Here is a 144179-nt window from a genome sequence, read left to right as displayed (position 1 = left end):
TTCCAAGTATCTCTGCTTCCTCTGGATTTTCTATGTCCTGTCAGAACTAAGGCTGAGCAGTTAAAAGCCACTGGGCCCACTTACATTTTCTCACCATTACAGGGACATTGTAAAGCATCAGATCCTACTCTGTGCAAGGCGCTACTCCAAGCACTTCCATTTGTTAGCTCTGTAGTTTCAACAAGTCCTCATAGCTCACCATTTTCCTGACAAACTTGCCTCTGACCATCAGCTCCAGGTCTGGCCAATGTTCAACCAGAGCAGCCTGGCTCCGAAGTCTCCCTGACCCTGTAAATCAAGCTCTGAAAAGATGCACAGCTTCATTCATAGAAACTTGAGAATATGAACTTGAACTGTCCTGACATGTAGTTTTTGCATATTGATTTTACAAAATCAGTGTTTCTACATGATAATTCATTCTCATAATATAGAAAGACAACATTTTCATGCATCTGTAGTGGGAATACTCTAGAGTAGGCAACTTTTGGCCTATTTTACAAAATGGCAAGTGCATTTGTCATTTGGCCCAATGGGGAAATTTTGGTGTATTTAATAAAGTGACAAATGTATTTTACATTTGGTTAAGCAATTTCACTCGTAGAAATATATTCTGCCAACAGAACACCACACAAAGCAAATATCATATACACAAACTATTAATTGAAATATTGGCTAAAATTACAAAGGCTTAGACTTGTCTAATCATTTTGAATGAGTTACATTGACAAAGGAGGTATTGATTCTTTCTAGAGTCTATGGGGGTAGAAAAGGAGACAAAGAGGACAAGAGTGAGTGAAATACTTCTCAGTTTATCTTTGGCAAAAGTATTACAATAGTTACTTTTATTGTTGTGCATTCATATTTTCTTCTTTTTTGTGAGAACTTTATGGCATTTGTAGCCCTACCTTCATTAACATTTTGAAGAATCAAAGCCGTATTTTAGTACTAAAACTTGTATAACTTTTTCAGAACTAAAATAAAATATAAATGTTAAGTTCAGAACTTAAAATAGCAAAATACCATTTGGAAATCAAAACAGGTTATTAATTTAGTAGTGTTTAACTCTATGTTTAAAAATTAGAAAACTCAAAAAACTACACTATTATTATGAAAAGAAGGAGATGGGCTTAAGTTGTTTCATTTGTTTGTTTTAATATATTTGTTGAAACTTGCAAAAGTTTTGGATAATCATTCTATTAGTAGTTATATTAGTAGAGACAGAGCTGTGAATTGTAGCTGGCCCCGCTTCTGCCCTGTGCTCACGCTGTCTTCATAGGTGGACCTCTATAATTGTGCTGCCCATGATGAGTTCAGATACCTCCATCTAGTCATTCCTCACAGCTCTCCTGAAAGTGTTTCCATGCTCATGCCTCCAGGAACAATCCTTTCTCTGTTAAGAACACCTTAGAGAGCCTGCCTTTGTAGTCCGGGTTCACAAATAAAGCCTGGTCCTTATGCCCTTCCCTTCCAGACTGAAGATGTTACCTTTCTCTGTGGGCACTCTCCAAATGAAGCAGGGAAAAGTCAGGTACCTTGAAAGTCTGTGCTGTAACACTGGAAATTAGAGAGGTTTTGAATATGACACTCATTAAACTCTCATTATTTACAAATGAAGTGATTTGAATTACTTTGTAGTTTGGATTTCTCCCACAGAATTTTTTTGTTGTTCTGTATGCAATCATTTGTCTTTTTTAGGTGGCCAGATTTGTAAGAAGCACTTCATCATTTTGGCACTAGATAGCAGGACATGTACTTCACATAAGTAAGAAGGTTTGGTTTCATAAAACTCCTGTTGAATTACCCAAAAGGAGATCTTCAGATGTGGAAGTCTTGTTGGTAAATACTGCCAAAGCTTTCAGAAAATCAAAAGGATATGTAAGATGGAATCATTCTTTTATGGTTCCCATTAGTAGCCAATGTGACAACAAAATATAATGCTGTAAACCCCTCTGAGGTAACTAAATAAAAAGGGTATTTATCATAAAGGCCGGTTTTACAGCCATCAATTTGCTGTGATGGGGCATTTGGTTGCTAAGGGAAGTAACAAATACAGCCCCACATTATGGTAACTCTGAAGACCCAAACAGGCTGCATGGAGTGTTTTGTAGAGCCTTGCACTGACACCCACACTCAGGGAAGCCTGTAAACAGCAGTGTGGATATTCCACTAACAGCTCTCACTGTGCAGAGCTTGGCAAAAGACAAATGACTGTGACTGCTGTACTGCAATGAAATAGATCCACCTCGTACAACATGGGAAGTTACAATGGGTATTTGAAATATATGCAAAGATAAAAAGGAGAAATTGTAGTTTCATGAGCAATTAATGTGATCCATAATTACAATGTGCAAACAAAGAAACCACCAGAGAACAACAGTACAATAATTAGATCTGAGGGCATTAATCTTCTGAAATGGCAAGGACACAATTTTCATAAAAAAAAAAAAAAAAAAAAAAAAAAAAAAAAAACAGTCCAAACAGTAGCAGAACATGAAAGGATAGAGACTGCTGCTATGTACAGTGGCATCTTTTATAAGGGACATGTAAAACTTAAAACATCAACAACAACAACAAAAAAGCATTAAACATCTGAGTGATAGCATAGCCTTTCCCATCTCTTCTCTATCTGGTCCTCTTGTATTCTGTCTACAGATAGGACTGTGATCTTGTGGAGATGCCCTTGGGGTCTCTTGTAAATTGTGTTTCTATTCAAAACATTTGCTAAACAGAATGCAAAGCAGTGTTCATTTGTACAAATGGCTTCTGGGCCTCAGTGGTAATTGTCATACCTAAATGCATCAACATCAACATCAGCGCTGACATTGAAATAAAAGATGAACACGAAGTAAGACTTCTGAAACCACTCTTCTCAAGGACCAGGGGAGCACTTAAATGGTCACTTTTTAATTGCTTACAAGAGCAAATAACAATAAAATAATTTACACTACCAGTACCATGATATACTCATGATAACATTTTAGGATATCTTTCCACATTCTTTTTTTCTGTATATGTACACAAATAAATATCAATATACTGAATATATCATTAAAATGGTTTATTACTTATAGTCATTAATAATGCATTATAAATATTTCCCAAATAATTTTAAAATTGTTATGATTATTTAATATAATGTATATAAATGTCTGTGTGCAATGTGTGTGCTTGGTGCCATACAGGCCAGAGAGGGTGTCAGATACCCTGGAACTGGAGTTACAGAGAGTAATGAGCTTCCATGTAAATGCTGGGACTTGAACTCAGGTACTCTTGAGGAGAGCCAGTGCTCTTAATCTCAAAGGCATCTCTCCAGCCCCCAACATAAGTCTTAAAAAACACAATGTTTCCTATAAAATGGCAGGGTCATAATTTTTTTAGTGAATTCTGTATTTTCCAACAAAAGAAATACTATGAACCATATGACATATTACATAGGTTGTAGTGTAGAAAAGAGAATCATGAGCCAAGTGGTGGTGGGGCATGCCTTTAATCCCAGCACTGGGAGTCCAGGCCAGCCTGGTCTATAAACAGAGTCCAGGACAGCCAAGGCTACAGAGAAAAACCCTGTCTCAAAAAACCAGAGAAAGAGAGAGAGAGAGAGAGAGAGAGAGAGAGAGAGAGAGAGAGAGAGAGAGAATATCATGAAGTCAAAAGGTAATATGATCACTATAATGCTTAATAATTATAGCGATGCAGGATGTAAGTGGTTATTCATAAGTGCCTACCACATTATAAAGAGTTCAGTCAAGTAGCAGAAGTACCAATCATGTGGGTTTTGTAGGACCCCATAAGGTTAACAGAACTTTCAGATGGAAGAGCATCTAGTGACTTTGTAAAGACAGGAGAAATATGACGTCTTTACCTTTCAAAAGGTGCTCACTGTAATACAAACATGGAAAAACGACATGACAGGGCTGCAGCTACTCACTGGAGGATGCTTTTCTATCATCACATCTGCCATTAATAACTGACTCATTCACTTATAGCTCTGGTCCTTCTTGAGCACGGTCAGACTGTCTTGGGAGAGAGGGAAGAAAGAGGAAGAGGGGAGAAGAAGAAAAACCAGGGACAAGGAGATTCTGAACATTTTTAATATTTTATTTAGGGAATATAGACAGAAATTTAATATTGATACTTATGTTTATCACAATTATTTCAAAAGGAAAATGACAAATATTAAAAAAATATAATGCTTGACAGAAGAAAAACAGAGGACAGTAACAATTTGTGTCAAAGGTAAGCCCCAAAGCATTATCAACTCTTCCAACCCAAAGACTAAGAAGTAACAGAAAATAATTGCTGCAGTATAAGTGTATTTGGGTTTAGGTACAAAGAAATCTGGGACTCTTGAAACTGCAAATCATGAGACATTTTTATTCTCCTCATCTATGTGGAACTACTTGGATTTATCCTTTATTTACAAAAGATGGTTCCCTTTGCTTCAGAATGATAGCCAACAGAAAAGAATTTCAAATTATTTCAACATGTAACACCATGGAAGGCTTTAATATGCCCAGAATTACTTCCCTTCTTGTAAAGATGGTGACCCTCTTGCTCTCCCGTAAAGAGTTGATACTTTCACTGGATTCTCTGAACAGCTTTAACAAACAGTTTATTCTAAAGAATACCCATAGACCAGAGTAAAACACGTCTAACAATGGCATAGCAATCAAGATACTTGCCAAACAAGGTATAAACATGAAGTGCTTGAAAATGTGCTTGGCAGGGGTAAAGAACAGTTAACACTGTCCTGAGCGCTACAAGGATGAAGCTTCCAGGAATGAATAAAGATCTGCTGTGGACTTTCTGTCGAGTTAGGAGATAAACTTCTGCTACCTCAGGGAAGTTGTGTACCTCCTTTAGTGAAGACCATGCACCCACAACACAAAGCACAGCAATTTCCAAAACAGAGACACAAGCCAGATGATGCTCCCTGGTAAGAGGCATCCATGACTGCAGTTGACAATGTAATAGAAATCACTTCAAGCTTTTGGTGCCTGATAAGGAAATTAAATTTTACTTGTTTATTTCCTTAGAAATGAAAGGGCTTGCAGAAATACCCAACATTTAACTTCTTAATAACACTTTCCTGAATCTTGCTTTCATAAAACAGCTTTCATTTTGAACTGGAAGAAGAAAGAGACTGTGGCAAGGGAATGATTTATTTTAAACTTCTATAGTATATTAATCTGCTCATAGTTTAAAGTGTTTATTATAAATCCATTTCAAAATATATATGTATCTATGTATACATAAGTTGTCTCCAAATTCCCACTGTGGTAAACATGCCTAAATATTTTTTCAAGCTATAAAAGGAAACCCAAATAAATACCAGCTGCGCGGGTTTATCTAGGAACAGATAAATATGGAAAGAAGAGAAAGAGGCACAAAGACACCAGTGATACAGGATGACTTGAAGACTGTGAGGCACTGACAGTGGATGGTGATGATACCTCTCCCTCTATCCTTCCCTCTCCTTGGATTCTCCTTCGCTGCTCCACCCCTCCGTCTCTTTCACTCTTGTTCTGTCATTCTAACTTGCTCTTGTTCTCTGTGTTATACGTGTCTGTCTCAGCCTCTCCATGGCATAACTATGGGAGTCTGTCCTTCAGTGTCTTTTGTGTTTTTCTACTCATTTCTCTGTGCGCTCTGACCCTTTTGTCTCTGTTATCCTATCTTAGTGAAGTGTTATGTATCTCTGTTGCCTATCATCTATCTATTCCCACTCTACCTCTACTTCTACCTCCACTCTCTTCCTATCTTCTTTGTTATCACCCTATACTTACTTTTCTTCTACTAAATTCAGAAAAGTTATCAAGAAATTTCTAGGCCTTGTCCACAAATGCCTCTTAGAAAAGCAAGACTAACTAAAATCAGTCCCGATTTTGGATAGCAATCTAATGGGTACATATTTGGCCAGGTGTCTGCATTTACTTAAAACAACTATGGTATGTGTAACCTTCCTTTACAACTATTATTTCAGGGCCACATACTGAGAAAAGGGCAGACAGGTAATTCTCAGACAAATCAGATAGATAGGGAAACATCCTCAGAAAGACTATCAAATTCAGCTGATTCAAAACGAGGTTCTACAATGAATCCACGGAGAGCAAAGGGACCTGCTCTCTTAGGAAGAAGGTGTTGCAGGATGGCAGGGAATTGAACTGCAGGGTGTTCAGGCAAAGGCGTGCTTGGTGTCCATCAAAGATGACTGAAGCACTCAATTCATAACAAAACAGAGTAAACTGGGATGAGATCTTAAAAAAACAAAACAAAACAAAAACAAAACAGCACTTCTTATGTAATACTTCCTCTGGAGCCTGCTAGCTGTCGGGTCTAAGGAAATTATTTTTTGTTTTTTTCTATTTCCCTTCCTTCCTTCCTTCCTTCCTTCTTTCATTTTTAGCAATGAGAACCATCTCACTAAAATGAAGATTGGGAATGAGAATGTAGATGACAACAAATTAAAAACGACCTTTGTTTGGGTCCAGTGGTCAATATGAGGACCGTATTGATATTCTCTTCAGGATTCTGTCATGTGATCTGTACCTTATCTTAGGAGACTTTGCATTCAGTGAGTGAATTTTGCAGTAGCTATCCCCATACCAGACCCAGATCAAGTGCTCAGAAAAACCCTAATGATTAATCAATTATGTAAATACTCATAGGAACCAAAACCCAAATGAGCATGTTGCATTTCTAATTAAATTGTGCACAAGGGATCCTGAGGAAGAAGAGAAACATATGATCAGGTGTCTAGGGGCTAGATAAGTAATAGTAGATGTCTCCAGAGACAACTCAGGGTTTTTGTTTTGCTTATAGGATGACACATTTCAAGGATGAATGAAAGAGAAGTAAATGTGGAAGCCGACAAAAATGTTTATATCCTAATAATGTCATATAAATTTGATGGTAAGGTCCTGCGACATGACCTTGAAGTATTTAGGTGAAGTCCATGAGCCTGTCATCAAATCCCACTGACTACACACATAAAATGGCCGTGCAACTAGTCTTGTTTGTTACTTGCTCTGTTCCTAACTCTTATCATATAGTCAGAACGTAGTAGATACTTAATATACTTATTTAAAAAGTAGACTAATCTACCATTGTTTCATTTTGGAAGCTGCGAACCTCAATTTCCTGTTTGCTCAGGTAATTAGTTTTTATTCCTTCTCAAGTCTCTGATAAGGTAGAAGACCAGATAGTTTAGTTTTAGAATTAAGCTTAGTTGTTTGGGGGTTAAGATGTTTTTTAGGTCTAGTTAGATGTTTTAAGTTGATAGAGATGAAATATGATAGATATTGATTTACATTCAGAATTTTAGACTCATCAAGATAGGAAAGATGTTATCTCCAAGGTTTCTAAATGTAAATAGCAAAAACACTGTGAATGTAATTTACATAATTCCTGATTGTTTTGTGTTTCTTCTTACTATATATAGTTTATTGTATATATGTGTAATAATATAAATGTATATATAAAAAAGGAAAAAGGAGACTAATCAAATGAATGAATGAATTATACTTCTATTTCCAATTGGTATATCTTTTGGACATGCAATAAATGCAGTTCATAGAAACCCCCTTAATGTTCTGTGGTCAGAATCATGACATTTTAGATTACTTTTTAATAAGTGGCTTATGTTATTTTACATGTTTTTTTCATTTATCTAACCCATCCTGTTAACCTGGGTATACAACTAATATTAGATTACTACTAGCCTATCATCCTGTCCAGAATTAAGCCTACAGGATGGGAATGCATACATTGAAACATCTTCCAAACCTGTAACCCAACACAATTTCAAATTCTCTGGACGTCTCTTCTCCAGATCACGTCTAGTTTTGGCTTTGCCTCTCAAAGAGATACCAACACTATGGTCAACTGTCTCCTACACTACACTAATGTTGACTTATTTACTCAGTTTCAGAGCACAATGGTGTTGTTTACATGCCCTCTATACAGTAGTACAATATCCAGGTTATTTCTGTGTATTTTATTTAGAGTATGTATGGTTTTTTATTTATTTGTTTATAACATAAGGTTCAAGTAAAAAAAAAAAAAAAACAAATTACTAGGGCTGATTCTAAATCATGTCACCCAATTAGCTACAGCATATCTTTTATAACTAACTGTTCAGATAGTAAATCCTCAGGAGAATAAGGAGTTAAGAGAAAAAAATTAAAAATTACTATATACTTTATCACATGCATCTACTTGACATGTTTTTCTTTTCTAATATCATTTTCATTATTTTTTATTTTAATAGAGTGGTTATCTTCAATTCAAGTACCCTGTGTCTGATCATAATATATGTTCTCACTTGCAATGAAAATTTGCTCTTGTCACATAGAACCCACTGTTATTAGAGTCTATTGCAATAATTTATTAATATCAAGGCTATTAAATGATGACACACTGGGCATAGAAAAATATTCTACACAGAAGAAATCATCTTCCTTCAGAATTTTTAGTTGCTTTAAAATTATTTAGAGGCATTCGTAATTATTTTAGATTTGTCATCCAAAAAAATAGAGCCAATATTTAAGACTAACAAAGACCCATGATTTCCATGTGAACAATTCTGAATATACTTATTAGTTTCAATCTTTCTATAGCTCATCACATTTTAAATGTCCCCATTAAAGTTCTACAAAGTCCTTAAGATATTTTTAAAAATTCAAGTTAATGAGTGAATATAAGATTTATTCTCATTCCCTGAATTATTTAGAGCAATTCTCTTTGAAATCTCTGACAATTCCTAACTCTTTTAACTCTTTCTATCTTTTCCTTTTTGTTTTATTCGTCCAGAATAGTAGTCTAAGAAGGCAAGCAAGAGAGTATCATTGCAAATGTGCCCATCTCTGCCTCACTTTTATCTACCAATGCTTGCTCATCTTTCTATATTTTAAGATGTATTAATTTTTATTCATGTATCTGGACTACAAAAATACATTGTTACAGCATGCAGTAGCCCTGCATAGAGACTGCTAAGATCAAGCTATAAAACATATTTCATTAAAAATAGCTGCAATATAAAAATAGAAGAACAAGTGCTGAATTGGGAAGACTTTTTCTGCAGATAGATCAGTGGCAAGTCAGAAGTTCTCTCAGTAAAGACCAATTTAACACTGTAGTCACCACAAGATCCAAAAAGGTGAAGTGGCAGTAAATCCAGGTGTAAGAACTACCAAAATATTTCTGAAATAATAAATAAAAACTAAGCAAGTTTATTCCAGGACCTATACATATTGGGTAGCTTTTCATTCCTAACAGAGTAAAGTTTAGCCTCTTACCTGGCATCAGATGAAACATTGTGCTTCCCACACTTTGGATAGCTGTCCCACAGATGCTCATGTGTTGAAGACTTGGTCAACAGCCAGAGACACTGTGTGTTGAAGTTGCTATCTGTTAAACATTTGCCTTTCAATTCTACCCAGTTCCACAGCTTCAGTTTTGTGAAAATGGGCCAAAGACTGTGCACATAGCATTTCTGCATTAGTTGGTGCCTCTCCATCAGGTCAGCCTATACAGAGTAATAAATGGATGCTTCAAAATGAGAAAAGGTAGGAAGAAATCACTTCTTCCCACTTGCTTTCTCTTTCTTTTCTCATTCTCGGAGCAGTAGCACAAGGGATGCTTCTTTGTCCCCAAAGTAGCCATTTCTTCACAAAAAAAGTACCTGAGTTCTGTTTACAACTTTCCTGCCACTTAGACAACTCTCACAATGGGCCTCTTGAAGATAGCAGTTCCAGCCATATTACCTGTTCCCTTCAGACACATGAGTCCCAGCACACATGCCTCCTCTTCATACACCAAAGTTAAAAAAATTCCAGTTTCTTTCCACTGTTCCCCTTACTCTGCCCTCATAATTACTGGTTTTATATTATATAACTGTTCACTGTATAAGCAATTAAAAAACATTGAATTCAGTCTGATGCACGGCAGTGGAAGCCAGAATCCATAGGGAAGCTGTTAATTTGTCTCTGACACATGGATGCTTTTGTTTTTGTGCCTGCAGTATCTTCAATGTCCTCTGGAAATATAGGATGAAATGTTCTTACATACTGTCTTGAATAGTATATTTATAATATTAGTGTTGACTTTCCTATACATGGTCTATTATGGCTAGAATTCTAAAGTATATACCCTGCTATATACTATTTAATATTACAATTGCTTATTGACACATTTTATGTTGTAGTAAATCATGAGCTCTATAGAGTTATGTATGCTTTATCCATCTCTCTACCTATAGTGTGGATATCATCTGGCAGGTATGCATGCTCATTAATGGGTATGTTTGGGGCAAACAAGCCAAAGGCCTTCTGAACAAATTGAGAGGCATTTCTGAGTTTCAGTATATGAGGTATTTACTTTTATGAACATAAGAGGAACTATCTTTAAGATATGCTAACTCTAAGAAAATCTCTATGCTGGAGTGAGTGTCAACTTAAAGTCTATCTGTAGAAAGGACAATATAATACTTGATGTACAATAAGCATTAACTATGATTTTATACTATTCATCAACAACAATGACTATATATCATTGATTTATAAACAAACACTTTAATGTAATCTATAAATATATATACTTCTCAAATCAATTAATTTCCCAGTTACTGATATTTTGACTCTCTAAGACAGGTATTAGAAAGAATAGACTACATATCAACATTGTTATGAATAACATTTACTGATAAATAGCTGTATTTATTCATGTATGCTTTGTTAGCTCCACCTTATCCTCTATACAAGTTTACATGTCTACTAACATACACATGTGTGTGTTCTATGATTATTAAGATATAAAAACCTTAATAGTTTAAATATTAATCATATGCCAACAAATGCCCTCATTTATCTTACTCTTTATGTTGATGACTGCTGTAGCACATCACCATGACAGAACCCCAACCTCATTCATATGACATGTAATGTTTGCCAGTCCCAAAGTTAGTCCTTTTCACCTCTCATATCTTATTAGTCTTTGAAATTCTCCTGATCTTTCCAAGTGAAAAGCATCAGTTTCCTACTTTGAAATTTAGCTTTTATTCTTTTATTTTTCTGTGTATTTTACTTCAAACACTCAATGTGTGTGTGTGTGTGTGTGTGTACAGCAATACATACATTTATAATATGTCCCTACTGAGTGTAGATTCTCAAAAGATAAATTTTTATCCTTAAGATCCACAAAAATCAGGAGAGACATAATAAATATGTGTCAGGTTGTACAAAATAGAACTCAATGGTATATCAGTAGTTTACCTAATGTGCTCTTGCCTGCCCAAGATACTCAGCGATGCTCTACATTATAGACCAATGAGTGGACAAGACATGGTTAGTTCATTTCTTTCCTTCTTTCATTCCTTCTTTCTTTCTTTTATTTTTTAAAGTTTTATTTATTCACTTTACATCCTGAGTGTATCTGACTCCCTCCCTTCCACCTGGTCCCACCCTCTCTTCCTACGTTCCCTATCCCTCTCACCTACTCCTCAGAAAAAGGAGCCCCCCCACAACTGAACACATCCTTTTTCACTGAGTCCAGGCAAGGTAGCCTCACCAGGTTTTCATGATCAGAAATCAGGCAACAGAGAATCTGTCAGAGACAGCCCATGCTCCCCTTACTAGAGAACACACATGACGACTAAGCCACTAGTTGGCTACATATGTGTAAGGGTCCTATTAAGTCCAGTCCATGTATGGTCCTTGTTTGGCATTTTAGTCTCTGTAAGTCCCCCCCATCCCAGGTTATTTGACTCTGTTGGTCTTCTTATGGAATTCTTGTACCTTCTGGGTCCTTCTGTCCTTCTCCCCTTCTTCCACAAAACTACCCACACACACTCTACTTAATGTTTGGCTGCGACATATATGTTTCAGTCTGCTGTTGGGTAGAGCCTCTCAGAAGACAACTATGCTATGCTTTTGTCTGCAAGCATAAGAGAGTATCAATAATAGTGACAGTGGTTGGCTTTCTCCCACAGAGTGGGCCTAAGGTGGGAGGACATTTCCTCAATCTCTGCTCTATCTCTATCCCTGTCCATCTTGCAGGCAAAGTAAATTTTGGGTTGAAGCCCTGTCTGGCTGAAAGGTGGTTTCCTCAGTCTCCATGATCTCCCCCTCGTAGGAGTCTTAGCTAGAGTCATCTCCATAACCTCCCAGGGGACTACACTTTTATAGGTCTCCAGTGTCACAGAGATGTCACCACCCTCAGTTTCTTTTCTCTCTCCAAGCCCTCTGTTCTCCTGGCCACACTCTCCCCACATCTGATCCCCATCCTAATTTCTCTCCACATTCCCACTCCTACCCTGACCCTTCTCCTCATCCACTTTGCTGTCTGTTCTGTTTCTCAGCCTGAGTGAGAATTAAGCATCTTCCTTTGGACCCTCCTTGTTACTTAACTGTTTTGCGACTGTGAGTTGCCATACACCTATGCTGTACTGTATGGTTAATATCTGCCTATAAGTGAGTACATACCATGCATGTTGTCCTGGTTCTGGGTTAATTCACTCAGGATGATCTTTCCCAACAAAAGCTAATATCAAAACAATGTTGAAGAACAAAACAAAACAAACAAACAAATAAAAACCTCAAGAAACTAAACACCAAATATATATATATATATATATATATATATATATATATATATATATATATATATTATCAATTAAAAATGGCATCCAGGGCTAAACAGAGAACTCCCAGCAGACCAAGAAGCACTTAAAGAAACACTCAAAATCTTTAGTCATCAGGGAAATGCAAGAAAAACAACTCTGAGATTCCATCTTATACATATTAGAATGGCTAAGACAAAAACTCAAGTGACAGCTCATACTGGCGAGGATGTGGAGAAAGGGGAACACTCCTCCATTGCTGGTGGGAGTGCAAATTTATACAACCAACTTGGAAATCAACCTGGCACTTTCTCAGAAAATTGGGAGTAGTTTTACCTCAAGACCCAGCTATGCCACACTTAAGTATATATCCAAAAGACACTCCACCATACAGCAGAGACATATGCTCAACTATGTTTATAGCAGTTTTTTTTCATAGTAGTCAAAAATCAGGAAACAGCCCAGATTTCCCTAAATCAAAGAATAGATAAAGAAACTGTGGTACATTTACACAATGGACTACTACTCAGCCATTAAAAAGTAGGAGATCATGATATTTACATGCTAGGTTTTTTTTTTAATTTAACAACAGTGCTCAATCCGAGGCCTCATTGTTGACTATAATTAACAAGTTATGTAAAATAATGAGGCAAATTATACTTAAAATGATTTGGGAGTTTGTGGAAAATTATGACTGCTTTTGAAGGATCTGAATATGGTCGAAGTCAATAATGTGAGCTAATAAGGTTATTAGGAGAGTCACCTTAAATTTTCCCAATGCCGTTGGCTACAGAATTGTTTTCTAATATCCCTCTGTAACTAGGAGATTTGAACTCATATTAAATTCAGTCTTCTTTGATTAGTAAACTCTATTTAATCTCAAGCCATAATTTTATATATTATATTATTTTAGTACATGAGATAAATTGTGTAACTGTAAAACTTTACAATTCAATGAATATGTCTGGTATCAAAATACACTCAGATTTATTGTGCTAGACATAGGAGCACAGATGTGATGCGTTACCATGTGTTAATGAGAATTAGTTGATTCTATTCATCCTTCTCAAGTTATCTTCATTACTTAAGAACATAAAATGAAGAGAGGCATCTAGAACAATAACCACTTCCAGAATCCCCTCTCAGTTGATAAAAGACTTTCTTTTAAAGAAAGAAAACCATAATTTATTTTCATTTATTGGCTCCAGTAGCGCTTCTTCCAAAGTCTTGGTTAATGAATGATAGTCTGATCATTCAGAATATGACTCCTTTCTAGACCAAGTAGCCTGAGGTTCAAAGCACAATTCCCTCAAAAGAAAGTGTATATGTGTGAAAAGTTTGACTTAATGCAGCATGCCTCATTTTATTTTTTGATGTCCTGGTATCCTAAAATACATTAATCACCTCATAGCTCCATCAATATTACTTACACTGTTATTTCAACCTGGCAGATTATTTCACCCAACAGCAATGATTGAGCATCTATATGAAAAATGAGAAGTTTTCAAAACCTTTGGGCTTCAATCTGTTCCTTGTATATATAGTGCAACTTAGCTATGAAAATGAGTTGCTACTGTTCAGAAAAGAATATGTCTAGCTACCATACTCAAACAGATTATACCTAAACATGAGATATGGTGTTCAGAACAAATCAGTGCTATGTGTAAGTCATAGAGTCCATTTATAAAATGGAAAATGAAGCTTTGAGAAAACAGCAATAAATTGCCATTACCCTAATAACAGTGCTGCATAGGAAATTTACATTTTCAATATTTGAAGGGATGCAGAGAAGTTCAGTCAGATAATAACTTACTTTATCAGAATGTTGGCTTTGTTGACTCCCTATAATTTTGATATTGTGAAGCCTATAGGAGCATACTGTTTTCTCAAAGTCTGATAGGATCAGAACAACTTTAATTACCAAGTAAATGAGTAGTTGTTTTTTATAGAGGGGAAAATGAAATTGAAAAAGCTGCAGTGCCTTACCTTAGGCCCATCATCAGTCATAGCGGAGAATAAATCATAATCCTCACCTCCTAAAAACCTATAACCATCCCTCTAAGTTTCACTGCTTCTTTGGAGACAAAAATATCATGTATATATTGCCCATACAGTTTGTATGCCAAATGAAACCTATTGTATCAAATAAGGAAATATAATCATGTAGAATAAGAAATCTTAAAAACCGGGATAGACAAAGGAGTTCTCTTATCAGTGTTCTATAGGCTTCTCCATCCACAAGGAGAAGTTAGAGGTCTTCTCTTTAATTGACCATTAAAGCTATTACAAATTTCTCCATTTGAAACAAGCCAACTTCTAGCTTTTACTTAGAATAAAGAAATGATCACACACACACATGTATATATATGCTCTACACTATATCATGCATAATAAAATGAAACATAAATTCTCAACAACTTGTCCTTAAACATTTAAGACTTTTTATAAAAACTTTAAAAATTATCATTGTTGCTAGCCAAAAGAAAGATAAGGGCTGTAAGAAAGATGGTGAAAAATGTTTAACAATGACAAGAGGCATTGGAAGTCCACAGTGGCCAATTTTCAAGGTATGTACTTTTTTAATTTGCTCAGTCTTACTGAATAGTTATCCTAATAATTCTATCATTTACCTACATATTTCCATGTTGCTTATATATTTCAAATTATACAAATGAAAGGTAATGTCATTAGATGAATATACTGCTGTAAGATACTAATTTCCCTTTGTAGATAAATGACAATGTAAACCTTAGACAGTTACTGAAAGCAAATGCTAATGCAAATTGAGAAACAGTGACTATTACCAACATGTTCTCATATTTCTCCGGTACCAAATGGCGCATGTTGATATAATCATCTTCTCTAACAGATCTTAGTGTAATACTGTCAAAGTGCACCAAAGGGCCTTCATTCTGATCACTGAAAAGAGCCAGACTTGGCATAATGTGCAGCCATTTCAAAAGCTGTTTCTGTATTCTAAGCCTATTTCCTGCTCCAGGAAGTCATGTGAACTGGTGATTTCTCAGGAATAGATGATATATCTTTTAAATGAAGATAATAGTTGACTTTTACACAATTTGCATTGACATTTTTCCTTTGAAAAATTTCTATCCTGTGCTTTAGAAAAATCTAGGCATACATACAGTCGTACATCCTGTTTATTATATACATGCATATGTACAGATAAGTACAAATTATACATGCATATGTCAGATATGTACAAATATATGTAAACACATATATATGTACACATATTTACATATGTTTGTATATCTGTCAGCAAAGGAGATGGCCAAACCCCTTTGTTAATTGTTGTTATACATTTTAAAAGCTGGGCCAGAATAAAGGTATAAAAAAATCTTATCCAGCTTTTGAAATTACAATGTATTGACTTTTGAGAAATTGGCTTCCAAAAAATACACATTTGCAAATTTGCAACAACATTGAAATTTTAGTGTGATGACAACTCACCACTCAAATGATATTCTAGGAAGTTCAGTTAGCATTGTGGTCCATTCAAATTAGCCAAAGCAAAACCACAGGGGAGAGCCACACACAAGAGTCTTCTTTAGAACTGAGAAAAAGTGTGACTCACAGCAAGGGATTCCTTAAAGTGTTAGAACTGGAGGGAGACAGAGCAAGGTCATTTCACTGGGGATGAGTCTTACACAAAGAGAAAAAGATGATACCAAACCAAATTAATTACCTACACTTTTTCAGTTTTCAAGTCTAGAAATAGACTTTGATGTTTTGCATTATATATTTAAAGCAATTTCTCTCAAATATCTAAGTTCTAAAACTTAAGGGAATCAGAACTCACCTGAAGAAAATTACAATAGGTTACCACAGAGAACAAAGATAATGCAGAGATTGGAATTGTCTATGAGTGCAGCTTTACTTAACTTTCTAGCCATCAAGAGGAAAGTGATAAACTACGCTATGATGGTGTGAATGAGTGATATATGTACACATGTTTGTCTATTTGTGTGTGTCCATGTGTGTTGAAAGAGTGATATATTTTTTCCTGCAGTGGATTACACGTGTAAATCTTATCTACTAGCAACAAATACTGAAAAAATATATTCTTCATTACATATATATATATATATATATTATGTGTATATGTGCATGTGTTATATATGTGTGTATGCATGCAAGCATGTATGTCACAAGCTCATATCATACCCAGTGCCTTGTCCCTCACAAAGGATAATAAGAACCACATTTTTGTGCCAAGCGTGATGGCACACACTTTTAATCTGAGAACTTGGGAGGCAAAAGCAAATGGATTTCTGTGATTTCAAGGCCAGCCTGGTCCACAAGTCGAGTCCAGGATAGCTGTTACACAGACAAACCTTGTCTCAGGAAAAAAAAAAAAAAAAGAAAGAAAGAAAGAAAGAAAGAAAGAAAGAAAGAAAGAAAGAAAAGAATTACATTTCTGTCTTAAATGGACTCAGGTATCCATTTGAAAAACATTACATTACACAATGGTTTACAATAAAATCAGGCATGCACTATTTACAAAATGAAAGAATTGTTAAACCTGCTTGGGAAAGTTATTTCATGTAATGTTTTTAAGTTAATATTTTGTTTGTTTGTTTTTTGAGGCTGGGTTTCTGTGTATCCTGGATTCCCTTTGTAGACCAGGCTGGCCTTGAACTCATAGAGATCTGCCTCCTGAAGTACTGAGATTAAAGGTATGGCCCACCATGCCCTGCTCATGTAAGTTTTAATTTCTATTTCCTAAAAGGTAAATTACAGCAGGCCCTCTTTGCCTAACTCTCTGAGAATATTCAGTAAAGTAATGAATAATAATTTTCTTAAAAAGATGTTGTAAATTCCCATCCTGACATTAGGTACTCATTCAGGTGACTTGTATTTCCTGGTAGATAACAATATATCAAACATCCCAGACATGGCCGACCATTGGTAGTTAACAGCAACCCTTGGACCATATGTGTCTGTGAGATTGGAGTGCATGTCTGCAAATCCTCAGATGCACCAAAGAGACACTGCTTGCTTCTTGCAATACTATACCCAGGTGAAGGAGGTTGTTTCTTCCCCATTCACTTGGGAAGAAAAGGCCACATTTCTTCCAAGCCTCCATAATCTAGACCACATGTGGAAAAACATGGTTTTCTATTTCTTAACTTTGCAAATTTAAAATGAAGTATGGTTTACTGATCGTCCTATACCATCACCTTCCAATGTAGATTGAGTCAGGAAGGAGAAGTTTTTAAAGTAACTATAAAATAAATCAGAACAATGAAAAGCAATTTTTCTTTCAACTTCTTAGTGTCGTCGTCGTCGTCGTCGTCATCATCATCATCATCATCATCATTATTATTATTATTATTATTATTATTATTATGTGTCTGAGAAAAAGGCTTCTATCATTGTTGGTGGGATATTTTATTTTGCTTTTCTCCATGTCTTTAGACATGTTGAGTTGTCTTAGTGTTCTATTGCTGTGAAGAAACACCATGACCACAGCAACTCTCAAAAAATAAAGCATTTAGTTGTATCTTGCTTACAGTTTCAGAGTATTAGTCCATTATCATCATGGAGTCTTGCAGGCAGATACAATGCTGAAGAAGGGGCTAAGGAGCTGAGATTCCTACATCCAGATCTGCAGGCAGCAGGAAGAAGAGAGAACCACTGTGCCTGACTTGGGCTTCTGGAATCTCAGTGAGGCACTTCTTCCAACAAAGCCATACCTACAATAACCATCCATTTGCATACATGAGCCTATGGGTGTGTGGCTTTCTATTCAAATTTCCATATGAGTACAATAATTCAGACTTCTTATTAATGTTGAGCATACCAGGCTGGTTTTACAGTCTAAATATCCCACCCTAAATTTTATTTATGCCTTTGAAAGAGAGTTTTTCTGAATTCTCCCTAAAGTTATATGATAATGTACGTGCACATGGGTAAAATTATATATATATATATTATATTATATATTACATATATGCATGTGTGTATTACCATAAACACTGGATGTTTTTAGACATCTTTCTCCAAGTACTTAAGCATTTGATTTAAAAATTGCTCAGTAGCCTACAGATACAATTAGTAGCATTTTACCTTTAATTTAAGTGTGCAAGCAACACTATACACATAAATCAAATTTAAATTAAGAATAAGGCAAGGTACTGGAGTAAAATCAAATACGGAATTAATTGATGTGATGTCCTTTGGTGATTCACCTCAGATGTGGTCCTCAACCTTAACTACAGATCAGAATTGCCAGAGGAACTTCCTTTTAAATACTGGTTCTTGAGCCCAACTCACAGGAGATTCATATTTTAATTGGTTTTAGGTAAAACATGGATGTCAATATTTCTCAGCGTCCCTGAGAGAGTCTACTAAGCTACAAGCATTGAAATGTGATCTCCATGGGGGTCTTCACATACTTTCTCTCCAGTTTAGACACCCATCTCTTACAGCAGAAAAGCAGATGATCTCTTACATGTATCCCTGATCTATAGCAACATGTGTGTGAAAAATTGACACAGGATAAAAGGCTTGAGCCACAGCTGTCCACTGACCCCTTGCTCTTGTGGTTAAGTACAGATAGTTTTATATTGAGAGCAGAGTAAATATATATTATGATAAGCCTAACTCACTGACAACCAGTTCTAAGACAGGCTGAACAGATTAACCTTGTTTTTAATTAAGATGTTCAATGTGTCATAGTCCTGTGGAGTTAAAGATGCTCTGTGATATTCAGCTTAGAACGACAACATTCTCAAGCCAGAAGTAAGACTCAACACCTTTAATCACTTCTATAGTGTCTTAGCAATGCATGGTCATTCCATTTCTTTGCAATTTAGAGAAACCTTGTAGATATTATGAACTACAATACAGGTAATAACAAGCATCATTCTGCTTTGTAATAGAAAAGACCAATATAATAAATAAACCATTTTTTCATGGATGTTCTGCCATGTACAAATTCTTGGTCTATGGTTGTTTATAATTTGTTTTTGAATACTGACAGTGATTTTACTCAGACTTGCTCTTTAAAATTTCAGTAACGGTGAAGAAACTGGAGTGAAATTATTAGATAATAAACACTTTTCTTCTAGTATTTAAACTTACTGACATGCCTTGTTTCCTACAAGTGTTTTTCATTCTTATTTCCTTTTGATATTGTAATATAATTACACCAACTTCCCCTCTGTTTTCTCCTTTCAAACTCTCCCTTACATTCCTATCTACTCTATTCCCTCTCTCTCTCTCTCTCTCTCTCTCTCTCTCTCTCTCTCTCTCTCTCTCTCTCTCTCTCTCTCTCCATGCTATGGCAGCAATGGGTAGGGGTTAGATTCAATATTAAGATTTCACAAACTTAGAGTTGGGAGAACCCAAAATATGAAGGACAATTGACTTGAAGGCAGTTAAGGAGTAGCAGGTGTAGAAGTTCTCTGCCTTCTTTTTCTTTGTGTAAAAGTGGGACAAAGGTTTGCAATGATAAACAAAAATGGCATCCTTCTGTGCCTCATGTGAGAACAAAAGTTAATTCTGCAATACCGACCCATCATCAGCTGAGCTATGATACCAGAGAAATTTATTTGAGTGGTCCTTTGTATGTCCCTTGCTAGCTTCCTTGCCATTTGTATCCATAAAAATTCAAAATTATTTGCCTTTGTCTTTTTATTTCTCTGAAATATTGTATTCTTTTTGGAAAGAGTTGTAAAAGCTAGAAAGCTAAAGCTTTGGGCCTTCAACTGCAGTATTTCCCTTTGATGTGCAGTGCCTGTATTAAAAAATGTGATTTTCCTACTACAGTCCATTTGGCCTTTGTTATAGGAGCCATCCCATCTACAAACATATAAGGATTGAGAAAAAGAAATCCCTCAAATATAGCAGCAGATTGTCTGTGGACCCTAATTTTCCATATTTCTGGCCTGCATAATTTTGAACAGATTCATTGCAAAACATAATTAGCTCTGATTCTCCTTCCATCAAGAGGTAGCCTTTGTTCCTTGCCCCTTTAGCTGGATCTGGTGACTTGCTCTGGTGACTACAACATGACAGAAGGGATAGCTTATGATATTCTGGCTCTACCCTTCATGGTATATAATGTGTTCTGTACTTTTTCTTAGAATTACATTACCACTGTGGGAGCGAGGCTAGACTAACAACTGAGAAAATGTTAGACCACATGGAAGAAAACTTGTTTGTCTGATCCTGCAATAACTTCAGTCAAATGATTTGCTGCCAATTTCAAGTGTGTAGAGGACTCCAGCTACAAACAAAACAAGCTAAAACCAAAGACTTGCATATTCACAAGATAGACAATACTCCTTATTTAAACCATTTGGTTTTATTTAACAGAGAACAAAGGACACATACCTAGCAAAATCTAAAACTAAGCCCCAAGCACAAGGTAGAGTATCTACAACAGATTTCTCAAGTTCTCATAAAGCAGAGTGTTGACACTGATCTTTCCCACCCATATGCCTTCATGATTATAAGCAAAAACTAATTAAAATAGCTATAGTAGTACTAGCTAAAGACAGTAACTAAAGAAAGATTATCAGACAGCACCGGGCTTTGAGTATCAGAATTTCCCCAGCATAGTCCATGTCAGATGAAAAAGAATGCTGTTTTTACCTTATTTTCCTTTAATGCTTCTGTAGTTTAAAAAGTCAAATTGTTTGCTCTAATTGCTAAAAGTTAAGTCCTTTAGAGGACTACTTAGTTCCTGGTCCAACACTCTCATCCTGAGATTCAGAAAGGCTTCGTGGCCTCAAATTCCAGTTCTCCACTAAAATATGTTGGGGTGGGAGAACGAGAATGGCAACTCAGGAACGTGAAATAGCTAATATTGAACTGATTTTCCTTTTGTCTGGAGCATGCGACTCTTAAACTTAACCACTGTGTGGTATCATGAATTTAATTAAAATCTGATAATATGATAGTAATAAAAGGGAAAAGAAATGACTATTTTAGCTTTCTAGATGGGGCAGCACTTTCTCAAACGGCCCTCTCCTCCAGTGGTATTTGTTCAGCTCATCACTTCCGAGTATATACGAAGGGTCTGTCCTGCAAAATGATGTGTGCTAAGGTATACCTTTAAAGAAAATTTATCAGGAGTCCATTTCAGAGAAAATTCCAACTGCAACCAGGTTCACTGCATTATCATCCAGCAACTGCAGAGCGCATGTGAGTGACTTCTGCAGGTTTAGAGCACCACTATGTGGAATACTGGTGTGTCTGTAAAACCCTGTACGCATTGCTCTTACATGGATGCAGTGCATGACAGAATAAAAGCAGAACAATGACCACATCTCTCTTATCTAAAAGATGATTTGTTCACAGGGTTATGTAATACAAGTAGTATTTTAAAAGGAGTAAACTACATCTTGGCAGTTAATTGTACAAAACCACAAATAATTTTGCAGCTAATTGTAACAATCAGAAAAGCACCCAGGCCATTTTTTCCCAGAGATTCTACCTAAGTGCAGTTTGCTATTGTGTTTCATCTGCATGTGGTACATTACGTTTAATGGAAATCACACAATCCAATTATCTCTCCTAGGGGAAGAAGAGAAGGGGGAAAGGAGCTAGAGGAATTTATTGTAAGCATAAGGAGATGCCTTTGGCAACTTAACAGGGGACAAAATGGCAAATCCTATTTTTTAGCTACTCATGTAAACCAGAATGCAATGGCTCTGAAGAGGGCAACACAGAATAGAATAGCACTGCTGCACTAGATCTGAGAATACTGGGTTCTAGAGAAAGTACTATTTTCCAGCCAGCAAAATTGCATGTATGTCTTCTCTCTTGTTTTTTTAATATATTTCATTAATTTATTCATATTACATCTCAATTGTTATTCCATCCCTTGTATCCTCCCATTCCTCCCTCCCTCCCATTTTCCCCTTACTCCACTCCCCTATGACTGTGCATGAGAGGGACCTCCTCCCCCTGTATATGCTCATAGGGTATCAAGTCTCTTCTTGGTAGCCTGCTATCCTTCCTCTGAGTGCCACCAGGCCTCCTCTCTTAACCACTGCACAACTGACTTTGTCTTGCCTTGGTACTTAACCCAGAGATTAGATATAAAATTCATTTCTGCTCAAAAGTGTACCTAATTCCCTAAAAGTATGATTCTTCCCTCAGAAGCTTTTGTCTTAAAATCAAAGGCAAATGATGCTGGAGAGCTTTAAATGACTAGTATTAGACAAGAGTGCAGACCACATGGCCAATATAGTGACCACTAGCCACCACTATTGAAGTTTTCACTAAAATGAATACAAATGAAGATGTGTTTCCTCAGAGGCTGTACCCCATTTCTAGAGCCCAAGCCACATGTAGATAGTGGTTGTTTTACAAGACAGTATAAGTATAGGAAGAAACCTCACCAGTACAGAAAAGAATTCCTTTGTGCTGTCCCTGCTCAAATGCAGTGACCACACTGACATGCCTATTTCAATGCATCAGCATTTCATTTGGATTTTCCCTTCCTAACTAGGAATGTGGGATTTGTAGGATTTGGGTTATTTGTACCTAGAGTTGGTCAACCTGGGAAGAAGCTCATTTCCAGGATAGGTGATCAGTATGGATTTCTTCAATGATTAAAAATAAAATAGCATGGATTTGCATGGAAAACAAGGAGGTGACATTCAGGACAAAAAGGAAAAGATAACAATAGTCAGCCTAGGCATCCTCTCTTTACCCATCATGCTTTTTTTTTCTCTTTTACGCATAAAATTGTGCTTATGTTATGCTTTGAGAGGGATAAAATTGAGAAAATTGCCGACTGCTATGCTGAGAGTAAGTATTTCTTGATGTCTCTGCAAGCCTTGGCTTAAAATGAAGCTTTGAGATGTAGATAAATAATAAATTTTCAAAAGGACTGATCTTACTTGAAATTAGAAGTTTTCCTGATCTCTACCTTGATTTCTTTAAAGTTTGTTTATGTTCTCTTTCTCTGTGTTCTATAAGTTAGATTGCAAATTCAAGTTTACATTTTTGTCTTTTTGATCCTGTGATTTATGCACAAATTTTGGAAAGCTCTACAGGCTCATAACAAGTACTTGAGTGAATAATCATCGCCGATGAGGTCCTCTCACTGACCAAAGATAATAAACTCTCCAAGATCATTTATAATCAGGCAAGAGGTTGCTGGGTTAAAACATTAATAGGCGTTCGCAATGGAAGAGAGTTGTTAACATACAGGGAGGCTTACTCAACATCTTTTCCTCTCCTACTTTAATCTACCTCAGTTCTTGTTGATCTTACTATAGTGTGACACTTCATTTCTTTCTCATTGAATATCTTCAGTAGCTTTCACAAGGTCTTCTAGCAACCTCCTTTATTACTCAACCAACCTAACATTCATAATACTTCAAGAGTTATGAAATCTTCACAAAAGTGTTCAATAGAAACTCTGCCCACGGGAGGCAAGCAAAACCCTCCATGCTAAGCATCATCAAATACCCTGGAGGCTGAAAGTTTGAAGATAAGGATAATATTATCAAAAGCTTTCTTAATCACAAACGTCAGAATGGTTCTGGTCAGCAGTCCAAAGGGATTGGCTAGCATAGGACATCATGTGGTAGACTGAATCATCTGCACATCACAGATTCAGAAATAACTGAAGTCAAGAATTTAGAAATGCTTAAGGCTTTGTTTCTCATCTTTTCTCCTCTCTGTGTATGTACTTTGGCCACTGTCACTGCAGATATACCCTCACCACCTGGAAGAAACCTTACCAACTCCATAAAATTCTCCTAAAACATTCATCTTGCTCAGAACAGGGAGACTGTGGTCCCTTCAGTATTATATGATTTACAATTTTAGATTGCATACCAAGATTGCCTTCACATGAAATAGGTGATACCAACAGGCTGGGTCACATTACTCCCATGTGCAAATCCTTTTGTTAGAGAGAGAGATTTAGGAGAAATGAGAAAGCTTTCAAAGATAGTTGCTGACAAGTATCAGCTATGATAACCAATCTCTTATTCAAAAATCTCTTTGTGAAACAGCGTCTCTCCTATCTTTGGATAGTTAGTAAGTACTTAATTATAACAAAATGCTAAAAATGTGACAGCCAAGTGTGTTGGTTGGTATAAGAATGGCCCCTGTAGGCTCATATATTTGAAAGCTTACTCACTAGGGTTGGGCACTGTTTGAGAAGGACCAAGAGGTGTGTGGCCTTGTTGAAGAAAGAGTCACTAGAGGTTGGCTTTGGAATGTTTGTTAATGGACTAAGCCTCTAAAACTGTAAGCAAGCCTTCAATTCAATGCTTTTTCTTATAAGAGTTGCCTTGGTCATAGTGTCTCTTCACATCAATAGAACAGCAAAGAAGGCATAAGTAAAGAGAACATTCTAGGAACGCTAATGTGCCTCCTATCATTTTATTAGTATTTCAGATGAGTCTTGTACCACTAGGAAAAGGGCTACACAAGTCATTATCTGTATTGTACAAGCCAACCACTGCTACACCAATATCTGACAGTCAAGAAACTTACACTGGGGCATGGTGACTTGTACCTGTAATCTTATCAACTGGGAGATGAAAATGGGGGGGTTGAAGTTCAAGGTCTGTCTTGGCTACATATCAAGTCAGAGGGTAACCTGAACTACACAAGATCCTGTCAGAGGGAAGGAAGAAGGAGGGAGGGAGGAAAAAGAAAATAAAGAAGAAGGAGAAAAAAGATGAAGGGAAGCAGAGAAGAAAAATTTCCATACAGAAACAATAATAAACACTTATTGCTGTTTTCTCTTCCCAGAGCCCATGGATGTAGGAATGCTGTAAACAATGCTGATTTATGTCAAACACACTACTCTCTCTACCATGTTTAACTGTATAACTTTGACAAGTTATCTATCCTTTTTCTACCTCTCTATTGTAAACTGAAGGCTAAAGTAGTATTATCAAAGGTATGCCATATGCAAAGCACTGGGTGTAAGGCGAGAGGTATATTGGTGATGATGATGACTTTGCTCCTACATGGGACATTTGTGTGGAGGTGTTGGGGTTTCACGGTTGAGTGTAATGAAGCCTGTGTCTATTGAATAAAAGGTAGATATTCTGCTGAGTATCCCACACACATGACAGCCTATTCAAAACAAAGCATTATTCACTCCAGAATGTCAGGATTGCCAAGACTGAGAAATCCTGCACTAAAGCATGATAAAAAAAATGTAGTAGTTATCAATAACAGAAATAACAATATTAGCAAGCTCTTACACAGCACTGTACAATGTTCCAGCTACTATTGTCATTACTATATGTGAGCCAATTTTAATCCTTACTAACAAGTAAGTGAACACACAAAACTGTGAGGAAGGTGCTATTTTCTGTCTCTGTCTTACAAACATGAGAACAATAATGACATGGACTCATTATCTATTTCTCCTGATGGTAATTGGTGCCTATCAGTTAGGTTACAGTAAATCTTTAAGGAAAATTGTTCTCACTGGGGGATATGTTTTTATTGTAAGAAGCTTATGCAAATTTTTGAACAATCTTTCTTTTTCCCCCAACCTACTCTCACTCAGTTCGCATTTTAAGAATGCCAACATTTCCTGATGTTTTTATTTTAATCAGATATTTAAATCCAATCATTTTCCTTCCTTTTCCTTTTTTGAGCTCCTCCCTGATCATTAAAGGTTACTTTGCAGGGATTACAGAAAAAAAAACTGATATGAAAAGATAAGAGATTTGAACATTTATCCTAAAGCTTAACTTGGATTTTCTGTACTTTGATGTGTAAGCTTCTTTCTGAATTTTCTCCAAAAGTCTTGAACAATATTGCAAAAGCACCTCCCCAGCCAAAGGTATGCCAGGTGGTGACAGAATCCCAAACATCTCAAATCCTTTTGGGCATATTAGGAATAAAAAGACTTCTTTCTTGGATTAATGCAAGTGTTCAAAAACTTAACAGGTATTTCTAGTTTTAAAGATCTTACTTTTCTTAGAGATAATATTCTATGGGGGCCATATCTTAAAGTAAAGAGTTATTTTAAAGAAGTAATTGTTAACAGAAACTGAGGAAAAATGTAATCATATGTCAGTTCTTAAGAGACAATGCAATAAAATAATTCAAAACATCCAGCCAGATTGTTAATCTCCCAAGCAAAAATGCCTCCTACTTCTCAGATAGTACAGGTAACCGTAAGAAAATGAAAAGATGCCTACCCATCGACAAGATTCTAAAGGCCATACAACTTTTTTATTTGCTGATCTTTTTTTCTTTTCAATGACTTAGTGTTTCTATTGATGAAATGTAAGCGTTCAGAGCATGTGTAAACACAGTTTATAAAGACAGCAGGGGATAGTGGGCAGTGGTGGTAGGCACCCTTAATCTTAACACTTGAGAAGCAGAGGCAGGTGGATCTCTGAGTTCAAGGAGAGCCTGGTCTGCAGAGTGAGTTCCAGGAGAGCCATGGTTACACAGAGATACCCAGTCTTGAAGTGAAAAAAAAAAAAAAAAAAAAAAGACAGCAGAGGATGCAAAATTTAATGCAATCAAATTGACTGTCAACAGGTGTAAGTGGCTTGGATTTAGGGGGAAAAAGATTGGAACAAACCTTTGAGGGACAGCACCATTCATGTGATTGTAATTCACACACTTGGTGAAATGCACAGAAGACTATCTGTGTTCAGGATCTCCTCTGACATTATACTATAACAGGAAAGTTGGAAATCACAAGAATGTAAAAATACCCTTATTCACTCCAACAAATACAAAAGTTTAACTTTCATATAACTTGTTGAGGCAAAGCATAACCTAGCATAAGTCTTCCTGCCGCAGCCTAGTCTAGCGTCCTTCAGATACAACTTCTCTCACCATAGCAATTCTTTCTCAAGAGCACCTAAATTTAGTATTCATTAACGCTACCATGGAATTCTCCCTTGAAAGTCCACAAGAAAATTAAAGATCAGATCAATAATCTTAGCAACATGTTCTTGTAACCATGGTCCTACCATACATGTTTTCATGTGTCTATCTGGCGTTTGACCTCTCAAGATGCTCGGGAAAGTAACTAGGAGGTGGATGTGTCCCAGAGCACGCAGAACCACAGGAAACATAAATACTTTTTTATTTTAGAGCTGCTACTGAACACAGTTTTGTTTTATAGGACATGTTACAATATGGTTTTCATGAACAGTTAAATTATGGTTCTGGAATAATGTTGAGACATACGGATCAGCAGTAGATTAGTCAGGGAATGACAACCTGCATCCACATTCACATTTTATACAGGACTAGTGCTATCTCTGTAGAGATATTCCCAAGTGTCTCATTCCTACGTGAGCTGTGGAATAAAGTGGGCTCTGAGAAATAATTACTTTTCTATCATTTTCTTGATATAAGATTAGGAATTGTCTAATCACTAATTAACAGGAAGAATATTTTATTAGAGCAATGCCACTTCTCCAAAGGTGGGCAGAATGAGTCCTGCACATATGAGATCATGGGAAGCCAGTGTTAAGAAGTTCCACAGGGATCCTCAGATCCATTCTTTCTTCCACTGAAGCTCAAGGTCACAAGGTCAACTGAGGGGTAAAGTTGAGGCATCTGCTACTGCACTGCAGTGTCATTTTGCCAGCTCCAAATGGACTAAAGTCAAGCAAGAAAGCACAGACCAGCATTCCTGGGTCTAAATTAGGAGGAGATACCTAGTGGCAATTAGGGAGCAGACAGGAAGGCAATCAGGAGCCACTTTTGCCTCATTTCCTTATGTTTTTCTAGGTTTGTTTGCTAGTTTATGGTTGCTAAGTATTTTTGTTACTACAAAATCTTGTGTTCTTCATCTCAAAAATTGGAGAAGATAAAAGGAGAAGATGTAGTTGGAAGGCTGGGGAGATTAAGGCAGAAGTGAAAATCTAGAGAAAAGATTTTAAGACTAATGGGCTTTGGGAAGTATTTGCAAATCCTAGCTAGACAACTGGCCGGGTTGTCATGGAAACCAGCAGTGCTGAGACATAGCAACAAGACTCAGTGAGGAGGAAGGTTCTCCTTGAAGTTCTGGGGGGGATCATTGGGCTTGCAACCAGCCTCTACTGCTACACAGCAAATGTATGCCAGGGTGGTGAAAACAACTCAAGAGTTAAAAGCATTCCTTCCTTTGTTGTCCTGCTGTTTTAGAAAATCCATATATCCTGTTCTTGGCTCCTCCTCTCTCTTATCTGCTGCAGAACAGGAGCAGAGGAGAGAAAGCAAGGGCATCAGCACAGAACGCATTTGGCAATGTTCTATCGATTTCCACTTCCTGCTTCATCAAATTACAGCAAAAAACTGTTTTCCACAAACGGTGCTCATGGGGTATCAATTGTCAAAATATGTTTGCTGAAAAGCTCCTTTCACAAAGGCTATCTTGTCAAGGAAGTAATTTTTAGTGTGTGGGAACTTTATAATAACTGTTTGACTTTTGGAAATGCTATCATTTTCTGCATTGATTTAATAATGTATAACTTGTATGTATTATATATTGTACATAGATGTATATATGTATGTATGTACAGAACAGCTAATATATATGCATACATAGCATCCTTTTATCTTTTATGTCTGTGATATGGAGTATACACAAATTCATTATTTTTCTTTGTTGTGCTTGACATCAAACCAAAGGTGTCATAAATGCAAGATGTGTGGTCTTCTGCCCAATATGAATATTTTTTTCTCTTAAATTTAATTTTCTTCCAAACTTTTTTTGTAATATTTACCATTATTTGTAGTTAGTATAAAATATTTCCTGTTTTTGAAATTTTCACATGACAACGCTATTAAGGTAGTTAGAATTTTCTTGTTCATAAGGGAGCAATTAATACATTTTTATCACCATGACTGGTTTATATATGGTTCCTCCTTAATATCTCCTTCCAAGACACCCAAAACACAGTTATATTGCACCTCACTATAGTGAAGAGATTAAGGAATGGACTGCAGATGGAAAGAGGCATGAGTGTGGCCATGGACAACAATTTCCTTTGGTCAGCAGAGAGCTTCTCTGGGGCAGGAGATACCTGAGACTCAATGAATCTATGTCTCTTCCCATAGACTCAACCATGTTCACACTTTACATAAACTGAAGCTGTAAAGAGAAAGTGTCCCAGAAGCTCCCAATTACTAAACTGGCTGGAGTGAATAACTTTTTTTGTTTTATTACCATATTTTACTAACACATGCCTTTCACTCTCTGCCTTGCTTGGACTGTGATAACTTTCTTCCTAGGTTCACCACTCAACTGTCTTATTTTCCAAAGCTACTTCTTGAGTGCCATTGGCCAGTTCCTTCATCTTTAGTCTAGATCAGGACTTCTTAAGGCTTTTGCATTTACAATCCTTTTTTACTTATTTTTTATGTGACCCTTGTATACATGTTGTTAAATAGGTATAGAAATCTAATGTGTTCTGATAACAAAGCATAAAGAATTTGTTTTGAAACTGTTTTTTTGGTATACATATAACTTTACTGCTCACTAAGGACAAAATATTTTGCCAACTTATGAAATGAATGTGTTTGATTGTCTCTTCATAAGAAATTAAATCTCAGTTGAATATTTGATAGCACAAGATAGAGAATATCTTCAAAAGTTTTCAGAGTCAATCAATACTTTTATTTCATAATCATCAATAATTATATATATGTATGAAAATAAGCTTAAAGCCATTTCAGAAACAGTTGAAAATTCTGACTCCCAAGCCAAATCTCATTTCATTTTTTAAAAATAAAATGTAATACAGCAACTCCGTTTTTAAAATTAAACATCCTGATACCATTTAAAGTTGGACTAATGTGATAATTACTAAGAAATAAAGGTAGGATAATATTAAAATCTTTTTTCTATAGTTAAACCATTATATCCTATGAGTAGAAAACTGAACATTTCAATTCATAGAACAATAGTCTTGGATCTGAGTGGAGGTGTTTCAACAAACTGCATTGATGTAACTCAGCAAGGAGTAAAATATTGAGTCACCAAAACCAAGGAACGCTCCAATGACAGCCTGTGGTCTACATGGTGAGAGCGCCTAGATTCCCAGAACACATCAAATTAATTATAGTATAACTTTGAATTAGATTTTAGTCAGTCTATGTTCAGGAAACTTCGAGTGCTGTCAAGTTCTCCATGACCCCGCCTTCATTTACATGACCATTATGTAAAAAGCCTTGGTTTGTTATTTTTTTCAACACTGTATCCAGTCTCTTTTCCTGATGAACAGACTGAACTCAGTATCCCATCTGTTTGGATCCTCTGCCTTCCATTAGGTGGTAGTGCCTTCTGGAATTCCTTCACATTGCAGAGGAAGAAAAGCAATTACACACAACCCAGTATTTCTTGCAACCAAAATTTTAAATTTGAAGAACTTACCTCTACTTGTGCTTGAATGAGATTTGAGAGAAAAAGGACTATTATTTGAGACCAACCTCACTGGCAAGAACATCCTGCCACACTGCTTCAGTGGCAGTGGCAGCACAGCTGCGGTTTCAGTGGCATAGGAGTCAGAGCCATGGGCTGATTGAGTGGATATTAACCAGTGTCAGTGCTAAATGTGATGGTAGCTCCTGATCCCCGGATTTTAGTGTCACCAATAAATTCTTGTATCAGTTGCCAGAGCCCTCAGATGCATTGCAGGTAGTCTAGAAGTCATCAACTCTAGAAAACAAACAATCAATAAATCAAACAAACAAAATAATCAGAGCACCCTTCCTTTGGCTGCCCAGTTGTTTGGGAAGCAAACACCAAATTTCCTACATTAAATAATTTGGGGAGTGAAATACATAGGTTTGGGCTTTCTAGCATGAATGCTGACTAACAATAACTATGAGATCAGATTCAGTGAGGAGAGGTAAGAGATGGTATAGCCTACAAACTCAACAAATGAGACTTAACCTAAGACAAGATGAAGAAACCAAGAACAAAACATTCCAGTGATCCAGGCTGCAAGACCCACAGTGTGAGCTCTCAAGTCACAAGCAGAAGATGCATTTTGACCTTAGGTGAGAACCTTTTCTCTCTTTGCGACCCAAACTCCATGAGTGCCAGAGTGATTCTCACACTACACAGAGCAGAGTGATTTACTTGGAATGATGTATTATGCACTAAAAACACACGCAGGAAATGAAGTTAGGAGGTTATTTAAATGGGTACCATGTGGAGAGCTGCGAAGTGCTGTGCCCTGACATGCGCCGGTTTCCGCCTTCCTCCTTCCCGCTGGCGAGTGCTCTCCAGGATAAACAAGTCCTCATATGGCGAAGGGCTGTGCAGGGGTAACGGACGATCTTGTGACCAGCGGCCTTGCTCTGACTTTGACCTATGAGGCGTTAGCACCTGGCAAAAGCTGATTGGTACTTGGTTGTTACTTAAGCTCTGTCCTTCCCTTCTTCGGGGCCATTCCTGCTTAGCAAAATCCTGAGTAAAGATCTAGAGAAGAAGTCTGGTTGTCGGTGTCTTATTTCCGCTGGACGGTGCGGCGCCGACAGTACCATGTCAAATAGACAGGATGTATTAGGAGGCACATCACACACAAACACACACACATACCAGCATTAGGGTACACTTGGAGAAACAGTAGCTGCCACTCACTTGAGCTGTTACTTTCAAGTCAGAACTGTTGATCTATGGATCTGCAATCTTCAGGTTTCTACTTCCTACTAGGAAGCTCTTCAGGTACCAGAAAGTGAAGAGGAATTAGAAATGAGCACTGCAACATGTCAGGTGTTACTGTAGATTAGCCTATGTCATCTGTAATAGCTAATTGGATGGATGTCATCACTGCCACCCTTTAGAGACTACATCATAGAGAGATTAAAGAACATAGTGATGATTGCAAGATTAGTGAGAGGCACAGCCAGGACTTGAACTCAGGCCACTGGAAGCCCAAGTCTCTGCAAAACCCATGATGGGATCAATTTCCATGTAGTCTTCATTCTTGACTTTCAATGGGATATACATTTTTCCTGAAGTTTCTTATTTTGATGGTGGTCTTTGGGCTAAGTACAAAGTATGTTTCCAAACTAATTTTGGTCTGTGATACCCTCAGCCTTTCCACAGTGACTCAGTGGTCCCAGGGTATCTAACATTCTCATAATGTCTCCTCTCTCTTTCCTTCTTCTTAGAGGCCCTGGGTTGTCAGCACTGGCTGTTGCCCAGCAGTTAACTGGCAATATCTTCCTCCCATGTGGCAGCGAGCCCCTTCTGTGTGGACGAACACCCTTGTCTGTTTCTATACTAGTATTGGAAGAGAAGAGCTATCCTGCCAGGGGAGGAGCTACCGAGATGGAATTTAAGGAGAGTAGAACATGAAGTAACTTAATTGTGTGTGGGAGAGCACATTTGAAGGTAATAGAAAAAGAACGTTATAATGAGAACAGTTCTAGATATAATGAAATGCCCCCAGTTGTTGCTATTTGCATGCACCTTTTTAACCATGTGTGAGGCTTGTTTTGCTGTATTCTATTATTTTCCTGCTGAGGACACCCATTTCTCTCCCACATTAGCATGACCCTTCCCTCGGAGGCAAAGTCATATCCTAATTTCCATTATCTTGAAAGCACCAGCTTTTTAGTTAGGAAAATGAAACCTAAGGGGGGAGAGGGGACACATGACTTGTTCTGCTTCACTTTGAAGACTAGGCCTAGGCTTGCAGGCTGCATGTGCTCAGAGACTGATCTCACAGAGGTGCCTAGGTCCATGCTCCTAGGCTCTCAGGTTCCCAGGCTGTGTTTTCTCAGATGGAGATTAATTTTTTTTTAAAAAGCATTGAATTAAAAAAAAACAGCAACATGAGTGTTCCTAGGTATTATGGAGGAGAAAGTTTATTATAGATAACTGGGAGAATCTAGAGTGGACATTATCAGGCAGAGCTGGGCCATGTGAAGAGCAAGAAGGAAGGGAGAGTGTAGAGTGGGCAACCAGATGCAGCAGCCAGGATCCCAAGGGTACAAAACAGACATGTAGCCAAAATGTCTGCATTATATAGGAAAGCGCTTCTGTAGAAAGGGCGGCCAAGCCCTTGAGCTGGAGAATTCAGGGTAAAAGCTGGGGTATGCTAACCCAACCAGTATGGACTGAGAGATGCTAAGGGAACTTGGAGGCCAAGTAAGCTATGATTTGTTTAACATTCACCTCAGCCTTTTGTCCTGAGTTTGAAACTTAATAGGAGCCCTCACAAAGGTGCCTAGGATCAGGCTTCCTGGCTGCAAGTGTGCAGAGGTGACCTCCCAGGGATTTACCCTGCGTCAGAGAGGCTCATATCTTTTAGAGTCCTACCAGCAAGAGATCGTGAAACCCAATTATGTGTATTCACATTTCTTTGTGTATTCATTGCTTCTTTTTAAAGATTTATTTCTATTTATGTGTGTGCACACATCTGCTTGCGTGTATTTCACATGTGTGTGAGTGCCTTTGGAGGCCAGTAGTATGTCATAACATGGTCTGTAAATGAAGCTAGGGGAGAAGAATTCTGAAAACTTGTGAAGTAATGCTAGGGAAACAAGTCTTGTAACTTCTGTTCCTCCATAGCATGGGTTGTTCTGGGACCATGCTTCTGTGCGCATCCCAGTTGTAGTAAACAGGGGTGGGCTTACTTCAGATTATCCATCATTACACCCATTCTTCTTCAGAATGATGCTTCCAAACCCGGATTGTCATGTAGATAGCCTAAACGCATGCAACCTTGCTCATTCGCTCATTTGACCTTGCTTAATCCTCAGAATACTTGAGGAATATGAATTGCCCTGAGTAAAGTTGGCTGTTGGGTGAGACTTTAGTCTGCCTCATTTTTAGCCCTTGCTCTCCCAGGTTCATCCTGCCAACTAGAGCAGCAACAGTAGTGCTGAAAATTGAATTACATTTCCCTGGAAGAGCAATTCTTGCAGTGCTCTCTCTCTCTCTCTCTCTCTTTTCACATCTTTTATGATGAATATCCTAGTATGTTTTATAGTAAAAATAGGTAACATTTAGTGAGCAGGTACTATATGCAAGGGACTGTGTTAAATTTTCTGGAAACTATCTAATTTAAGGCTCACAAATGTCCCTATGAATAGGTATTAAATATATCTCTGTCCTATGGATGAAGAAAGAGCCACTCTAGGGTGAAGTAGCCAAAGAGAGGATGGTAAAACTGGCCAAGGAACAGCTAAGTCCTTCTGACTCCGGATACATCCTAATGTCTTACCTCACTGCACCACTCTCACCTTTCTTACAGAATGATAGAGAATCTCATGTATATATGTGGTCAGTATGTTACTTGGAACTACCTAGAAGGGCAACATAGGGAAACAGGAATAATTAATGCAATCTATAAAAATCAGGTAAAATCCAGGGAACAAGTGTTAACACATACAAGATGTGTTCCATTGTGCGCCATTACTATTGAAAGCTTACATTTTATTAAAAATGAGATGTTACTTTCTTTATATAAAGATAAACAATTATATGGCTTGGGAGTAGAAAAGAGACCCCTATTGAAGAACATACCACATGGAGTTTACAATACAACCGGGCTTTCTAATCTTCTTTAGTTTTTGTTGTTTGTTTCTGACATGAAATAAAAAGCTGAGCTTCAACACAAGTCTTCTCCTCAATTCACACAGGAGAAAGAATACCACTCTTCAGAGGGCTTCAAGGTAATAAGGAACTGAATGGACTGCAAATGTCACTCAAAATACTCAGTTATTACTTTTCAGGAAGGACCTTGGATGTTGAGTGAGAAGTGACACACCCATACAGAGAGAAAAGCAAGCGAGCAAAGATGCACTTACAGGGTCCTTTATGCCACCACTGAAGAATGTTCGTCAGCACCCAAGATGATCCACTAATTTATTTTTTATTCTTCAAATCTTGAGTGAAGCCAGAGAGTATGCTAGAGGGAACACATAAGCAAAGGTGTCAGACCCTACATCTCCTCAGAAATCTCTCATTCAAACATGCTATTGTCTTGCATCAAGAGCTACCAAAGAACTATAAATGGTGAGGGAGAAATAAATGAGTGAATGAAAGAGAAACGGCCAAGAACAATCACAAAAGCCAATTCAACAGCTTATCTAAGGGGAAATCCCTGTCTCCTATGGACATGGATGTTGGGTTTTTCAAGCATCCAGTGCTGACCTTGAATTGAACTTTTCACTTGCCAGTTCCAGATGCAAGTCAGAGAATGAGAAAATGACAATAGGTTGGTTTGATGACTTAAAGTCAGTTGTACAGGCCCAACTTTGATTACAGTGTGTTCCTATGCACATATGTCCTTAAGCTAACTAGATTTATAGCAAAGCAGCTGCATGTCTACTTTCTTGACAGTGTCCTTTAAAAGTTTCCATGATGGAAAACTGCAAACACCTACTAGCTGAGCTGTCCTCCACAGCTCATCTCCACACTGAGATGTAAGCATCAATAAGTCAGGAAGGAGAGAATACTGGCTACCCTCAGCTGGCATTGCAAGTTCAGCATCAGCACCTGAGCATGGAGTGTGGGAAGCTGTGATCTAGGAGGCACTGAGAGATTCTTGTGAGGAGGAACTGGTGCTACTCGACATTTGCCAAGGCCAGAGAGCTTGGGTTCCTTTGTGTTTAGGGTAAGTGTCAGTTTCCATGTGTGGAAGCTGAGGCTAGATATGACACTCCATGGGATCAAATGTGTAGATTAGAAACTCAAAGGTTGAACCAGGAGGGCATTGCTTACAAAGGTAAATTTGAGTCACCAGATGCTGAGTAAATATAGAAGAAAAACCTGACAAACATACAGTTCACTTGAGAAAGGTAACCGTTCTAAATGGCTAGTCAAATCTGTAGTGCATTTTTTTTTAATGGCTGGAGTTTTCCACCAAGACCATTTCTACTTTCTTTTCTTTTCTTTTCTTTTCTTTCTTTCTTTCTTTCTTTCTTTTTTTTTTTTTTAACTCAAACAGCAGATAGCCTCTGAAGCAGGTCAAAAAGGGGAGATTTAACTCACTGTGTGTATTCAGTTTTTACTGTCTCATTAGACCAAATCCTGTGGTCTCACTCAGCTACAAGCCCCTTAGAAGACACAACATGGAGCAGTAATGCATCTGTAGTTATCAACTTCATCCCTCCCCTATCACTCTTCTCTTGGCTCCTGACAGGCTGAACATAGCAAGGTAATGATCAAAAAGCCACCTGTTCCCCAGAGCAGTTAATGCAAATAAACCCTAGGCCATTGTGATGTTATTGGCACATAAACCAACAAATAGATGCTGCAGTCATCCCCTTCTAAACTGGAAATGTGCCCTAATTAAAGCAGACACAACAGCTCTGCAGATGCAGCCAGACAGTAAATGAAGGGGCTGCCTGCCTGAGTCTTTAGCATCCAAGTTATTGTGTAGTTTCCATGAATTATATAAACTCATCTGCAACTCAGTGTTCCCTAATCTAAACAATTAGAGTTCTGCTCATCTATCCTTTAAGATTAGTGTACAGAGCATAGGAATTTTAGGGGTAAGAAAAGGCAACTCTTTTATACAAGGAACAAAGTATCTAAATTTATCTGAGGGGCTGGAGAGATGGCTTGGTAGTTAGGAGCACATGCTGTTTAGAGAACCCAAGTTCTATTCCCAGCACCCATGTCAGAGAGTCCACAGTCACCTTTAATTCCAGCTTCAAGGGAATCTGATGCTTTTGGCCTCTTCAGTTCCTGTTACTAAAAAACACATGCCACATACATACACATAATGAAAAACAATTTAAAAAATTTTCCACTGAACTAACTGAGAGACATGATTGTTCCATACTTTTTTGTTTGTTTGTTTACTTATTTATTTACTTCATCACTTTACAGCCTAATCGCAGCCCCTCCTTTGTGTCCTCCCAGTCCCACCCACCTGCCCCTCCCCCTACTCCTGCCTTTTCTTCTCAGAGAAGCAGAAGGGTAACAACCCACACTGGTACCTCAAGTAGCAGCACGACTAAGCAACCCTTTCCCACTGAGGCCTGACAAGGCAGCTCAGCTAGAGGAAAGGGATCCAGAGGCAGGCAACAGAGTCAGAGACAGCTGTACTGCCATTGTGATGAGTTCCAACAAGCATTGTGGTCCATACTTTGAGGGGAACTCTTTCTCTGCATATCAGCACTATCTGCCCTAGTTGCCTTATGATGTGACATCAGCAAAGATCATGCAAATATAGTGAAAAGGAAATGCCTCACTTGAAGGTCTTTTAATGCATTAAGACATTAGAGACAACATTCTTTCCTGAGAGATCCATGGAGGTCATAATGTTTACAACTTAAAACTTTCTTTACATATGTACTTCTGTGCAGTAAAGGAGGAAATCCATATGTGAAAAATTGTTTTTATTCTTTTTTTTTTTTTTACTGTGTATAAGATTTTCCAATAGCAAAAATCAAACAGAAAGCCACATACCAAAGTAACTTCAGGCTATGTTAAACCATAAATGAACGTTAAATGCAGGCACTTCAATTTGTTCATTAAAAGCAGAAAAAAAATTGTATTTTCAAATGAAGGAGGGTATGTTTTTTTCAGTATAATTTCAAAAATTGTGAAAAAAGGATAGATTTAGTCACATAACTTTCAATAATAAAAATATTTGCAAATAAAATTAAAAAGCTAATAAGGAGGAACCAGAAAAATATTCCTGCCACACAACTTAAAAAGATCAAGAAACTTAGTATATTTTTAAAACCTAGTTAAGAAAAATAACTATTCTAATATGAAATAAGTATATATGCAAAAATAAGCAATTTATTACAGAAAAAGTATAAATGACCTATAAATGCACAATAAGAATTCCACTTATCTTTCTGTAACTAATGAAATGAAAATTAAGTAACCTTATATAACTCTTTTTAGTTCTCTTAGGGAAACTCTCTCTTTTTTTTTTTAAATTGCCAGTTACCATGGCAACAAGGATTCAAGAAAAGGGCCATTACTACATTGCTAGTATATGTGAATAGCCTAATCTATCTGAAAAATAGTTTGCTAAAATAAATTAATAAGGTGGAAAGAACTGTGTTTTATCACCCAGTAATTCACATCTATCCTGAATATTTACAATGTGGGCATGGTGCTTGGGATACTCAGCTCAGTGGGAGGCAGTTTGCCTACAGAGCAGGTGGCCCTTGGTTCATCTCCAGTACTATTAAAAATAGCTACAATTTGTAAATAATTAGTGAGATTTGTCTAAAATAATGATTATTAAGACAACCAACAAATCAGACAGAGAAAATTTCTCTGTATTTTATTAGCAAAGCAGTAAATACATAATATACTATATAGAATACAATATTATAAAACTTCATAGAAATTTTATTAAAATTTAAATAAGCAAAATAAGTAACTATAAAAGTATAAAATATGTAACATGTATTTTATATGTTTATATATAGATATACATGGAATATTACCTTAAGACTGTTTTTTAAGTATCTCACCACAATCTTTGTAGTGGTGTCTTAGTGTTCCATCGCTGTGAAGAGGCACTGTGACTACAGAAAGAAAAGCATTGAATCGGGGCTTATTTAGAGTTTCAGAGGTTTAGCCCATTATCCTTATGGTGGGATCATGGTAACACATAGGCAGATGACCTGAGAGTCCTACATCCAGATCTGTAGGCAGCTGGAAGGGAGACTTACATGAGGACTGGGTTGGGGCTTTGAAGCCCTAAAGCCTACCGGCAATGAGACACTTCTTCCAACAAGGCCACACCTACTTGAAAAAGGCCATACCTCCTTTCAAGTAGTGCCATTCCCTAAGCATTCAAATATATGATAATATGGGGCCATTCTTATAAAAATCCCCACATTCCACTCCCTAGCCTCCACAAGCTTGTAGCCATACCATAATGTAAAAAAAAATACATTTGTTTCTATATCAAAAGTACCAAAATCTCTAACAACTGTTTAAAATGCCAAAGTTCAAAGTCTCTGATAGTTACATTCTCTTAACTGTAACCTCCTGTAAAATCAGCATTAAAAAAAGAAAGAAAGAAAGAAAGAAAGAAAGAAAGAAAGAAAGAAAGAAAAGAAAAGAAAAGAAAAGAAATACTGGACCAAAGCAAGACTAGAAACCAGCAGGGCAAGCTCTAACTTCTGTGTCTTCATGTCTAATGTCAAAGCGCTGCAGTTTTCTTGATTGCATCATACTTCTTTTGCTGGTGCTCGTTCCATGTGGCTGAAGCCACCATGTTTTCCTGCTTGCTGGGGCTGGAATGTGGCTCCCTTGTTTAATTACATCTGCGTCAGCTTTCGGGCTTTGATGATTTTCTTTACCGCTAAAGCTTTCCTTTAATTCTTTTTCATGAATTGGAAGCTCAGCTGGGTGGAGTCTAGGCCTGGGGTTACCACTCCCTTTATTCCATTTGGCATAGGGATTTTCTTTAATTTGTTTATCTCTTTGAGCACCCGATTTAGCTCCATTAAACTTCCTGGTGCCCCCTTTCTCTTCAAACTGTACATTTTTTATTCTTCCTTACTCAGCTTGTTCCTTTTCATTATAGATCTGCATAAGACTGGCCACTAATAAACATATGACACAATCAATGCTAGGCTATTTTTATAATCTCCTCGGCCAATGCAGATGAGATTAATCCAAAACTCTTCAATTTAGCCTCAAGCAGACTTTTTAAGATGGGACAAAAAGCAGCCACATTCTTCACCAAAATATCACGAGAAACATCTCTAAGCCACATGCTAATCTTCTTCTCTGAAACTGCCTGAGTCAGGCCATCATAATCTACATTGCTCTCAGCACCACTGTCTTCACTGTTCCTACTAGGATGTCCTATTAAACCTCACTTAAAGCATTCAACGCTTTGCTAATCCAAAGTCTCAAAGTCTACCAATAAGAAACATGATCGGGCCTGTCACAGCAACACCCCACTCCCAGTACCAACTTCTGTCTTAGACAGTGTTCTATTACTGTGAGGAGATACCACTTTTTGACTATAGCAACTCTTACAAAGGAAAGCATTTACCTGGGGCTTGCTCTTCATTTCAGAAGTGTAGTCTTTTATTTCCATGGTGCAGAGCATTGGCAGCACACAGACAGACATGGTAGCTGCGAGTTCTAGAGCCACATCTGCAGGCAGCAGGAAGACAGAGACACTAGGACTGGCTTGGGCCTTTGAAACTTCGAATTCTACTCCTGTGACACACTTCCTCCAATAAGGACACATAAAACCATACCTTCTAATCTTTTTAAATAGTGTCATTCCCTAAGCATTCAAATGTATGAGCCTGCAGGGGTCATTTAAATCTTTACTACCACAGTGGTTATCCTAAAACCTTAGGACATGATAAATTTTATTTTCTTCTTTGTATTGTTTTATATTTCCTGAAATTTTAGCAATAACAATCTAATCTTAAAATATTAAATATAGGAGCTGGAGATATGATTCAGGTAGTAATGTGCTTGCATGCTATGTAACATGAGGACCTGGTTTGGAACCAGCACCCACAGTCCAAGCACTGAGAAGACAGAGACAAGAGGATTCCTAGGGCACACTGATCAGTCAGTGTGGCTGGGTTGGTAAGTCCCAAGGACTCTAGCTCAAAAATAAGCAGTTCAAGTACACCTGACACTGACCTCTGACCTTCATGTAAAAATACACATATAGGCATCACACACACACAGACACACACACACACACAGAGAGGGGGGGGGGGGGGGAGGGAGGGAGAGAGTGAGAGAGAGAGAGAGAGAGAGAGAGAGAGAGAGAGAGAGAGAGAGAGAGAGAGGGATGGAGGGAGAGAGAGAGACCAAAACTGAGCAAACCAAAATTGGAATATACATACAAAAATGACCCAAGCAAACAAGTAAAAGATATTATGAGTTCTTAGTGTCTATTCAAAGTCAGTATACAGACAACAACAACAAAAAGTCATTGCATGATAACAAGTATGTACAAAAAAAAAAAAAAAAAAAAAAAAAAAAAGGAAGGGGCAGAAACAAAAAGATATGATGATGGATTTCAGACAGAGCTGTAACACAGGAGCCAGTAATGTATCCTTTTAAAATGTGAACTGGGGACTCAGGTAGACAGAGTTCAAAATGGGAATCCTGAAGCTACAAAGGTAGTCCTAAGACTGACTCACTTTATGCCCTGCGGAAAGACTCTCACTCACTGACATGAGACTCACAGATCTCATGTCTTTCATATAAAAATAAGAGTGTAACAGTGCCATGAAAATGGCTTGGTAGATAAAGCATATCTGCAAGTGTGAAGCCTGGAGTTCAGGTCACTAGCAGTCATGGAAGTCCCAAAATTTAGTAGAGAACTGATCTCGGTGGCAACTTAGCTAGACTAGCTAAAGTTGGCAAACCTGCAAGTTTATGGAGAGACCCCCACCTCAACAGATAAAGTGGTAAGCTCCATAGACATGCACACACACACAGGTGCACACACATGAGCGTGCACACACATGCACACATCTACTTAGAATTCATTTAGTATTTTTGGTGTAAGGCACCTTCCAAAGTTGCCAGGGAAAAACCTGACTTTCCATTGAAAATGAGTCAGAAGAAGCTATTTGGAGAGTGAACATCTGTTCTCTTCTGTGAAGTGACACTGGTTTATCAACCACACTCCAAGGCAAGTCTCATGCTCAGGAATCGTGGCTAGCACAAAACAGACTCCATGTTTTATGTTTCCCATCATCATCATCCGCCAGCTCCTCCTCATGCCTCTCCTCCTCCCCCTTCTCCTCTTTTTCCTCTTCCTTCATCTGCTGCATTGGTTTTTTAGAGAAATAAAACACATGGAAGTTGGGCATGTAGGGATCATGGAGGGCTTGGGACAATGTGGAACTGGAAAGAAGATGATAAAAAGTACATTGTATGAAATTCTCTAAGAATAAAAATTAATAAAAGCAAGATCTTGGAGGCATCATAAGTAGAAAGTGCATTCTTCTTTGCAAAGTTTAGTTCTATTTTAGAGGGAGAAGTGAGTGGCATGTCCCCTTGGCTCCCACAAACACTTTGGAAGTGAGAAACATTAGCAGGGTCCATTGGCCTCTCTCTGCTCTGCATGGACACTTATTTTCCAGGACAAATAACGTATACTTTATAACTTGAATCACAGCCCAGGCCAGGCATTTTCTTAAAGGGATAGTTATTGTATTTGCTAGATATTACTTTAAAATATTCTCTTTGTGAGGTTTTCTTATTACATTATGTGTATGGGTGTTTTGCTTGCATGTATCTTGTGTACCGTGTGTGTGCAATGCCCAAAGAAGCCAGAAGAGGGATTCAATCTGGAATTGGAGCTGTGAGCAGCTGTGTGGGTACTAGAAATTGAACCTGGGTCCTTGTAACCACTGAGCCATTTCTCTAGTCCCCTAAAATATTCTTTAAATATATTTTTTAAAAATCTTATAACACTATACAGAAGCAGGCCTCGGTTCATGTTTTGCTCATAGAATCCAGTTTTCTGATCTTTTATTTTAAAGCTTGCCATTTTTAGAATGTATTTCTAACATAATAGTGTTCAAAATTCTCATGTAAAGATAAACGAAGCTCTCACAGTAGAATTTTGGATATCAGTAATTATCAAGAGTATAATGAGATATTTCTGTTACCCCTATACCCCAGAATTCATTATAAAAGAATTGTATAAATGCAGCTAATGTACAAGTGAGAGCACTGACCTAAACAGGCCATTGTTAACTTTGTAGTCAAGGCATAATCATGGGTACCTACTAAAGCATCTGACACTTTATTGACATCATTTATAAAGTATAGGACTTTCATGAAAAGAAGCTTTTAATTGTCTAAAGACTTGAAATTTGGACCATAAAAATCTTTAATATTACATGTACCTTATATCTTAGAGGACTTTGTGGCTAATCATTTAGCATGTTTTACAAAATCAAAATGTAAAAAAAAAAAAAAACAAACAACAAAAGAATGCCTCAGCTAAAGAAAACACGTCACATTTACATAGCATACAGGTGCTTAGGTTAGCCCTACATGTCCCTCTACAGCTCATTTTCTGGCTTTCATTGGTGCCAAGTGCTTTTCTGACTCCTCATAGAATATACAAGTCAAGCACAGTGACTTCTGCATCCTTTTGGAAACACAACATTTAACATTTCTGAAGCTTCAGTGCCAGCGCTAAAAATAAATGGAGAGTTGCTTGCCTCCGGAAGTTGTTAGGAAGTGTCGTGGTTATAACCTTGGTCACTTGGATACAATCTAGACAATCGCTGGGCATGTACATGAAACATTGACTAGATTAGGTGAACTGAGTTGGAAAGATCCACTCTAACTCTGGGCGGCACTATTTCATGGGACCTGGACTCAATGAAAGGGAGAAAGGGATGTGAGCATCTGCAGTCTTTTTTCTTTGCTGCATGACTATAGAGTCAACATGACCAGCTGCCTCAATAGCCTAGGGCTATGGATTCTATGTCATGGTAGATAGTACACTCAAACTATGAGCCCAAACACATTTTTTCTCCCTCAAATTGCTTTGCCCAGAGTATTTTGACATATCAATGAGAAATTTAATATGGAAGACCAAGGATTGACTAGTGGGAACTAGTGAAATGAATGATAAGCAGTAAAACCCTCTCAGACTAGGCTTAGCCTGTAGTTCACATTCATGGAAAGGGTCCTCTTGCTTTTAACATGTTTTCTTAATTAGTCCAATACTATGCTGCCAGCTCTCTCAGATGAGTATACATTGTCCTTTGTGTTCCCAAGACTTGGCACATAGAAGGCTTTAGTCAGGATCTGTTTACCTAAAAAAAAAAAAAAAAAAAAAAAAAAAAAAAAAAAAAAAAATTACGTAAACCTGTAGGGATGTGTAAGGATCTAACAGCTTAAATAACATTTTTTTTTAATAATAGCTTAAAAAGTAAGACTATAGACTAGTTGGTGCTGAAATTGGCCTAAAATAATTTCTGAGCTGCTGTACTTATAGCAAGTATAAGAAGGGAGAGTTGCAAGTAGCCATAGGGTGCCTGAAATTGGGTCACTGTTGGGAGTATACTTTCATATTGGTGGGTTAGAGATGAAGCAGGCCCCTAATTGCAGCTTCAACTTTTGTATGGCGATGTCAGCACTACTCAGGGATAAATTTCTAAAATGATAATACTTTGATTTAGTATTAGACTTTTACCATTCACTGCACTTTGCCACCTATTATTTTCTTTTATCTTCACAAAGAGCCTAAGAGGGACAGCAATTTTACAGATGAGCAAATAGCAGCACAGTAGGTTAAGTGACCAGCAGAGGGTCACAGAGTGATTTTAATAGCAGAGCTGGGATTCCACACAGGCTTCAGACTCCCAATCTTGTACTTATTTTCTGGGACTTGGTCTCCACTATTCAAGCTCTAAGAACAGACGTGTTCAAAGAACTGGAGCCAGGACAGTACTGTTCTGTGTCTAGCGAGGATCTGGTAACTACCTAGAAAATGAAAGAGGAAGCAAGAAAGAGAAGATATTGGAGGCCACTGTGTCTGCAGACTATGGCGATATAGAAGCACTGAATAAGAACTGGTTCCCACGTGCCTTCAGAATGCCATAGTCTGGTCTAGATTGCAGGGGTGTTGAAATCATTGAACTTCATATTCTTGACGGTTTCCTATGAAGATATGTCCACCAGCTTTCTTACCCAGCTATAGATGCATAAAGTTTGTTAACTCACCATTGCTTTTTAAAGACTAGATCTGAAATTTCTGATTAAAAAGCCCATGTTGCTACACAGAATGGAACCTTTGAGGAAAAAATGTGGAAGAGTGAAGCTGATGCTCTATTTATTTGAGCACTAGGCACTAGTCTGTTCTTTCTTGGGACATATATCTCTTTGGCAGGTGATGAAAAATAAAGACCTAATTTCCAGAATAAAAGAAATCCTACATTTGACACATAATCCAGACACAGTTTTTTACATAATTAAGGGAAGAAAAACCTAGGGGTTTTCATATACTTTTACTAGGTTCTCATGGGAAGTAATTTATTTTCATTGACTAATGATAATACGACATCTTTGTGCAGTATGTATCCACTAATGACTTAGGAACAGAAATGTCCCATCAAGGAGAAAGAAGTCTAAGTGTACAGGAATGGCACTAGTTCCCTGAGTGCTGGCCCAGACCTCTGCCCCTGTGACCAAGTATCCAAGTTATAGGTGAAGAGAACAACAACATTGCCCCAAGACTTGACCTCAGCATATCTGAGTCAATTTAAGAGAGTAATAGCTCAACCTTTCCAGTTATAGGGTGTTATTTGAAATATTGCTTAGTCTCCATAGCTTTTTTAAACCCTCTCAAGAAACTATCTTGCCCCAAAGATATAATTGAAATGTTGATCATGAATATACATAGCTATCTCCATTGAAATCATAACTCTTAACAAGGGACCGAAGCATTTTTCAAGATTAAAAGCCAGTGTTAGAAGGTAAACATTATAATATTATAGGTCAGATAGTGGCTGTGGTAATATATGGGAGATCTTAGGCAGGAACCCACTCATAACGTAAAGAGCCGTGGGGAGGACATAGCAGTAGAAGGCTGTTGTGCTCAGATTGTGCCTACATTTCAAAGGCCGAGCCGTGTTTTGTGAATGAAGTATGGTAAGTCTGCATGAAAGGAAAAATTCAAGGGTATAGCTACCGTTCTGGTACGACTGTTAGAAAGCTGAAGTTAGTATTAACAGACATGAGATCAAAATGTATGCAGAAATTATTTTTTCATGTTAACTTTTATTTATTTGCTAACTAAATGAAATATTTAATAGATAATTGATGAGCTTTATAATCTTAGATTGCTGAGAAGATATCTGTTCTAAACATAAACCTTTAAAGATTGTGGTATGCACAAAGGCAAGTGAGTTCTGACAGAGAAGAGCAAGGACTTAGGCCTGGGTGATCTGATATTAGGCAGTTAACCCATTAGTAGGCTTCTCTGTGCCATAGGAATGTGTGCTAAGTGACAGCAAAGAGAAACAGCAGGCATCAATTACTGTTCCCTCGCCCATCAGGAGACTTGTACCTCCTGCACTGAAAACAACTTAACACATCTATATTTCTACATTAAAACAAAAGTTGAGTGGTTCTGTGGATGTCTTCTTGTATATCACTAGAGGAAAGTCAGGGCAAGAAGCCAGAGGCATGGGCCAAAGTGAGATCTTCTCATATGAGACCCATGCAAATCAGAATGCATGTAGAACCGACTGAGTCCATGGATTATAGACTGGAAAAAATGGCAGCTGAGAAGGTATCTTAGTTACTTTTCTGTTGTTATAAAAAACCATAACAACCAAGACAACTTATCAAAAAAAAAAAAAAGCATTTAATTTGACTTATAGTTTCACAGTGTGAAGGGACTGCAGAGAGCTGGCATCTATATCTAGAACCAATAAAGAGAGAGATACACTGAAAATCCAAGGAATCTTTTGAAACTTCAAGCCTGCCACAAATGATACACCTCCTCCATCATGGCCTCACCTCCTAATCCTTCCCAAACAGTTCCACTAAGGACTGACTCTTCAATTACATGATCCTGTGGCAGCCGTTCTCATTCAAACCATCACAGAAGACAGATGAAAGCTAAAGATGCATGCTAACTACAGTATTATACCCTGGCTGAGTCCTTGTATCAGGTTATCCATAGCTCTATCTCTCTGAATGTTGATCTTCTGAAATGCAAGTAATTTTTATGCCTACATTTTCAGTGCTTTAGACACAGAAAAATCTTCCTTATTTGTCAAATTAGAATGAATAAATATGACACGAGAAACAAAGGAAACATACATATTGTATGTGCTGCAGGCAGGTTTGTGTGAGCTTTCATCTGTGCTTTGTTTCCTCCTCTGGTTATTTAAAAGTAAAAATATGACATAAAATCTTGAACTGCTTTATTTCTCTGGGATCTGTGCTTTAAAATAAATAGCAATAACAGAAGCTGAAAGATTCAGATTTTGTACAAAAAGCAATAAAAGACTGAAAAATAAATCCTTAATTCCTTCCCATGCTACCTTTCCTAAAGTTTTGGAAATTAGTGGTGGGAAAGGCTCAATCAGGCCTCTGGACTCCTCTGGGCTTCATTATGACCTCAGGCAGCTTGGAAAAACTATAAGAAAACAGATATCTCCTCCCTGCTCATGGGTATCCTATATGTGATAGGGTCAACCAACTTCTTTCCCTCTGTGCTGACTGAGCCACTCCGATGCTTTGACTTGTCTGTATTTATAGTTGGATTACACTTACCTCAGCTTCATTTAGTCAGTATTTCCACACATGAGACTGTTTCCTGTTTTTCTTTTCAAAACCGGTGTGAACTAAAGGCAAAGATAACAGAAAGATAGTAGAAAATGTCAATCTTTTAAACAGATGACTAACTTGCTACCCACATCTCACTGTTGGTGGCCAAATTCCTCCTCCACCAATTAATACTCAAAACCTCACTGTTCTTTACAATTTCTTTTTCTTTCCTACAGTATTGTTTTTTAGAAAGAGTAGTTGTTATACATGAAATAAGATTTTGCACTCTCAAACACCTTAATTGATTATCTTTGTCAAAAGCAAAGATTTGTGTATTGTAACCAACAAAGGCAAGAGGCAGAGGCTAGAGGTTAGGAGGGTAGACTAGAGAGACCACAGGGGATTAAAGATTCCCCAAATCTCCAAAAACCGAGCCTATTTAACCCTAAAAGTACCAGATTGTGGACTGCTTTTAGATCCCTGAAACTACAGTGCTTTCTGGGGAGCCAATCAGCAAGGTGTTTTGACTTTCACCTCAAGCCATGGAAGCATCAAGGGCAGAAAAGAAGGCAGCACACCAAGAGAAGAAGCCCCTCAACACACTGAAGTCTCTCCCATCTGCATTGACAGCCCTCCCTGGCTGTGCTATCACACATGAAAAAAATGTAGTTATTTGTTCCTATCAGCTTTCTCTAAAGCAAATTAACTCCTTCCTAGGTTTACTGCCTTTTATTAAAATAAAGCAGAGCATACAAATGAAACACTTCCCCTTTAACTCCAAAGGCTTCTACCCTATAGTTCTTCAGTAAAGAGACCCTTGTCTTTGCTTGTCTGCAGCTCCCTTTTTTTTTTGTAAAGAACTCTCCCCTCTTTTGTCACTTTGTCCCAAGAATCTTTTCTTTGCTTCTTTCTGTTTTCTTGCTTAAAGTTGTCACAAAAGGGTGCTTGACCTTTGCTCTAAATTTATTCCACCACCACCTCAGTTATTTGCTCCAGAAGATTTATATTCCAGGCCTCATTTTCAACAGACTACTAGAATTCCATGTCTGTTAAAATGCATTTAAGAAGATCCAAGATGGTGGTATGATCACACACTGGTTCTGGTCAGCAGGACAACCAGGATTGCACAGCGACCTAAAGACCAAACTGAGAGCTACAAAACACCAGTGCTGCTGATTCCCAGGTGTCTTGCATCCTTTGATTTCCAAGTGGACGAAGAATACCAGGGTTGAAGCCAAGGGTCTTCTCTGGACTCCTCTAGACTCTGAATTTTTTATGTTCCTTTTTTGCAAAATAACTTACTGTAACGTAATTGGTATACAAAGACAACTCATAATCAGTGTAAACAATTTGGTGTGTACAAAGGAAACTCCCATGATACTAGCACCACAATCCGGGTAATAAACACAATTAACATATGTTTTAAAAACATATATAGAAAAAAACGCATTTCAGAAATCCTTACCATTTACCCATTTAATCAAATCATAGTTCCTACTTACCATACACAGAAATGAAGTTACAACAGTATCTTGTTGTCCACAGTGCAGAGGAGACCGTAAGCACATGATGAATGCACGATGTAATAGGCATGTGCATGGAGGTATGAAAACTGTGTTCTGTAAAGATGCTGGTGGAAGCCGAGTCCTTTTCCCAGCAGCCTGTAAATATTGGGAAGAAATATTTGACCATTATCTTCTAAACTGAGCAAGTGTTTCCTAAACAGAGCATGGGTAAGAACATGAGCACAGTTTGCCACGATAGAAAAGATGTGTAAATCACAGAAAAAGATGAAACAACAGTGATCCAGGATGACGCTGAAGCATGTGATGGGTCAGAGGGTGCATGGTGGAATACTCCACACTCAGGTCTAGATTGTGAGCACTAGGAGACAATTGAGGCTTGGAAGCTTAGGGTGACATGACTTTGTCCAGCTTCAAGAGAGATGGGTGGGGGTCACTAGTACTTTTAGACCCAAGCCAGAAATGAATCTTTGTTTTTACTTTAATTTGTTTTACACTCTAGGTTTTGAAGTTTTCCTCCACTATTTCATGTACTCTGCATATATCTGTTTCCTGAATCTCAGAAAACAGCTGGCTGTATTTTAGCCAGAAAATATTTGTCTTTCTGTACAAAGCTGGTTTATACAGCAGCCATTACTGATAACAGATGCTGCCAAAACATTTTAAGGTACTTTATGTTCCTGTTCTACCCCAAGATTTTTAAATGGGTGTTAAAACATTTTATATAGTTTTCTAGCCTCAATATGTTTTTTCCTAACATTATTACTTATTTTCTCCCAATGTATAATAAAAAGATTAACAAGTCCTGTTACTGTTTATTCCCCCATCTGTTAGGAATGATATAAAATTTCAGATATGCTTATAAAATAACTACTGAACATGCCATATATAATCTATGGTATACTAAACATTATGTTCATTGTATATGTTTTATGTAGCACTTCTATAAAAACATGCATTACTCTAGCATGAGTCAACCTGTTTAAACTATTGTAATTCTGTGACACTCTGCAGTGGCAATGAAATTGAATTGGCTATTACATATATGCATAGTATAAAGTATTTGAACCTTTTCTACACTTAAAGGCAAAACTGTATTCTTATTAACAGCATCAATGCCAGTGTTAAAAGGCATGTCACAGTCACTCATAAAGACTGAAAGTAAAGAAACTGAGCATATAGCAGAGATATTGTATATTATTTACTTTTTTCCTTTTAAGATATTTTGTGTTATTTCACCATTTTATCCTTCTTTCCTGTCATTCTTATTGACTTTAACATAAGCTAATAGGATATTAAGGATACTGTTTATTTTGTGAAAACTAAACCCTGGTACTAGAACGACTACTCACTGAAGTAGATCAATTTACTATAAGTAAAATTCAAGTAACTTCATCTTGGGCTTACTTTCAAGTGCTCACTGTTGAAAAAAAGAAGTGATAATGTTTGTATAACCCCTAACACATGATTTTACAAAATCTGTTTTTTGGCATCTGAAAACCTCTAGGGAGCAAACACACACACACACACACACACACACACACACACACACACACACACACACACACATGCTATTCCTTATCATGGAAACTCATTCGATTGTGTTTCTCACTCTTATTTCTGTTCCATTTATATTGAATTTGTAGCTGGTGTTCCTTAGCTGTCAGAGTTAAAAATAATAGCCTAGCCAGGATAGATTTTTCTTGCTTTGCAGTATCTCCTCATTGTTTCATATCATATTCTTTGGTGTTCCCACCATAGTTACAGGCGAATGAATTTACTGTAATTCTTGTTTTGTTTTGTTGAGACGGCTTTTCTCTGTGTAACAGTGCCCTAGCTGTCCTGGACTTGCTTTGTAGACCAGGCTGACCCCAAACTCACAGAGATCCACCTGCCTCTGTCTCCCCAGTGCTGGGATTAAATGTGCGCATCACCGCAACCAAGCCAGAGTGTACTCTAATTGTCAACTGATAAACTAGTACCACAAAACTCTTGCCAGTAGGAAAGAGATTTAGAATTGGGGTCTACTGAATCAACTGTATGCTTCCATTCAACTGTAAACTACTGAAGAGAACTCTCAAAGGATGGTCTGAGAGGCTTTGGTGAGCATAAGCTCTTTCCTGAAGATCTACAATACTAAAAGCATTTTTATAATAATACTAAACCTTATTGCCAGAAAAGTTTTTTTATTTCCTGGACTAGACTGGGGAGTTTCCCAAAGTTTACCTGATATGATACTCCAGCAGTTAAAATGCAGAAGAACAAATACCAGTCAACACTTATAAACCCAAACATGAAGCAGGTTTTTAGTAATTTAGCAAAACGTCACTCTTCTCCCTAATGCATTCAGTTTGTAAATTTGGTTTACTTCATAATTTATATTATTCTAGATGTATCTTTTATGTCATTTATTGTATGTGTGTATGCCTGTATAAGCATATGTCATGTTTCTGAAGGTGCCCAGAGAGGCCAGAGGGCATGTAAGACCCTCCGTATCAAGAGTTACAGGCAGCTAGGTGCCTGTTTGAGTAATGAGAATTGAACTCAAGTCTGCTACAAAAGCAGCAAGTTCCCTTAAATAGTAAGTCAGCTCTCCAGTCTCAGTTTCATAATTTTTAGTAGTAGTATGCAATAATTATAATTTTATAAGTTAGTGCTTATAATAATTATATTTTTATTTCAAATACAGTAATTTTGATAAATAAAATGTATGTAAGGCCGACATAGTGGCACATGCTGTAAACCTTGCTCTTAGGAAGAAGAAGGGGAAGAGAAAGATGATGATCATGGCCATGAGTTCAAGATCAGCCTGAGTTAACAACATGAGGCTCTGTGTAACAAAACAAAATATATAAACAAAATTTCTACAGGTTTCAAAAATTTCTAAAAGTATAAGGAGAACTTGTAGAAAAAATTAGATTTGTTCCTATAGTTTCCTCTTTTATAAAGCAGATCTAGGTACAGAGAGAGAAAAGATCAAAATCAGAGGATTCCTGGAACTGGTTTCCTCCAATGCCCTCCAAAATGTTCATATTGTAAACTCTATCTTGGATATATATTGATTTAGTTCTCAGTTTTTAAACAGACATAGCTAGGAACCATATTTTATAATAATAACCAATGGATAATTAACAAATTCTCCATAGTTAATAAAATGAAAATAAGAGACAAGAAGATGAAAAGAAAAGTATCAAAACTTACAGTCAGGCATCTTACAACATGAGGGTAATTATGAACAAGATCTGGAGAGTCTCACTCTATCCATCACAAATCAAAAGAGCCTAAAAGGTCCCCTTAGCCTCTTTCTGTCTCTGAGTTCTCATATGTAGATGCTTTGCTTTATTGGGTGACAGTGAAGAAACAAACACATTACATGTGCAACAAATGCCTGGCAGAGAGTACGCACTAGATAAAACTGATTCTGCTAGCTGTATGAGCCTCATTACAACATGGAAGAAAAGGAGGTGGAGAAGAAAGAGGAAGTGGAGGAAGAGGAGGAAGAGGACTTGTTATTAAATCTTTTCATTGAGAAGGAATTTGAGGCTCGAGGCTCTAGAGGTCATGAACGTATTTAAGGTTAAGACTCCAAGTGATGGACTTCCATTTAAATTCACTGCTGTATGATGGAAATGTACTTGTATTAAACCAGAGGGGCTCTCACCAGAACTTACATCAGAATCATCCTTCTTCCTGTGTTTCTCATTATGTAAGTCTAGAAGAAAGTAAAAATTCTGAATCTTGAATGATTTGCCTAGGTCTCTTGGTATTTCCACCTCAAGAATTATGAGACTATCAGTTTGAGAAACCAATGCTTGGGTCACTATAACACTTACCCCTGTAGTACTGTCCTTCAGAAGTGCAGGATATTCTCATTTGTCTCCCATGGTTCTTTTAAAAACATCGCTCTTCTGGTCTTTCCTATATTCCCACTCTAATATAGGGACAATCAAAACTTATGACTGCTTCTATAAATTTATAACTAAAAGAGTGTCTTAGTTATGGTTCTACTGTTGTGAAGAGATACCATGACCAAGATAACTTATAAAAGAAAAGATTTAATTGGGAGCTTGCTTATAGCTTCAGGGGCTTAGTCTATGATTATCATGGTAGAGAGCGTGGCAGCTGGCAGACAGGCATGACACTGAAGCGGTAGATGAGAGCTAATATATGATCCACAAAACAGAAACAATCTGATACCATGCCTAGTATGAGCTTTTGGAAGCTTATAGTCCATGTCCTGTGACATATCACCTCCAACAAGGCCGTATGACTTAATCCTTCCAAAACTGTTCCACCAACTGGGACTCAAAGATTAAAATATATGAGCGTATGGAGGCCACTCTAATGCAAAGCACTGCAAAGACTAAGATAATGATAGGCTTCTCAGTCATCCTTTCAAACTTAGTAAGAAGGGAAGATACAGAAAAAGGCAGTTAATCAATACAAATAGGTCTATATGTCCTTATCCTTTATACCAAAATAAAAAACAAGAAAACTTATGGAGAGGACATTCAATCTCTTTACCTTTGTCCTTCTTTTTAACTGTTACCTAGACACGAGAAACAAATCTAGAGAAGAATTTAAAAGGCCAGTTTTAAAGTAAATAAGAATTGTCTTAGATTAGTCATGGCAAAACGAAACATTTATTCAAATTGAAGAAGAGCCATCCATGCCACTACATTCTACTATCTCTCAGGAAATTATGCTATAACTGGGAACCCAAAAGGTGCTACTTGAGACTAAGCCCGGGAGAAAGGAAGCTGATGATGCAGTAGCACAGACGGATAATTTTGGTGTTAGCTGTCTTATCTTATAAAGTCTCGGTAAAGTGTGAAGAAAATGTTTGTTGAAGGCAATAGCAATGCTCAGGATGGGATCTGATGACGGAACCACAACTCCTGTTTCATCATTGTAGACAAGAAATCTCAAAAAAAAACCCTGTCATCCTTAAAAAGCACAGGACCAGAGACAAAAATGTCACATGATGAGTGCCCTAACAAGTATTCTCCTGTATTTTACTGAGAGGGAGGTGGGAAGAATGCATTCTAGAAACCATAGCTTCCCTCTTCGTTTTCTGACACTCTACTTTTATTCATTCTCTCTTCTGCTCTTAGAGTTCTATTGTTCTCCAAGAAGTCAGGAAAAGCAATATATTTTTTTATTCAGGAATTTATGTGCATAATATGAGAAAGCCATGTTTATTTCATAAGAAAAACTGAAAACACAAAAGAACATTGACAAACTTACAGATTCCGATTAGGTATTTCGAGGAATTATGAACCATTAGAAATGTTTACTACTCAGTGAAGAGACAATTTTAGAACAGAAAGCAGCTGGATGTATGAAGTGATACCCATTCAGATAAAAAATACTGTATTCTCTTTTAATCATGATGCTGTGGAGAAAAGATATTGAACATTAAACGTACCCAAATTAACATTGGCATGCTCTCGACCAATATCATAGAAGGCAAATATCCTTGTTAGCCTTGAGATCCAGATTTCTTAGGAACCAAGATTTCCCACTTGCATGTGATCTGCTCAGGCCTAACTCAGGTCTAAAATTGGTTGCAATGGAACTAAGGACCTTCCATATGCTAACTGCCATGCCATAAAAGGGAGCAGGGACACAGAAATGAGAACAACAATGTCCCTTTCCCCAGTGGAACTTGGTCAATCTAGTGATTATACCTAATGTTTCATTTCCTCATGCACATGCCCTTAGCCTACACAAACATATTCACCTCACAGGAGAATGTGTGCAGTCTCTTTAGTTTTCAAATATAAGTACAACTAGAATGGGTAGCAGCTCAAAATGTTGCCTCTTTCCTGCCGAACTCATGTCTGCTGAACCCAGGATGTACTGAAAAGGGCTCTATGCCTGATAAAATCATCAACCGTCCTCCATGCAATATGCTATGCAATAGAACTGCCAGTCTACTGATACCACAAACCTCCAGCAACAAGTTTCAGCACTCAACCATTAGAGCAGTCAGCAAAATCCGGATTTAATTACAGCCAAGTAATTGTAGAAAAGATCATCCATTATTCTAACTGCAGTGGAAGAGAAGACGCTGTTCTAAAATGACTTGTAGTAGCATAAATAGAGATCTATTCATTAGGACCATGAAATAAAATGAAAATCTATTCTGTTTGCAGAGCAATATGATTACCACCAGCAGTAATGACATTATCAGAGGAAAGCATAGTGTCTGCTAAGACACATGCATTACTTCTGCTTTGGACTTCATGTTCTTTCTTTGTCATGCTCACAAGAAGATTTAGACAGGCTCAGGTGATCACAAACATTCCATCCTGGTGCATAGAACTGATGCTTCTTAAACATAAAGATTCAGAAGCTATACTGCCCAGTCACTTATTTCTAGTGATTCTGAAAGTGTTTTGGGATTTTAGAATTAGAACCTTCTTGATTGTTTTATAGTATGTAGATTAGAAGACTAGGACAGCATTTTTCTTAAAAAAAAAAAAAAGATTTTATTTAAATTGGAAATAAAGATAAGTATTTAGGAGTTACAGAGAGTAGAAAACCAGAAATAGGGTCTTAGTAGGGAAGCCCTAGGTATTTGATTTTATTTTAATCTCAAAGGAGGATTTGGAGCAGGGATAATAAAGATGGGGCAAGGAGATTGAAGAGAAAAAAGAATAAAGTGATACTAGGAAATCCAAAAGCTTGTATTTTATAAAATTTCAATTAAACATTCAATATATTTTCAAACACTGAAATTATAAGGATGCAGAATGAGAACATTTTTTTACTTGGCTTAATAGAAATATGACAACTGACTGGGTCAATGCGGGTAAAGAGTAGAACAATTAAAAGGAAGAATTGATATTTCTTGCCCAAGACTGATTTTGAAAAAACTGAGAAAGAAGTTTGGGGTTGAAGAAAAGAGGAGTTATCCAAAATTATCCCATGGGAAAGTGGTCATTTGCGTTGAGTGTTGAAGAGTAGAAGTAGAGACGGAGAATAGCATGGAAACAGCTGCTTCATTGGTGGGAAGGCTTATGTGTGTATGCTTACAAGCCATGCTGCCTTGTTAGAGCCTGTCAGTGTTGGTTCCTCATCACAATTACTTTCTTCTATATTTAAAGAAGATGTTTCAGGTCTCATCTCATAGACGGTGAAACTAAAGCACATACACAAAATTTCAAATTGCAGTGAAGAGCCAGGAGGAGATTGCAAGTCTTTGGGTTACAGTCCAATTGTTCTTCTCCCAGGTTTCCCCATGAAAATAATATGCATTTACCTTTTCCTTTCCATAGGCAGAAATAGGCCAAGAGGCCTGTTCTTGGTATTAAAGTGCCCAGTTAGAACCACTGAGATGGCTCAGCTGGGAAGGGCCATTTCTCCCAAATCTAACAACCTGGGCTCCATCCCCAAGACCCACAGAGCAAGGAGAAAGCAGACCCCTGAAAATTGTCCTTTGGTGTGTGTACAAGCTGGTATACACACACACACACACACACACACGCACACACACACATGCACACATGCACACACACATACACACATACATGCATGCATGTATACATACAAAATATTAAAGTTGTTAAAATGCATTTACTAGATCAGTACTTTTCTAAAATACAGAAATTACCTGGTATAAGGATTTGAACTCTCACTACTTTTGCAGAAGAAACAGGACCATGAGTTAAAAGGTAAATGTTCATCCACTCTCTAAAAGGAATAGTATCTTTGATTACAGTGATTCCCTGTCTGTGAGGAACTCAGGGTAGCTATTTGAAACCTCACAATATGATCTGCTTTGAAAGTTAGATTTCATGACATGTAATATGTTTTCCAAAACTCATATTTAGCTTCTGGGTTTTTTCTCTATAGTCCAGGAATCACTTTCACAACAGAACAGTTATCTGCAAAGCTGTAGGAGCAAATGCAGAGAAAGACCAGTGAAAGGAAGTCAGTGAGACCCCAAGCCATTGCAATATAAAAGTGTCATACATATATATCTCTGGCCAATGTAAGAAAATAAAAATAAACTTATTTTTTCCTAGAAATTCTTTGACAGATTTCCAGTGGGTCAGATAGATAGACATTGCATGCAGTTCTCTCTTAATGAATAAACAGCTACTAGGTAAATGTTTCAGACCAATGTTTATAGGTATTGATATTTAGGATTAAGTTTCCTGTGTAAATCATTTCAGTATCTAAAATATTAGTGAGTTCCTTGTTGAAAACACTTTAACTAGATGTGCTAGTTTAATTTTCTCCTGAGTCAAAGTATGTAAAGTAGAATATCTCAGTGGCTTGGTTGAATAATTCTTGAAAACTCAAAGCATCAGGCCATATTTGAGCCCAATCAGTGCATTTGACTGAGTCTCCACTACATTTCACCCTCCATAAAATTTGCTGGAATCTGGACTAGTGGACTCAATTTAGGTTTATTATCAGTAAGTTATGGCCAATGCATCTAATTTATTTCTTTAAAAGAATTACTGAATGGGATAGCCTTAGGATGCAGAATGCATTGTGCACATAAACATGATGAGTTGACACTTCAGCAAGGGAGTTAATGAGGTCAGTCACAATGGTTTTGACAAGAGATGAGAAAACTTAAATTAGGCACTAAGAACCTTTAATAGCAAACTGCAATTTTTAAGCATTCATATTCAGGTGATGCTCCACAGTGAGAACAGGTTAGTAAAAAGGATTCCTTCCCTTTGTTCTAGATGACCCAAAATGGTTTTCAGTGTCTTAGAAAGTAACTTTTCTATTAACACAGTACTGGGAGAGATAGCGTGCTGGACATTACAGTCAAACTTCATTATGCTTTTAGACCAGACTAATGATTTGAGGTTAATAAGATGAAGGTCTGTCTTCAAGAGAGATGGCTGCATAAGGAATTTAAACTGGAGAAACAACTAAATCTGAAGGCAATAAGGAAACAGCATACACATCACCATCACATATGGTACAGTCTTTAAGCATAACTGAACCTAAGCAGAAAGGACAATGTGGCTCTTACTCAAAAAAATAAAATGGAGCCTAGAAACACTCAAATAACACACATTCTAGAATGAAGACAGTTACTTGTAAGTCCACCTGTGGTTATTCTTTTTAAATGGTTATTTGTATTTTGGCTTGTGACTTCATTTTATTAGCTTACTTGTGTTGTTTTGTTGATTGGTTAATTTTGTTGATAAATGCATACAGGTATATATGGCCACTCTCTCCTGACCCTTTTCTCCATCTTATCCCTATAAGTCAACCTTCAACCAATACCTTTCCTAGAATGCCTTATGGCTTTGTTTTGTTACCCATTTGTTTTAACCAGGGCCGTTGGAGTGACCTCTGTATTGAAACCATCCCTTGGTGGGATCATCAGTGAGCAAATAATGAAGGCAATAATTTCATCTCCCTGAATCTATCAATCAGCAGCACTGATGATAAGAGACCCCTGACCCCCTTCTCCATCCATGGCTGACTGCTGGTATGTCCATTCAGGTGCAAACTTAGTGTAAGCATCTGCAGTTGATGCAAGCTCACGATTACAATGTCTGTATCTTGCCTAAAAGATGATTTTCCCTTCTTTCTCTTTTTAGGCTCTTATATTCTTTTTGCCCACTTTACAATGTTCCCCCAAGCCTTTGAACAGATTATCTAAATGTCTTGTTTAGATTGAACCCTTGTTCACCAATTATTTTTAGTACCTTTCAAAACTATCCACCACCATTCCTTGAAAAAGAGAAGATTCTCACGTTCAGGTTGAGAGTAGCATCTGTTTGTAGCTATAAACATAAATGTGTAGAAGGCAGCTTGATGCCCTGTCAATTTAGGTAAATAAAAAATTCTGTTCCTCTGTAGGGTGAATGGCCTCCCTCACCAAAGGTTTTTGACCACACTTTCAGTGCTGGTATGGATTCTCTTCAGGGGAGCAGGTTCATAAGAAAAGTAATGCTATTGTTTTGCCTGCAGCCTGGTCTTATAAATCACAGGATTCATGCCTAGGTAAGACCACTGATGCCTTTTGTCCACCAGCTGCCTGCATAACACCTCTTGGGACCATAAATGATAGCTGGCAGGGAGGAATCTTCTAGTTTAGTTCTAGCTTAATTTTTTTACACCATACATACGTCATGTGTAGTGTATTCAGCAATTGGGTCTTATCATCTAGTTATGGTAGGCAAATTTATTCCTTGGGTAACCTTTGGAACATCCTTGATGAACAGATACTCAAGAGATATCCTACCCCTGGTACTAGGCTTTTGTCTAATACTCTATGACTTAATAGAAACTGGTAGGATGCATGACAGTCAAACTGAATCGCAAGCTCTCAACACTAAGGATACACAAAGGATCAAGACATCTTACTCCAAGAAGCATATAACTACTGCCTTCAAATATTTTCATGGCTAACAGTCAACTTATTTTAAATGACTTGAACAATATAAAAATAACAGACTTTAGTCATCATAAAAGAAAACTTTATACTCACAATCATACAAGGATTAAACAGATTGTTTCACTACATGTATTTCATCATTGTTTAATGTTCTTCTAAGGAGTTTATAAAAATCCGTATATCCTGAGACAACTATATAAACAAACTACAAACTACAAAACTACAAACAACTCTAAGTTTACTACTTCAGAATAAACAAATGCCCAGAGATAGAAGTTCAATTTCTTCCCTATATAATTTGCCCATATCGTTTCTTCTCCCTCTGCCTCATTGTTATTGCCTGTGGAAAAAGATATTTGCATCTCATGCCAGATGAAAGAGTCTGTAATGAGACTGGAGCCTAGACTATTTTTCACTATATATTTCCCATGTTTTTCTATTTCTGCTTTTAAAAAAGAAATCCAAGTCGGATGCAGTGGTGCAAGCCTTCAATTCCAGCACTCAATGAGCAAAAGGCAGGCAGATCTCTATGAGTTGGAGACTAGCCTGGTATTCAATGCGAGTCCAGGAAAACCAAGGCTAGACAGAAAAACCCTGTCTTGGAAAAAAAAATCCAAATTTTCTGTTTGAATACAATTTGAGTTCAAAATTTAGGAGTAGCCTCATATTACTGCTTTCTCTGATTAAAAAGAAATAAAGTAAAAGTGGGATGTATTTTGAACCAATCAGTTCCCTTGATGGGGAAACTAGCAACACAGGTTCTGGATGCTCCCAAAGCATTCTATGACTTCTGCTCTACTGACCAGGAACTGCCAGGTTCTGCTGAAGCACACTGGCTGGGTACCAGCTCAGCTGCCATGCCGGCCTCTACACACAAAAAGGACAATCTTATAAAGCAGAGGGAGGCTAAAAACCATTCCAAACACATTTTAAATATGAACTTAGGATTTATTTATTTATTTTGGTTTTTGTTTGGTTTTATGGTTTTTTGAGATAAGAATTGTCTGTGTAGCCTCAGGAGTCCTGGACTTGCATTGTAGACCAGGCTGGCCTCAAACTTACAGAAATTGACCCATCTCTATCTCTCTCTGAGTGTGGGATCACAGATCCATGCTACTATACCCGGTTCTTTTTTTTTTTTTCCCAAAAAATTGAAGTAAGCTTTAATTAAATACTGGCCAGTTTGATGAACTCTCTGGCCTAGTTCATATCTGGGTGTCCAGAAAATCACCACATGAACTAATTTTAACAATATTTTTCTTGTGTAAATGAACCACAGTTTGTTTATCCATTTGTCAATTGAGGGACATCTAGGTTGTTTCCAGATTCTGTCTTTTACAAATAAAGCTGCTATGAACATAGTTGAGCAAATGACCTTGTTATATGGTGAAGCATCTTTTGGGTGTATGCTCAGGAATGCAATAGCTGGGTCTTGAGATAACATTATTTCCAATTTTCTAAGAAAGTGCCAGATTGATTTCCAAAGTGGTTGTACAAGTTTGCACTCCCACCATCAATGGAGGAGTGGTCTCCTTTCTCCACATTCTCCCCATCATGTGCTGTCACTTGAGTTTTTTATATTAGCCATTCTGATAGGTGTAAGACGGAATCTCAGAGTCATTTTGATTAGCATTTCCCTGATGACTAAGGATTTCTCTTCCATTCAGTATTATTCTGTTGAAAAGTATCTGTTTAACTCTGTATTTTTAATTGGATTATTTGATTTGGTGGCATTTAATTTCTTGAGTTCTTTGAGTTAGGGGATGGAAAGACCCAGAGGGGTCAGGAGCTCCAGAGGCAGACCATCAAGGCTAGTGGATCAGGACACAGGGGAGCCTGCACAAACCGATGCAGCAACCAAGGACAATGCATGCAGAGAACCTAGACCCTCTGTTCAGATGTAGTCAATGGACAGCTCATTCTCCATGGTTATGGGAGGAGCAGGGACTTCCTTTGGCATTCAGTCTGGTGCACATGATTTTATCACTTCTCCTTGATGGGGACATCCTTGAGGGCACTCAGAGGAAGGGGATGCAGGCTATCCTGATGAGACCTCATAGGTTATGGTCAGATGGTGGGGGAGGAGGCTTCCCCCATTCAGAGGTGTAGGGGAGGGTGGGTAGGAACAGGAAGATACAAGTGAGGGGATAACAATCAGGATGTAATATGAACAAATTACAATAAAGAAAACTTTTTTAAAGGAAAAAACAATATTTTTTTATTTTAATATATATGAGAAGCTTTTCCTCCTCTAACCCATTGGCCCCAAATCATCCATTTTTAAGCCAAAGTCTTACCTGAGCTCACAGAGTGCTTTTCTGCAAGTCATTTCAATGAGAAACAACATAGCAAAAACCACGAATCACATGCTATTTACACAAAATGTTCAGATTTGTCTTAAAAAATAACTGGGTCCTAAACTAAATGGCCATCAGAGCTTTCACAATTACATTGAAATAATAGGCAGCTTTTATACTGATGGACTGGTTACTTCCATGGACAAGACAAGGATGCGTGGGTTTTTTTTTTTTCACCTTTTTATTTGTTTGTTTGTCTAAATAAAACAAAAACTATTCAATTCTGCAGAAGGAAAGAAAAAAATTCAAAGTGTAAAGTTGTTTTGTTAGGTGTGAAAACAGTAATGGTGACTAGGATCCATTTGTTTTATAAAATGCGATGATTGGCTTAAGAAAAGAACATCATCATTATGTACAGTCATATGGGCAGACTATCGGAGTACAATGACAGTGATTCCTCTCTTCCTTGGAGACACAAATTAGGCATCTGAATGAAGTTCTTCAAGAGCTCCTTAATGCTCCGCCGAGAGAGAGAATTCACTTGCTGCGTAGCTGCAGATTTGTAATTTTAGCTGATTGATATTACTGATTTGTAGTATAGATATAAGTTATTTTCCAAAAATTATATTTGTAATCATTTTCAATATGTATTTTAACTTAGATCTAAGGAACAACTTAGGTATCTAAGTTTGAATCAAATAAACAAAAATTTCCCAGTTTTATTGTTTAGCTATGGTATCACGTGGGCATTTAAGGCTAAAGGAATTGAGGACATAATAGAAATCAAGAAGGTATGAAGTAATGAAGGAGAAGAGAAACAAGAAGATTTTCAAATCCATTATTAATGGTAAAGAAAATTTAGAAGTATCATATTGGATCGTTAGACACACATCAATCATATACACTCCAAATTGCACATAGGAATTCAGACAGAACAAAACATTCCACTCACACAAAATCTTGAGATATCCAGAATTATATACAGAATAGGTATCTTAATATTTAAGTTACTTTCATTTCATTTTGTTTATCTTCATTTGACTACTAGAAAAAATAATAAACTAGGATATGACAAGAGACGGCAAATGCTTCCTATGAAGGGTCCAGGCGAATAATATTTGCCGTAAAGTGATAGCTTGCCAATAATGTATCATGCAATGAAATGTGTATCCCTTTTTGTAAAACAAACCAAACAAGACAAAGCCATGCTTTAATGCCAGGCTGCTGTGCTCCACACTGGAATGGGATAAGGCTCTTTTCTAGAGGAAAAATTCTCCAGTCTGGTGATTGCTGTTATACCACCTTCAAATTCCATTTCACTTTATCCTTTCTCATCAAAACATTTATATTGTTTATCTTTGGCAAGAAGGTTTATAATCCCTCTCATTAAGATTCTTAATAGATATTGCAAGCCTTAGAGCAGGAGCCACTAAGAAGCAATTTAAAATAACTACATGTCAGTCGTATAGGTTGTGTTGGACTGGAGGAACAAGATAAGAGCATAATATTAATAAACAAGAGCATTTCAACTCCTAACTGCATTTCTATTATTTTAATCTAGGGGTTTAACAGCTTTCAGAATAAAAATTGTGTTGAAGATCCTTAATATATTACATTAGGTTATGATACCAAACACTAATGTTAAGGAAGACATAAAATATGCTTACATGTTTGTAATATTTATGTTCATTGTGGTTCAGATTAACACAATGTCAAACTGTTTATCCATAATAATAGTGTCATACTTGCTATTTTGTCTACATTGGCTGGTGGAAACTGTGGAATTAAGGAGCCGAAAGCAGCCACTGCCACTATGATGAGGTATAATCTGCAGAAAGCCACAAGGCGCATCATATGCAAGTAAATCCAGCCTTGATGGAAAAAAGAATCCCATCTGAAAGCTGGAAATGTCCTGAAGGATTCTGGAAGATTGGGTCATATTGTAAGGCAGCACTAAGTAATTTAAGTCAGTGAGATACCACAATAGTGAATTCTGCTACACATATAAAGTAGCATGCAACTGACCAAAGAGGGTTAATGCTCACCAAAACAGAGATAGTAGCTTGGGGTTAAAATTAGTAATAACATGTTTGTGCTTCTGTTTAAATGTTCTTTTGATTTGTTCTTCATATATTTGAATGGATTTCAACACCTGTCTGGTTTGTCATTATTTCACACCTATATGGTTTGTCATTATTTCTATCTATATGTCTACATGTCCAAAACTCTTTGTCTAGCTGTGTTTAAATACCCACATTTTGAGATATCTTGAAATATTGGCATAAACATACAGATATTTATGTCTACATAGTTATATAAAATGCATGTGTTTCTATATAACAATAGCCATATATACTTATGTTTTATATACAGACATATGAGAATATATAGCATTTAATTATACAAAGTATGTATTATATGCATGTATATTACAGATGCAGAGAGAGAAAAGAAAAAAAGCTTTCCTTGGGTGGTATTACCTTCTTGAATATCTCAGCGTTGCCTTTCAGTTAAGATGATTTCTATGAGTGATCTTACATAGTCTATATAGGACCTGATTTAAATATTCCTTTGGTGGTATTTTCTGTTATTCCTTCCACCAGTTGTAAACTTGTCATTAGCTTGTGAAATCAATTATCCACTAAATTTTCCCAGTTTTCAAGAATGTTCAAATTTAAGTAAAGTATATATCCTCACTAGCTTGCTAGTTTAAAATATGGGATGCTGGGAGCATGGCCTCATGCCGTCAGTGAGGGAACAAGCTATACAGCCACCCAAGGAAGGAGCTCCAACAATGAAGACAGCAAACCTCCTTTAATTCCCTGTCTGGAGATATGCTAATCACCAGTTCCCTTCTTTCTGTGGTGCGGGTCCATAAAGTGAAATAAGTTGCTTGTCTTGAATGAAGGCTTGTGATGCCTTCTATCTTTCTACTTATGTAGGTTGCAGAGCTGTCTAACTTTCCTGGACCTGACATTGTCTCTCAAACTCATTGCATACATGCCACTACTGTTGGTAGTGATTCTAAAGTAATATAACAGCGCTTTCAAAGACAATTTTATACAAATGTAAACATTTAAAAGAAAATATATAATCCAATTGCCCCACCCCACTGCAGTTTAGCCAAAGATTCTTTTAAATGACTATGTGACCAACTCCATTAGATAAAAGTGAATATTCCTCTTGAGCCACAGGTACCAATGTCTTCTCTTGGGTACACCTAGGCAGAGGGGATGCACTAGAGCACCAGATAATTATCACAGCAAGAACAGATTCTGTATCACAGCCAGAGCTCTGTGAGTGGATGACATAGTCCATCTTTTTCATTTAATACATGGAGGAAGTAAAGCAACTTCCTCTGTGCTACACATAAGAAGTTAGAGCTATGCATCCATTAAAAAAAATACACATTTGGAGATAACATACAATGTTATATCTTTATACTTATTTCTAATTTCCTTAGCACTCATTACCTGACTTTATTTAATTTGGTTATTTTGATAACCCTGTGACTTATTAAACATTTTTTTCCTCATCTGGGATATCCACAAGAAAGAAACACAGGGAGGTAGAGGATTTGTCCAAGGTATACTTTCTACAATTGGCAGAGGTTTGGGCCCTCTGGCATGCCAGTCAAGCTTGTATCTGTTGGGAGATGCCACAGTTCAAATTCACCTGTAAGTATAATATAACTACATCCAGTGTGTGCCGAGTGCTTTCAGCTACATTATGGCTGCGAAAGAAAGAAAGAAAGAAAGAAAGAAAGAAAGAAAGAAAGAAAGAAAGAAAGAAAGAAAGAAAGAAGAAAGTGTAAAATGAGTAAATAAATAAATAAACCCACCTCAGGTTTAACAAGTAAGCACTTATATTAAAAAAAAAATGCTTAGGTTTAATGATGTAACAATGTTATTTGAATGAGAATTGCCCACATAGACTAATTTATATGTTTGGTCCTAGTTGATTCAGCATTTTGATGAAGGGAAGAGGTTGGCCTTGTTGGAGGAGTTGTGGCTGGATTGGAGGTAGTGTGCCCTGAAGTGGGCTTCAGGGTTTCAAAAGCCCAGTGCGCCCCTCCCCCTCTCTCTGCATATCAGAAGTAAACTCTCAGCTTCAGCTCCAGCACACACCATAGCTACCAGCTTGCTGCCATGCTCCCTGCCATAATGTTCACAAACTGACCCTCTGAAACTGTAAACAAGCCCTCAGGTAAATACCTTTATTAATTGCCTTGGTTATAATGTTTTTTCACAGCTGTAGAAAAGTAACTAAAACATGGTATCTCACAAACTTGTAATCAAATACATTGGGTTCAAAATCAGCAACTTTCTATTTTCTCTTGAATCGTTTTTTTACTTACATAGATGTAATACAAACTCTGAATGTTTTAATACTGTCCAGTGTTAAACAGCCATGTGGTTGTTCCTTGCTCCTAGCTGCCGTTTGTTGACTTAGAATTATTCTTAGCACTCTTCAGTCTAGTTCTAAGAAGAAACATGATAAATGATTTCAACAAGAACCCCCAACTTCCCTGCATCCTGCATCCTGCATTCTTCATCCTGCATCCTGCATCCTGCTCTCTTATCTCACCACCATGTCCCTGTTCTCACCTCACTTGATCTAAAGTTTTAAATGTGAGCCTTGTTCTTTTGGAATTAAAGTCCAAATAACTCTCCCTACCAATGTAAACATGAGCGTCCACTGTCTTCTGATCCTTCACAGTTTGAAAGTATTCCCCTGTGGGCACAGCCCATCTTTCAAAGATTTTAACTTTTCTTTTGCACAGTTTTACAGGACCCCTAAGGGAGAAAAGATTACGGCCAAAATAGACATTATGCACCTGTTTCTCCATTAATATATCTGACTCTGTCTCTTTCTATGTCTCTGTCTCTCTGTCTGTCTCTCTGTCTCTCTGTCTGTCTCTGTCTGTCTGTCTGTCTATCTATCTTTCTGTCTGTCTCTCTCTCTTTGTGTGTGTGTGTGTGTTTGTGTGTGTGTGTTTGTGTGTGTCTGTCTCTCTCTGTGTCTGTGTATGTCTCTCTCTCTCTGTGCCTCTGTGTGTGTGTGTGTGTGTGTGTGTGTGTGTCTGTCTGTCTGTCTCTCTCTGTGTCTGTGTATGTCTCTCTCTGTACCTCTGTCTCTCTCTCTGTCTCTGTCTCTCTGTCTCTGTCTCGGTGTGTGTGTGTATGTGTGTGTGTGTGTGTGTGTGTGTGTGTGTGTGTGTGTCTGTCTGTCTCTCTCTCTCTCTGTGTGTCTGTGTATGTCTCTCTCTCTCTCTGTGTGTGTCTGTCTCTGTCTGTGTGTGTGTCTGTCTGTCTCTCTCTCTCTCTGTGTGTCTGTGTATGTCTCTCTCTCTCTCTGTGTGTGTCTGTCTCTGTCTGTGTGTGTGTCTGTCTGTCTCTCTGTGTGTCTGTGTATGTCTCTCCCTCTGTGCATCTCTCTTTCTCTCTCTCTCTCTCTCTCTCTCTCTCTCTCTCTCTCTCTCTCTCTCTCTCTCTCTCTCTCTGTGTGTGTGTGTGTGTGTGTGTGTGTGTGTGTGTGTGTATTGTTCTCAGTGAGAGAGGAGTATATTTTCTCTTTTCAAGGGAAAACATTCTCTCCTCCCCTCAGGTTTCTGGCTGCTGGCTGCTTGCTGATTAATTTAAACCTACACACAACTGGTTTCCTTATTAATGATTCTGCCAGGTTTCCAGAACATAGTGGGATTAACCTGCTCTCAGTGCAGACTGCTCTTTTTTTAAAGGAGCCATTGCTTTATAATAAAACATGAGAGAATATATAACATAGTAATATTAATCTGAACACAGGGAAAACCATAGCTTGTCTCCTCAGAGCCCTGAAATATGTCTGTCCAATGGAAGTTATCAATACTTCATGCCATGCTCCTGTGGTCAGACATCTATAACACACCCAGAGACTTCTTAACTTGTGCCAGAAAATCAAGAAAACATTGAAAACACTAACTGAAGTGACTGGAGAAAAGAGACATCAAGGAGCTAAGGCTGAAATGAGATTGTAATTTAGTCAGATGTAAGTCTAAACAATTTCATTAAACCACATTTAAGGAAAGATCATGTGAACAGCAGGCAGCTTATAAGTATAGCAGAAATGGAAAGAATGATAAGTCCTGGGACTTCACACCCACATGTTCTCAGAGGGGACTCTGATGAGACAGGCCATGCTACGTGTGTGAGGACCCCAGCCTCCCTAGCAGTTTTACAGCATCAAACTGGCTCTGAACCCATACCACCAAGCTTCCCACACAGCTTGCTTCATGGAAAATGGAATGTGACTTAGGTGCAAACAAACTCATTGTGAACTGAGGCTTCTCAAAACAACTTCATGGGAGTCAGTCTCACATGCACTTTCAGTATGTTTTTTGTCCAAAATGCTGAGCCCTGAAAAGTGGAGGACCAGAGCTAGACATTATATGGCTATCAAAGAACCCAGCTGTCCTCTTCACAAGAGTCTATTTACTCTTTGTTTTTATGCCTTTGTGAGTCACCACACTAAGAAATGTTCTTCCAGTAAACTCAGCTGCAGAATGGAGGCCAGAATTAACCAGAAGCAGTGCTTGGCTCCTTCTCCTCAGACACTTTTATGCATTTTCTTCTATTAGGCCTCCTCTTATTCATATATTTATATATATGGAGATACATTCTATTCCACTGCCTTTAATTTCCAATACTTTAAATTAATGGCATTTTGGAGGGGTATCCAACACTCAGAGAATTATTCCAAATTTTTTGGTAGCCACAAAGAAAAATGCACCAGCAGCATTCACAGAGGCACAACCAAGTGGCCATCTCTGGACTTAAGGCACACTAGTACTTTCCCAAGAATAGAGGTGCAGCTAGTCTACGGTCAAATAGCTGAGACTACATAACATAAATAGGTATAGACCCAAACAATGTCTCCTTATCACCCAAATCCTATGAGGATGATTTGCATTAAAATTTGATTGTAAGGGTCTTGCAAGGGAGTGTGAATTATATTTTTAAAAAGATAGATCGGTTTTTACAGTATGCATATGTATGTTTCCTAGTGGACAAGTAATATCTCCATTCACTACAATACACATAATAGGAAAGGCAAGTCAGAGAAATTTAATTTCTTAGGGAAGGAAGAAAAAGAGAGGGATTAAATATTTCCTCAGTTGGCTATCTATTCTCTTTGTTTGCTGCTGGGACGGACAGCATGAAGCAAAGGAATGCCAGATGTAACTACACAGTGAAAGGCAGACCTGGGAACTGTCCAGCTCTCTGCTCCCACAGACACACTCTTCAGGCCCCAGAGCTGAGATGCCCTCTGAATCCAGGATTCAGCCAAATGTCTCTATGGCAAACCTGGGGTTCAGTTCCAGGACTGGAGCTTGGCCATCCTGCTAGTGCATTAGTAAGACTAAGCAGAAGCAAGCAGCCTGTCAACAAGGCAGCGTCAAGGCAGAGCTGTGCTTCCTTCCAGCAGAGAAGCTGCCTCCTGTGAGTGCGGTGGACTTTGAAAACTGGCTGAGCATGTAGGAAAAAATGAGTGGGGTGAAAATTTTCAGAAATATAACATAAAACACTACATTTTCATGACTACATAACCAAAAATTAAAAGCCCTGGAAGAAGCAGGAAGCGTTATTCTAACATGCAGATGACAACATATGAGGTTTTTCTCCTGAGCTTTCCTGTGACCTCTGATTACATGAATGGTATAAAAGTCTGCTCAGTGGGTGCTTGAGTAAGGCAGCTGGCCCTGTCCCCAAGCACTCTCCAAATACAAACCTGTATTTACTTTGCAGGACTGTGTCTTCAAAGTGACAATATTCTTTGTTCCTTTCTATTTGGGACATCTTTTTAAAAATTAAATTCTAAATAGGTTCCCACCAGAGGGCAGTAAATAAAAAACAAACAAACAAATGCCTCTTTTCATTGAACACAGATTGCCTCCAAAATCAGATAAAAGCATTCCACTTTCTCATTCAGTAGTTTTGCAGGCTCTTATACTTTACTGTTAAAAATCCTTATTTGCTCACCTCTCCTGGACTTGTCTTCAGTGGTCCTATTCCCCAATTCTGAGAGCCTGGCCTATAAACAGATCCCAGGAGGAGCCAAGAAGGCCAATTTTATAAAACAAGAAGCATTTCTTTCACCTTGTATGTGCTGTCCTGCACGTCCACACAGGGCCTACCTGGCTCTGAAATGGCTTCCCTGTTGGCCAAGGGACTTGATAGTCTCCACTCACTGTTTTTCATTGTTGTGAGGAGACACTGGCAAGAGGCAGCAGGAGCACTCTAACTCCGCTGAATGCTGAGCAGGAAGCCTGTGAGGAAAGGAAAGACAGCAATGCCATCCAGTGGTCAGCAAGGAGTCTCACTGCCTGTGACAGCCTCCAGCTCCCTCTGTGCTGCTTTGGCATTTTTGCAGCTTCAGAATGCCTTCTGCAGGGAACAAACCATGGCAAAAACAAGTCAGGGCAGCAATCTGAGCTCCATTCAACCTCGCAGCCTACCTTCTCCATGGAAAACAATAATACAGGTGCTGTGGCTAAGCCAAGTCCAGGAAGTTAATGTGGGAAGCTCTATTCAAGTATGACTGCATCCCAAAAACACCTCAGCAGCTTTGAAATACAAAATCTTGGGAGCACCAGGACCTCTGGGGTGTAACATCCAGGGACATGGCTCAAGAATCTGAATTGCTAAAGGGATGCAGAGCAGTCTGCTGCGGTGATTCTGGCCTCTGCTGAGGGCTGGCTGCTGCAGATTCACTGCTCTAATTCCTCTTCTCACAACAAGCAGCATCCCTCGTATCTTGATCCAAGCTCTAGTTCTCTTTTCTGGCTCCAGTTAAAAAAAAAAAAAAAGCAGAAACATTTCTTCAGGACCCATCAGTGACTCATGTTGAGCAAGGTGTGTGTGTGTGTGTGTGTGCATGCGCACACGCACGAGCGTGCATGTGTGTAAGTTGATAGGTAGGTAGATGATAGACAGTCCCATAGACAGACTGTCAGATAGATAGGATTGGATTTCTTTTTTCAATTCCAAGTAGATATTTGCTTTTCCAACTTAAAGGGCAGAGGCTTTCTGCAAAGACTACCCAATGAGCTCTCCCCACAAGATAAACTGACCCAGCCAAGGTCCCACTGTTACCATTTCTGGTGGCCACATCTGTGTCCCTAAAGATTCTCTCCAGCATTTGTGTATCCATCAGCACAGCCGACTGTTTGGATTCTCTGTCTTCTACAACACGTGCAGATTTTTTTTCCCATGAGGCTAAGTCCTATTTTCTACAATTCTTAGTCCTATTAGGAAAAGAGGTGGTCCCCAGATATGTCAGAAATACCTCTTGACTCCTTCTTACAAACACTACGTGGTGGGAAGCAAGCCTACATGTCCTGAGCCTCACAAGCAGTGTGCACGCAGTTACATGCTGTTCTTTGCAGAAGGATCAGGCCTACTGTTAGTTCCTTTTTTCCCAGAAGTGTGTTCTTCCCATTTTCCGTTTTCTTTTACTTCCCATGGCATCAAGGTGCTGAGGCCAAAGTCTATTTATAATATTGTCAGCAGTCTGTGAGAATAAATTCACCATAGTAATGCATGCAAGCCTACCAAGCCTACAGAATGAAAGAATATGAGTCAGAACAAGAATGAGCTTAGAAAATACTAGAGGTAGAAAATAGCAAGAACTATTACTGTACTTCTGTACTTACACTATACCATGCTTATTTCAAAATTACTAAGAACTATTCAGCAAATATCTATGAACACATATCTTGCCAGGGTTGTGAGGATGCCATGGGTAATATTAGAGAGAGCAAGAGTGAATCTGGCCTGTCAAGGAAATACATTTTGAGAATAAACCTATGACTATAAGTGTTAGCCTTACTTCAAGGAAATAGACAATAAGAAAGACATAATCACTGTGCATTGTTAGGGTTTGATGGAAGGCTGTCATAGCCAATAGGAATCACCGGACTCTGAAGGGAAAAAGAGCTCCTGCATCAGGCTGTGTTAATGAACAGAAACCACCCAAGTAGACGGGTCCTCTGGAGCCCACAGGGAAGATCATAAAATGTATCTGGAGGAATTGGAGGCCATTGAAAGCACATGCTCCTGAATAAGGAGGCATCATGGTGGGACTGTGTAACATAGAATTCAGAATTAATCCTATAGGACTCATCTATAGGACTTTTGAAGAGATAATATTACTGCTCCCCACCCCTGCCAAAACAAAAACAAAAACAAAAACAAACCTGCATTGCTTTAGGAAAATTAATAGGACTAGAGTCATTAGGAGGCTCAGCATTTATTCCAGAGGTGAAGCTGGCAAAACAGACCAATATGTCTCTAATGTATAAGTTCTGTAAGATTTAAGCAGAAGATGAATAAGCCAAAGATACTCCAAATAAACTGTATATATGCAAGTGTGTGTGTGCGTGTTTATATATTTATATGGCAAGTTTGTGTTTGTATGTGCGTGCATGTGTATATATGTGTGTGCATGTGTGCACATGCGTATGCACGATGTGCATGTGTGTGCATGTATAAGATCCTAGATTTTTTGTGGATTTTCTCAGATCCTTGACCCTGTCCTAAGAAACTGTAAAATACATCCTGAATTGAACTCTGAAGTATTTCTGCACATCATACCTCATAAAACTCATGTTTCAAGATACAAATTTCAGCTGTTAAAGGAATGCTGAAGCCAGACAGAGTGCTGCTTATGAGAAGTTATATAAAGATTCTTGTTCTGATTGGACACAGGAATTGAAGAAAAAGGCAGATATGAAGAAGAAACTGTACCTTCCTATTCACTCAGATCGGGTGCCTAGTGTCAACTTCCCTTCGATTCTGCTCGGGACATAAGAGCAACCTGTTCAATACCTAATGAGTCTGCCTGCCAAAACAGTCTAGACTATGACCACTCCTCACAACTGCTTTGGTTACTCTGAAGAATATCGCCACTGTCCTGCTAACTGGCCTCTTCTTTCAATGTCTGTGGTGCAGTGGTTGGTTCACATCTGCCCAAGTAGCCAGAGTGACCACACAGTGATCATGTCAGTTCTCTGCTCTAAGTTTATCCTAGACAATAGCTAATGTCCTGAAAAGAGCCTTGCTGTCTAACAGTTTCCTCCTAGAGTGAAACATTCCATCCTGCAGAGAAGCTCTCTAAAAAGGAAGGCAAACAACTCAAAGTAGCTTCAGGAAGTTCCGGAAACTGACCAAACTGACTTGGCCTCTCCTTGCCAGAAAAAAACAGTAAGAACTTGTAATCCTTCTCAGACTGAAGGAATCGGAGCTGCAAAGAGGACTTCTGACATCAGCTGAGCTGCCTGGAAGAGGTTTAAACTATCTAAGGCCCTTAGAAACGACACCCTCCAATCTGTTGAGCTGCCAGCAGGTTGTGCAGGAGTGCTCCAGATTCTCAACTTTGAGAGCCGACACCCATGTTGGGGTTGGGCTTTGGCAATGCAGCTGCCTTTGAGTCACTTCTGCTCCTGTAAGTAACTACTCACTCTTGCTCTGTAAGTAGTCCTAAGAAAACTCAGGGTTCACCAAGTTGGATTTTGGTGGTATCTGTACTTCGGTCTGTCCTGGGCTTTCTGTCTGGGGTGAGTAGACAGATTGGTGTCTACTCACCCAAAAAAAGTTAAGTTACACAACTATCCTCAAAAACAGATATGTCCTTCCCAACCCTTGACACCACTCTGAGCTCATTTTCTGCTATTTAAAACCACACCAAGCATTATGGTCCCTTTCCTGATCCATGAGCAGACCTGGCATGGGGAATTTGGCTTGGACTTCCTTCTACCTGGTATTCTTTTCTCCCATGACTGCTGGGCAGTGTCCTTCAGGTCAGTGTTCTGGTGTTGTTCCTTCATGGGATTCCCATGTCTGACCCACTTGAAAGCCTATTTCCCTCCTCCCTAGACTGTTCCCTGTGCCAATTCTCTGGATTTCTCCCCCTCTGTCTAGTACTCTTTACTACCATATGACATGCTGCCAAATAATTTCTTTCCTTGCTATGCTTCTGTTGTGTCCCCTGGCAATAGAAGAGGATTTCCCCACCCACTGTGTTTTATGTCAATTGCCTAGCATACAGGAGTTAATACATTTGCTGAACTTGTTGATTAATTAATTTTCAACAGCAATTTTGTGAGTAGGTTTGAGAAGCCATTTTCTATACTTTGTAGATAAAGAAATTGAGAGGATGATTTTCAATTTGTTCAAGAGTGGAAGTTAATGCTTAGTTAATTTACAGTTTTCTAATTTTCAGATTAGAATCTAGGTCTCTTGACTTTTTCTGCTGTGTGGTTATATCACAAGGCCATGGTAAGAATTATAAATACAACTTTAAACCAAAAATTTATTCCACAGAATGTAGTTGTCTTCTCTATTAAAAATATTGTAAAGTAATTATTTCCTTGATCTATTTAAGGTTATTCAATATAAAATTTGCACCCTTATTCCATATAATATGTGAGGAAAAGATATTATATCTGAATAGACAATAGACACAGAGAAATATGAACGTGTCGTAGCAGAACCTTATCCACACAGATGTGACAGCCTTATGCGTCAGTGTGGGAGAACTCTACATTATAGACATTCAGAGGCATTTTTATTCCCCTTGTAAAGATCTGCAGAGGAACCTGAGAACTCACATTCCCAACAAGTTTGCCAGTAGCTGATGTTGTTGAAAAAGTTCTATGTTTTAGGGACGGCTGATCCAGGTGTTCTGGCTGCCTCAGCAGGCTCCTTATTGAAGAAAAAAGAGTAAGAATCACAGACTTCTCTGGGATAAAACCTAGAGAATCTCTAATTGGGACACCTTAGAAGGTCTTTGGTGGCACTTATATTATGCAAGGGAACTAAGCAGCCAGAGATATTTTTAATTAAATTATTCTTGTATATATTTTACCCCAACCACAGTTTCTCCTCCGTCATTTTCCCCCTCACCCATCTCCTCATCAACTCCTCATTTGTTTCCCTTCAGGAAAGGCAGAATTCCGAGAGATAACAAACATGCTACATCAAGTTGCAATAAGACTAGGCACCTTTCCTCATATTAAGGCAGGGTGAGGCAACCCTATAAGAGGAAAACAGTCCCCAAAGCATGCAACAGTCCCACAAAAACACCAAGCTACACAAATATAACGTATGCACAGGGCCTATGTTAGACCCATGCAGGCTCCCTGATTGTCAGTTCAGTCTCGGGAAACCCCTATGAGTCCAGAAATTTTGATGATGTAGTGTTTCTTGTAGTGTCCTTGAACCTCTGTCTCCTAGAATCCTTCCTCCCTTTTGTCCTTAGGATTAATTGAGTTTCGCTTAATGTTTGTCTGTGAGTCTCTATCTGTTTTCATCAGTTGCTGGATGAACCCTCTCTGGTAGTGATTATGCCAGGCTCCTATGAGTATAGCAGAATATCATTAGGAATAATTTCATTTACTTTTGGGGGAGGACTGGTCATATTTGATTCTATCCTAGGTGTCTGGGTCATCTGGCCTCTGGTATCTGATCCTTTAGGCAGTGTCAGGGGTAGGTTCCCTCTTGTGGCATGGGTCTCAAGCTAGACTACTCATCACTTGGCCACTCCCACAATTTTTATGCCACCTTTACCCCAGCACATCTTGCTAGCAAGAGAAATTGATTGTCAAAGGTTTTATAGCTGGATTGGTGTCCCCGTCCCTCCACTGGAAATCTTTCCTGGTTATAGGAGATGGATGGTTCAGGCTCCATATCCGCTGTTACTAAGAGTCTTAGCTAGGGTGAGCCAATAGGTTCCTGGGAGTTTCCATTACACTAAGTTTCTACCTTGCCCCTGAATTGTGCCACACCTCCACAATTCCAGTTGTCTTTCTCAGTGCTCTCTTCCTCCATCCTCCCCCCTAACTTAATCCCTCCTGTTCCTGTCTCCACCTAATCCCAGTCCACCCACATTATCTATTCTATTTCCCCCTCCCAGAAAATTTCATCTCACACACACACACACACACACACACACACACACACACACGCCCTTGAGCCCTCCTTATTACTTAGCCTCTCTGGGTCTGTAGATTGCAGCTTGATTATCCTTTACTTTACAGTTAACAGCTACTAACAAGTACACACCATGCTTGCATTTCTGGGTCAAGGTTACCTCACTCAAGATGTTTTTTTTTTTGTTTTTTTGTTTTGTTTTGTTTTTTTTTTTTTCTAGTTCTGTCCATTTGCCTGAAAATCTCATGGTGTTTTTTTTTTTTTTTTTTTTTTTTTTTTAACAGCTGAGTAATATGACATTGTGTAAGTATATCACATTTTCTTTATTTATTCTTCAGTTGAGGGACATCTAGGACTTTTCAGTTCCTGACTATTATGAATAAAACTGCTATAAAATCATAGAGTAAGTGTCTCTGTGGTAGGATAGAGTGTCTTTTAGGTATATGCCCAGGAGTAGTATAGCTGGGTCTTGAGATAGGTTGATTTCCACTTTTCTGAGGAACCTTCATATTGATTTCCAAAATGGAAGTACAAGTTTGTACTCCCACCAGCAGTTGAGGAGTATTTCCCTTGCTCCACATCCTCAACAGCACGAGCTGTCACTAGTGTTTTGATATTAGCCATTCTGATATTTGTAGGATGGAATCTCAGAGTGGTTTTCATTTGCATTTCTCTGAAAACTAAGGATGCTAAATAGTTCTTCAAGTGTTTCTTGGCATTTTGAAATTAATGTTGGGAATTCTCTGTTTATATCTATGTACTATTGTTTAAATTGGGTTATTTGGTTTGTTGATGTCTATCTTCTTGAGTTCTTTATATATCTTGGAAATTAACCCTCTGTCAGATATAGAGTTGGTGAAATATTTTCCCATTCTGTAGGCTTCTGTTTTGTCTTAATGCATCCTTTGCCTTACAGAATCTTTTAAGTTACATGAGTCTCATTTATTAATTGTTGATCTAAATAACTGTGCTACTGGTGATCTGTTCAAGACATTGTCTCCCTGTACCAATGCATTCAAGATAATCCCTCACTTTCTCTTCTGTCCAGTTCAGAGTATCTGGTTTTATGTTGAGATCTTTGATCCACTTGAACTTGAGTTTTGTTGAGGCTGATATATATGGATCTATTTGCATTCTTCTCTATATGCTGACATCCAGTTACACCAGAACCATTTGTTGAAGATTCTTTCTTTTCCCATAATCTTGGTAAAGTGCACAAATTTCTTTTCAGACAAAACTATAAAACCCCCATTTAAGAATAAATAATAAATTTAGATATGACTACTACAAATGGTGAAGTTGGATTAATAGTGCAAAAAGCAAAGTTAGATCTGCATAGCTTTAGTGGTGAATTCCAGCTCATGCATACAGAATAACAACTCCAATACTTTGCAATAGCTTTCAAAAGTAAAAGAGAAAACACCTGCCAACTATTGCTTTGAGGCCAATACTCTGAAGTAAAATGAGATAAAGACTAACCAGAAATTAAGTTGCAGTCTAATAACCCTTTTGAACATGAATTTTAAATTTCTCTACAAACTGATATTGAGTAAATCCAGCAGTACAAGAAAAAAAAATACTGCATGCCACAACCAACAGGATCCTTCTAAAAGTGCAAGGATATATACTGATGGAAAACACAGGATCCTCTTGGTAGACTCACAAGAAAGTTTACATAAAAGTCCCGCAGTGGGTGGGATTTTTAGTGATGAAAAGTAGATGCTTTCCCCTAGGAACAAGAGAAAATAAGAATGCTTTCTCATGCTACTGATACTTAACAACGAACTGGACATTCTAGCTAGAGAAACTGGACAACAAAAATGAGTAAAAGTCATCTTGATGTGGTAACCCTGAGTATGTGTTATACTCCTACATAGATAGTAAATTCTACAGACATAGAAAACTATAAGAATCTATAAACGGATCATGGACCGATGTATGAGAGTAACAGAACATATAAGACTGATATGCAATAATCAATTATATTTCCTAGAAGTGAACAATCCAAAGAGGAAAAAAATAAAGCAGTTACGTTTATAATAACATCTAATCCGAAACTATTTTAAAACTAACAAAATGTCGAGCAGGGGTTTATTATTAAAATTGAACATATTTGAAAAGGAATTAAAGAATACTTAAGTACATGGAAAGAACTTTATAAACTCATGACATCAAAGGTTTAACTTGGTTAAAAGTAACCATCCCTCCAAAATTTCCCCTGTTGCAATTCTAACCTCTCTGATGATGAAGCAAAGAGATGAGGCCTTTAGGAGGTGACTGATGATGAGTGTGGGAACCTGTGCCCTTCAGGAGGTGACTGAGTGGTGAGTGTGGGAACCTGTGCTGGTTGCTGGCACTCTCCACACAGTGGTGGTGAGGAGAAATGGACATCATAAAAGGACCAAAAAAAAAGTGTCATCTACAACCAGGAAATGGTCACTGAATCTGCAAGTGCTTTAATTTTAGACTTCCCATTGTTCAGAAACCATGAAAAATAAATTTCTCTTGTGTACTACCTACCCCATCTTTGGCATTTTGTTACAGCCTGAAAAAACTTACTGAGACAATAATCTGCAAACTGATACTCAAACTCAATACAATTTTTTTTTTGGGGGGGGGAAGACATTTGGTTTTGTAGAAGCTGACAAACTAAATTAAGATTCATGTTCAAAATTAATTGGAATCTAGAGCAAGTCACAAATGCTGTCACCTGGATTTCTTCCCTGAAGTCAAGGCATTTGAGGTAGTTTCTGTAGACAGAAATCCTTTATGCTTCTCTTTAGAAGGAGACAGCAGATAGAGCTAAAAAGTTTCCTTTGATGTTAGCAACAAAGTCAGGATATCAGTGGGGAACAGATAACATGGTGACATCATAGTTTGATAAAAACATGAAGTTCAGTGTTACAGCTCTTGGAACCTAAAAAATGAAGTGGACTAAAGTCTCAAGCAATAGACAGTTCTATTCAGGGCATCAGACAATTTATATTCTGAGGGTGTTCTGTGGATTAAGCAAGATAATGTGAGCAAAGTTCACTTGAGTTCAAGCTGTCTACAGTCGCAAGGACAAGGTCGCATGAGTTTAGGCTGCATGCAGTCAGGAGGATACCTCCTGCTTGGAAACATCACTCTGGATGATACTGGGTAGTCTAAAGTAAGCCCACTCCTATTATGGCACCTGGGAGGGGCACAAATGCACATTCCATAAAACAACCCTATTATGGAGAAACAGAATACAAGACTCTTGTCTCATTGACTTAGAGTTTTCTTATGAGTTCAGAAATCTTTTTGCAGGGTTTCTCTGTGTTGACAGTTCAGAAGTTTATTCTGAAGCTTTTAATCCATCCCTCTCTCTAGGCCAAGAATAAGTATTGGAACTGAAGATCATCATTAACAGCCTGTGTGTGACCTAAACAATGTTTGAGGAGAGAAAAATGAATTGTTCTTCTCATCTACAGCCACAGCCAAGGCTGCTCGGTGACTTGGACAGCACTCAGGTACAAGGGACGTTCCCATGGTGCTCCATGCACCAGAGAGGAGGCACATCTCTCAGGTGACCAGTGCAGCTCAGACTAGGAAAAGTCTGAGTTTGATTTTTACCTTCCTAAGAAAGAACAAAATAAAGCTGTTCTAGGCTAGCCCACACCAGCCATGAGAGTAAAGAGAGACCCAGCATTTCAAGTAAGCAAAGGTGATCTGACAATTAACCCTGCCACTCCTGAAGTAACTAATATGTTAATGCTCAAAATGGAAGGAAAATAGTCTCTGTGGATTGTGATTAATAAATTTAAAATACCATCTTTCCAGTTGCCTGCCAGAGTAACTTGCAAGGTAAGTGGGCAGCATATCCTAACATCAGATGCCTTTGTCACTTAAAGAGCAGCATGCCTGCTCGCTTGTGAGATTCCTCTCATCATATTGAGTAGACACAAAGACATACATAGAATTATTCAGTGAGTCAAAGGGGTCACGAGCTCTGCTGGAAGACTTCAAGAGTTCTTTCTTCTCCACCATAGGCACACTGCGAGAAAAACATCCATTGTACTTGCACTCTCATCTCAGTCTTCCTAAATTTTTACATCTAATATGCTCAGAAAGAAAAATTATCTGATAGAAAAGATTCTCCTTATCAGCTCAGAGTGGGGACAATGAAACGGAAATAAACTCTACTCAAGTAATTTCATCCTTGTGCCTTCCTGGAAGGGGATAAAATTCATAGAACTTATTTTCCAATTAACACTGGTCGCAGGAATCTGTGCCTAAATAGTCAATAAAAAGAAAAATAGTCCACCATGCAAAGCTGGTAATTAAAAACAGGAGGAAGAAGGGCCTATTATAAATTACACTACACTTGAGGCTATAAAAACATCCTCTTTTTAATTAACTGAGAGAACGAGGCAAACAAACTCTGAGTTTTTACAAGTGGTTTCTGAAGTTTGGAAACAAATGACATAATAATTTCTATATGTCATTGCTAAGCTCAGTACCACTAACCACCATCTCAAGGGGCAGTGAGCACTTTGAACAAATTCCAAAAAGATTAACCTTGAAATGTTGAGGTCTGCATGGTTTCATTGTAGCTCACTAATATGGCAAAAGCTAGAATGTGTCCTATCAGAGAAAAGCCTTCTCAAAGCACAAAGGCGCTTATCCAAACACTCACAACAGAAAATCCTGTACTAAAGACTCCAGGCTCAGCCCGTGCCTGACTGTGTTCTCCTCCCTGGTAGGAAAAGATCATTTCTGCACTTTCTCAGTCAGGGATTCATAACCTACTGTCCGTTACCAACTTCATTAGAGTTCCTTTGGGAATGACTTTCACCTTGGCCACTTTCTCAGGCTTTGTTAGTTCTCACATTACTAAAATGATGGTGAGAAAGTACTATCACACATCTTTTATATGACAAGGGTAACATATTATACTGACTTCAAAGCTCTTTTTTGGTAAGTAGTTCAAAGGTAAGGTTTATTGTGGCCCAGTAGGAAACACCAGTGCACCCAGAAAACAATTCAACATTGTTTAGTAATTTGGCTGAAAATGGCTAAAACAAATTAATGCTTAGGAACAGCCTGAATCATGACTACTGGGTAACATTGTCAGCCTTAGCTATTACCCAGCTACGCTTGTCAAAGCAGAATTCGAGTTGATTTTGTGCCTACCTTGTTCTCCCATTCTTCTCCACTTGGAACTTATTAAAATTACCTATATCATCTCATAAATTTACATTTCTACATGCAAACTTAAAAGAGGTAATAAAATATTTAAGCATGGTCATTCTGTCAAAAACTACAAATGCCTGGAAGGTTTACTGAAAGCTGACTACAGAGCTCAAAGGCTTCCGGGACACTGGAGACAACTAGGAGAGACAGAGAAAGTTTATTATTTAGAAATAGACAAGACCCAGACTCTCACGCCATGTCAGCAGAATCTGTCCTCTAGTTGTCTCTATCACCTTGTGGCAGTGCTTACTGCTCCTTTTCCTGATCTCAGTCCCAAGCGCCTTCCTTACAGAATAACCGGCTCAAGGTCGCACAGAAGGGTAACGCTTCAAAAGTGAAGTTCTAGACAAGGCCTCTAGATGGCACCCTTTCTTGCCAGTAGTCAAAAACAACAGCTCTGCTTCCTAACTTAACACTTTTCAAAAGACTAAAATGTGTCCTTTTCTGTTTTGATACAATTGTTCTATGTCCTTTTATTAGAACTATAGATACTCATAAATCATCAGTCAGAGTTCTCAAACTTCCAGTTGTGCTTTTGATTTATTACAAACAAAAATCTTATCATCGGTGTGCGGCTGTCCTGAAGGAACCCCTTAGGAGCCAGTGAGAGCCCCCTGCTTTTTGCCTCACTGCTACGATGGCTCCCGAGGCACATGGTCCCTTCATCCTCTTAGGATATAGCTTTCTATTATACTATAGGAAGAGAAGGAAATCAGTGCCTGTGAACTCCTTAACTCCTCACTGCCCAGCACAAGCTAAATCCAGGTGGGGTCACAGTACCTCAAAAGACGCAACAGCAGATGAAATAAGGTGGTAGGAACTTGTATTTCCCACCAACCCAGTGCTCGCTCTGCAACGGATGGATTGAGGAACTCGGAAATAATGCTTATCTTCTGTGTCACCTAGGGCAGTGAGGATGCTTCTGTGGGACCCACAATGGCCTTCAAGTCACAGAAGCACTCACTCCAAACTCACACACACCACTCCTTAGCAGGTAGAAGAATATCTCCCAAAGTCCTCCCAAAGCTGCTCTCCCGGCCCCACATACACACATTCGGAAACCAAAATGCTTTGCCTATGGGATGGAGGGAAACACCCTTTAGCACTGTTGGCCTGGGCACGGTTAGGATGCCGTCATGGTCCCAAGGGTGGGTTGCTCATAGAATCCCTTTCTCTAATTAAGTGGTATTTCATGAATGCAGTGCTAAGTCTACAGATTTTCAAGAATTCATAGTCTTGTGATAATTAAATTTATTTCAGAGAGTGACAGTAAAAACCACTATTTCTGTTTATTTATTTTATACTATCTTTTATCAATCCAGCTTATTCCCTCTCCTCACTATGGGCTGTCTAGTTGCCAAATTTGACTTGCCCAGGAGTTTTCAAACTGATCCCTCCATTGATTAGGGGAAGTAACAAATAATATAGGTTGATTTTTAACACTATTAAGAAAACATACAGGTGACCTCTCAATGACCCATTGTCCACAAGGCAAAGACTCCTATGCTTCTTTGTGATTAAGAATTATTATAAACACTCGCTCTTCACTTAGTAATTTCCCAAGCAGCTTATCTTGCTGAGGCCTACCACAATGAAGGGCATAGATGCCAGCTGTAAAGTTTTGAGTTATAGGAGTTGCGTTAAATAGTTTAAATGGGCCATTTAACTTTCCTTGGATTACATCCTACAAATCCGAAGTTTGGTTTGGTTGCTTAGGCCAACTATGCTTTGAGCTTTACTGAGAATGTTCTTCCAAGGGAAACAGCAAGGGAAGAAGACAACATTTAGGGACTTACCCAGAAGCACTTCAAGCCTGCCATCTCTCCCATTTTGCTCAAAGGTTCAGAACTCTGTAAAAGTCAAGCTGCATTGAGTAATTTCTTTAAACATTACCAAATGGAGCTTTCTGAGAAGAGAGTTGCCAGTTTTTCAAGACATAAGATTATGCCTCCAGATGGCCCTTTTCAGAAGGGTGAGTGCTAATTGGGTCCTCTGTCGTTGTTTGGCTCTTCAGTCTCCCCTGGGCAACTCTTTAGAGAGTGGAAACTGGCAAACCAAACTCCTCAAGCAGGCCCAGCTGAAGGGCTCACAGGTGCAATGGTCCACATGGAATTGAGCCATGGGAACCCCAGAGCCTCCCTTAACCCATACATTCCAAACAAGCTTCTTTGTGTGTGTGTGTGTGTGTGTGTGTGTGTGTGTGTGTGTGTGTGTGTGTGTATGTATGTGTGTGTGTGTGTGTGGCCTACTTTTGTTTCTTCAGCCTCCAAGCAAAGCCAAATGTCCTCTTGCCTTTGAGTTCATTGAGAATATTTACAGCCCCATAACTGTTTTAGACAATGTACAAAAAGGAACAGAAATTCAAACAGGTTGCAAGGATTACTGAGATTACTCATATTGCTGGGCTAAATCCACTGCCTGTGCTCAAGCCTTTGAATTCTGACTGCATTCCCTTTTCTTCTATGGCAGAACAAGTATTGAGCACAAAGAGTTTCCAAGATTTTCTTCAGAGGAGGAATACCAGAAGCAGACAGAGAGGAAATGATAGTGGCATGCTTGAAAGAAAAAACAATAGGCTTTATGTTAGGAATATCCAGTTCCAACTTGAGAGGAAAAAAATGTTCAAGGTAAAAAAAATTCAAAGTTGCTTTGGAAATACTTCCCAAGGTATGCCCTTTGGAATTTTTTTTTGTTATTTATTAGTACATTAAGTACATTAGTACATAAGTACATCTGTTTATCAATCTTATTGTTTCCAAAACTATGTGACTATAAAATGTTATTTATCTTGACATCGATTAGCATCTTGGGAGCAGTTTGAAACTTTCTGGTGTAGTGGAAGTTCTAAATGTTTTCTATCTCCTCATGATACCTTGTTGAACCCTACTCCTGGCAAAAGTTGCATTTTCTCTCAGAAATTGAGGTCTGAAACAGGCCATCTTTTCATATTTATTGAAGCTCACAGGGAAATAAAGCCAACACATTCTCTCTTCTTTTCCAACTGCAATAGAAATGCTGTGGCTGTATTTGTAGACTCACAGTCCATCAAGAATCTTCTTTTCTTGAGAACTTTCCCCAATACACAGCTTAGCTAATTCTCTACTCACTTCCTCTGTGGCCAGAGTTGATATTTTTCTTTCAGTACTTGATGTTCTTGCACTGTGCTACTGTTTCACAGCCCACAGTCTCCATATACTCTAAGGGTTTTCAAGGCATAGGGTTATGAACTAGTGAATCTGTCTAGCTCTACTGCAAATGCAGTCCCTGAGTATCTTTAATAGTCAACTTGAAATACCTTACTATTATTCAAAAATGGATTTGTTCATATGAGATAGACTTGAGGGATTGTTAACATATGATTGGTCTTGCTTTTGATCAGAGAGTGTTTTATCATAACAAAAGAGAGGATACTAGAACAGTGAGGTACAAGAAAAGGCCCCAAAGGTTTTGTGATACATATAAACAGTGATAAAACTTCAAAAGGTAAAAAAAGAAAAGGAAAGCATACATAACTTAAATTAACTAAAATTAAGTAAAACCAAAAAGAAAAGAAATCAAAACAAAACAAAAATCAAATGCTGGTGAAAAGTAAACAGTTCAATCTCATCACTAGTGACTATTCAGGACACTAAGCATAGATCCAAGCCCTAACACTGCTGTCCAGCCCATACATGTTTCTATACTTGGGAGGTTGAACAGTTGTCCAATGACTGTAGTCATTACACTAGCTACTCTGTGGCAAAAAACTCAAAGGTCTGCCTTCATGTTCCTATTAATCTACTCTTTAACATTGGCCTGTTTCGTTTAAAAATCTTACTGTTTAGTAATAACTAAAAAAAAAAAAAAAAAAAAAAAAATCCAAACATAAATTTACTAATGAGGTTTCACTTGAAATAGAAATTCAATTCATGTCTAAATTGCAAGCATATAAAGATAATATTTTATTGCTTTCATTGGTCTCTGACTGTAGGGAGTTAAGAATATTAGATACTATTCCAGGGTAGGTTGATAATCCCTTGGGGGACTCCTGTTCTCTTGAGGACCAGAATGGGGGATGGGAGGAGGAGTGTGAGGGTTGGGGAGAGAGAAGAGGAAGGAGGGGCCTGGGATCAGGCTGTAGAATGATTAAATGGGAAAAAATTTTAAAGAATATCAGATTTTATAGGTTTTTTTTTTTCTTTCTGTGTTGTTTTCTTTTTGTTCTTAGTTTTATCTTTCTAAAGTGCTGTCAAGTTCCATAACAATTACCCACTGTCCTTTGTGGCCTTATCTATTTTTATTACTTAGCAATAGTCACTTTGCCTCAAGCAGAGTTGCAGTAATTAACCAGAATAGCAGGGTATGACTCAGATTCCCAAATCTCGCTGAGTTTCCTTCCTAGCTTCAAACTCCAAAAAGAGTCTCCAATTAGTCAGCTGGGCGTTTCAGTCCTGCTTTCCCTGTAAGGCCCTGCAAGTCTACTCCGTGTCCAGGAACATCTCCGAGGGTCTGTGTTTGGCCTCCCAGAAGGTTGGATCTCCCCGGGCTGATGTGACATGCCAAGTCTTACATCTCCTGTGAGTCTTCAAGTCCAAGTGTCCTTGTGAGCCTCTAAGCACCTCCAGAATGTCAAGCGAGCAGCATGTTCTCTGACCTTCAGTTTCATGATCCATAAAATGAATTGCTATAGAGCAGAAGCTCTGAGCTCCAGAACATCCCAGCATGTGAAAGGACTTGCTATGAAAAGAACACCCAAGTCTTTCACGAAATCCACTTCTGCCCAAAGATTAAAAACTAGAACTATTATTATTATTATTATTATTATTATTATTATTATTATTATTATTATTGTTATTATTGTTGTTGTTGTTGTTGTTGTTGTTGTTTACGAAGTATGGTTGCATAATATCAAAAGAAAAATGTATGTTCTCCCTCATCTGTAGAACCTAGCCAACAATATTTTTATATATGCAAACAAATACACATGTGGGTACAGCAGAACATGAGGACAACAAAAAAAAGCTAAATGTTAGAGCATGAGGAAGGATTGGACGCATGCAATAGACATGGCTCTGAAAGAGGATAAAAAGCTAATTGCTCTTCTAGTTCTAACTTTTGTGGATTATTTTAGGGTTCGTGGTAGATAAGTGTTTAATGATACATTGGATATGAACGTGTAAAATCTAATGTGAAACTCCACATTTTCCAGTCCAAGGGCAGTTTTAATGGTAAGGAAGTTCATTGAAGAGAAAAGACTTTAAAGTCTGGTTAATTTCAATGAGTGATTTTTTTTTTTTATTTGCAAGGTATTTATTTCAAATTTATTAAAAATTTAAAAAGAAAAGAAGGAAGTCTGTGGGATTTTTAAGCCACATTCCTAATTCAGTCAGCTGATAACTCGAAGCAAAAATACACAAAAAACTTAGCTTGCAAGGGGCCTGTCTTTTCTAATGTTCTTATGAAGTGAAGAGACTATGACTGCAGGGACCTTTATAAAAGAAAGCATTCAATTTGGACTGGCTTACCTTCAGAGGTTTAGTCCGTTATCATCATGGCAGGAAGCATGGCGGCATGCAGGCAGACATAGTGCTGGAGAGGCAGCTAAGACCTCTACATCTGGATCAGCAGGCTGCAGGGAAAAAAAGAGACATTTGGCCTGGCTTAAGCATATGAAATGTGAAAGCCCAACCCCAGTGACACACTTCCTCCAACAGGGACACACCTTCTAATCCCTGTGAAGTAGTGCCACTCCCTAGTGACCAAGTATTCAAATGTAGAACCTGTGTGGGGCTCCTATTCAAACCACCACAGAGCCTATTGTGATAGAAACTATGATAACAAAATATAGGCAATAATACAAATACAATAAAAGTCATACCAGGTACACCACACATAGACCAAGATTGGAAAAGTAGAATTCCAGTTATATTTCTGGTAATAATGAGGTTTTCAAATGGTGTAAAGGAGAGATGAGCAAAGGGCTCGGGTTAGATTGGCATTATTATGCAGAGCATGTTCCATTTGCAACCAGCTCCCTCAAATCTCCTAACCTGCCCTCTTGCCTCATGTCTAGACTACCTGGAGACCACAATTTTCAAGTCTACAATTTTCACATCACTCAAATAAGCATAGGTACCTTTCTTCCATAAAAATGTGTCCAGTCTTACAGCTGAAAGTTATTTCTTCTTATGATTTTTAATAGAATTTTATCTTCACTACTCTTACAGAATTCTTAATTTACATATTGCCATTCCTCTGCTACAAGACTTCGATTTTTTTCAAAAAGATGGAATCAATCAAAATTATATTTGTTTATCTGCTACACTTAATTTAAGATCTTTCTGTGTTCGTTTGTTCATTCGTGTAATCATTTTTTTAATTTATTTACAGTCATCTCATCAATACAAAACACAACTCCCACCTCAATGGGAATAAAGGAGAGTGAATTCTAAAGCTAAAAATGAGTAATCATGACCCAGGAATACAGCTTCTGGCTTTTCCCAAATACCATGCTCTATCATGCAACAGGTCCATGATATTTTGAAGTACCAGAGTAAAGACAATCATAAATCAAAACACTTTTCAAAATATATTAATGGAAATATTAAATAGTCTGGAATAGCAGGATCATCTCAGCTATGGACCCTAGGGTTTACCTGACTGTACACTTATCCCTTGGTGAGTGGAATTTAGGGTTTTCTTTATGCAATCCAAAAAGAAGAGGATAATGAAAAGCTCCCTGAGCTAATGATTAGCCCAGGATAATCTCACTCTAGATTTACAGCATTCTAAACTCTCCCAAACCATTGTAATTCTAATCAGCCTGTGGCAAAGCAGGAATGTCTTCTAGGAATATTCATTTATATTCCAACTATTTACTTGACAAGATAATATATTTCACAAGTTACTCATTACAAATAATAATCTATAAGACTTTTGAGTACTGATAAACACTTTTTGAGACCTGTGGCTACTGATGGATACTGTATGAGAACTGGGGATACTAAAACTAATGATCAGTGCTAAAGTTCCCCCTCACTTAGAGTTCGCATATTGTATACCGTTGGTATACAGTATACAGTTTATCAGCCAATAAGTAAATATATCAGTGTACACAATGAATATAAATTCTAAGTAAAATGCCATTATAAGTTACAAATCCTGAGAAAGAATATTATGAGATAATTGAGAAATTATTTAGTCAGTATTAAGCTTATTAAGGTATCTATTTGTATGAGTGTGAAAATACTTGATAGTCTAACGAATCACAATACAGAGTGCTATAATAAGCAAGAAAAGAGTTAATAATTATTTGATGTCTGCTACGCAACATATTTGACAACGTCTTCAACTCTAATCAGATATTAGGCTATTCCCACTGAAAACATGCAGCTTTAATTATGGTTCAGATGAGTTAGCATATTTCATATAACCAAAAAGGAAATGAAGGATCTGTGAATAAAACCAGGAAGTCTCCGTCAAAATTGATGTTGCTTATATCAGGTAACAGTTATTTCTTACACATGGTGAAATGTTTTTCTGTCTGCTTCCTGCAACTTCACCTCTGAAGAACATCCTGGCAGCTTCTTTCAGTGTGTACCTGGCTACGTATGTCTTGGGAAAGCAACCATCTGAACACGGACCAGATTTTTCTCAGTGTAGAACTTGGGAGGGGATAGTGAGAAAGCTTGCATGTTCTGTTTCTTACAAAAAGAGCTGGAGCCTGGCTTCTGTCCAGGGTCTTATGGGCATCCTTGAGCCACAGCAAAAGGAGTTCCAATTCAAAGAAGAAAGGCAAGTGCCATAAGATCTGGTCTATAGGAAAGCGGGCTAAGAAGAGCCCAAGATTGCAGGTCAAGATGTCTAACTTATGGGCCAGAGGATAAGACACTAATTCTCCAAAGGCTTCAGTTTCTGTGATGCAAAAGAGTACCACCACTCAAAGGGCAGAGTCACTGTGGATATACAAATGCTGCTCAAGAGAGAGGAGGAGAGCAAGTCCAGAGTATGCCGCCATTGGTAATGCCTTCCCCTCAGGCAGTCACCTTCTTCTGCTTAGCTGGCTTCTCACTGTGTCAGGATGTCACACTCTTATACCACCATGATGATGACGACAGCCTTCTGAGCTGCAAAGGAGGATTATATCAGAGTGCTAAAAAGATAGAAACAAAACATATTTGAAGTAGATAAACAAGAAAGGTAATCGTTAATTACTTTCACAATCAAGCCACTGAGTTTCCGAAGGAAGGAAGCCCTGGCCAGAGGATATTTCCCAGGTTTGAGCTAGACTGCAGGAGAAATTAGCAGGAAATTGCTATGAAGCTTCTTCTCCGGAGGCATCAGTTGATGAACACAGTACATGAGGGCTCTATGAAGAGGTAGGAGAAGTTCCAAATAGGCAAGGAACATAGCTTCTCACATCAGTGACTGTTTCCTCTACAATTACTAATTGCTATTCCCATAAAGGTGGAAGTGTTGAAGATGGATTCAAAGAAATATTTGAGAAAGTCCTGAGGTGCTTGAAGGATGTCCCTGAGAACCACCTGCATTTGAAAGGACCACAGGGTACATGACACATAGTAATTGCTCAGGAAAATAATAAAAAGATGAATAGGGAAGCATGTGCATTGCTCATTTCTGAACTATATAGCCCATGATGGTGGTTTCTGCAGTATACCACATGCTCTGTGATGCATGGCTCTTCGTCCTAGAGCAAACGCCTGACCCAAGACGCCACGAGGCTGAAGACAGGCCTGACAGGATGAGAGTTCAGCATCCAGTCCTCAGCAGGATGAATGTATGGTGGAAGGAGCAAGAGCTATCCAGGAGGAAAAGAGTATGAGAATAGAAATAAAGAGGGTACAGAAAGCCAAATGGAAAGGAAGCATGGTAGGCAGGACCTACTTGATTCAGAGCATGAAGTGAATCCTGCTAAACCAGAAGATTCAGCAGAAGAGAGCTCAGACACATGCTTCCAGCAAAAGTGCCCTGGCTTCTAGGGATGTTTTTTCCTTCTGAGGCCTTTATTTATTCATGAAGCCCAAAGTTGTAGCAGCCATTACACTTCAAACCAAGAAAGCATGAGTTATTTCAGTTTTGTAAAAACAATTCTACATTAATTGAGATTCCCTGAGACTCTATCCAGAGCCATGAGACACTTTGGTAAAGGAAGAGCATTAAGTATGGTCTTGAAGACTACACTCTCCTGGGAATTTCCAAGACTCCATTAGTTAATCCCTGTATTATAGGGAGCTGACGATATGGTAAAGGAGCCCAAAATTCTGTAAGTTTGTTGAACATCTGCACTGTCCGGAATTCCTCCATTTCAAAATTTTTCTTAAAGAATGTCCCAAGCATTTGTCCTTCTGACACTGAATTTCTTTACTAGTGTTCTGGCTAAAATTATAACATTTAAAATCAGCAATATGGTTCAATGGGAAATCTCCCAGCTGCCCAGACTAATGACCTAAATTCCAGCCCCTGCATCTACATAGGGAAGGAGGAAAAGAATTTCTGCAAGTTGTCCTCTGCCCTTCACACTCATGGCAACTACATGTGTTCACATTAACTGCTCTACGTATCTTCACATTTATAACCCTAGGTGTGAATTGTCTTTGCCTTAGGAAACTGAGGTAGGTAAGGATCAGATGGGGGAAAATGCATGAGTGGGATCATAAGCTACAGTGTGCAGTTAAATGGCCAACAATTTCATCCATATAACACGAAGTACCTGTCCCAAGGTAAAAAGAAGCCAACATTTCTTAATTGGGGGCAAAATGCTTTCCTTGTAAAACCTTATATGTCCATATAAGCTTCAGGAGCCCACAGCCAGCTTGCCTCAGCTCCACTCCCCCTTGAATTCATTCCTCCTGAGGCACTGGCAGCTTGAGATAGACTCCTCCATTTGTCACCATGCTGTGTGTTACACAATGCTGCATTTCAAAGCCAGCATCCCTTAGCTGGCCTTGTGATATCTTGACAGTGTGGCTACTGTTCAGCACATGCCAGACAAACTCCATGAGTTTCACAGCCAGCCTCCATGGAGGGGTGCACCTTTCCAGCTGAGCGTAGCATTCAGCTTCTAGAGTCTGTTTTCGTTGGCAGCTGAGAAATATTTAAAATCTCACTAGGCACATCACCGAAATGTCATTTCCAAAGACAACCTTTTTAAATTTAAATTTTAAAGCTTCTCCTCAGTGCCTCTGTGAAAAGTCATCAAATGGTATGTTTTAATATTTAACATATTTTACTAGGCTGTTGTCTACCAGTCAGTTTTAGTACCTTTTATATGTACCACAGTATTATCATTTTACTGCTCAGAGTGTAAAACTGAAAATGATCTCCCTTCAAAAGAGCAAAGGTGGTTGTGGAAGTGGTTGTTAGCCAATGAGTTCTGTGACAGTGGAGGCCCACAGCACAACCTGCAGCCAAGGTCTCCTGTGCTCCTCTGTGCAGGCTCCTAGTGGGAAGGGGTCCTGCTCAACATCAGTAGGCCCTAAAGACATGCTTCCCTCCCGTCTTCCTTCTTCACTCCCTACATACTCTTAAGAGAGCAGATGTTAGCCGTCTGAGACTTATCATGAGTGGGGAAGCCAGTTGCATGCTCTAAGGAAGATATTCCTGCAGCACTAGAAATTTCTGTTATTATATCACTTTGCTGATCTTCTCAACATAACAACATACAACCAAAGGAGTGCAACATGAATCCTATTAAGTGCACTGGCTTTGAAATGAAAGGCCTCTAAACCTGAGTCTAAAGTCACATGACTCACTTTTGCTGAATATTATTGCCTGATACTTACCTTCTTTCTGCAGACCTCTCTTCCTTTTTCAAAATATATTTTATTAATTTATTCATATTACATCTCAATTGTTAGCCTATCCCTTGTATTCTCCCATTCCTCCCTCCCTCCCAGTTTCCCCTTACTCCTCTCCCTTATGACTGTGACTGAGAGGGACCTCCTCCTCCTGTATATGCTCATAGGGTATCAAGTCTCTTCTTGGTAACCTGCTATCCTTCCTCTGAGTGCCACCAGGCCTCCCTATCCAGGAGACGTGGTCAAATATGGGGCACTAGAGTTCCTGTGAAAGTGAGACCCCACTCTGCACTCAACTTTGGAGAATGTCCTGTCCATTGGCTAGATCTGGGTAGAGGTTCGAAGTTTACTGCACATATTGTCCTTGGCTGGTGCCATAGTTTGAGCAGGGCCCCTGGGCCCAGATCTGCCCTTCATAATGTTCTTCTTGTAGGTGTCTAGGACCTTCTGGATCCTTCTATTTCCCTTTTCTCCCATGCCTCTCTCACCTAGAGTCGCAATAGGATGTCCTCCCCTCTGTCCCACTTTCCTGGTAAGTGAAGACTTTCATGGGACATGCCCCTTGGGCTAGTGTCTAGATATCAGTGAGGTTATACCATTTAACTCTTTCTGCTTCTGGATTAACTCACTTATTATGATCATTTCTAGTTCAATCTATTTGTCCAAAAGTTTCAGGAATTCCTTGTTTTTCATAGCTGAGTAGTATTCCATAGTGTAAATGTACCACAGCTCTCTTCTTAGTAAACTTTTTCCGTAGAAAATTCAACAAGAACATGTAGCATAAAGTTGATTTTGGAAAGATAGGTATGTTGTATAGGAAAACCATAACCAAAATGCAATGAGAAGGCTATGAGGCTTGTACTGAAGACAAAAAAAGTAGAACAATATGGCCTTCAAAATGTTTTAAGCAAAAGCTGGGCATGGCGGCACACACCTTTAATCCTAGCATTCTGGAGGCAGAGGCAGGTGGATCGCTGTGAGTTCAAGGCTAGCTTGATCTACAAAGTCCAGGACAGCCAAGGATAACACAGAGAGACCCTGTCTCGAAAAAAAACGTTTTAAGCATAAATAACAAATATACCAAGCAGTGCAATTGAAAACATACAAACCTGTGAGGATTATGTTACTATTCCCAAACTACAGTACCAAAGGAGGCACTGAAGTAATTTCTCCAAAGGTATTCAACTGGAAAATATCTCTACAAGGATCACATTCAAGGGCTTGCTGACCCCAAAGCCTGTATGATCAATCACTCTGTTAGCCTGCCTCCTAAGCCAGGTAAATGTCAGTATTAATGTTTAAAGTCACAGTTGCAGAGTGTCATTCATTTCAATAATCTGGTTATATTTTTATAAATTATTTAAGTCCCAAGGTGCCCTAAGAAACTAGACATGACAAGTGTCAGTTTAACGACTTGGCTTTTAATGCATTTGCTAGTTCATTCAATAGATGTTTGTAAAATACATGCTTCCCTTGCTTTCATTTCTCCACAAAGAAACCTTCTCAAATCTGGTGGTGCATTTGTTGGGAAAATTGATGATTCTCTTTGAGGATACATCCTAAAAGGAGAAATAGAAAATACATCAAATGTAGAAAATGATAAATTCATGTGTAACAAAAATAATAAAGTATTTGTATTACTCAAGATTCTCTAGAGTAACAAATTATAGAATGAATGTATATAGAAAAAACAGGCATTTATTAGAATGACTTACAGACTACAGTCCAGCTAATTCAACAGTGGCTGCTTGTAAGCAGTAAGTCCAAGAATCCAGTAGGTGTTCAATCCATGAGGATAGATGTCTCAGCTGGTCTTCAGTATGTGCTGGGATTCTGAAGAAGTGGTCTTGAATGCTAGTGAGGGGGTGAATGTGCTAGGAAAGTGAGGTGCAGTAGGTAGAAGCAAAGCTTTCTCCTTCCATGCCCTTATACAGAAGTCCAGCAGAAAGTATTGTGCAGGTTAAAGGTTCTGCTTCAAGGTCCAAATTAAAGGCCTGTGTCTTCCTACCTCAAGATCTGGATCAAAGGTTTATGTCTTCCTACCTCGAAGGTCAGGACTAGGAGTCAATTCACTCCCTTCAAACCAAGAAAAACATCTCACACAGATGTGCTCTCCATTTCTGGATTGTAGTTCATTCCAAATGTAGTCAAGTTGACCACCAGTAATAGCCATCACAGTGTTTAGGAATGTAGTCATTTGCTTAATTATGTTGGTCTTCAAATTTTGGAGCATAGTTTGGCCTATCTGAATATAACTCTTCTTTTCATCTCAGCCATTGGAAAGAATGTTTAGGGACTCCTTCAGCTTCTTTCTCTCTTTCTGTGTGATATGTCTGTCCAGTTCATTGGTACGATATTGAAATGTTTCCAGAATGCAGTCTTATCTCACAACCTCCTCTGTTTCTAACCTTCACAGAGCCAGTATCACTTCAGGAAGGCATAGCTCACTTACTATTCCTAGCATTGTCCCTGCTGCCTGAAGCAGCCACAGTGAGCTTGCTGGAACCCAGGGACTCTGCCGCCTGCCTTCACATGACTTCTTCCTCTGTTGCCCCTCTTTGTTCCAGTGTCACTTTCCTGATGGGACTTCATTTGCTACATTGCTATGTTCATTTTTTATCTCCATACTGCTTAGCACATTCTAAAATACTGTGTAACGTATACATATTTATTATGTTTTCTCTGAGTTTTTCTTCTTGCATAGAAATTAAGTTCCTTCTATAAGGGCAAAACTTTTGTGTGCTTTGCTCACTGGTGCATTTCCAATATCAGTAATAATTTCTGACAAATTTTTCCTGAATAATAATATATGTTCTGAATAAATGAGTGTTTAGATAAAAACCTTCTTCCTATCCAATCAGTCACAGCTGAAAAAAAAATCAGTTAACTAGATATCCATATTGAAATACACAGAATAAAAAAGAATTAGAAATCATAGGAAAAACAGTAAAAGATAACCAGGAAACAATGAAAATGTGTTGAATAGGATGTCCTCCCCTCTGTCCCAGTTTCCTGGTAAGTGAAGGCTTTCATGGGGCATGCCCCTTGGGCTAGTATGCAGATATAAGTGAGTATATACCATTTGAGTCTTTCTGCTTCTGGGTTAACTCACTCATTATGATCATTTCTAGCTCAATCCATTTGTCCACAAATTTCGGGAATTCCTTGTTTTTAATAGCTGAGTAGTAGAACATCCTATTGGGACTCTAGATGAGAGAAGCATGGGAGAATAGCAAAGTAGAGGGATCCAGAGGGTCCTAGAAACCTACAAGTAGAACATTATGATAGGCAGATTTGGGCCCAGGGGTCCCGCTCAAACCAGCCAAAGACAATACAGGCGGTAAACTTTAAACCCCTACCCAGATCTAGCCAATGGGCAGAACATTCTCCACAGCTGAGTGGAGAGTGAGGTATGACTTTCACACGAACCCTGGTGCCTCATATTTGACCATGTCCCCTGGAGGGGGAGACCTGATGGCACTCAGAGGAAGGATAGCAGGTTACCAAGAAGAGACTTGATACCCTATGAGCATATACAGGGGAAGGAAATCCCCCTCAGGAACAGTTATAGGGGAGGGGAGTAAGGGAAAATGAGAGGGAGGGAAGAATGGGAGGATACAAGGGATGAGATAACCATTGAGATGTAACAAGAATAAATTAATTTTAAAAATGTGTTGAATGGGCACAATTGGTGTTCTAGTGGCACAGGAAGCAAAACCTGGCAGGTATAGGATTTTGGAGACAGTTTTTGTTATTTTTTAAAAATGAAGAAAAACATCAAGCAATAGACAGAGTCAAAAAGAAACATGGAACTCAAGACTTAGCCTTTGGGCTAAGAACCAGGGAAGCACTGTAAGTAAAACCAGCCTAACATATAAGCACGTTGTGGGTAGATGCAAATCAGAGAGCACTCTGAGGTTTCCTACCATGAAGAAAATTATGTCTGATGTTGTGTTGTCTTCTATTCGGCTTGACAGCTGTCTCTGCCTTTCCTCATCTGTAGGTGAGGCAGGAGCTAAAAGCAAAAATTTGAGATTTTTACTGCATAAAATCCAATTCCAAAATATTAGGTACTTGTGAATCATATTATTAACCAAAAATGGAGGCAAATATTCTCTTAGGCAAACAAATGTCATCATTTATTTATATGAGATCCTCTAGTCTATACAAGATAGCGATGTTCTCCTTGCTCTCTTATGCATCCTATGGGACCCTGTGGAGACAATGGTGTCAGTGTGGAGAGCTTCCATTTGCAGATCACCCTGAGCAGGACAACGAGGACAAAAGCTTCCCAAATATTGACCCTTTCTCTCATCAATGGAAGAAACAGAGGGCAAACTTTAATGAAAGTCCCTGTACTTTACTTGCACAGGCATCAATGTGAAGTGTATACTAAAATATCAAATAAAATGAGAAAAAATAGTGTATCTCTAGCAGATAACAATGAAAGGAAATAATAACTAAAGGCATTTTCTTAGATACTCAAGTAAAAGAAAAAACATTCTATCTAATAATAACTAGACAAAATGGTCTACTCAACATACTACTAAACTCTATACAGGGCAGCTCAGCTAAGTGATAATTGAAAATTCATCTTGGTTTTTTGCAGATGGGAATCAAATATAAACTCCTGAACACATTTTTGTAAAATTCAGTTCTCTCCTGAATATTGATCATCTTCTTTTGTAGACTAGAAGCAAAATGGTGGCAAGAATGCCATTGTCACTTATAGTTGTCATAAATCATTGCAATTAAGTCCATCCAGCCCTGGGCAACCCAAATTGATAGGGAGGTGGCCAGTGTTCTAGTAATTTAATGACAAATCTGCTCTGTGCTTTAAAAAAAATTACAGAAATACTGAAAACATTTTTCTCCAAATGAAAAAGCTGTCATTTTAGTCAAAGCAAATATAATTTAATATATTTAACATAATATAATGTGGCATTATACGATGATCCATACAGAATGCAAAAAAAAAAAAAAAAAAAAAAAGCAGAATGGGAAAGTTATTCATGGTCACTTAAGTGTCAAGGTTGAGAAAAATTAGATTACACTAAACTCTATTCATGCACAGCTGAAGATCTGGATACATCCCAGCCAGGTCTCAGACTATCTGCTCTGCATCCCAAGTGTTATGTAAGATGAAATATGGATGGAGTGAGAAAAAATTGTGAGGAGAGGTCTTTAAGACAAGGGAGTCAGTCTATAATGCCTGGAAAATAGCTTTAAATCCACATGACAATGAGAGCATATACTTATTGCTAGTATCTTTCTACTTACCAGTGTGCTAAATTCTTTTAATGTTGTATCTCATTTAATATTAACAACAGAATTTAAGATGGGTACTGTTATTATCCTAGTTTTTTAGGTGAGAATCCTAAAGCTGATTTACTTGCAGTTACAGCTGTAACTATAACCAATGGACTAATGTAAAGGACTAACTTACTTTTGTTGATATTCCTAAGTATTCAGCCTTCAAATGGCCTAAAAGGATTGTAAAAAGTTCCCTTTTCAACACACTGTGGTATTCATTATTTTTTATCAGAAACATTTTAGCAGCTAAGAAAGGTCTACATAAACACCTATACAAACTCAGTCTTGTATGACTAAGACAGGTGTCAGGCCAAATAGATAATTTATAAGAAAAAGTTTAAGAACTATTACTCTATATTTGAGACCCATCAGATTGATTAAGACTAAAAAGTGCTGAGTGCAGAGAGACATTTTCAAAAGGGGATTATAGAGACATAAGGTTGCGACACTTCCCCTGGGATGGAGAAGGCAGGGATTGTTATCGGTTCACTTGAAGACAAATGAGCATGGCTCTTTAATTCAGAGACTCTGGGATGCTGATAAGCTTTTCTGTAGCTAGTAGATGATAAAAATAGCTCCATGTACTAAACAATTGTGTCAAGTACCATGGAAAGTTATTTCTATGGGAGCCTTTCAAAGAGATCAGATGTAGGACACATGGAGAGTTTGTGTAGCCCAAGTGGACACTTGGTAGGATAAGGGCCCTCAACCCCCTGGAGTCTATGGTAGACCACAGAGAAACAGGATGCGGATGGATGTCCAGTCTACTTTATCTAATATATAAAAGTGCATGGGTCTCATCTACGTTGTGGAATCTGTTCTAGGGTAATCCCAAAAGTAGTCCCAGAATGGGATTCATAGAGTTATACAACAGGAAATCATTTATTTAAATTATTCCGAGCCAAAATACAAAACCAGAAAGGAACTTGATGTTAACATTGTAAGAACATTTCCATGATATCCCTCGGCCTCTTTCCCACTCTACAATCTTGATGGAGTCTAAAGTGAGACTCCACTCAGAGGGGGATCAGATACTGGGACTGAAGGTGGGGGTCACCTGTGGGTGAAATGCTGTGAGTTGTATGGAAGAGATGAGAATGAAAGGATGGGGTAGGAAAGAGGGTTTATCCAGAGCTCCACAAGGAAACTGTCAAGGCTGGCAGATCTGAACCCGGGGGCAACTGCATAAACTGATGCACCAGCCAAGAACATTGCAAGCAGAGAACCTAGACCCCACGTTCAGATGTAGCCAATAGATAGCTCATTCTCCAAGCGGGGAAGGGAAGCGTGTGAGCAGGAACTCTGGTGCTTGTCATTTGATCATTGTCCCTTGGCAGATAGGCCCTGTGGGAACACAGAGGAAGGGGATGCAGGCTATCCAGAGGACACCTGATAGGCTGTGATCAGATGATGGGGGCAGGAGGACCCCATTTGTCAGAATAGGTGGGAAGATGGAGGTAGGGTGGGAGCCAGAAGATAATAGCGATGGAATTACAATCGGGATGTAATGTGAATAAATTATAATAAAAATAGCATTAAAAATGTAGCTCATTAATGAAAACAAGGCTGAGAGAAAAAGACAACATGGGCCATCTGCCAAGCCTCGGCTACACTAATAGAAGAACAGGGTCGAAAGAAACATTTCCTTTGGATGAAGAGTGAAACGTCAATTAAGGTTGGACCACATAGTGACAATATCTTACTTGTAGGAAAAAAAGTATTCAGTGCATTGGGTTTTGAATATGAAATGTTCCCTATAGGCTTATTTGTTTAAATGCTTGACCTTCAGCTAGTGATGCTCTCTGGGAAGATTAAAGATCCTTGCTGAAGAAAATGGGTCCACGGGGGAAGCTTTTGTGGCATTACGGCTTTACATCACTTTCTGTTCTTTCTGTGCTTCCCAGCCGTGGATGATGCTACCAGCCAAACCCTGACTTCCTGCTTCTGTAGGTCTACCTTCCCTGCCATAAGGGACCACATCCCTCAAACTATGAAGCAGAATATGTTCTTCCTTCTTCAAGTTGCTTTGGTTGTCAACTTGTTCAGGTGTCAACCATGAAGAAAATAACTAATACAATAGTGTTGGCTTATTTCTTTAAAAAATATTTATTTACTTAATTTACATCCCAGGAGGAACTTTCCCTTCTTCCTCTCCTCCCAGTCCTTTTCTCTCCATTCACCTTCCTCCTTCCTTTTCTCAGAGAAGGGGAGACCTCCCATGGGTTTCAGCCCACCTTGGCATATCAAGTAGGACTGGGCACATCTTCTTTTATTGAAGCTAGACAAGGCATCCCAGTCCTTAGGAAGGGATCCAAGGGCAGGCAGTAGTGTCAGAGTCAGCCACTGCTCCTGCTGTTAGAGATCCCACATGGGGACCAGGCTGTATATCTGTTAGTGGGGGTCCGGGAAGGGATGGCTAGATCTGTCCCAGGGCTGCTCTCTGGTTGGTGGTCAGTCTCTGTGAGCCTGTATGGATCCAGGAATTTTTCAAGCCATTTCAATAACTATGTATTTCTGTAACAATGAAAAAAAACTCTCAGGATTCATTTTCTATGATTGCATGTCAATCATAGAGCTTTTCTGCACACAGCAAGCTCTCTGCACAAATTATGGAAATTTTCTATCATTCATCTATAGATGGGCACGATTGTTCAAAGCTGTGGGATAAATTCTATTCTTTTTAAATTTGGGTAGAAATTACAGAGACTTGCTATAGTCAGACACTTAAGTATTTAATAAGCAAACAAAAAGTTTAAAAGGAAGTTGATAATGCATCAAAGTAAACATTTTATACTAATTTTCCTCTAAAACATGATGCCAAAGAAAGTATTTTGTAAATAACTATAGCCTTTATTACTAAGTGTTATGGATCTCACACCCACTGCTCTGTGTATACACATATTTAGTAAGAAACAGCCTCAGATATAAGCCTGACAGAAGTTATCTCTACAAAGAGTTGCTATTTACTGTACCTGAGAAATAACATTTAGGACCCGACAAATGGATGATAAATGGAAATACAAAACTGACTTGAAATGTTCTGGAAAAAAATGAGTTAGCTTTTCATTATTTTTCCTTCTCGCACTGATCACATGAAGTGGAATGCAGGCAGAAAGTATATTTTGCCTTTTTATTGTGCCAGTTATATTAGAGTAAAGAGAAGCTAAAATACCTGGCATGGTAGAAAACATTACACCTTCCCTTTAATCCCAGCACTAGGAAGGCAGAGGCAGGCAGAGTGCTGTGAGTTCAAGGCCAGCCTGGTCTACAAAGTGAGTCCAGGATAGCCAAGGGTACACAGAAAAACCCTGTCTCAAAAAACCAACCAACCAACCAAACAAACAAACAAACAAAAATTACACCTTTCATAAGGTTGTTTAGAACACAATCTGCTGGGGTTCTGAACTAATAATATCTAGTAGCCATTTTCTTAGAGGACAGATAGTTCATGGAAGGATGGCAGAAAGTGAAGGTGAAAAGTCCCTTAGAAAAGAATGAAGATCCTTCCAGATACTATCTACACAAACATAGCTACAAAATAGAAAAAAAGAAAGAAAACCTTATTGAGCTCATTATAGAAGGAAAGTACGCTCTTCTGCTTTCCCATTTTTTTTTTCAGGTGAAAAGTCATAAATCAATATCATGCTGAAACCAATGCTGTCCTAAATTAATAATACAAGGAACTATACCTTTGCAAGCTAATGACAAGTATAAAGAAAGTGGTAGACACAGAAGTGGTGACTGAGCTGCATAAATAAAAATGGAAACCAATATACAATCATTTGAGAATAATGAGTGGACGAAGAAAAACATTAAGAAAAATGGCAAAATTTTTAAAATAATATGTCGATTGAAGATTTAAACAAAAGTGTAAGTGATATGTCCGAAGGCACTATGATTATGGAGACAAGTGCAACAGGATACTTAGAACACTTAATAGTTCTATAAACCATAAGTCAGACCTCTATGTCAAAGTTTATGATTCTGAATGACAGCAGTTACATGCATAAAAATGCAGATATTTAGAAGTTTACCTATACCGAATATACAGAATTTTACGTATTTGCAGAGTAATGTCCTTGCAGTGATCAAAGAAACCAGAATGTCTGTGATTTCCTTATCACTTGAGGGTTATTCTGTAATTAGAGTAAATAGAACTCATTTCTTCTGAGAGGAAACCAGGAGAACCAGCCATCTCATGAAAGCATCAATAGTAACCCACACACTAAGTCCTCTCCAGGTCTGAAAAGATGTCCATATCAGTTTTCAAAATTATGACAAAAGCTTGCAGGTTTATTAGAAAAACAGTAGCTAATTGTTTACTTTCCCAGCAGCAGAAGCTGGTATGGGAACAGAGAACACTATGGTTTTGGACCACCAGTTGCCGAAGACCTGCAGGAAACTTCATAATAACATGGAAAAAAAAAAAAAAAAAAAAGAAGAATACAGTTTTGCTCTTCAGTACCATGCTTTAGCTCAGATTCTCTGACTATTTATAGCATTTTTATCATTTCCCCAGAATACGCTACAATAGGGTGGCTTACTGAAATAATGCACTACAGAGCATGTTGCTTCTACATATATAAACATCATCTTGCTTTTTTTAGATTTCTTGCAGAAGATTTCAAAAGGTGGCTCTACCTCTTAGTTATGGAGACGTGAGTGGCACTTACAATCTCATCTTATTGTGTGTTAACTCCTATTCCAATCAATTCTCCCTTCAGTGATCTAGCTTTCTAACAGAAAAAAAAAAAGTTTATCTTCAAAGACCATTTCTCTACCTCTACATCAGTTGTTTTTTGTTTTTTATTTTTTATTTTTCAGTAAACTTTAAACCCCTACCCAGATCTAGCCAATGAACAGGACATTCTCCACAGTTGAGTGGAGAATGGGGTCTGACTTTCACATGAACTCTGGTGCCCCATATTTGACCACATCCCCTGGATGGAGAGGCCTGGTGGCACTCAGAGGAAGGATAGCAGGCTACATCAGTTTTTATATTATTCTATTTTTCCTGGCCTCAAGCTTCTAAATATAAGTGACTGCGTATCCATTTTCTGTAGCCAAGGGTCTGAGCACTATATCTGGAAGGCTGTACTTCGGTCTAGTTTTTATGTTGTGCGGTTTTTCCATGTTTCCACACTTGAAGAGAATGTGATTCATATTCTAACCTAGTTGCTTTATGGAGAAAGATACTAAGTAATGAAAGTCTGAAGGAATGTAAAACATACACACTACTTAGTGATTTGCTCAATATCTATTAAGATATTTTCAAAACCTACTACCTATATATTTTCAATGTTGTTATTTGTAAAGGATTATTTGTGTCAGATATTTAACAGAAAGCTTCATCGTCATCATGTATTTAATCTTGATAATAGAACTTTATAGGGGAGTATTTTTTAAGAGTGGAAGGCATTAAGCCATTTAGTTACTTTAATACTTTGAATACACTATCGCATTTAATTACTAAACCAAATTTGTAAACTGAGCATTTTATTTACAAAAGAAATATAGGGCAAGTAATGCTTACAGAGTGAGGTATATCATTAGTAATTTTTAAAAAACAAGATTTTGACTAGTGCCATGCTGTTAGGCCCTCTATAATGTCTCATTTAGCAAATGATAAATGAAGGAATGATAAATTAACTGAAATTATTTGAAAATTTTAAGTCATCAAGAGTTTCTTGACATTATAATATATAAAAATTGGAGTACACCATTGAAGCAAGATTAGACTGACATTCAAAATATTTCTAATTCTGTTGAATTAACTGGAAGAACAAATCAATTCAAAGACTTTGTAATATTTTGCTACATTACAGAAAATAATCACATGATTGATTTTGTTTTAACAGTAGCAATTTTGAAATTTAGTTGGTTATGTCAGTCTTGTCTTTTGTGATAAAGGGGGAATTTGCTAATAATAAACAGTAAAATACTGAAATTCTCAGAAGAGTGAAGCATGCCAAGTAGCTCAGCCTGTGTAATACACTGTGAAGAACATAAACACAGAAAAAAGTGTGTCGTCAGATAATGCTAACATTCTTATCAAAGAAAGTTTTATTTCATTAACTTTCTAAATGTAATTTTATCTTTTTTTTCATTTTTTATTAATTTATTCTTGTTACATCTCAATGGTTATCCCTTCCCTTGTATCCTTCCATTCTTCTCTCCCTCCCATTTTCCCATCATTCCCCTCCCCTATGACTGTTCCTGAGGGGGATTACCTCCCCCTGTATATGCTCATAGGGTATCTTAATGTGAACTTAGAAGCTATCTGTTTTCTAGTTTTATTTGAACAAGAACAAGAGTGAATGGGGCCACATGACCTTAAAGTGAGGCAAATAGCAACTTTTAAAATTTATTTATTTATTTATTCACTTTGCATCCCAATCATAGCCCTCTCCCTCCTCTCCTCCCAGTCCCTTCCTTCCCTCTTCCCCTTCCCCCTCCCCCATTCCTCAGAAAAGAGAAACGCCCCCACCATACCCCAGCTCATCCAGTCACATCAGGAATGAACATGTCCCCTTCCCTTGTGGCCTGGCAAGGCAGTCCCACCAGGGGGAAGTGATCAAAAATAGGCCACAGAGTCCATGTCAGAGACAGGCCCCACTCCTGTTACTAGTGGACCCACATGAAGTCCATGATGCCTGTTGGCTACATCTGTGTAGGGGTCCTAGGTCCAGTCCATGCACAGTCTTTGATTGGTCTTCAATCTCCACAAGCTCCTCTGGGCCCTGGTGAGTTGGCTCCATTGGACTTCTTGTGGAGCTTCTGTCACCTCTAGGTCCATTTCTCCTTTCCCAACTTTTCCACGAGACTCCCTATGCTTTTCCCAATGTTTGGCTGTGAGTCTCTGCGTCTGTTATGAACCGCTGCTGGGTGGAACCTCTCAGAAGACAACTCTGCTAGGCTCCTGTCTGCAAGCATTGTAGAGTACCATTAATGGTATCAGAGGTTGGCTCTCTTCTATGCTATAATTTAGGCGCTAACTGAGGCCAGAAAAGAGCATTGGATCGTCCTCTAACTGGAGTTACAGAAGATCTTGGCTGTCATGTGGGTGCTGGGAATCAAAGCTCAGTCCTCTGAAAGAACAGATAGAAGTTCTTATCGTCTTCTTTTCTTTTTCATTACTTTTCTTTTTTTACATATACATTTATATTATTACACATATATACAATAAACTACCTACAGCAAGAAGAACTATGAAACAATCAGGAATTATATAAATCTTACACTCATAGTGTTTTGGCTTACTATTTGGCAATCGTGAAGAAAACATCTTTCCTATCTTGGTGCATCTAAAATTATGAATGTAAAACAATATCTATCATATCTCATCATTATCAACTTGAAACATCTGTCCAGACCTAAAAACATCTTAACTCCTAAACAACTAGGCTTATAGAGAGTTTGGGGTGACTTTTCAGGCAGAAAATTGTCTCTGTCATCTTCTTATTTGGGAAGCTGCTAACCTTCACTCCCTGTATACTCAGGTAATTAGTTTTATTCTTTCTTAAGTATCTGATGGAGTTGAAGACCAGATAGTTGCATTTTACAACTAAGCTTAGCTGTTCTTAACTTCTTAAGACATCTCTCCAGCCCCAATATGATTTTAATAAGCATATAATGTAATGTATTTTGAATATTCATGACATTTGAATTCTGAGATTTGAACTTTTTCTACTAAATTATTTTCTGTTTACCCTTTCATTATTTCTAACTGTTGTTCATATTAACATTTTCACAGTTAGTTTGATGTGCTTATATTGACAGTACCTACACTGATACTGTAGACCTTTCATGAAGATCTGGGAGAAGAGTGGTAAGAACAGATTACTTACTATAAGATCTAGATTGTTTGTCCAACTCCATCCATAAGGAGCTCTGTGAGCTTGAGTAAGTAAAATAATTTTTATTAATATTCTCTTTCCTCCTATATAAAATCAAGCATGATCATAAAAATTTTGAGAGTTCATTCATCTATGAAATTGTATTGCATTGTCACCTTTCATTTTTATTAGTGAGCTACTGCTGTGATAAAGTAGATTAAACCCTCACCTTTTTTTTTTCCTAATTCTCTTAGTAAATGATAGGATCTGGATAAGAGGAAAGGGTACAACTGAGCTGCGATAAGGAGATACAAAACAGCCTACTGGGTTAGTTTGTACCTTTTGTTAAACCTACTGGCCAGATGCTCTTGACAGTTCTCAAAACTAGACCTCAGACCTTAGGACTCTAGTGGCCTTCAGTATGTATTAACCATATGTCAATATTTCCAGAACAATATTGTCTTTAATGCTCATATCAAATCCACAGACATCTACAAGCAAACACTTAGATACATAAAATAATAAAATAAAAGTATTTGTACCTATAAAGACCATTCTTTCAGTCAGCCCTACAATATCTGTATACTTTTCTAGGTTGATGTCTAACTCTAAAATGTAATTTGATTATGTGAATTTTATTTCTATCTTCAAAGCAGACATGGTATTGCCATCCTTACAGACTCCTCAGCTGTGACTAACAGACTCTGAACAGATTCAGAGGCTGTGGACAAGCACAAGATGATATTATACATTCAAAGGTTGCTGCTCCTCCTGTCCCTTAAAAATGAATAAATATGAATAGGGCAATACCACCCATTTCCTCAAGACATCAGAAAGCCAAAGAAAATTTAACTTGTGATCTCCTATCTCCTTCTAATATCAGCCTTTAGAGCCTTCTCTCATATAGGCTTATGAATTGTTAGAGGGATAAGTGATGTGGAGTTCTTAGTTAAAAGAACTCTCTCTAGTCTCCTGCTTTGCTGCATAGAGCATCATGGAGGGTATCCCAGTTGTTACCCAAAGCAATGTTTGTCACTGTGCCAGCAAAGTGCACTAAGCAATTGTGGGTTTGTCACATCAGTGCAGTACCAGGGCCCCATTCATTAAACAATGCAGCTAAAGAAAAACATTTGCCAGCCCCTAGCCATGGCCATATATCTTTTTCTGTACAGATGTGATCAGAGATAAGTTATTAGTATATTTAATATCTCATCTGTAACCAATATCTATTAATATATTATTGTCACAGTATCTTGCACACATACATTTTATTAAATAAAAGGATAAATTCTTGAAAAGAAAGAGTGGCTGGGGTCTGGCCAAAGTCTGTTTAGGTGACATGAGAAGTATGCAAAAAACCTATTTTATCTCTTCCTTTATAACAATTTAAAAAATAGAATTACCCACTTCCTTTTGTGTGGAATCAATCTCCTTTCACTCAATAAACATTTGACACAGTATAAATAATATATCTCAGTGATGTGTTTACATTTATGTTTCCTATTGATTGACAGATTTTAAAAGTATATCATATATAGTCCTAAATTCCCTGGATGTTTAGCATTGAAAAACACTCAAATTTTGTTGAGTGAGTTAATTTTGCTTTTTGGGGAAAGTAAATATAAAGAAAGGTAATAGGAATATTTATGAGTAAAGGGAGAAAGTGCATATTTCTAATGAGCAGAAAAAAATTTAGGGAAGCATAGCAATAGGGAAAATAATGGGCTGTCAGCACTATATGACCTTGTGTCAAGTGGCTTCACTGAAAGCAATTTAATGGCTCAGAGCTGGATAGGAAGGTCAACTGAAGAGTTTAGGTTCCCCAGACTTCCTGTTCCTCTGCTTTAATGGCTTGATGAGAGTGTTCTGGACATTACCCTTTTACTTTCATTTTTTTTCTTTATGGAAGAAGTGAGAAAATACCCCAAAAGCTCATTTGATTCCATAATCAAGTATTTATAAAAAATACTTTTTTTATACATGTACCATACAGGTCAAGCCTAGAAGCCACTACAGAGAGTATGATTCGTACAGTCAGAGAGATACAACATGGTGAGGGAGACCTACTCACAAGGTAGTGACACATAGCCATGTTGTCACTTTCATAAGAGGTATGAAGAAAAAGACATGATTCTTGTTGAAAAGGACATATAGTCTAGGTATGACGGAAGGATAAGCCATCCCATGGAGAAGGTTGGAGGACGACCTTTCTCATTGCCCATTATCAACTTCAAATCTTTCCCCTTGGTGGGAAGTCCTGACAGCACATGGGAAAGGGGAAGCAGGCTATCTGGAATACTGTATGTGCTTGGTGATGTTTATGCTCTCTCACTGTGAGAACACCTTTAAGGAGGCTGAGTTGTAAGTGTATAAATATCCAAATAGCCTTGACTCCTTGCTACCTGTGGGTGCTACTCTAAAGTGTACCCTACACTGTATTCACAGGTCCCTGTGGACCTTGCTTGTGGGCTTGTGAAGCCTCCTTCTCTCATTCTCTCATATCTTTAACCACGTCTCTCTCTCTCTCTCTCTCTCTCTCTCTCTCTCTCTCTCTCTCTCTCTCTCTCTCTCTCTCTCTCTCTCCCTCTCCCTCCCTCCCTCCCTCCCTCCCTTCTTGCCTCTCCCCTTCAACATTTCTTTACAAAGTACCACATCCACAGACAGCCCTGGATTGGATGTTGCATAAGAATTCCAATACAATTCTTTTTGGCAAAAGGTTTTATTTAGCAGAAAACCTTGAGTACGGCACTTTATAACCTATATTTTACTATCTCCTTGGGAATTGGCATACAGTAGGCTGCTTTTGCTTAATGATTCAAAGTAAAACTAGACACAAGGGTAGTGGATACAAAGCATTTGCATCTTAATGAAAGTTGTGCTCAGGATAAACATGAAGATGGTCTGAGTCTAACCTAGGTCCATCTGTTGGTAACTATTTGTTTGGTCCTGAGCCCACCAATGAGCATTTGTAGGCCTAAAATTATCTGTAAATATTCTCTAGGAAAAAAAGAACATCTTTGGGGTTTTTAAATGTCTGTGTAACACTGCTATCCAGCATTACACAGCTATGTGTACTTCTTTGAAGATGCCTACATATGTACCCGATGCTTCCTCATCCAGAGATCTTTTCTTCTGCTTGAGACTCTAAAGGAGGCTTGCTTATGAGTCTTTAAAGGGCAGCACTTTCTACTTATTTTACAGTGGAAAATCCATCATCACCACCGCCTTGTGAATTTCTAGGCTTTTCACACAGTACACTACTCACAGCTGCAATGCTCTCATATTCTCAGTAATCCAGACTTTCTTACAGTAGAATAAAACGAAGGCATAAAGATCAATGGCATAAAAGCACAGCATGAAGACTCAAGCTTGGGACAGAAAAGGTGTGTCCTCCCCTTGCAGTTTTTGTGGGTATATGCAGTGCATTAATACAGCAACAGAATAACAGAACTCACAGTTTTGTCTCATGGTGAGGTAGGTTCTGATCTGACATGAACAAATGGCTTAGCAGAGGCCCTAACTTCTGACCGGTAAAAAGAATAAAAATGATACAAATGCAATCTCCATTTCAGGAAGCAATTAACTTCCAGACAAAGCATCATGTATACCAAAATTCCTGAATATAAGAATATTGTTATATAAAAACATCATATACTTACTTTTGACCAACTGGCACAATCCCACACTCTTGGTAGGACTGACATTTTATAGTCAATTTGCAAAATACTCTTCCCTTATCTGCTAAAGTCTAAGACATGTGTATTTTATAACTCTACTCATAACTAAATGCATAGAGACCCTTGCAGATGGCCTAAAGGCTTAGAAGCATTAATATTCATGAAAAATACAGAATAACTCACATTTTCAAATGCTCACTGACAATGATATGCTTGTGTATCAGTGAGTAAATTCACATACTTATGTATTCCTGGCAAAGAGCGTGACTAGGCTACAGCAAGTGAGGCATCATAAATGAGCCCATAGACATCCACAGGGAACTGTGGAGTGCTCCCACCCTTTTAAGGTGCAAACCAAAGATCACAAAGTTAAGTAATATGATATATACACATGAATTTTAAAATAATTTTAACAGGAGAAAAATATATTTAAAACCTCAAATTGTGACTGGTTCTATGCGGAATGTGGGAAGGGCTCAGAGACAAGAGAACAATGTGTAAATAATCCTACTATGATGTCCCAGTTCCCCACAGTATTGATATCACTTTATGACTGTGCTTCCTATGCATAATATATATTTGTTTTATGTTGAAATCTTTTCTAAGTAACAAATATAGAATGAATAAACAAGAATGCAACTCTAAGATAGAAATGAAGTAAATCAAGTAAGCAAATTTTGAGGTAACTTATTGGCCTTAGTAGATATTCATTCATATATAGATAGAAAAATAATTCCTATTTGAACAGATGCAGAGGTTTCCTGGATGAATGAATAGATTACGGGTTGGAAAGTTAAGGGAGATTTTGCAGGTGTTGTGCAGAATTGGCCTTCTTTTCTCACAGCTACTGTGTGCTAGTCTACATATGAGAAGGTTTGAGAACAAATGACAGACAAAGCAAAGCTGTTAAGAAAGGTAAAGTGGGCAAGAGAAATGGCTCAGCAAGTTGAAGCACTTAATCATAGGCCTAAATTCAATACTATGTCTCACAACGTATCAGGAAAAAGCTGACTCCTGAGAATTGCCCTCTAGCATCAGCAGGTGGGTATTGTATGTGCACGCGCACACACACACACACACACACACACACACACACACACACACACACACAATAAATATATAGATAAATATTTTGAAAGAAGATTAAGGAAGCATCACAGGCCTATAATCTCAACTGGTTAAAGCTAGAGCAGAAGCGTAAGCTAGCCTGGGCTACATAGAGATCTTGATCCTTCCCATCCGGTCTGCTAAACATACACGTAATAAAAACACCAATAATTGGGGAAAACTAGCTTCAGAATGACTTAACTGAGAGACAACAAGCCACTGGTGCAGAGGTTTGCTTTTGGTGTGTATGTGTGGCCATTATTACTTGAAATACATAGAAATGTAGAGACTAGGAAGCAGAAAGTAACCCAAAATCTCTGCATTTACGGAATAGACCCAAAAGCTAAGCACTAGGACACTTTCAGGTGTGTTGTTGTTGTTGTTGTTGTTGTTGTTGTTGTTGTTGTTGTTTCAGTTTACATCTAAAATCATACTCTGACATATTCCTATTATCTTTTAACAGTAAAATGTTCTGAGCTCAAACTAAGAGTTGTCATTTGGAAATTCATGGTTTTGTCATTGTTACTATGAGATATTAAAGGCAAGTATTTACTTTCTTTAAAAGTGAAGACTTAACAATTTAAGAAGCCTATATGTAGTAAAAATTTTGTAATTTTAGTTTCTTTAAAAAAAACACAGAAATGCTATGGGGACATGTTTTTTTTTTTGTTGTTTTTGTTTTGTTTTTGTTTTTGTTTTTTTTTTAATCCCACGTGTAGGCATATCAAGTTGCTTTGCAGCAGGTGACTATGATTTGCCTCGTGCTCTCCCAGGGGCCTGGTTTTGCCAGTTGCAGATAGTTTCTGTCAAGTGTATGACTTTGGAATTCTAGGAACTTTTCAGAGGATATATAAATGCAGGGTCCCAGGAGGTGGGGTTGCTGTTGGTGGCTAGTTGGCAGTTGGATGCTGTTTGTTTATCTTGGTTGAAGTTTGTTAAGTAGTTATGCACAAGCAAATGAGAAATTATATATTCTGACAGTGAACATCAACCTTGTTCCAAGGAACTCCATGCCCCTAATCATGCCACTTTCCCATCTATCCTTTTCTCTCTCCTATCTAGTGTTCGGGGATTAATGAGAGTGGGAGAGAGAAAGGAACCAACAAAGTAGCAAACACTGGATATGCCTATAAAAATCACAATTTGCAATGATTTCCAAACTGTTTGCTTCATATAAACATAACTAGTCAAACTTAATTAGGTGGGGGGGGGTGGAAACCTCAGTTATCTGGTTTTGGGAAATACATTATTTTTGTTGATGACTGTTTCTCTTTCCCAATTATGTCAATGGAAGTAGTCTACTGCCTAAATGAGTATTTTGGCAGCCTTTTTCTATTGTTTTTAATAATAATCCTACATGGCCATAACACCTTGACCAGGGCCACAAGAAAGATCTGTCCTCTGCCAACCTCAAGCGCACTTGTTACTGAGAAAGCAATTGGCTTGTGAAATCATTGCATCACAGGCCATGTTTAGGAAATGAGTTCTGATTAACAGCCACAGTTGCAGTGGATGAATAAAAACATGGAGAAATTGAGTTGCTTCCTCAAAGTCAAATGAAGACAAAGCCAAAAACAGAAAACAAGTTATCTTTTAAGGGTATGTTGCAGTTTTTACCTCACAAAAAAGAGTACGCTAATTGCATAACATGCTACTTCAGACTGAGTTTTAGTCATTATTGAGTGAGCAGAGCGGACAACAATGCTCCTTCCCTTTCCTCTGATTTGTGCATTGGCTCCCAAGTGTAGGAACCAGGCCCGACTGGGCTGCCTGCCTGTCTTGCTGTTTCATGTTCTGTTTCTAGCAGCTTCCATGTCTGTGTTTATCTTGGTTAGCTAGTCGTGTTTACTGCTCTGAGAACGGGCCCCTCCCTTCCTCAAGACTTTTTCTCCTGTGTGCAATTACCTCTTGAGGGATTTCACCTGGGAGGAGGAGTCCTGTTTTGCTGCCTATAAGAAGGCTCTTTGGTCAGAACATTCTCCACAGTTGAGTGGAGAGTGGGATATAACTTTCTCACGTACTCTGGTGCCTCACATTGGACCATGTCCCCTGGAGGGGGAGACCTGGTGGCACTCAGAGGAAGGACAGCAGGTTACCAAGAAGAGACTTGATACCCTATGAGCATATACAGGGGGAGGTAATCCCCCTCAGGAACAGTCATAGGGGAGGGGACTAATGGGAAAATGGGAGGGAGGGAAGAATGGGAGGATACAAGGGATGGGATAACCATTGAGATGTAACAAGAATAAATTAATTTTTAAAAAAGGAAGGCTCTTTGGAACTCTGGAAGAGGAATAATAAACCGCTGCCACGGCTGCTGCTGCGGTTGCTGCTCTCTTAGCACGAAGGACCTGCTGTGTTATTTGTGTGTGTGTGTGTGTGTGTATGTGTGTGTGTGTGTGTGTGTGTGTGTGTGTGTGTGTGTGTGTGTGTGTGTGTGTGCATGAGTTAAATCCGCAGTCCCTTGCCCTGGACTCGGTACCGTGATGGCACACCCAAGAGGGATGTTGTTTCATGTTTCATCAAAGCTCCATCCCCTTTCTGGAGAGTATAAAAAGGAAAAGAGTTCTACTCCATCTGTACAGAGTGTGAGATGGACCTTCAGTGAGCTCTCTGAAGCTGACTTCAAAGCTTATTGGCATCTATTCTACACGCTACTTTAGCTATCTGACATTGCACATAATATTCCAGTGTGGGCCACTGTGTTGAAATTACACACAAGAAATGAGAACTACATGCCCAGATATTACTATAAACCCTCCCCTACTGAGAAGTTTTTCTGAGATCTCTGATGCAGTGCCTTCTGCCAAGTAAAGAAGTTACTGCACTGTATTCCTTGAATAGCAATGACCAATGTGACAACAGTGGGGGTATTTTATGGGGAGACTGATTATTAATCTACTGTCTTCCAAGAGCCAGAGCATTCTTGAAGATAAGAATACCAGTACTAAAAAGTGATAAGGAAGAGACTAGTATTTACATAAGCTGTAGATGGTTTGCAACTGAGGACTGAGTTCGTCTTAGCCCTGAGCATTTGTCTGATGTCCCTCAGTATGATAACTGTCAGGCCCACCCATGTGACTTTCTAAATATCTCCTTTGCAAAGCACAGAATGTGCAGTTTGGATTAAGAAATTTCTCTTCATTTTAATGTTGCTCCTTTCTTTGCCCCTGGAAGAAGACAACTTTTCTTTTTTGATACTGAGTCTAAGAATCTGGACACTTTCCCAGAGATAACACCCCCAGGAGTATATGGCTTTCCTTTGCACTGTCCCTGGAGTTTGCCTCTGACTTGACCACATCCAGTGGTTCCTTATTTTCTCGGAGGCAATAGCTTTGAGGAAGTGTCTAGTCCTAGGATTTTACTCTGGTAAGGTTGTGTTTTCCTGTATCTTCTGGTCCCTTCAATATGACCTCACCTCCTTCATAGGTGCAAGAAGAGTCACTAGTTTTTCTTGGTTTATTTTAAAGCATTTCTGCTAACGTTGAAGTTCCTCATGTCCTGTGCTGAATACCCAGGAAACCTTCCCAGTGTATTAAAATCTCATGAGTTCTTACTAGCTCTGTACCTTGTCGCAAACTGACATTTCTTATAAAAATTATCTCAATAGGATATTATGGCTAGTCATATAAAAATGTATTTATATTAGAAAAATGTATTTTCTCAGTAGAATTCTTATGACAATTGACCAGCTTCTTTATCTGTAGGGGAAGTTTTTCTGTCTTTGAAAACTCAGTTATGTAAATATGTTTTTTTTTAATCCCAGGTGTGGGCTATGGCGCTGATTCAAGTTGTCCACAGCAGCAAACTATTTGCCTCATTTAGGCTTTGAGAGAGGCTCTTTGCCAGCTGCAGATAGTTTAATTCTGAAGACTCTCAAGATGGAATAAGTTTCAGAGCCAGGAGAGAGACAAGGGGCTCCAAGAAAGAAGGCTGCTTGTGCTCCCCAATGCTGCTCCTGGTTGCTCTTGACGCAGTTTGATGAGAAGTTTGAAATAAAGATTGGACTTGGCCCAAGGAACCCAACGACCCTAACCAGAAGGAAGTAGCTAAGGACAACTACCTTCCCCTTTCCCCCCAACCTTCTTTCTTTCTTACCTCGTGTTGGAAGGGATTGGGGTGGAGAAGGGAGAAAGAGATTTAAAGAACCTCAAATAAAGTAGAGTTTCAAAAATAGTGCCTACATTTATCAAGTTCAACCTTCCAGCTGGAACTGGAAAGAACATTGCCATTAATGAAATAATTAAAAAGTAATAAATATTTTATAGCCTTTTATTGCCTAAGAAAACATATTGGCATGCCTGCAGACTTTTTCTAAGGATACCATCCAGCTTCTGGTCTAATCAACACAGCTCACAACATCTATATGCACATGAATAATTCACTTTTCGGATCTGTGGCCTTGATCTATGATTTAAGAGGAAAAAAAAAAAAAAAAAAAAAAAAAAAAAGAGCCAATTATTTTCCCCCGAAGAATTTCTATTTCTTCTAGGTTCATTTTGTCCCAAGATGGAGTTTCAAAATGTAAAAACTATTCTCTATTCTGTTCTATTTCATTCTATGATGCTCAAACCCAAATTCTCAAAGCTAAAATAAAATTATGTGAATGCAATAATTAGCATGTTATCTGACATATGCACAGAATTTTTATTTGATTATAACAAATGACTTTAAGTTATATAATTCACTCAACCATAACACCATAGATATTTATTGAACCATCTATTAGGCAGAAGGCTATAATAAAGAATGAAGTCATGGTCCCAGAAAAAAAAAAGAATTTTTATAAAATAAAGCATAAAACTGAAAGACTTGGACTACTATTTCATGCATGACATGCATTACTGCTAATTAAAGCAAACATAACTTTAAAGATAAGTCAGTTTAGACCTGACCTAATTTAATACTACAGAGTGAATTGGGTAGATGTCACTACAAAAGATGTTTGTTCTCTTTAACCCCCAGCTTCTCACTGAGAACACAGCCTTCACTGGATGTTTGGAAAGGACTATCTCTTTAGGTAGCTATAATTACAGTGACATTCTCAGTGACCTATTATTGGAATTTATGTTCACTCACCTGCCTCCCAGCACATAGTAAAGTCAGCTTCAGCCTGACTCCTCTTTTGTTAAGGCAGTGGCTCCAGCTCCAGCTCTGGAGTTTGAACTCTGAGTTAGTCTGGTGTCAGCTTTCCTAGAATTAGTGTTGCCTGCATGGTACTAAAACAAACAAACAAACAAACAAACAAACACTGGAAGCTCCCTGGGCTAAAGGACTTTCTCTTTGTTTATCTAATGCTCAGTTTTCCTGACTCCCTAGATCTCTCCTTCTAAAGCAAGAAAGGTGGCTCCATGCTTAGACTTTCTTAAAGCTGACAAGCTGATGCTTACATCTATTATTCCTCATATTTTCCTCTGTGAATTTGTGACATGTGACATACTAGTTCAGATCTCAGAAGAAACACACACATACACACAATCACATACACAAACATGCACACACAAATACACAACACAGTGGCTAACAATGGGCTCATTTTTCCTACATAGATATAGTTCTATTTCATATAGAATGAAGTAGAAGCCACATCTTTCAGAGGTCTCAGACATACCACCACAAGACAATGGCATTCTGAATATTCAATGAACAGTAAAGATATGGGGAAATTTGAGAGCCATCTACCTTTTACTAGGAGATACAGAAAGAGGGCTTCCAAGATCTGTGTAGCTCTTGCCCTATCATTTTTTTGTCTTCCTTTGTTTGTGTCACTCAATTATCAATTGTTCGTTGGCATTAAGGGTTCCATATTTATCCTTGTAAAACTTATAAAGCAAATTTCCCTAGCTTTACAAATTCTAAGATCTCGCTTTCATCTTGTTACTTTGAGACTTGAAATTGTTCCCCAACTCTGCAAGGAAAAAAGAGGACAGAGGGATTTATTTTCCCATATTTGCTCTCAAATTTTGGCCAAAAATGGAAAATGAGAAAAACCTCATGCTGCAAGCCATTGTTATGAAGGTGACTTCATTTGATGAAAGTCACAAATAGACAGAATATATTAGGTTTGTGTTAAACTGTCAGACACCTCGTTGTCCCATCAGCTGTGGTCCCGGTGGCACAGAGTTGAATGGTGGGAGATATCAGTACCTTCATTTCTCATTAAATTTTTGGCCACAAGCCACTGAGCTAAATTCAATAAGCTAAAGCTTTGGAATTTGCACTAGCTCTTTAAACAAAGGCTGTGACTGGACAATAGAAGCTCGGAGTGCAGTTTGCTCTCCTAACTGTGGGCGGTTCGTGGGGAGTTCATGGAGAAGAAATTAATTGAGCTTTTTATTGTTCTTTTCTCTTTTTTTTATATTCCCAATGTACAACATACTTTTATAGACTTCAAATGATACTGTCTTCCATTTCGTGAAATTTAGTTCAATTTGAATTTACCAAGCAGCACAGAAGATTGTATTAGAAGTCAATCTAATAAGAAAAATTATAACACTGTAAATTGCTCATTACTTCCTGTCCTCTAGGAGCCCTTAATCAGGCCAATATAAGAAAGATCCTAGCCACTTCTCTTTCATGAGATCTAATAAATAGGTGAATTTCATTCTATGTCTTTCTTAAGCTTCCCTTCCTAATACAAGGAAGAGTGGTGTAGGTAAGATTTCTTGTAGGGATAATAGGAATGATATATATATAGTCTCTTCTTCAGAAAGATTGTGTATAAAAGATACTAAAATATTTATCATGAGCACCAAAGAAAGGACATGGTACAAATGGCAGGGATCAATGATACATGAAATGGGGCCACACTCAGAGAGAGGAAGCAAACAGGACTGCTTTGAAGAGTAGGTTGTGATGCCAAAGTGGGGGCTGTATTGGTGACTCTGGCACTTTATGAACAGATATAAGTCACAGAAATCCAGATATTGGCAATGGAAGTAACCTTTCTGTTATCTGTTATCGACGCAGATGTATCATGCACACTCTTCACCACTCAGAGGATATTTCTACATTCTGAGTTATACTGCTCAGTACTGTTTATGGTAAGGTAGAAAGGATGCCATTCCTCAAGAGAGAAAAAAAACCTTAATTTTAGGCCAATCATTGACCAGCTTTGAGGTCAGGTCTTCAATACAAACCTTAATTTCTGAAGCCTCAGCTTCATTTTACATAAATGCCCAATATAGATATGATGATATGTAGAGCTAGACATTAAAATGACCATGTAGTTTGTCACCATTTTTTTAAAACTAGGTGTGCTTTCTGGAGCCATCCATGGGGCAAAGTAAGTACTAGCAATTGACTTTTATCATGTAACAGAAAGAGTTTTTGATGGGCAAGTCAGTCAAGCTGGTGGGTACCTAAGAAATAATCTGGTCCAGTATAAACATATACTGGTCAAAAGATGCAACTGAATCCTGATGGGAAGAACTGGAACCACACCCTAGCATTTCCTAATGCTCCCATCTCCGCACCCTCCAGACTATCCAAAGGCATGTTTCAGTGGGCCAAAGATAAGGCAGATAACAGGATATTTGTGATGACAGGGGCAAGCACAGTCTACATGAGAGTCCTCTGAATGTTTTGAGAAATCAGCTCTTTTCAGTAATGATTATCCTGCTGCCTCACCATGTGTTGGAAAGGGCAGAGTAAAGCACAGGCTGTGTTCTGTGGGTTGTTGGCTACTGACTGGCCAAGTGTACTGGGATTGCTAGGGAACATGTGAAAAGTGGCACCATAGGCCTTCTTTTAGAGAACTTTACCTCAAAGCTCTGACCAGAAAGTTGTATCTAGGGAATTTTCCTTTGCCCACAAGAAGAAAAGACAGAATGCTCCCCATTTAGCTTCCGTGTCCATCACTTCTTGAAGGACACTGCAATGTCCCCAGGTTGAACCCTGTTCTTACCAGGCTTCATTCTGGCTTTCATAAACATTTATTTATCATGGGGATTATAAAGCATGCTGCACCACAGAAGCCACACTCTTTGATCCAATGACATACACCTGGCAGAGTTTCAAGAACAAAAATGAGAGGGAGGCAGAGCAAGGAGGCAGGCTTCTTCTGGCACCACAGAGCACAGGAGATGGAAGCAGTCAAAGCCAGGTTAAGCTAAGAGGCAGCAGGGGGATATCAAGCTCTGCTCTTGATATCTAATTAACTTACTGAGAGTCAACTCAAGGAGTCTAATGCAGGAAGTTCTGGAAAGCAATGCAAGAGTGAGTGAGAGCAAATGTGGTACATAACCATGGCCTCACTCATAAAGACAATCTCGAAGGAAAGCCCCATGAATAATTTTGAAAGAAGCCTGGGATCCTATGGATTTCTGAAGCCAAGGGAATCCAAATGGTTAATGTTTTCATGCTTTTTCTTTAAGAAATATACACTAATCTTAATAACACATACCTGAACACAAATATATACATACATATATATATATGCACATATATATGTATATATATACACACTCATGCACACATAAACATAAACACACATATAGAAATACACACATTTATATGCAGATACATATACACACAAATATAAATATACACAGAGACACATACACAAACATAGACACATGCACACACATAAACACATATGCACAAATGTAAACACATACACACATGTGAATACATGCACACACATAAACACATGCACAAACATAAACACATACACACATATCCACACACACCAACATATATACACACAAATGTGAACACACATGTACATACACATATACACAGAAACACACACACACACACACACACATGCCAGAACTATTAGACAAGTACATCCAATGCCATTTTCTTCTATATTATGTTACATTATGTTATTTTGCATCTTCCTCCATAGTAACATTTAACTGTAAAAATAATCTTAGACTATTAATATTGCTACATCCAAACATTCTTGTTAATACCTTGGCTAAGTCAGAGCACTAGAACTGAAGAAAAATTAGTGAATGCTGATTTAATGAGGATTCAAATGCATCACTGGCTTTTCTTATCTTTTGATCAGAAGCACCTTCAGTAAGGCCCTACTCTCCGCAGGACAGAAAGTAGCTGATTGCTCATGGTTGGTGGAGGAGGAAAAGCAGAGGGCATACTGAGGAGGGTGTGAATGACTCAGTCCACCCACATACCTCTGAATTTCTGGAAATAGTACCTTCCAAAACCAAGGGTCAGACTATCACTGATGCTGCAAACTATTTTGTAAGCATTTCTAAAGCTGCCCAATCACTCAGATCAGTGCATTTCCATACCATGTTTTGGCAAGAAGCGTGATGGCTATTGCCCCTGCTCATTTCATCCTTCCATGACTTCTGCAAAGAGATAAGCTTATTGTGATTATTTCTACCGCTTACATTATAGAAGCAATGTACTGCCTGGGAATGCTAAACAGCAGCAACCCCTGGGCTGATTATATTTTTAGGATTTGGATTAACGTTTATCTGCTTCTATTCTGATTAAGAAAAAAAAAATCCTTTTCTTTCCTGAAAACTTAGGGCCTTCCATATTACACCGATTGTAACATATATGGAACAGCTCATTCTTATCTGTCTTTTCTGCCTAAATAGGACTGCTTGGAGATGGGATGTGACTTATCCATATTTTAAAAATAAGGTGTTTATTCTATAGCTAGTGTGCTCCAGGAGGCAGAGTTATTGATTGGTATTCATATAACGTCCTCTCAGAAGCTGTCATTGTTGGTAGGGAGGAAATACGGAGAGCTCCATCTGCAGAACCGGGAAGCTCAGGCATGGACGAGGAGACCCAGTGCCTGTCTTCCATGCTTCTCACCAGCCTCGAGGACAACAGAAACCCAATCAGTTATATTCTACGCTAGAACCTGTTGGAAAGCAAATTTTTTTTCAAGGTCAATATTGTAACCTGAAATTTATGCCAGGCTTAAAAAGCGCTCCCACCTCAAACAGTATCTCTGCTTCTTAACCCCTGGATTAATGTTAGCTCATACAGCAAAGGGGGAGGAAATGTCCTTAAAGTTGTACCTTTAAGATAGTGATATGAGACCTGGGGATATAGTTCATACAGATCACCCACAAAACTGTAGGTTCAATCCTTAGGACATTTTAAAAACAACTAAAACAAAACAAAACAAAACAAAAAACCTGTGGGTTTTAGGATGATAAAATTCACCTGTGGGTCTCTGTAAGGGGCCTCTGATCATGCACCTTTGGGGTTCTCTTATATTAACTGAGGGGAGTGGACCAACACACTGTGTAGGATCATTCTCTGGCTGAGATCCTGGACTATATAAATGGAAAAAGAGAACTGATAGGGCTCTTTGTTCCTGGCTATGGAGGCAATGTGAACAGCTCCATCAAGGTCCTGTGCTGTAACATCCCACCACCATGGACTATAATCAAAGCTACAAGCCAGATTAAACCCTTTTCCCTTGTTACTATTGTCAGAGTAACAGCAATAGGGAGGAAACCCAACAACTATGTCTCCAAGGCAATTAATAATATGCATATATGTACCGAGACAGAATTTACACACACACATAAAGACACCATGGAGGAAATGGAGTGATGCTGCCACAGGTCTAGGAATGGTGGCAGCCAGGAAGGCAGAGTGGTGAAGAGCTTCTGAAGGGAGCATGACTCTGCAGATACCCTGCCCTTAGGTTAATAAGGATGAGTTTGAGCTTCTGGCCTCCAGACTGTGTGACTATGATTGTAACCGGCTTGTTAATACGTTTTTCTCATTCTGACAAACTATCTGATAGGAAACAACTTAAGGAGAAATGGCTTACTTTCTCCTAGAGTTTGCAGGCATAGTGTCCTTCACAGTAAGGAAATGCATGGTGACATAAGTGAGAGGTGGCTAGTCACATTGTATCTGCAGTAAGACAGTGGCGTGGACAGGAAGTGGAGCCTGGCTGTAAAATCTCAAGGCTCACCTCCTTTTTGTAACTACCGACTTTTGACAGCAAGGTTCCATCTTTCAATGGCTCCCCAATCTTCCCAAACAGCACTGACATGTGGGGACCAAGTCTTCAAGCACATGAGCCTGTGGGGTGATGTCTCACATGCTACCTTAACAGTAGTTATAAATTTTAGACAGCCATATTCTAGCTGCTAGATTTAAATATCAAAATTCTTAAAGGAATAACAAATAAATGCAGTAGTAAATGCCATTTGATTGGTTTTATGTTTGGAGGGGAAAAAACTATCTCTACACATTGCTGCCACACATGCACAACATTCTTACTAACCAGCCACACACACCTGAATGGTACATTAGGTCAGTGACCCTAAAGTCAAACAGTTAGGACTTTGTTCGTGGTGCTGTATATGCTATGAATTTGGGCAAATGTGTAATGCCACATAAGGATTATCTTGTAGTTATAAACAATCGTTGTTTCACATATCAACAAATACTAAACAGTTACACGAAGAAATGAAACTATTAAGTCATTGTCAGGGTTTAAAGTCTGATTTTCAGCTTAAGGACTTGTACATAAAATAAACATCTAGATATTTTCTGAAGATGCAGATTTCACATTAAACTTTCTGTATAATTCACATCTGTTATCTTTCTCAATTAAGGGACTGACAAATACTTATGCATCAGTTTCTGTACCTTAAATGGCCATTCAGATCACCTGGGGCCACTAACGTTTTCACTCAGGTCTCCCTTAGATTCATTAGCAATTTTTATAGCTTTTCACGTGATGTTGGTGTTTATCTAGAGCTGAAACACAATAATTGGCTTCTTGGTCTCTGACTATTTTATTCCTATACCTTCTTTTTTTAAAAAAATTTCCAAAGGATTTTTTCATCTCTGACTATATGTTCTTAAATTTTTCTAGATAATTATTTTATTACCTAATTATCTAGTTGATCCTTATTACAATTTTATACTTTAGCTCTTTATCTTGGGTTGTGTTTTTTCTTTCCAGCATAAAACTGTTGCTCTCTGACTTATCTGTACTTACAAATTATCCTCAGCAAAATGTGCCTGCACACCACACAGTAAAACAAGTGACAGCCCCTGAAGAGTAATTGTTTCCATAAATTCCTAGGTGGCACTGACAGTGGAGTTGACTTACTGAATGATGGACTATTGATAAATCAGGTTGACATATATTGAACTTCAATTTTAGAAATATTAGGCATATTGACTCCAGTCATAAACTCTGATCCTGCTCTGAATTTAATGTAGCAATCTGTCATTAAAATTCATACAGATGAGGAATTCTAATAACACAGAAGATCTTACTGTGACAATTACTTATTTCTACCAATCTTGTAGCTTAGTAACTACTCTAGTTTGCTTTCTACTCCTGTTATCAGCATCACAACCAAAAGTAACTTGGGGGAAAAGGGTCTTGATTTCATCATGTAGTCTGTCATCTCTCGAAGCCACACCAGGAAGTCAAGGCAGGAACTAAAGCAGACAACATGGAGGAATCAGATAAGGTAGCTAGCATCTACTGGACATGATGTTCATTTTTCTTTTTTATTAATTTATTCATATTACATCTCAATTGTTAGCCCTCCCTTGTATCCTCCCTCCTATTCCTCCCTCCCTCCCACTTCCCCCCTTCTCCCCTCCCCTATGTCTGTGATTGAGGGAGACTAGGTGTGGGTGCCATTAGTATGACAAGAAAATCCTGTAAAAGTGGATTCCTCAATAAAGGATACTTATTAAACATGGCCTCATCTAAAACATTGATTCTCTATGAGAAAGGAGTCATTTCAATTCTTTCTTAAAGTGACATTAGGGTCATGTTTAAATGAAAGCCACATGAACAAGTAAATGGCTGGCAACATAAATGCCATAAGTATAGCTGTTACTCTACATACAAGCAATTTAACTAAAGTTTAAACCAGTACACAAGGGTCCATAACCATGTACATTGAGAGCATGCTCCTTCTAGCCATTCAGAAGCTCTGAGATATGTGACCCAGGCAAATGATTTAATTTTGTCTGTCCCTAAGTTTATTCATCTTAAAATGGAGATATCTACTTTATATAATTGATGGAGATTATTGAACATACACACACAGCACATAAGATAGTGGCTATTTTACAAGCACATAAATATATCTCTTATATCAATCCACACATATTTACACAAATGCAAAATTACACAAAAAGGATATATATTCATATATATGGAAAATGTGCTTTATTCTCAAGCTAAGTTTCTAGAAATGAACACATAAGAGCTTCCAAAATAGAAGTGAGCAACAACAATAGCAAAGCTCCTGCTTAAAGCAGAGTTCAAAACCAATTCAACTGTTGAAGAAAGAAGAGCTTGGAGATGTATTTACTATGCAAAGAAAAGGCAGCAGCCAGCAGACAGGTCAGTGATGTCATGAATTATGACACCTGGAGTTCAGGGTTACTTAGGTTCAGCTCTCTGATAAGTAATGATCACATGCTTCCACTTACCAGTTAGCTCAATACCCCTAACTCGGGATACATATTTTTAAACTCCAATGGTACAACTTGCCTTTTTGTATAAGTCTTATACCTGATAGTCCATTATGTCTTTGGTAAAAGATCAGCATTTGTCAAGTGGTACTTACAACATAAAGGCTAAGTTCAGTGATCAAAGTTTCACAAAAGGCCTTTAGGAGTTGATACGAGAGCAAATATTTGAAGGATTTGGGATTTATTTACAGTAGTGAAAATAAGAGTCATTAAAAAACTAGAAAAAAGATTAATGTATGTAAAGTTATGGTGCAAGTCAGAGGGATATAGATCTTTCAACTCAGACTAGATGCCCCGAGGAGCAAGGCTGCATAGATGTCACAAGAGAAATATAGGCTACACTGAAACACTGAGCCATGCATGCCTCGTCTCTCACTATTTGGATATGGGCTAGAGATTTGATGACCTAAGAAAGGAATCTATCGATTGGGCCCACTTAGTTGATTTTGAATAGAAAATTTGATGTCCTCTTAGTTAATCTAATGTAAACATTTCAATATTCATAAGATGCAGATAAAGTCCCTGAATAAAGCATTTTAGTTGCCTAATGACTTAGTATCATACATGATGTTATAAAAATGAGTTTTGTTTGATCAATAAAAATCTGTACTTCTAGAAATAAATTCAGATCAAATATGTTTGTCAATAATATAGTAAATAGGTTATTAAAAACTTTATAAAATAATTTATTTTTTACTTTTAATATGACAAATTTACATATATCATTTTAATAATACTCACAGAAAGATTAGGGTAAAATTAGGTGATGAATGGTTGAAGTAATTTGTCCTACTTAACAACAGTAGATGGAGTAGCTATTTTCAAACTTAGTTGTCTGCTCTGGCAGTGCCCTGCATGGCACTTTGTCCTAAGTATTTACACTTAGAGGATGGGGAAGACAGACATCCAGATGACTGCGGAATATCTGGTGCAACAAATGCTGTCTCATCAAAGGGCCACAATAGAACAGACTCAAGGAGAAGATGTTCAAAGGATAAGAAATCAGAAACTGTAGCAACAGGAAGAACCAAACATTATTTGTGAACTTTTGGCCATGGGTCTTCTGTTTGATTCCTTAATGTCTATTTCCTTAGTTTTGACAGATTCATAATCAGTATATTTACCTGCATTACCATCTTACGTCCCCCTTTTTTTTTTTGCTCCGAATACCTTCTTCTTCCCAACTAGTGCCCTAGTAAGTACATCCTACAAGCAACCATTAGCCATCAAGAGCTACTCAGACAGAGGTTGAGCCTGTCTCTCCTCCTCTTCTGAGGACTGAAGGATGAAGAGCCTGATCTTGTACAAGTGTGCACTGTGTCTGTGCCTTGACTCTCCTACTCTCCTGAGGACTGAAGTTTGAAAGGTCTGATCTTGTACAGATATCCACTGTGTCTGCATTTACATAATAACAGTGGAGTATTGCATATGGATGGTGACACTTCATGGTAACCTCTCAACATCCTGTTCATACATCCCTTCCTCCTCTCCTCTTCCATATTCCCTGAACCTTGAGTCAGAGGGGGTGATATAAATGGCCCGTTTATGGATGAGCACTCAACAATCACTTATTCTCAACATTTGAACAAATAATGAATCTTTACATGAAGCACCACCTTCTGCACAAAGGATCCCTGTGGTCCCGGCTGAGAGCAACACTACTCTATGGCTATAAACATAAATATTTACAAAAAAGCTTGGTAATTTGTCCATTTAGGGAAGCCCACTTACGATTGTTCACTTATTTCATTTTATAGTCTCTTTTAACCGTAACTGTGCTTTTCAGGTGTCAAAGAAAACTGGAAGCAACCTAAGTCATGTTTCATTCAGAATTTTCAAGGTGAGAAGATCTACCTGAGCAGCTAAGAAAAGATTGCTTTATTTTGATACCTAGGACACTTTTAATATTTAGAACACTACAAATCTTAGACAATAAAAGCATTGGGAACACAAACTTCCTGAAGAGAATTGATAAATCTTGCAGAGCATTGCACTAATCATTGCAACAAAGAAGCAATAATGTGGAGGGCAGAATAAAGTGAAAGAGCTGGCTCAAAGCACAGAGAGTTTCACCATTTGTAACAAATTAGGATAAATCTGAATGCAAGCTGTGCCTTAGTATTCTTTATCATGCAGAAACTACTCTTAGTAGTCCTATCTTAACATGGGACTCAAACTGGCCAACTCTGAAAGAATCAATACTCAGGATGCTTATCCAGGAGATATGAGAGTAACTCAGAACCAGCAATGTCCCAGGAGCACTGAAAGATTGAAAATATCAAAGAACAGAAATACAGCGCTGGCTAAGTTGCAGAGGGAAATCAAGTAACAATAGAAAGTTCTTCTTTTAAGCTCTTTCTTTTCATACCTGTAAGCTAAGGTGGTGATGATGCCTGAGACCTAGGACCAAGGTGATGCCACCCTTAGGATTTCATAAATTCTAGCAAGTGTCACAATGGAACTATATGAGTCTGATAAAACAGAAAGCAGTAACAACACAGGTTACAGCAACAGGCTCTGACCCTAAAAGAATCTCTGACACACAGTGAATCCATGTTTCTTTCGGTCAGGCAACACACCTCTTTCATTGGTGCAGATTACTCCTCATTTTAAAGACTGTCCATTCCTAATCTTTTTGCGTTAATCTCACATTAGAGATTAAATGAGGGAAGAGGTCATGAGTCTGTAGCAGACCTGGAAATTGAGATTTATTATGTTTACCCAATCATTTGATACTTGGTACGTGTTCAGCACTGACTGACGGGGTGCATCCATTTCATATTTTATCTGTTTTTTTTTTTAATGTATGCCACTTTATAACTGCTGTATCACAGGTTTTAAAAAACAAAAGTTACATTGGTTTATAAGATCTTAGACTAGTTTATAAGAGGCATATTTAGAGCTTAACTGCTAAAACAAAGAATCAAGTAGTTCTCATAGTTTTCTGCCCTAAAGAAGCATCACGAAAAAGTTGAACTGTAGGCTTCAGTCTTGCCTAGACGCTGAAAAAGTCTAGAGACTCATAGCAAATAAACATTGTTAAGAAAAAGATGACGAAACTTAAAACTAACGATAGTAAAGCTTTGTGGCATTTTATATATCATACAGAGCTCTGCATGTTGCCTCTTTACTAGACTTAAAAATAGCTCTTTTTTTCAGTGCAGTCATGATTATAGAAAAGACAAGGCATACTTAAATAAATTTGCTTTCTAATTTTAACCTGTTCAGAGCTACCAGGGACTTAAAACAAAAAAAAGTCTGACACAGGGCACTCTGAATAGAAAAATCACCAAAAATTATTATTTTTTAAATTGCAAATTTAATCAATTTCTACCTAAGGCTAAAATGGAAATGATGCAAGCAATATAGCACAAAAAGCCCGGAGAGAAAAGTTATGCGGAATTTAGAAATCACATGCATGCCTAAAGCATGCTTAGATGTCTTAAAAATTCCATAAAATTTCAGTTGACTAATGTCTAGACATAACAACAGTAAGAAAGTAAGAAGTAAAAGCTGGAACTGCAGTGATGGCTTGGCAGTTAAGAGTACTAGTTGCTTCTGTTGATGGCCCAGGTTCAGTTCCCAGCATCCACATGACTGCTCATAACCATCTGTAACTCCACTTCCAGGGGACCTGACACCATCTTCTGGCTCTATACATTGTTCATGTTTGTGGTACAGGTACATACATTTAGGGATACACACATACACATCAAATAAATAACATTTTAGAGAAATAAGGGTTAAGTAAAAGTTAGAAACAGGCTTGTATTATTGAAGAGGCACCACAACAGGTAACTAATAACCAAGAACTGAGGCATATTATTTCTATTCCTTTCGCTTTCTTTCCTCATTTCCTTTCTTTGTTCCTCCTAGAATTCATGTAAACTCTTTCAAAAATGCAAGCTAAACATACTTAAACACACCGGGACATGAGAGGCCACCCAGGTAAAGAATATTGATTTTACAAGAATTGTTTCGAAAAGTGAGTAAATGACTAACAAAAGTCATAGCCGATAATGAATAGGGGAGACAGTTTTGTTAATGGTCTTTCCTATGAGTAGTGCTCCTGGCAGTACCTGGGGGGTGGGGGGGTGGAAATGAAGGGATCAGCGTGCATAACTTAAGATGATCTGAAGCTATAAGACAAAGTAAAGAAACTGTGAATAGTAACTTCATAAATATTTAATATATATTAGTGCAGGTTGGGGCATGTAATTTTACATCCTATGAGATTTAAAATAAAACCATAAAATATGAATTTAAAATTCTATAATTATTAAAGTGTGTGTGTGTGTGTAAATGACACATGTGTGTGGTGGTGAATGCCGTGACTTGCATGTGGTCTATCTTACGTCGACAGGAACCACACACCGAATGAATCTTTAACTGATGTTCTATCCTACTGGCCAAAACTTAAACGTTTTTTTTTCTTTAACATTTTTAAACATTATAGTTAGTTACGATGAAAGTGTGTGTGCCGCAACCTGCATGCAATGATTAGGTGATAATTTTTGTGGAGGTTGTTCTCTTCAACCTTTATATGGGTTGTGAGATGAAATTCAGATCAGCAGCCTTTTGTAGCAAGTACTTTTTTAAACCTACTGAACCATCATGCCAGAATCCCCAAAGTAATTTATCTTAATTAGCATATTCTACAGTGAGATGTTATCAGTGACTAAAAAAAATAAAGCAAGGAGAACAGAGACGTAGAAAAACAACTTAGAATGCTACCGAGACCAATTCTGGGACAACATAAACTAGATTGCTATTCATTCACAACTTTGATTTCCATCTCTGAGTAAATGCCAGTAAAACTCCAGCAAAAGAGAAATGAAGGAAGCTAGAAATGTGATAAATTAGGAGTGAAAAAAAATTATCAGATATGCAGAATAAAAACACCTACTGCATTTAAACATGGTCAGAATATTAAAAGTAAAGAGACTGGAAGAATGAGCATAAATGTCATTCAAATATTGTCTACAATAAAATCATTTTACATACAAAACTCCAGTAGGTTAAAATTTAAAAGATTTAAAAACATATCCATGCAAATAGTTGCCAAAAAAGCATTGGGTGGTTGTATGTTGTGATTTGAATATCTGTGTTCCCAAAATATCTATGTTGAACCCTAAATGTAGAAGATGGTAGTAGTAGCAGAGGGAGTCTTTGTGAAGTCGTACAATCATAACTGAGATCAGTGTCCTTATGAAAGGGGCCTGAGAATGCTTCTTTGTTTCTTCTACTATGGAAGCATAGATGAATAAGATAGCCACCTGTGGAAAAAAATCACCATCACCAGTCATGAAATCCACGTGTTATCATCTAAGACTTCCCAACTCTACACCGTGGTCGATATTTTTGTTTACAGAACACTTAAACTTTATTATAGCATTATAGATGGACCACAGCACCACAGATGTGTTATATAGCATCGTATTTGAAAACTGAGCAGTGTTCAGTATGGTCTTCTTTCTAAACATGGCTTCCCTTGTTCTGATTCCTTATAAAAAAAAATGCTTACAAGAGCCTCTCTCCAATTCATGCTAGAATGCTGATTAGCTTGATGTTTTGCAGGTACTGTAGGTAACCAGAGTTACTGTAATTTGAATGGAATGTCTTTGTGGTACTCAGAAAACACTATCTTGTAGTAGTCTTCCTTGACCTCTGGTTCCTATACTCTCTCTACTCCCTCTTCTGTGCTTTTCCTTGAGCCTTGAAAGTTAGGCAAAATATCTTCTTACTTATAGTTCATCATTCGACCATGTCTATGCTTTGAGTAGCAGCAAATCTCTGTGATAACCACTATCTATTAGATTAAGAAACTTCTCTGATGAGGAGTGAGAGCTACACTAACCTATAGGCATACTGATACATATTAGGAGGCATATATATACACAGATTTAAGTCTTCATCCCGTATGTGAAAGAAAGCTTAATATCTGACTTATTATGTTTACCTTGTGCTCTCCAGTTCTACCGATTTTCCTGTATATGGAATGGCTTCACTTCTTTTTATATTTAAATAAATTTCCAACACATATATGTATCATATTTTCTTTATCTATTCATCTGTTGATGAATATCCACAGCTTATTACACATCTTAGCTATTGTAAATCCTTCAGCAACAGATATAAATAAATCTGTAAGTATATCTATAGCAGATGACTTAGCATCCTCGAAGTTTATATACCTGGGAGTGCCCTTGAACTCAAGTGGTCCCCTCTGCCCTAGCTTGTAACATCCTGCTGTCTTATTTCTCTGGATAAGAGTATGAGACCAAAATACAGTAGATATTGTAGCATGGTATGGATTATAAATTAAAAACAAAGCTTTTATTACAATTTAAACAGAGTTGGGATTTCTTACCTGAAAAAGATAGGGACTTGAGTATACATGGAAAATTGTTGTAATTAATTTATATTCAAAATTGTACATGGTATGTCCATGTATAGAGATATATAATATGCTACTTAATGTTTAAATTGGTACAAGTATATCTATCTCCTCAAATATTTTTTCTTTATGAGGAAAACACTCATTAACTATACCTGTCAATAAATATTTTCTTATCTCTCTAGTCTCATCCCTCTCTTCAGCCTCTAAGAAGCCCTATTCTATTCTCAACTTCTCTGAAATAAAAAAATTTAGATTTCACATATAAGCAAGAATATATGGGTTTTGTCTTTCTGTGCCTGTTCCTTTCACTTAACATACCATTTTCTAGATCTATGCTATTTGTTGTCTTTTTTTTTGCTAAGAGTCAGTCACATAAACATACTATATTTTTCCATTATGGTAATTCATTGGTTGATAACAATTCATTTTCTTTCTATTCTGAGGCTATTTGAATAATGCTGCAAAGAACAAGGGAGAATGTATATACTCATTAATGACAGTGTATTAACATATGTTACTGATTCTTGGTGGTTTGACAGTCTGTATGTGTGTGTGTGTGTGTGTGTGTGTGTGTGTGTGTGTGTGTGTGTGTGTTAAAGACAGAAAGGCTTTCTTAATTTAGTTTTTAGCGAAACAGAAATTGATGCTGGTGCTTATGTGTTAATTTTTGTCCTGAAATATTAACTGAACTTGTTTGTTCTAATACATTTCTGGCATATTTGAAATTCTTATATTTTTGTCGTATTCCTAATAGTTCTGCTTTTTAAATATTGTCATTATAGTTATGATTCATTTTTAATAAAATGTATCATCTATTTAAGTAATAGATATATAGCAAAATAGCCTGCAGAGCAGAATAAACTTCCAGACATCTGTCATCCATATTGCCTATTTTTATCTCTGTTAGCAAATAAGCTAAAAGGTATTCATATAGCAAAGATCCTAAACTTTGTAAATGATGTTTTGATTTTGATAATATATACATTTTAGAATAATTAAATCAAGCTAGTAACATTGTTCTAAGAAGTTGTAGTTTTTGAATCACAATTAATTCATCAGAATACACTTTCATCCAAATACTAACCAGGTTTGACCTTGCTTAGCTTCCAAGATCCATTGAGACTGGGCACATACTGGGTTATGTGGTGGTAGTATACAAAAACGCATTTTAACATTTATTATTTATTTACTTATCTTAGTTTTTTGAAGCAGCGTTTTTCTGTATAGCCCTGGCTGTCCTAGACTCACTCTGTAAACCAGGCTGGCCTTGAACTCACAGAGATCTGCCTGCCTCTGCCACCCTAGTGCTAGGATTAAAGGAGTGCACCACCATACCTGGCCAATAACATGGTTTTTTTTCCAAATCTCTCTATTTTATTTAATCATTTCCAGTATATCCTTAGAAGTGACATAGCTATGTAATCTAATAGTCTTTTTATTTGTTTATGTATTCACTTTACATCCAGGCTGTAGACCCCTCCCTCCTCTCCTCTCAGTCCCACCCTCCCTCCCTCTTTCCCCGCCCCTCCCCCATTCTTCAGAAAAAGGAAGCCCCCTTTACCCACCCAGCCCAGCTCTTGCCCTGTGATTTGGCAAGGCAGTCCCTCCACGGGGAAGTGACAAAAACAATAGGTAACAGGGTCCTGTCAAAGACAGCTCCCTCTCCCCTTACTAGAGGACCCACATGAAGCCTGAGCTGCCTATCTGCTACATCTGTGTAGGGGGCGTAGCTCTAGTTCATGCATGGTCCTTGGTTGGTGCTTCAGTTTGTACAAGCCCCTCTGGGCCCTGCTTAGTTGGTTCTGTTGGTCTTCTTTTGGAGCTCCTGTCACTTCCAGGTCCTTTTCTTTTTCCCACCACTTTTCCACATTACTACCTAAACTTTGTCCAATGGTTGCCTGTGAGTCTCAGCATCTGTTTTGAACCACTACTGGGTGAAATCTCTCACAGGACAACTCTGCCAGGTTCCTGTCTGTAATCATAGCAGGGTATCATTGTTAGCAGTTGGCTCTCTCCCATGGAGTTGGTCTCAGGTTGGGTCTTGCATTGGCTGAACATTCCCTCAATCTCTGCTCTATCTGCTCTCTCTTTATCCCTGCCCATCTTGTAGACAGGATAAATTTGGAGTAGATGTTTCTGTGGATGGGTTGGTGTTCCTCTCCCTCTACTAGAAGTTTTGTCTAGTTAGAGGGTGTCCTTTTCATTCTCCATGGCCCCTGCTACTAGGACTCTCAGCTAGAGTTCCCCTCATATCATCGAGAAGCCTACCCTGACTTAGGTCTCTAGCTTGTAACAGAGATGCCCCTGCCCACAGTCAGAAACACATCTTTTATCAAATCATTCTTTTGCATTTTGCTACTGTCTTCTCAAATCACTGTATGCTAAAAAAACAAACAAACAAACAAACAAAAAAACACCTCCAGAATAGCTGAAGCTATGAAAGACTACCATGTTTCCTGGATATCATCTAAACTCTTGGTTTAGATTCAAAATATTTTAAAGTGGTTTTCTCTCTAATATTTTCAAATGCTTTGAATCTGTCTAAGTCAGACTGCTTTATAAGTTGCATTCAAAGTCCAGTTTTTGCAAGATTTTGCAATAAATAGGAATAGGTGAACTGAAACATTTGCATTTACTATATCTACTGTGATTTTCTATTTAATAAGAAAATATTTGACAAGGCATATCATTCTTCTTTGAGAACTAGTTACCTGAAAAGCATATTCTTTAAAGCTCTGCTTTCTAACAACCATACTGATTAAGGATTATAAAGTGTGTTTACAAAGGTTAATTATTCAAACCAGGCAACATCAGTTCAGCAACTCAGGTGCTCTGCTTTGAAAATAAGGAAATGCCCCTAATGGCCAATACCTTAGAGCTGAAGGGAAATATCTCTATCAGAGAATGTTCCCTCTCTGAATATCTCATGAAATAGACTTCACAACTCTTGGATAGTACTGGGTTCTTGTTTTTGTTTGCTTGTTTGTTTTTTCATTTCCACCCAAATATACTCATTTTAAAAAGCCCAGGCAGGTATTATAGCCAATTTTAAACAAAGCCATTTTTCCCAGCTACTTCATCTTTCTACAGAAAATGTCCCTTGGGAATTTAATAGGAGAAGCACATAATCCAAAGCAGGTGTTTTCATACAAATATAATTGCTACTTAATGATGGCATTAACATTTCTACTGGGGCTAGGGAAAAGAAAGGGCTGGTTGGTTAGAGGGTAAGCAAATTAATTAATATGTGATTATTTCCTCTTCCTTGGATTTCTATAGAGCTTGTGGTAGTTTGAATGAGATTGACCCCGTTAGGCTTATACATTTGAATATTTGGTCCCCAACTGTAGGAATATTTCAAGAAGGGGTAGGATGTGTGGCCTTGTTGGAACAGGTGTGTCATTGGAGGCAGGCTTTGATCTCTCTCTCTCTCTCTCTCTCTCTCTCTCTCTCTCTCTCTCTCTCTCTCTCTCTTTCTCTCTCTCCTCCCCTGCTTCTCTGCCTTTTGTTTGTGGAACAAAATGTAAACTCTAACCCATTGCTCTAGCATCGTGCCTGTTTGTATGTTGCCATTATTCCCATTATGACGTTCATAGACTCTGACCTTCGGAACTGTAATCTCCAATAAACATTTTTGTAAGTTGCCTTAGTCATGGTTTCACTTCATATCAACAGAGCAGTAAATAAGACCAAACTTTTATTTTTTCCTGGCTCAATACAACTGTTCTTCCACTCAATAAATTCAAAAATGAAATAAGTCAAAGCAGGATTTACTACTGAAATATTGAAGAAAAGACTAAATTCATTGCTGTTGGGAATGCAAACTAGTACAGCCACTTTGGAAATCTATCTGGTGCTATCTCAGAAAAATGGGAATAGGGCTTCCTCAAGACCCAGTTATTCCACTCCTTGGAATATACCCAAAAGATGCTCCAGCACACAACAAGAAAATTTGCTCAACCATGTTCATAGCAGCCTTATTCATAATAGCCAGAACATGGAAACAGCCTAAGTGTCCCTCACTAGAAGAATGGATAAAGAAACTGTGGTACATATACACTATGGAATACTACTCAGCTATTAAAAACAAGGAATTCCCAAAATTTGTGGATAAATGGATTGAGCTAGAAATGATCATAATGAGTGAGATAACCCAGAAGCAGAAAGAATCAAATGGTATATACTCACTTATATCTGCATACTAGCCCAAGGGGCATGTTCCACCAAAGCCTTCACTTACCAGGAAACTGGGACAGAGGGGAGGACATCCTATTGGGACTCTAGATGAGAGAAGCATGGGAGAATGGCAAAGTAGAAGGATCCAGAGGGTCCTAGAAACCTACAAGTAGAACATTATGATAGGCAGATTTGGGCCCAGGGGTCCCGCTCAAACTAAGGCACCAGCCAAGGACAATACAGGCGGTAAACTTTAAACCCCTACCCAGATCTAGCCAATGGTCAGAACAGTCTCCACAGTTGAGTGGAGAGAGGTGTATGACTTTCACACATACTCTGGTGCCACATATCTGACCATGTCCCCTGGAGGGGGAGACCTGTGGCACTCAGAGGAAGGACAGCAGGTAGCCAAGAAGAGACTTGATACCCTATGAGCATATACAGGGGGAGGAAATCCACCTTAGGAACAGTCATAGGGGAAGGGAATAAGGGGAAAATGGGAAGGAGGGAAGAATGGAAGGATACAAGGGCTGGAATAATCATTGAGATGTAACAAGAATAAATTAATAAAAATTTTTAAAAAATTATAATTGAAGACAGGATTTATAACTAAAGTGAGTTGAAGCAGTTGCCTATCAGTAACCATAGAGACAGTTGGGATAAGCAGCAAATTTATCACAAACTTTAACTTTCTAGATTTCTAACTCCCTAGCTTCTATAAAAATTCCATGTTAAACCCACTAAACAAAACCATTAAAGCTAGGACTTCAGAGAGAAGATGTGGTATTTATGAGTTTTGATCTAAACAACCTCGCTTTGTATTTTCCCAGAGTTTTTCATATACATTCAAATTTAATAATTTCATTTTTATAGATATATATACTATCCCTTTGTATATACGACTACATTTCTATTTTCCATTTGCCAGTTGATGGACAACTAGATTATTCTCTTTTCTGGTTATTGTAGCTACAGTGGTAATAAACATGGATGTGAAACTATTTTTGCAGTAAGATATAATAAATTTCTTTGGATATATGCTGAGGAATGGTAAAGTTATATCATATGGTAGTTCTAGCTCTAGTTTCTTCTCCCCTTCCTCCTCCTCCTCCTCCTCCCCCTCCTCCTCTTCCAGATTGTTTTCCAGAGTGGCTAAACTGATTCATACTTCCACCAATGGTGTATAACCTTCCTCTTTCCCCACAACAACACCAGCATTTGTTAAAATTTATATTCAAGCAATGGCTGGGGTGAGATGGAATATTTACACAGTTTTAACTTGAGTTTCCATGATGGTTAAAAATGTGATAGCTTTTTAAAATTGGTTATCAGCTGTATGTGTTTCTTCTTTTGAGAACTTTCTTTTAAGTTCTATAGCTCATTTTTAATTAGATTCTTTGCTTTCTTGGTGTTTATTTTTATGAAGTCCTTTGTATACTCTAGACACTAATCTTCTGCCAGATGTATACCTGGCAGAGATTTTCTCCTTGTGTGGGCTAGTTTTATGTCAACTTGACACAAGCTAGAGTCATTTGGTAAGAGGGAGCCTCATTTGAGAAAATATCCCCTACTGGATTGGCCAGTGATTGATGTAGGAGGGCCTACACATAAGAAATCAGGCAGAGCAATCATTGGAGAACACCCAGTAATCAGTATTTCTCCATTGTCTCTGCATCAGTTCCTGCCTTGAGTTCCTATCCTTACTTCCCTCAGTAATGGACCATGATAAGACATGGATGAAATAAATCCCTTCCTCCCCACATGATTTTGGTAATGGTGTTTATCACAACAATATAAACCCTTGGTAATAAGAGTCTGTTCTGTGGATTGCTTCTTCTCTGTAATGACTGATTTGTTGTACAGAAGTTTTAGTTTCGTCAGATCACATTTGACAATCATTGGTTTTTATCTCCTGAGATACTGTAGTCTTGTCTAGACAGTCCCTATATATGTACATAAGTTGATGTATATGCTCTTCTTTTCCCCTTTTCACTTTCAGGGTATCATATCTTATGCTGAGATCCTTGATAGATTTGGAATGGAGTTTTGTGCAGTGTGAGAAGTAGGAATCTGGTTTTACATTTTGCATGTTGAGATCTAAGTTTTTCAGAACTAGTTGATGAATATGTTCTTTAGGCAATGTATATTTTTGGCATCTTTGTCAAAGATCCGATATCTGTAATTACGTGTGGTTATATATAGTTCCTTTGTTTTGTTACATTAATCTATAGGTCTGTTTTGTGGCTTTACAGCATTGTTTTCATCACTATGGTGTAATGGAAATTGTGGTTTCTTTGTAAGCTCAGTGTGTTATGTAAATATGTTTTTGTTTTAATTCCAAGTTTGAGCTTTAGTTTTTCTCATAATGGCAATTATGGGAATACCTGCACAAATTAAGACTGATGATTCTCCTGTATATGCATCCAGTAAGATGAATAAATTCTTTGCATATTATAAAATGAAGCACATTACTTGTATACCACACAATCCTATAGGACAAGCTGTTGAAGAAGGAGTTAATCATACTTCAGAAGAAATGATTATAAAACAAAAGGGAGAGTAAAGACCCACAGAGACAGGCTTAATAATGTTTTGTTAATTCTAAATTGTCTTGATGTTGGTGAAAAAGGAACAACAGCTGCTGAGAGATGCTGGGTTATATTTATTTTAAAAAACTGTACAAATAAATCAACCCATTTACTATAAGAACCATGTTGACAGCAGAATGTAAACCTGCAATAGTTTTGAGATGGAGATGTAGTTATGCTTATGAATTTATAGGGAATGAAAAGATATGGTTACCAACAAAACTTATAAAGATTAGATCTGACCAGGAAAGACCTATTGCTAGCTGAGACATGTCTTTGCATAGCAAATGAATCTTATGGGCTACCTGGTCCTCATGATGCAGAACTGTACCTGTAATATTACCTTTAAAAGTTTGTCTATTTTCAATGAAGATAAAGTGTCCCAGCTGATTCAGCCTCACAGACTGCCTCAGTTATGGTTTCCTCAAGAATCTACATCCAGGTCAAAATCAAAAGGGCTAGCCCAAATGATCAATCCTACAGAGACTACATAGAAAACTTAGAGACTATACAAAATGAAACAAAACAAAACAATACAAAAAAAAAAAAAAAGACTGGATGGACAACACTAAGATTGGACAGAAAAAAAAAAAGACAGATTGGACATCAAACACAACACAGAGACTAGACAGAAAAAGATACAGCTAGCTTTTCTATCATGTGGTGAATATCCTAATTTTTTAAGGGTACACAGAAGATGCTTTTACCCCCAGACAGCAAGAAATAATTTTAAGAATATGATGCCCTTATTTCTAAAGATGGGGTGAGCATTTTTGGTCATTTGGTGGGTTATAGATTGGTCATGGTAAGAGAAAAAACAAAGGTTAAAACCAGGCATCTTTTTATTTCCCCCTTTTATTTTTTCTTTTTCTCTTCTTTCTCTTCTCATGTTAGGAAAAAGGAAGAAAAAAGGAAATGACAAAAGAAAAGGGGGTATATAGGATTATAGGCTAAAAGGTAGATTATTTATATATATATATATAATTTAAGATTGTTTTGTTCAACTCTTGCTTAATTTATTGTATATATGAAACTGATTTGTTATATATTAATAGAAATTTAAGGTTACTTTGTCCAACTTTTGCTTAATGTATTGAACATATGAAGCTTATTTTAAAATGTGATATAAAGTTCTAGTCTTATGAAATCTAACTATTGCAAATTATTCAGGATGATTGGAGATGCAAATTAGTAGTCAGTCACCTACAAATCATCTTGCTTGTAGTCTTGCTTGATTCTAGTTTAGCTAATTACAGAAATAACCTTTATTTAGTCTCTTGTATATATTTTCAAGGTTAAGCTGATAGTACATGGCTAGAAAAAAAAGCAACATTGCTCTAATATATTATAAATGATAGAAAGATAGACAGATAGACAGATAAATAGATGATACACAGATGAATAGAATTATTGACTATATAATGGTAGATAAATAGGTGCTATAGGGAACAGAAATTTTATCTTAAATTTTCTAAATCTATCACTTAACCTGACATTATATCACACATGTATCATGGTTCAGGGAAGACACCTAAGTTATCACATCCTAATATCTTGGGTTAGTTTGCTGAAACTACCAGGCCACACTATGCCTAGAGGTGGGTGGGTGGGTTACTTTATTAGTTACCATATGGTTGGTGCTCAAATGTATTTTTGAAATAATACCAAGATTTTAACATTGTTAATATATATATTTTTATTAATTTATTCAGATTATGCCTCAATTGTTATCCCCTTACTTTTCTCCTCTCATTCCTCCCTCCTTCCCTCTTTCATCCTATTCTCCTCCCCTAGGTCTTTGACAGAAGGGAACCTCCCCCCCCCAACACACACACACCATATGTTCACAGTCTATCAAGTCTCATCTTAGTAGCCTTCCTACTCTTTCTCTGAGTGCTATCAGACCTCCCCACCAAGGGGAAGTGGTCAAATATGGGGCACCAGAGTACATTGTTTTTTTGTTTTTTGTTTTTTGTTTTTTATTAATTTATTCTTGTTACATCTCAATGTTTATCCCATCCCTTGTAGCCTCCCATTCCCCCTGCCCCATTTTCCCATTATTCCCCTCCCCTATGACTGTTCCGGGGGGGATTACCTCCCCCTGTATATTCTCATAGGGTATCAAGTCTCTTCTTGGCTACCTGCTGTCCTTCCTCTGAGTGCCACCAGGTCTCCCCCTCCAGGGGACATGGTCAAATGTGAGGCACCAGAGTACGTGAGAAAGTCATATCACACTCTCCACTCAACTGTGGAGAATATTCTGACCATTGGCTAGATCTGGGAAGGGGTTTAAAGTTTTCCTCCTGTATTGTCCTTGGCTGGTGCCTTAGTTTGAGCGCATGGGAGAATAGCAAAATAAAAGGATACAGAGGGTCCTAGAAATCTACAAGTAGAACAATATGATAGGCAGATTTGGGCCCAGAGTACATTGTTAATATATTTACCACACCAAGGATTTAACATGTGTTTCTACCAAGATAACTTGACTCAAGATAAGTGTAACTTTAAAAATAAGGCAAAAAATATACAAGCCAAATTTAAATACAGTATTTAATAGCAAAATGTTAAGTAATCTTACTTAAAAATAATTCTATAATTTTTAAAGATATGAACATAATTACCCCAAATTATCTTTCTTTTAATAAATCTCATATGTTGACACACTACACAAATTATAATACAACCAAGTTACTGATATTTTTACTTATTATAAGTTGTTCAGATTACATCCCAATTGTTGTCCCCTCAATTGTATGTTTTCATTCTTACTCTCCCTCTCTTTCTGCCCTATTCCTCTCCCTTAGACCTCTGACAGAAGGGGACCTCCTCTCCCACCATATGACCACAGGCTATTAGGTCTCATGTGGATAGCCTGCTTGCACTTCTGCTGTGTGCTGTGAGGCCTTCCCACCAAGGAAGGGGAAGTGATCAAATTGGGGACACCAGATTCATGTCAGAGAGAGTTCCCATTCTCCCCACAACCACTGAGAATGAGCTGTCCATTTGCTAGATATGAACAGGGGGTCTAGGTTCACTGCATGCAGTGTCCTCATTTGGTACAACTGTTTGTGCAGCTGACCCCCCTGGGTCCAGATCAGCCAGTCTTGATGGTCTCCTTGTGGGGCTCCTGATACCTCTGTGTGTTTCCAGCCCCCTCATTTTTCCATACCACTCCCACCTGGTGCCCAGCAGTGAGTCCCAGCATTTGCCCCAATCCCCCACTGAGTGGAGAATCTCAGAGGACATCTATGTTGGGCTAATATCCACTATGTAAGTATGTGTCATGTATACCTTTCTGGGTCTGGGCTACCTCACTCAAGATGATCTTTCTAGTTCCATCCATTTGCCTGCAAATTTCAAGATTTCATTGTTTTTAATAGCTGAGTAGTATTCTTTTGTGTAAATGTACCACAATTCCTTTTCCATTCTTCAGTTGAGGGACATCTAGGTTATTTCCAGATTATGGCATTTATGAATAAAGTTGCTATGAACATAGTTGAGCAAATGTCCTTGATGTATGATGGAGAATCTTTCAGGTATGTTCCCAGGGGTGGAATATTGGGTCTTTGGGTAGCACTATTCCCAATTTCCTGAAAAAGCACCAGATTGGTTTTCAAAGTGGTTGTACAAGTTAGCACTCCCACCAACAATGGAGGAGTATTTTCTTTAACAGTTTCATACATGTGTATACTGAATTGAAGTCATTCTCATCTCCCATTATTCTCTATTCCCTCCATCTCCCACTCAACCTCTTTTACAAAACAAACTTTTCTCTTTCACATCTTTTTTGTGAATCACTATATTTAATTAAGTTGCTGAGGAGTCACCTATATGATTTTATGATATTAAAACTTTGCTTAATATATAGGACCTAACATACCTTTTCCAGCATTTATTTTATTACAATGAACATGCATAGAAATATGACTTATCTCTATCCATATCTATGTAATGTACACAAATAAGTATTAAATTTAAAATACAGTATATAACAAAATAATTAATATTTGCCAATATAAGTTTTTAGGTAGACCTACATATAAGTATTTCAAACCTAGAAGATATAATTAAGTCAGATTTTTCTCTGTTTTTATAGAAACATTGTGATTAGGACAATATCAGTAAAAGACAGATGAGATATTTATAGTATACTAGTTAATAAAATATCTATCACCAGCACCAGACTTTCCCATTAATTACTCATATGTTTAAAATTAAAATCATACACAATGGGACCATTGAGAAGGATTAGTAAGCAAAGACACTTGCCACGACACCTGACAACTTGATTTCAATTATTCCAAACTCCACATGGTGAGAGGAGAATACCAACTCCCACGAGTTTTCTTCTGACCTCCACATGGGTGCTGTGGTGCTATGGTATGCACACACCCATACTCAGTCACTCACACACATCCAATGCTTGTAAATCCCTGAAAAGAAAACAAAATTGTGTTGTACATAAATAATTTCTAGGAATATATGATTACATGGGGTTCTCTTGTATTAATGACCAATAGCATATTTGGAAGGCCTGAAGTGTCGTATGTGGGGAAAACATATGGACTATAAAACCATTTATTACTAACATCTTGGTCTCATTCACCAAACAAATGTAAGAAGCCTCAGTATTTGTGACAACCCACAAACTCTCCCATAAGTTTTTCAAACAATCTCTAAAGGGTAATAATGGAATAGGTGAAAACCACTGATCTAACCCAGAATTGTTTGATCTTTGACTATGTCACATGACATTACCACTAAATGGGTTAAGCCATACTCAACAGCAGTCTTGGGATACATACAGCCTACAGGATACACAGGCCTAGCTTAAGGCACCTAAGGTATCAGTTCATGTGATTCTAATCCACTAAACAACTGTGGAGGCTATATGTTTTAATAAGCTGTAAAGTCCTTTAATAAAAGTAATCAATAATTCTAAAATGACCTTATGCAACTTTTTACAGCTCATCTCAATAAAGTGGCTCAAGACTAAAGTAAATGTATGTTCCTTTATTAAGTCATTTACAAATAAAAGGCTTAAATACAGTGCTAATTAAAGTTGCAGTGTAGTTTATTTTATATCTTTACCTCACTATGAAAGATACTTAGTAACTGTTGATCACCTGAAAATTTATTGTGTTCTACTTATTTGAGATGCTCAGTTCCATCTCATGGCACTTGTAAGCTTAATTAAATATTTATAACAGAGTAGAACTGCCTACTGAAGGGAGCTCCTTCTTTTAACCAACCTGGTCTTTAAAGTAGGAAATGATTATAGTGTTTTTTCTTCTAATTATAGAAAAGAAATGATTTGTCAGTAAGTGATTAGACATATAGAAGGATGCTGTTTTCCTATATATGGTTTGAAATGAAAAAGTAATTGGTAGCTATATGAACACAATTTTAGTTGGAGGGAAAATGAGTCAGTTTTAATCCTTTGAGATGACATTTTATTCTAGAACATTATCTTCTATCAAAATCTAGACAAAGAAAACTATACTTCATCTGCAATTATTCAGTCTATGATGCTAATAGTTTTTTATTTGTTGCCCAGACCACAAAATCTACATAAAATCTACATATTTTCTCTTTCTATATTTTGGATTTGTATATTTACAAAATACACATAGGAATAATCTTGAGTTTAATATATTGATTGTTGGCACTAATTTGGGTGACAGGGAGAATAGCCTTTTTTCTATTTTTAGTTGCTTCTATATTTTTGATACCCAATAGTTTGCAACAATAAAAAATAAAAACAAAAATATGCAGAGCACCCTTTGCTATGATCATCCCCTATTTCCTGCCCTATATTCCAGTTATCTAGCAGGGTAAAATTTACCCTTTTCATTGAACATAAGTGCCATCAGTCATTAAGTTTGCCTGTCCTACTAAAGAATGCCATCAAGACAGATGAAGGGGACGCCACTCTCTAGACCTGGTAAGTGTTGCTACACCATTAAAACACCATAGAAAACACTACTGACATTAATAAATCTTTAAAGGAAGCACTCCTTCTGTTATTCATTTTCTTAAAATTAGCCAAGACACTGGGAGATGAGTCAATTTTTTCTTCCTCAGATAATAAATATTGGATTCTCTCTTGCCAACCTTGCTATGGGTGTACCAGTTAGATAGCCAGGGTACACTGGCCATTTTAAACAGTCCTCAGATGCCTTAAAAACAAAACAAAAAAAAAAAAACAAACCAAACCAAAAAAAAAAAAAAAAAAAACCTCCTCTGCTGCTCTGGTTTCTCCAGCTCCTGAGGGCACAGTCTCAGTCCTAGCTAAAAACCTTTCATATCAACCCTCCGCTGATCCATCCTTTTGCAAGAGCAATCTTTGATAAACTACTAATAATTCTTTTCTTAAAATTTTTTTATAAATTTATTCTTCTTACATCTCAATGGTTATCCCATCCCTTGTATCCTCCCATTCTTCCCTCCCTCCCATTTTCCCATTATTGCCCTCCCCTATGACTGTTCCTGAGGGGGATTACCTCCCCCTGTATATGCTCATAGAGTATCAAGTCTCTTCTTGGCAACCTGATTTCCTTCCTCTGAGTGCCACCAGGTCTCCCCCTCCAGGGGACATGGTCAAATGTGAGGCACCAGAGTATGTGAGAAAGTCATATCCCACTCTCCACTCAACTATGGAGAATATTCCGACCATTGGCTAGATCTGGGAAGGGGTTTAAAGTTTACTGCCTGTATTGTCCTTGGCTGGTGCCTTAGTTTGAGCAGGACCCCTGGGCCCAAGTCTGCCTATCATAATGTTCTACTTGTAGGTTTCTAGGACCCTCTGGATCCTTCTACTTTGCTATTCTCCCATGTTTCTCTCATTTAGAGTCCCAATAGGACGTCCTCCCCTCTGTCCCAGTTTCCTAGTAAGTGAAGGCTTTCATGGGACATGCCCCTTAGGTTAGTATGCAGATATAAGTGAGTATATACCATTTGAGTCTTTCTGCTTCTGGGTTAACTCACTCATTATGATCATTTCTAGCTCAATCCATTTATCCACAATTTTGGGAATTCCTTGTTTTTAATAGCTAAGTAGTATTCCATAGTGTATATGTACCACAGTTTCTTTATCCATTTTTCTACTGAGGGACACTTAGGCTGTTTCCATGTTCTGGCTATTATGAATAAGGCTGCTATGAACATGGTTTAGCAAAGTTTCTTGTTGTGTGCTGGAGCATCTTCTGGGTATATTCCAAGGAGTGGAATAGCTGGGTCTTAAGGAAGCCCTATTCCCATTATTCTGAGATAGCACCTAATAGATTTCCAAAGTGGCTGTACTAGTTTGCATTCCCACCGGCAATGAAAGAGTGTTCCTCTCTCCCCACATCCTCGCCAGCATGTGGTGTCACTTGAATTTTTGATCTTAGCCATTCTGATGGGTGTAAGATGGCATCTCAGAGTTGTTTGGATTTGCATTTCCCTGATGACTAAGGAGGTTGAGCATTTCTTTAAGTGTTTCTCAGCCTTTTGATATTTCTCTGATGAGAATTCTCTGTTTAGTTCCAAGCCCCATTTCTCAAATGGGTAATTTGGTTTGGTGGTGTTTAATTTCTTGAGTTCTTTATATATTTTGGATATTAGACCTTTGTCAGATGTATGGTTGGTGAAGATCTTTTCCCAGTCTGTAGGCTGTCGCTTTACTC

The sequence above is a fragment of the Acomys russatus genome, chromosome 1 (assembly GCF_903995435.1).
Source record: "Acomys russatus chromosome 1, mAcoRus1.1, whole genome shotgun sequence".
NCBI lineage: Eukaryota > Metazoa > Chordata > Mammalia > Rodentia > Muridae > Acomys > Acomys russatus.
Note: the sequence above shows the minus strand (reverse complement) of the source record.